Source organism: Xenopus laevis, chromosome 7L, assembly GCF_017654675.1.
Source record: "Xenopus laevis strain J_2021 chromosome 7L, Xenopus_laevis_v10.1, whole genome shotgun sequence".
Classification (NCBI taxonomy): domain Eukaryota; kingdom Metazoa; phylum Chordata; class Amphibia; order Anura; family Pipidae; genus Xenopus; species Xenopus laevis.
The window spans coordinates 82,023,929-82,168,107 of record NC_054383.1 but is presented as its reverse complement, the minus strand read 5'-3'; the positions used below and the strand labels follow the sequence as shown (position 1 = coordinate 82,168,107).

Here is a 144,179-nt window from a genome sequence, read left to right as displayed (position 1 = left end):
TTCTAGCAGTATTCGATCACGCCTGCCACGGATCCAAACTGATTATAGAAATCCAATATACTGCAGCACACTGTAATTTGTGTAAATATAAAGATGTGCTTTATTGGCTCAAATACAAGCAGACATATGGCAACGTTTCGGGCCTCGCAGGACTTGAGAAAGGCTTGAGAAAGGGTCCTGCGAGGCCCGAAACGTTGCCATATGTCTGCTTGTATTTGAGCCAATAAAGCACATCTTTATATTTACACAAATTACAGTGTGCTGCAGTATATTGGATTTCTATAATCATTTATCTAATATGTCTCCCTTAAAGGTTTCGGTTGATGGTTCCAAAAAAATCCAGCTCACTCATCGCTACTGTATAAGTGGAAGCAAACGCCAGCATTAAGAAATATAGCATATGTTTCCCTGGGTCTTTAGTTTCTTTGGTTGGACATGTACCCTCATGTTCAGCATTAGTTCAATGAATAGGGCTTGTGCTAAACCTTCTAACCTGCTAACCCCCAGCATAACAAACTCCTGCTTATTTGTAAACTGCTTAAACAATCACTTTACAAGGTACTACGTGTAAAAAAGAAGTTTCAAAGTTTCGAGTTTCAAAGCAAACCAACATAATTGATTGCATAATTCTTGTCCATTGTATTTATTAAGAAATACAATAATGGAACCCGCTATCCAAAAAGCTCTGAATTACAGAGGCTGTCTCACATAGACTTCATTTTATCCAAATAATCAGAATTTTTCAGAATGATTTCCTTTCCCTTTGTAATAATAAAACAGTACTTTGTACTTGATCTCAACTAAGATATACTTTATCGTTATTAGAAACAAAACTAGTCTATTGGGTTTATTTAATGTTTGCATGGTTTTTTAGTAGACTTAAAGGGGACCAGTCACCCTAAGAAATAATTCCAAATTATTTTCTATCATGTTAGTTGAGTAAAATAAACTTTACTTGCACTATATTTATTATTTAAATTTTGATTCCTTCAGTCTTGGAATTACACTATCACAGCAAACTGTCAGGAGCCATTTTGTGGACACTGTTATATCACCCCGGGGGGGGGGGGGGGGGATGTGCATGTAGGAAGTGCTTAATGGAAAGTGAAAGTAATAGACTGCTCCACCTCTATGCCTCAGGCATAGAGGCGGGCAGATATTTGATTGACAGCTCAGATATTTATAACCAGTATGGATGTTTTAATGAAAAAAATTATTTATTTTTCATGTTTAATTTGCAAAGGACTTATTTTACAGCTTTTTATGTGTATGTGACATGTCCACTTTAATTAAAACTTCCTGTATCGCTTCCTGTTTCTACTGAGTCGCTGTTTGAAATAGCGAGGCAGTAAAATAAATGACCTATAATGTGCTGCTTAGGAAAGGAGGGATATATAATTTTCCATTATAGCAAAAATGTAGACTGTATGGATGTTTAGCATAGGTCTGTATAGATCTATTCTAGCCCTGTAAATGGTTTGTGAATTTTTTTTTTTATATTAGAATGTCAATAGTGATTTGTAATGTTGAATGGTTAAGGAACAACTATTCCTCTTATGTTTGTGCATGCATGTTGCCCAAAAGCTATATCCAGAGCTGTGGCCATTTATTTGCAGCACATAACTGTGTGAGCTGTGAGAATTCATGTGGTGAAAGTGACTTCAGAGAAACAATTATTGAATCTACAATTCAAGCGCTAGAGCAGTTTTTCACGTTACAAGTGTTGCCTTGCCATTTATTACCAATGGCTCAAGTATTTATTGAGCTGCGCAGAAATCAACATGGTTTTGCTGAAGGAATATATCACCTTTTAATATTTTTGTTGAAATCCAATATTTCAAAATCTTAACTGTAACTGTGTAAACTGACAGCATAAGTGTTGGATATTGTGGTAAACAAGACGCCAAAGGCAAACAGCCGGTTACCCTGTAGATGCTTGGGTTCTTTTCAGAGGTGTGGAATTCATGTAGTGATGTCTATGAGCCAAACCTTCTTAAAAAGCCAAAATATGGAAGTTTTTTTGTACCCACTGCTTATCTTTGCATGAAATTAATTCTACAGTGGGTCTAAAGCTCAGTGCTTAGAAATAAGCTACTTATGTACATGAAAGAGGGAGTGTATTTCTTGGTAACTGTGTTTCTCTTGCAAAAACAGCAATGGTGTCTGGTTTTATGGCTGGGAGTTTAGATGCAGAACCAGAATAAGAGAAATTGTCTCTGATTTCAAAATCTTTTACATTGTAGTATACCACTGAAGTTTGGATACTTTAGGGTTGGGGTCCTCAACCTTTTGTAGCCTTGAGCCACATTCAAATGTAAAGAAATTTAGACAAAAACAGTGATTGGCTATTAGTAGCTCCGATGTGGATCGGCAGTCTACAAGAGGTTCTGTTTGGCAGCACACATAGTTTTTATGCAACTAAAGTTTGCCTTCTGAATTCAAAAACAAGCACCTGGTTTGAGGCTACTGGGAGCAACATCCATGGGGTTTGTGAGCAGCATATTGCTTGCGAGCCACCGGCTGGAGAACATGGCCTTCAGGCTATGGCAGTTCCTTTGTTCCACTGACTTTTGATGAAACCGCACTAAAGGTCCTGTTTCTGTCATCATTCCTGATGGTACCGAACAACAAACACCGTATTAGACATGCACACTACTGTAACAGGCAACCACAGTACAAAACAAACAACTCCAGGAAATTGAGTTACTTTGAGTTTACTTTGACTCACAAAGCGGCAGTCCTGCTAAATGAGCCACCACTATGAAAAATTTGGTTTAGCGTTTCCATTTCAGTGCTCATGTATCTCAGGACACTAGTTAATTACATGCAGGAGACCTACAAGACCATAATCTTATAGCGTTTGCCCTGAGGCAGAGTATGTGTAGAAATAACAACACCATAGATGCGGAGAATAGATTTCCTTTTGATGCTTTGAAATAAATGCATTAACTGTATGACTGCCTTTAAAATACCAGTGCGAGGATTTACTTTTTATATTCTTACTCAGGTGCTGCTGGCGGCAGCAGTGTGCACCAAGGCTGGTAAGGCCATTGTATCAAGGCAGTTTGTTGAGATGACCCGCACACGTATTGAAGGACTTTTGGCCGCTTTTCCAAAGCTTATGAACACAGGAAAGCAGCATACGTTTGTTGAGACAGAAAGTGTTCGGTATGTTTACCAACCCATGGAGAAGCTCTACATGGTTCTTATCACTACCAAGAACAGCAACATCCTGGAGGACCTTGAAACACTCAGACTGTTCTCGAGGGTGGTAAGTAAACAACCGTGTTCTGCTCTGACACCTGTATAATTAAGATTAAACATAGAAGGGCATTAAAAGTTTTTTTTTAAATTCTTATTTTGTCTTCAGTCTAAATACTAAATGCATCAGCCTCCTATCACTTGGTAAAGCTGCAAAATTTGATATGAATATTGCCCCACCCACAAACCACACTCAAGACAGTTTTTAAACACCAACTCCTCAAATTTACATCTCCACATTATTACAATCTTTCAAACAAGACAGACAACCATATAATATCATTTTACACTTCTGTACTTTACACACCTGGACTACCTCAGAGACACTCTGATATCTGTACTAGCTGGAGCCACTTTGTCTCGTCTCACTGTGTATTCATATACTGCTTAGATGACAAAGTTTACTTTGACTTTATTAAAGAGATACTGACATCAGAAAATAACCTTTTTAATATATATCATAACATTGTCTTTAAATGCTATTTATAATTTTGCAATAAAAGTATTTGCCTGATACGTTTAAATTGCCTTTCTTACCACCCTGCTCCCCTATGAGGAGGCTGCCATATTTGTGCAGCAGGAGTCGTTAGCATTAGAAACTCTAACTGACAGGTAAAGAAGGGACAGTCAGGTTGGCAAAACAGTCAGGTTTAGGAACTTCAAGTAACAATTACTTACAAAAGCAGAACTATCAGCGAAAAACGATCAACATGACCTATAGGTAACTTTTTATGTAGATTAATATTTTGAAAAGAAAGTTTTTAGTGTCAGTATCACTTTAAGTCTGCTTTATACATCCAGCCTCCTCCCTCCATGGTGCATTAATGGTCTTGCTCCTGTTTGAAAATTGTGTTGACTCCTTCAGCCCCTTAATATGACTGTGAGCTCCTTGCAACTCCCCACTCAATGATATGCTTAGCTCCTTTTTCTCTCCCCAGTCCCCTTTCTACAAGCTGACAGTTCAGGAGTGTGTACCTAAAGTAAACGGGGACCTTGCACAAGCATGTTATGTTGTTTACATACGTGGCATTTATTTGAACAGAGAATCTCTGTAACATGTATTCGACATGCTACATCCTTATATAAATAGAGTATCCAAAATCTGCGTCAAGATTTATAAATATGTCAAGGTTGGCTAGGTCCAACAAGTTCATGGTACTCCGAGGTTACTTCTAATATCCTCATATTTTTAAACAATGGGTAGATGTTTATTTTGTCATAATATTATAACAAGGTACATTTTGATAGTAGAGTATAATAATTAGCAATAGTCACTTAACCAGTAAACATTGGCCAAGTTACCATTAGCCTAAAGCCCAAAGTTATTGTCAATGTTGGCTGCTCTAAGGCACACATTGTTCATATTTCTTGCTGTCCCCTCTTCCTAATATGTAAATGTATTTTTGAAAGGCTGCTAACCAAGCATATTCTCTAGTTTACCAATTACTACTTCAGCCTGTAGGGATGCATCTAATATTATGGGTTGTGCACTAGTATATGAACTGGTCATGCCACAAAAGTTTATATTTTACATATATAATAACAGAAGCATATTATTTTCTAACCTTTATACTAATTTGACGGGGCTGATGGAATAGTAAACACTACACAAAAAAAATTTGGTGCTTAAAATTTTACAGCTCCACAAGGCTGGTAATTTTTTAATATATAGATGATCCATGCATGTTTCATAATATATATTGTTGTATGCTCCCAATCTAGATTCCTGAGTACTGCAGAGCTCTGGAAGAGACAGAGATTTCAGATCACTGCTTTGACTTGATCTTTGCATTTGATGAGATTGTTGCTCTTGGATACAGAGAGAATGTAAATCTGGCTCAAATAAGAACTTTCACAGAGATGGACTCACATGAGGAAAAGGTGTTCCGGGCAGTCAGAGAGGTAAGGCTACATTGAGAGAACATAGCCAGTGTACATACATTTGTTCAAGGCCATGGCCTATTTAGTCAACATATCAAATAGATTAAAGGTACTATTGGTGTATTAGAAGGGCTTGTATGTATATTTTTATTTATACAGCACTGCTTAAAGCACCTGTTTTCCTCAACCAAAGGTGCGGGCAACAGTAGTTTTTTTTGTTTTTCTTTTTTTAATTGTAACCCCCCAAACACTCCCCCCCCCCGCGCTGCCAGTACTAGGACACTTGCACCGGGAGGGAGCACACACATTCACATGATGACCAAATGCTGCAACTTGCTCATTATGCTTGTGAGGTCAGAAGCTCAACATGGCCAATCACACTCCAACAGAGTGCAGGCTCTATTAGCCCACATCTTTGGTTGGGGAAAATATTTTTGGCGAACAAGCATCCTTTAAGAAAGAAGCACTGTACAGCAGAACAATAAATTAATAGTAAACAGTAATAAATACAAATAAGTACAAACTACAATACAACTAAAGTACAGTTTCAACAAAGATTAAGAACTTGGTACCAAGGAGACAAGAGGATGCAGGTCCCTGCCCCATAAAGCTTACAATCTAAATGGAAGGGTAATTTACAGACACAGGGGGATATTAAGTGCTGTAAGTTATAGTGAGGGACACTGCCATATAAGTGCCAGTTCCCAGTTCAGGTGTTATGCAAGTGCTCCAAGAGGTAGTCTTTGAGTTTAGTTCTGAAAAGGCTGAGGGCGGATTCTCTCAGGAGGAATTCAGGAATGGTTGTTACCATAAATTAGTTCAGAGAATTTGAGTTATTATAGTATTACTGATCCACCAAAGGTATTCTGAACTTTCTGCTCTTTTACTAAAATTATTTTGTGGGATTTCAAAATATGGGATTATGTGTCGGTAGAGTAATGCAGTGCACCTTCTTCCACCATTTCTGCAGCATATATCGGTTAGCAGAGAAGCACCCCAAATCACCTTTTTTACCCCCTGTTCAATTGAAATTCTCAGTCATCCCTAAAGTGGCCATCAGAACAGCAGGAAGTGAAGAGGAGCTGCATGTCTTCACTTCCTCACCTGCCCTGTCCAACAGAGTGCGTCAGCCCAATTCCTGAACCGGCCTGTGTGTGTATATATATATATATATATATATATATATATATATCTCTAGCTCATGGCTATCGATTAGGATTAGCATTCCTGCTCCCCCCCCCCCCCATTCACATACCAGTAATCTTACAGACATATTTGTACAATATTATTTGTAAGGGTCAGCGTTAAATTTGCACATGTGCAGTAGAGAAAATCCAGATACTTTTCCTAAAGCATTTTAAAGAGAAATACAGTTTTTCATGTAATTTTCTGCACTCCTTACAGACACAGGAGAGAGAAGCCAAAGCAGAGATGAGACGCAAGGCCAAGGAGCTTCAGCAGGCCAGAAGGGATGCAGAGAGGCAGGGCAAGAAAGCCCCTGGATTTGGAGGGTTTGGAAGTTCAGGTGGCTCCTCCATGTCCAACAGTGCAGTGTCACTCATTACAGATACCATCATTGAACCAGAGAAAACAAAGAGTGCTCCTGTTCCATCAAGGTATACAAGGAAGAATACATTTAAGAAGCATACATGCAAACCAGATTAGCTGTATTATTATTCTTTAAAATGATTTATTGGGAATTGTAGAATTATACTTCTCAAAAAGTGTTTATATGAAGCTTAATTTTTTTTTTGCACCATGTAGGCCTTCTGGTTCTGGCAAAGCCCTGAAACTGGGCGCAAAAGGGAAGGAGGTGGATAATTTTGTGGACAAACTGAAATCTGAAGGAGAAACTATTGTCACCCCTTCATCTGGCAAGAGGCAGTCAGAAGTGGCCAAAGTGCTTGCTCCCCCTGTGAACATGGAGAGGTCGGTGTTGGGGAATTTACATTGACAGGACGTCTGATATTTTGTGAGATCAGTTGTGGTAAAAGAAGCTTCAATCTGTTCTAACTGGTATTTTTATCTACAGTGTTCACTTAAGGGTTGAAGAAAAAATCTCCCTTACCTGCAGTCGGGATGGAGGCCTTCAGAATATGGAGGTCCATGGACTAGTCATGCTCAAAGTGTCGGATGATAAGTTTGGCAGGATCCGTGTCTATATTGATAATGAAGATAAAAAAGGAGTACAACTGCAGGTAAGGAATCATCTGTATTAAAGGGGTTTTTCACCTTTGAGTTAACTTTTAGTATGATGTAGAGAGTGACATTTTGCAATTGGTTTTTATTATTTGTGGTTTTTGAGTTATTTAGCTTTTTATTCAAGAGCTCTCGGGTTTGCAATTTCAGTGATCTGGTTGCTAGAGTCCAAATTACTGGAATATGAATAGGAGAGGCCTGAATAGAAAGATGAGTAATAAAAATTAGTATTACCAATAAATTTTAGCCTTACAGAGCATTTGTTTTTAGATGGGGGTGACCCCCCCCATTAGAAATCTGGAAAGAGTCAGAAGAAAAATAATTAAAAAATTATAACATTAAAAGAATTAATGAAGACCAATTGAAAAGTTGCTTATAATTGGCCATTCTATAACATACTAAAAGTTTACTTGAAGGCGAACCACCCCATAAAATAAAATGGACTCAATGGATTAATCAGTTTTAAATGTTCAAACAAGAAAACCTTTTTAAAAAGTCTTTGTATATCTTGCTTTGTACACTCATTTACAGTGGTACCAAATAGTGATATTTTTAAATTAAATAATTGGTAGTAAGGCTGAACAATTAAGATTCAAGTGAAATCTTTTTGTAGACATTGTCTAAGATTATCAATGGCTGCCACGTATTGCTTTGTACAACTTTGTTTTCTTGTCTCAGACTCATCCTAATGTGGACAAAAAACTTTTCACTTCGGATTCTGTAATTGGGTTGAAAAACCCAGAAAAAGCCTTCCCCTTGAATAGTGATGTGGGCATCTTGAAGTGGAGATTACAGACCACAGATGAGACCTTTATTCCCCTCACCAGTGAGTACTGTGTTGACTTGGTTACAATCAGGACACCCAAGCCAGAATTAAAGTTTATTATATTACACATTTATATATGGACAAGCCATACTTAAAGATATCCACACCCTGAGATGAGATAAAAATGAAAAATAGTTAATTGTTTCAGCAGTACGGACTTGAGCCTAAAAAAATGCTTTGAAATGCTATTTTATCTACCAACACTTCTATACCAGTCTTTTTTCCTTCACTTATTGACACTTAATCTGTTTTTATTAATTACTAAGGGGTCAACAGCCTGTGCATTGCTAAATATGTCAGTTTTAGTATTCATCACTTGGTGTCTACTCTCTTTCTGCTTTCTGAGCAAACTAAATGCACTTTTCCCCCAAAGACTAAGTATTCACACTGGTTTCCAGATGGATGGAAATTTTTCTAAGCACTGTCTGCTTGTTGATGTGCATACAAAAGCATTAACAAATGTTGAAGAGCAATATACTGATGTGTATACCTTGGGAATTTTCAGTAGAAGGAAAACAACCTTGTGCAAGTAAGGTAGGACCTGGGTAGGGTCATTAGAAATTAGAATCAATTGGAATAGGGGCAGCAGCAAGGCAAAACATCCTGGTGTGGGGTGCACTACTATGTCAAAGCTTCCATTTTGGGTGCAGTAACGCATGAGGGTGGTTGAGCTAGCAAGACAAATGACAATAGGGTGACAAAGTAGAGCAAAAAGAAAACATGACACATTTTGTGGGGCCAGTTGTTTACTTTATATGGGTTAAAAAAGATACACTTTCATCCTTTGTATTTTTCATTCTTAGTCAAGTTCCATTCTGAGTGGTGAAAACTATATTTCTATAAGAGAACACTGAAAAGTTCTTATGATCGTCAGGAGTGTTCAGAAACTAAATGGAAAATGTGCATAAGGAATGGATCAGTCTTCTGTGTAATGCATGCTAAGATATGGAATTAGGCAAAATGTGATGCTTTCATTCCTTATTTTATGCACTTTTTGAATGTTCAAAATTGGCCATAACTGTTTTTAATGCATTTTTATAAACATGTTGTGTGGTTTTTAGCATTTGTTTCAAACCAACAGACAAAATGCATCGTGTGTTTGTGTTTTGCATTTCTGTTCAAACCCACATACAGTATGGGGAAAAGAGACAGAACATACAATATTAATGGTCACATGTTTAGCTTCATAAGAAATACCAGGACACAAATCACTGATATTTAATATGCATTTATTTACACAATAAACCCTTGTTTAATAGAATGGGGAGGAAAGGGGCAACAGGGTGTTCGAAGCACAACATGCATTATAGAGCTGAACTATAGGATGTGCAAATATAGGAGATACCATACAATACATCATAAACTGTGCTTTTGCTTTTTAAAAGAGTGTTTAAGCAGATTTGTGTGTGATGTGTACAAGGGAATCAACTAGGGCTGTGTTCTAGTGGGTTGGGTTTTGCCATATGCTTAGTATTAAGCACAACCCAAACCCTTAAAGAGCAGGAGAGTTGAAAGCAACAAACCCCCAAGATGCACATTCAATTGCACATCTGAAATACAAGTTAGGGTTCTGTTTGCTATTCGACTAAGGGTTAGATTTATCACAATATGAGATTAATGCTCACCACAGAAAAATTCTGTAATTTTCTATTGATTCCTATGGGATTTTTAGAATAGTATTTATCGATGGTTGAAAGTTTACCTGGCATAAACTTACACCAGGGGCCAAAAAATGCCTTGAATGTTCGTAAAATGGATTAAATAAGGTTACTAACAAAATGTTTTCATATGTGTCTTTTTCTTACCTTAGTTAACTGTTGGCCATCAGAAAGTGGGAATGGCTGTGATGTTAACATAGAATATGAGCTGCAAGAAGAAAGGCTGGAGCTGAATGACGTTGTCATTACCATTCCTCTACCGTAAGTGATGCAAACAAGGCACAGTGTAAATTGTAAATATGGGTCTAGCAACTGATCTCATTCTCTCCTTTTTGTAAGCAGCTTATTCATATGGTGTTTATTCCTGTAGGTCCAAATATAAGAATGCTCTGTATTTAGTATTAAGCTCTGACTTATTAACTAAAGTTCTCCTTGGAAGGATCTCAGCCCTAGTTATATTAAACGGGTGCTACAAATTACCGCAGACCGTATATTGCCCACTATAATTTTAAACATGGAGCTTGGTTTGTGGAGCCCCTTTCTAATAGTAGATTCATGCACTTTGATAACCGTGTTGATGAGTGCTACCTGTAGGTCCTTTGATGAAATTATGGGGTTCTTAGAGACTTCTGTGAGCTTCTTCTGTTCTGCTTTTGGTCTGGTCTTTCAGGGACTCGCTGACTGGGCAAGTTGGCAGTAGATTTATAAACACTTTTGAGAAGTGCCCTCTTTACCTTTTGTATTGGTTTTGTATTACCTTGTATGCGTAATACATGCACCATTTATTGTACAATGCTGCAGAATATGTTGCCTTTTTACATGTATATTAATAATAATAGTTTAGTAACTGTCCAGTTTGTGATCTTTTAGATCCCCTCCCAGACTTATAGGCATCTATAACCATCTTTCTAACTCTAGAGCCTTTAGAAAGTCTAATGGTGATACAATGCGCTTCAACAACAAAGACCAAGCCAGTTTGTGATTTTTTTAGTTGTTTAGCTTTTTATTCAGCAACTCACCAGTTTGCAATTTCAGCAATCTGGTTGCTAGGGTTGAAATCATGCTATCAACTATGAATTGATTTGAAAGAGAGATATGAATAGGAAAGGGTCTGAATAGAAAGATGAGTAATAAGTTGCAATAACAATAAATTTGTAGCCTTACAGAGCATTTGGTTTTTAGATGGGGTCAGTGACCCCCATTTGAAAGTTGGAAAGAGTCAGAAATAGAAGGTAAATAATTCAAAAACTATAAAAAAGAAATCCCGAAGCACAATCGAAAAGTTGCTTACAATTGGCCATTTAATAACATACTAAAAGTTAACTTAAAGGTGAACTCGTCCTTTAAGTGTTTTGAGCTGTCTATGTCATGTAAGATAAATTGATACTTGTACTTTGGGTGCAATTTGTGTTTTTGTTAACACCACTGAAATTTCGCTTTATTTTCTTTCAATCAGGGCTGGAGTAGGATCTCCAGTAATAGGAGATATAGATGGAGATTATCACCATGACAGTAGGCGAAATACACTTGAATGGACACTGCCAGTTATAGATTCCAAGAACAAGACGGGGAGCCTGGAGTTCAGCATCGCTGGACACCCAAATGACTTCTTCCCTGTCACTGTGTCTTTTGTGTCCAAAAAGAACTACTGTAGCCTACATGTAAGTGCATGAAAGCTGTTGTGATTGCCCCTCTACTTGCTCCATGACTACCTTTTAATTTATTCACTGCAAAGGGCTGGTCTAATATACAGGAGGGATATTGTTTGTTTTTGCAGTTTAATTCTGAGTAAAGGGCTTGTCTTGCAAATAATAGAAGTTCATCACTCACACCCCTATTGGCAAGAGCCTGGTATTTATTTCTTGCTCAGAAGTTTACATTGTTCCCCAACCAATCTGTTTATGAACTAGTTTGCATTTCGAATCCCATACACTAGAGGCAGTTGGTATTTTGCATCTACAGATACTTGCCACTGTGACCACTGTATTGTATGGGAATTCCAAGGTTTCAATAGATAATTACCATTCTTTCTGCAATTCTTCTGGGGAAGGGAGGGTAAAGAACCTCCTCTGTTGAATAAGGCTTAAACAGATGAAAGAAATAGAACTGACCCATATGTTTGCACCCTCCCATCTAAATGTTATACATACACATATACATACACACAATTAAAACATAACTTTTAATAACCAAAAATGGGCTGGTGGTACATATAAGTAGCAATATATTGTCTGGGAAATTAATCCATAGACCTGATGTGTCATATTTTAACCACAGGCATAACCCAAGAGGAGAATGGATCAATTCATCCACTTAGATTCCGAAAGTTACCATCCCATTCACCCGCATAGATTCCTCTCACCCAAGTGTCGACAGAACCAAATTAATCGAGATTAGAAGTAATTACTTGACCCTGCACACCATCCACTGTTTTTCACATTTGATGGGAGGTGCTCCCCAATATTCCATTTACATATAAGGCTTAAACAGTACTGCACACTGTAGCTACTGGTATTGGGCATTACCACACAATCATCCTCGTCTAGCCATTTTAAAGGTGGCCATAGACACACAGATCCTATCGTACGAATCGAGGATTCGTACGATTTTCGGATCGTGTGTGGCGTGTGCCGACATCTTTCGTCCGGCGGAGATCGGTCGTTTGGTCGATCGGTCAGGTTTGATTTTGACCCGACTGATCCCACCGGGACCCACGGCACATCGTAATCGGATTACACCCGATATAGCCATGTTTGTTAATGGCATATCGGGGAAAGATCCGCTCGTTTGGAGATGTTGCCAAACGAGCGGATCTTTGCATCTATGGCCACCTTAAAGGAACAGTGACATCAAAAAAAACAAGTGTTGTCCTGCACTGGTAAAACTGCTGTTTGCTTTAAAAACACTACTATTGTTTATATAAATAAGCTGCTGTGTAGCAATGGGAGCAGCCATTAAAAAGAGAAAAGGCTCAGGTTACACAGCAGATAAGCTCTGTAGAACATAATGGTGTTATCTGTGAACTGATTGCTTTCAACATAATTAGCTTTTGCTTAATGCATTAAATACCCACAATAGGCTATTATTTTTTAGTGGATTATTGCAGACCACTCAAAATGACCTTCTGATCTTTTTACAGGTGACCAAAGTAGCCCAGGTGGATGGAAACAGTTCAGTGAGATATTCTACTGAAACATCCTTTGTGGTGGATAAGTATGAAATTCTGTAAGAACAACAGAAGTGAAGAGTTGATCCACAGCAATTTTGTCTTTCTTTACAAGTTGGAAAAGGAGTATCTGAAGGATTTCTTTCTGCCCTGAAACATACTGTCATGCTGAAAATAAAATATATATATTTTTTCTGCAGATTTTGTCCACTCCAACCTTTTGGGGGGGAAAGTAAAACCCCCAGATTTAATTTCCGGTTCTGCTTCAGAATATTAATCTCTTTGTTGTAAGAGGCATAGTGATTTGCATCCTCTTGATTTCAACAGTTTTTTTTTTTTTCCAATCCCTCTTACAACCCATCCTATTATTATGGGATGTGAATTTTGCAAACAATGATAATTTATATATCTGAGGTCCTGTTTAACATTGTTTGTCTCCAGTTTGTTTTGGATTAGTCCAATTTCTATGCCTTAGCCATCATTAAACCTTTCCTGCCATTTATTTGAAGAGGAATTGGGTGGTTTATTGAGGGGGGGGGGGTTTGGGAGCACAGACAATTTGGGGAAGAGGGAGAAGGAACATGTTTTTTTTTGTAACCCTGTTTATTTGCATAGAAGATCTGCACATTCCATAGTAAACACAGAAATATTGTTCTGTAACCCAATAAATAAATCAAACTTAAAGTGGAAGTGGAGTTTGTTTTTGCCAAAAATGTAAAAAATATAAAATGCTTGAGTGAATAGATGCCTAACGTATGACCAGAATACTTCCTCTTTTGAGTCTCTCTATACTGTTTGTCAGCGGCTTGATGGGAGGCCACATGGGACATAACTGTTAAGTTAATTTGCTTTTGATCCTGAGCTGCATGCTCAAATTTATAAGCAAAATACCCAACAGGCACAAGACTGATGGATGTGGGTATGGCACCTAGCGATTAAGAAAGGTGGAGTTAATCGCAAACTTGGAGAAAGTGGAAAGGAAAAGAGATGACACGGGTAGAGATGGAGTAAAGCGCAACAAGACCAACATGGCTAAAGTTCACAAAACCCATTGAAGTCGATGGTGCAACTTTTATTTTTCTTTCTTACAACACACTGGGTGTTATTTAATGTTGAAATCTGGTGAAATTGTGTACCTATCACTAGTGGCGGTATTAGCCTCTGGGAAGGGACTGTGGCTGCTACTATAAGAACCATCTCCCCTACTATTCCACAGTGTGTTATGTTTTGGTAGCCGAGGATGAGTAGAGTATAACAGTGCTTTATTAGCAGGCATAATCAAAAACAAGATAAGGGAGCACCACCCATCAATTGAGAAAACCAGTGGATGGTGTACAGGGTTAAAGAAATAAGTATTGAGAGAAAGGAAAAAGTTAACCCTTTGCCTTTGACAAAGCCTGCTTAATGCGGGCGAAACGCGCGCCAGGCGCATTTTAGTTTGGTTAGGCAGGGTGTCTGAACTACAAAGAATTTAGGCCACAGCTTTACTCCACGAATGGGAGGGAATCTCTGTGGGTGAAGGGGTGGGCGATCTACGGAACCGCTCTCTGGGTAGTTTAAACTTAAGCTGCTAAAGCACTATCATCGAATCGGTACTATTAATTAGTGGATTTAGTGATATTTTGAAGCCACCTAGACACAGTTATTCCTCCAAAGCAACGGAGGGGTGCGTTTGAGGGTGAATGGGTGGCGGATCTATTAAGACTACGAACTGTTTGGTGGTGGATAAACAAGGGGGGCAAGCTGAGATGTTGCCTATATTGGTCACAGCCTATGAGACCTTACGTCAGGATCGGTTGTGTTCCACACCATGCTATTATTGTAGTTATTTACTATAGACTGTAGTGGTTCACTACAGACTCTATGTATTAGCCTTACATTTGACGCAGGGGTGGCAAATTTCGCTTTACCTAACCAGGGTTCATTGTCTCCCTGTGCCTAACTTTGTTTTAAATGCTCTCCTGGACCAATTTTTTAATTAAATTATTAGTAAAAGTCAAGTTTTAACCTTGTTCCGTGGGTTTAAAGGCTCCTGGATGGGGTGGTGCAGTTTCAAGGGTTAACTTTTTCCTTTCTCTCAATACTTTATTAGCAGGCTCATGCAGCCATTACACAACAGGAAGCAACTCTAACACCCCAAGCTGTATAGAAAGTATGCACAGTAAAAGTCTTGAGCACAGTGACATCTACAGGCCATTTGTATAACACCACACAGTGGGATAATAGTTTCTGGGAATGGACTGTTTCTGCGGTATAGTAGGTAGAGATGGTGCCTAGAGTAGCAGTGGGGAGTCTTATTAAAATGCTATTAAACTATTTTGAAGCACTTTGTTTTCAGTGGGTATCCACATAGGTTACATAGAAGGTCCCTGTTGAGAAATTGTTTGGCCTGACTATACATGCATCTGGTGAGTAGGTGATTCGGCCAGAGTGTGGTATTTAGATCACCTAACAGACCTCAGATCAGACATGGCGATCCACTAAATTTAAGCTTATTACTAAGCAGAGGAAAAGAAACAAACCAGTATTCACAGTGTTCGTGTGCAAGAAATGTGGCATACAGGAGACAGGACCGCTCCCTGGCGTGGAGGCCCAAGTCCATTTAATTTAGGCCCAGCCTAAATCAATCAGGCAACCAGGTGAGGTCCAGGCACCCGCACCACTGGTCTGTCTCACCTGCTACAACTAGGAGGTGGAGAGTGAGTGTGCGTGATAGAACCCAAAAGATGGTGAACTATGCCTGAGCAGGAAACTGGTGGAGGTCTGTAGTGGTCCTGATGTGCAAATCAGTCATCTGACCTGGATATAGGGGCAAAAGACTAGTTGAACCATCTATTCGCTGTTTCCCTCAAGATTCTCAGGATATTCAGCTGGCAGTCGTCCATCACAGTTTTATCTGGTAAAAAGAATGAGGTCTTGGCGACAAAATTATCTCAAACCTATTATCAATAGTGCGAGCACGCCCAGTGGATCACTTTTGGTAAGCGGAACTGGTGCTGGGGGATGAACCAAACACTGGGTTAAAGTGCCCAATGCTGAGTCTCATCAGAACCCTGGAAAGGTGTTGGTTGATATAGACAGTGGTCATGGAAGTTGGAATTCGCTAAGGAGTGTGTAACAACTCATCTGCCAAATCAACTAGCACTGAAAATGAATGGCGCTGGAGCATCACCAGTCACCACCGCTAAAGGCTCATAAGTAAAAGTTTTTTCACATTTTCCGAATGTGGTTTTCATTGATTAATTATTAGGGTGGTGTTCACTGGAGTAACTACCTATACAGCTGACCCCACTGCCATGGAGGGACCCGGGCAACAGGGACCAATGCCACCAAGTTATGCCACTGGTGGTGTTATAATAGTGTTGCATTTGATCCATTTTACCCACTCTACCAATAGGCTGAATTCTTAGCTACACAGCAACTTTTAATTAGGGGGCCTACCGCTGCTTCTGTGTTGCACAAAGATGCTTTTGTCGTGGATGTTAGTGAGCATTAGTACATTTTTGATGCAGTGATATTGCTTCTCAGAGCATATGTTTCCCCACGCTTTATTATTTCATTCACAAGTTTCCTAGGCAAGCCTTTTTGGTTATGCCTGGCTGTGCCGTAGGCTGGGGTGCCAGAAGAATGGATGGCGCTAAACAAGGCTATACTGGTATAAAAGTTATCCACGTATAAGTGGTATCCTTGGCCCAGCAGTGGGGTGATGAGCTCTGAGACAATTTTGCCACGACAGTCAAACCAAGTGGATAACCACTCTGCCTGATCAGTTATTTTGTTATTTCATTGATTTACCTAATTGTATTTTTGTGATTTTATTGCAGTTTTATGCTTGCATTGTTGTTTTTTATGTTTTTTTTAGCGTCCTTTGCACTTTCATCATTTGGAGTACAAACATATTTATAGCAATTGTTGATTTGTCAGAATGTGTACTTTACAAAAATATATTTTGGGTGGTCTTTGTGCAGTTAGGCGGTCTTGTGCCTTTGTTTACAGAAGGCAAATCGGCAGCCGAGAAAATTTTTATGCACTAGGTTTATTTGGGGTCTGCACATTCCAGCTGCTTTGGTATATCTATGCATATTGGGCATCAGTAGACCCTTGGCATCAATATTTAGGGTGTTTTTCTATGTAAGAAATTGGGTGAGATGTATGCGGCCAATTGCAATATTTTTAGGCAATTTTCAGAAATGTCATTAAAATCACTGCCTTTAGCGTAGCTTTGCAATATAGTAGTTTGGAGTAGAAAGACATAATTACCTATTTTGAATTCGTCAGAATATGTACTTTCCAAAAATATATCTGGTTGTAGGGGGGTCTTTGTGCTGTTAGGCGGTCTTGTGGCACATAATACGCAGTCACAAGTCTTTGTTCACAGAAGGCGAATCGACAGCAGAGAAAATTCCTATGCACTATTTTTATATGGGGTCAGCACATGCCAGCTACTATTGGTATATCTATGCATATTGGTCATCAAGCTGTTCATTAGACCCTTGACATCAATATTTAGTGTATTCTAAAATTATATGTAAGAAATTAGGTGAGATAATTGCAGGCAATTGCAATTTTTTTCATGTGATTTTCAGAAACGTCATAAAAACTACCGCCGTTAGCATAGCTTTGCCGTATAGTAGTTTGGCATAGAAAGACATAATTACCTATTTTGCATTCGTCAGAATGTGTTCTTTCCAAAGATATATGGTTTTCAGGGGTCACCATAATTTTTTGTACCTTTTATCCCACATAAAACTGGCAGTGTTTATAAATTAGTGTAACTATAAGCCATCAAATAAATATGCACAAGGTAGATTCTGGGGTCTTTACATGCCATGTGCTTCGATAAACCTATGTACATTGGGCACCAAACTGTTCAGCGGACCCCACGCTTTCATATTTGGGGTGATTTATCTTGATACCTTATAGTATGTGGGAAATAAGATGCTGCATGTTGGAAGTTTTGAGGGGATTTCTGGAAATGTCACCAAAATCGCCATATTTAGGAAAGGTTTGTGACTTGGTGCTTTGGATTAGAAAGACATGCATACCCAATATGGATTCGGGGGAATATGTACTTTCTGAAAATATATGTTTTTTGGGGTGAACGTACTTTTTTATACCTTTGCCCCTGCAAGACTATGTAAATGTGTTGATTTTGCAGTACCTGAAATAGACCATATGGGAAGTAACAATATCAGTAACAATTGCAGCCTTGAGAAACAACAGATGAAATTGTAACTAAGATAAAAACGAAACATTGGCTTTGAAATAGAAATAAAAACTGAAAAACCGAGATTTAGATTTGGCGCCGGGTCGTCACGTGACCCGCAACTCGGAAGTACTAGACTTGGCTGCAATCAGCGCCGCCCCGCTCACCTCCTACACCAAGGCACATGGAAGAGAGAGGCAGCACCAACAACACCTGCAGCTTAAGCAGGTAACAGACATACTGCAAACCAACTCCCCCCCCCGCCAACTGCAGCGCTAAAGTGCGATCAAGGGTGGAGGGAGAGAGAGGAGTAAGCAGACTCCCGTTAGAAAATCCTCAGGATCCTCAGTGCAGCACAATCCAATGCTAACAAGACCAACACACCCTCCCCCCTGCAGTGCGATAAAAGGGGGGGAGAAGGATATAGATAGAGGGGGATAATACCATAAGCCCACTGCTTGGGGTGAACGGTCAATAGGACGGCAACATGTCCTAACCGCCCTCAGGGCATATCAGGAATCCAGCTGGACCCCTGTATACTTACCTAGTCTCTAGGACAGGATACAAAAACACAGGGGAACAGTGGGAGGGGAGGGTGTTTTTATGGTGTTTCCTGTCCCTAGAAGGAGGGGCCTAGCTCTCTTTGGTGTGCTGCCTGGGGACATGAAGAAAAACTTAGATACCACTCTATATTCATGGGTAATGGTTACACCTATAAAATGCAACTGAAATAAATATTAATAACACAGGTATGGGATCTATTATCCAGAATGCTTGGGACCTGAGGTGTAAGAAAAACTTACCCAGCGGATCCCTCGGCACGCCTCCGTCCTACAGTTCTGACATCACGGGCGTCGGGACACAAGCGCATGCGGAAGCGTACACATCAGTGCGCATCCAGGCACAGGCTCATTACAGCGCAGAGCGTGATGACGCTGGCATCTCGTCGCAGGCGTTCTGACGCTGGAGAATTGGCGACAAGACTAAAGGTATTTAAACTGATTTTTGTATTGAATCTGTGCCTGGTTATCGTGGTTTGTCCTGAAACCTAGCTATACAGACTTGTCTACTTCTGATTGATTCCTGTGTATGACCTTTGATGTTCTTGACTTCTGAAACTTCACTGCCAGCCCAGACCTTAGCTTGCCCTTCGTTCCTGCTGATTTGCTGCCTGCCATTTGCACACGGATCCGGTTTGACTCTTCTCTAAATCTCTGGTACCTCGCTTCGGCTTAGCTGCACTGGCTTCTCTCCACTCACGGCTTCCCCCTGTATCATCCCCGTTTGGGTTCTGTGTTGTGTGAGCCGCTTGTGGGTCCTTATCATCCAGAAGAGATCCATTGTTTCATAAACTATCCGGTAAGTCTGACATGGGGTTGTCTCCATAAAAGTTCTTACCGTAGTTTGGATCTCCATACCTCAAGTCTGCAAAAATAATTTAAACGTGCCCATCCTTTACTAATTCGTGATCTACTTTTAGTGCTGTTGTCCCATTATGATCTACATCCATAATATCAATGTTAGCATTCTGTTCCATCGAAAACATTACTTAAATATATTGATTTATGTGCAAATGTAAATTGCTGTTTGACTAACAACTATTTATTATGTAACTTTAATAAACTGTAATAAATATCTGAATGAAAAGCATGAAACAGGAGGGTGATTTAGATCTACTGATCACCAGCTAAAGGTCTACTGGTAGATCCTGATCTACCTTTTGGGCACCCCTGGTTAGATTGTAGTGTTTTATTATTACAGGCAAAAATGCAATTTTAAAAAACTGAATTATTTGCTTAAAATGGAGAGATGGTCTTGTAATCTGGAGCTTCTCAGATAACTGGTTTCGAGATAAGGGATCCCATATATGTACTTTTTTTCGTGGCAATTTTTAACTTAACTTGTTTCTTTTATTCTAAAATAGTTTTAAAGATACTTTCCTCATGCATTTTATTTGAGGGGAGGCAGTTAGGAAGAACGCTAGGATGAAGAAGAGGTTAATGAAAAGTTAATTACTTGAGTAGCAAAGTGACACAGGTTTTCTTTAATTAGCGGAATTTCCAAGTACCAATCAGCATGAATGTGTTTGTAGCAGAAAAAATATTTATTAAAAAATGAGCAGGCAGCAGATCAAAACATTAAATACCATTTATTTGTAACATTTACAGTATTTGTTAGATTTATATAAAAAATCCACTACCATTTTGTGTTTTTTCATAGCCTGATATTCACATTTAAAGCTGAACTACAAGGAAGATTTTTTGTCAGATTTCGAGTCAGACTGTATCTGCCCCCAGGATTAGAAAACCAATGTTTTTTTTGTTTTCATGTTCAATATCTTGGACAATCTTGTCCAATAAAAATGCAGCATTCCTGTCCGAACTATTCATGTAGTTGATATATCAGATATTAATATGAGTTCCATTATTTTATGCCACATGCCCCTACATCTGGCTAGTAGGATACAAGTCACTGACCACATGCAACAAGATCTCCTGTGTAGTTTGAACCCTAGGCTGATGAATTCTCCAGATAACTGAAGTAACAGCACCACTACAGGGTATATTAATAGCTTTAAATTTACCTGCAGCTGCTTTTAAATTGAAAGATTTGCAGTCCTGAACAAAAATGGGTACAGTATTTCCTGAAACACATATACAGTATAAGCTTCTCATCACTGGTCAGAACATCAGGTAGCCGCACCATAGCTAAACTGGATCTGATCTATGCTGGGTGGAGTTTGAGATATGGGCAACTGTCTAAGCAAAGCTTTCCCTTCTCCATTGGGAGTGCGCATCACACATGGAAACACCATAAGCAAAGGGGACTTAATTCACATATGACTACAAACACATCATCGTAAGCATAAGTGCATGCGCTTGACAGGCTTCAGGCCTCTATTAGAGGCACTTCGTTTTAGAGGAAAATAGAGGCTCTGGTGCAAAAAGAAACATAAAACGCAATAGCAGCCATGTGCACTTTTGCTACATTGTGTAATTGTGAATAAAGTTCCCTTTGCTTTCGATTTATTCTCTAATGTGCCTTGTTGGTGTGCAGAGGCGAGGCAAGGAAAAGTTATGTTAGAATTTGAATGAGCCTAACTCCAAAGGGGTTCTTTGTGACTGCCAACAACACCAGGAGATTAGAGGTGAGTTTAGGTTGCTATTCTGTTGATGGGTAACTGTAACTAACATTTATTTTGTTGTATTAGACCAGGCAGGCGATAAAAGTGCTGCTTTATCCATTGCTTTCTCCATTTCTTCTGAGCCAGTGTTTTATACTCCAATCCTCTTGATCAGGGCTGATTTTTCTCGGTTGTATTCCTAGTAGCAGCTATCATATCCCTATACTGTTACAATTTGATACATTAGATACTCTGATTTCTCAGTGGCAGCCTCTGCCCTTACCGAACATGCTTTCTGACTTGACTATGACGACAGCCACTATTACAGTAGAAAACTCATTTTATGTAATTGGCAGGACTATGCAAAAGACACTGGAAATGCAGGAAAATGTAAAACCTGGTGATGTAAATTTGGGGTTTGACTGTATATAGAAAGTGGAACTATCACAAGCACAGACTTTTAAGATAAGGTTGGTTTTACTGAAACAATTATGTTAAGCAATCAATTAAAATGTTCTTGTTTCACTTTAATAACAGCAAACTTTTTCTGTCCATGTTAAAGAAGCCCTGTAAAAGGAGTCCATCTTCTATAACATGGAAGAGTCAGCCACAGCTAGACAAGGCAGCATTTGCATAAAATCCCCACCCACGCATACAAATATACTTTGCTATTATTATTTATCCCAGTAAACTATAAAGAGTATGCTTGAGAACAGCTCTTCTTTAAAAATAACAAAAACGCACTACTTGTAACAGTTTAGAGAGCTGGCAATAACAAACTCGTATTTAAAATGTACATTGTGATTAGAAAAAAAAAATCTGAAAATGGTAGAATGTAATTAAAGTGATGCGGACACTAAAAAAAACTAATTTTCAAAATATGTACATTAAAACCTCAACCCTGTCAGTCTACCCTTATAGGTAAATCTTCCATCATTTTTACCAGTTTAGTTGCAAGTCTTTGCACTCTCTCCATTTCATCAATAGCCTTCCTGTCCTTAAATTGTATTGACAAAGTTTTTATTTCCGTATGATGAAGCTTATGTTAAATTTTTATTTTTTGCAATAGTTCCCCTTTAGGAACCCTGAGGAAGGCCAGGTCCAATGGGACATCGGGGCTCTTTACAGCCGCCCAAATTTAGTTAAGAATTAAAGGAGAAGGAAACCCCTGGGCACAAAACCCCTCCCCTGTGTTGCCCCCCCCCCTGGCCTACCTGTCCCCCTGGGCAAATGCCCCTAACTTGTTACTCACCCCTCTGCGCAGGTCCTGTCCACGGAGTTCACTGTCGCCATCTTCTCCTACGCGCATCTTCTTCCTGCTTTGACCGGCGTCTTCTGGTGCATGCGCAGTAGGAACAGTTACCGGTACGGATCTACTGCACATGCGTCAAATGTCACGAAGTTTTCCGATTTCACTTTGTGACATTCGGCGCATGCGCAGTAGATCTGTACCGGTAACTGTTCCTACTGCGCATGTGCCTGAAGACGCCGGTCAAAGCAGGAAGAAGACGCGCGAGGGAGAAGATGGCGACTGTGAACTCCGTGGACAGGACCTGCGCAGAGGGGTGAGTAACAAGTTAGGGGCATTTTCCCAGGGGGACAGGTAGGCCAGGGGGGAGGGGGGGCAACACAGGGGAGGGATTTTGCGCCCAGGGGGTTTCCTTCTCCTTTAAGAAGTTAAGTTGCACATGACATGTTGTGACGCAGTGCACTGGAGCTGGATTGGACCCCCTGGTGGGCCCCCAATTCCACAGACCGACACTGATGAAGGCTCACAAGTGGGGCCAAAACATTGGTTCTTATGCACCAATATTAAATGAACTTTAAAGTGATACTGACACTAAAAACTATTTTTCAAAATTCTAATGTACATTAAAAGTTACCTTTACTTCATTTATCATGTTTGAAACCGGTCAGTTAGTCTAATACTAACTGACAAATATGGCAGCCCCTCACAGCAGAACATGGGGGATCAGATAGGTAATGTAAAAGCATTGCCAAATAGCATGAACGGAAATTACAATGTTATGATAGATGTATCTCTTTATATAAAGCCATGATTTTTTGTGCACTCCAGTACATTTTGTAAAGGTGAACTACCCCATTTAAAACTTCACAAATAAACTCCAGTAGATTATCCCTTTTGTATGCAGCAAATAATGTGGCTTTGGATAATAAAGTCATAGCATTTGGTAGTTACTGAATCCCTTTTTGCTTTTAGTGATTAGAGATGAGCCAAATCTAGGATTGAGTTTGGAACTTTTTCAGCAGGATTTGGCCAAATCCAAGTTTCTGGCCGAATCGAAAAATCACGTGACTGTTCGTCACACAATTGAGAAGATTTGTGCAGTTCTTTTTGCGTGGTTCTGTTTAATACCTTCCTTGCTGGATTTGCCGAATTCAAACACAGTGGATTTGGTGCATCCCAATTAGTGATGCTATATATTACCTGGGCCTCGGAGGTTATCCCCTGACATAAATTAATAACAGACACAATAAAAAAAAAACTCAGTCCTGCCTTTTTTTTTTTCTGTTAAGTCATAGAAACTTATAAGACAGCAGTGTGACTGCTTCTTGAACAGTTTGCATGCAGATTGTCCAAGCACCACCTCAAAAAAAGAATCATTCAGAATATCCAAGACAAAAAGCTTAAAATTAAATACATACAGTCTGAAATAAAATAAGTTCAACAATGTTAATGAGCATCATGATTTCGTTACACTTGATTTACTTTAGCAGTAAAGGCTCCTTCGTAATCACTGCTCAGTGGCAGGAAGATGTGAACTGGGGCACACATAAGTGATATAGAGGACCATTGGTATAAATAATGGCCTTTTCTTTCTTATAGCAGTACAGGAACAGTCAGGGCTTCCATCCTCTAGTAATGTTACCAGCGATGATTAATTCACTGAACAGCAGGCAGTATGGCTCCATGTGTAACTTAAATCCACAAAAGCTGACCATTGTGTCACACATCGTAGAAAAGACGAACCAACTGATAGCGAACAAGGAAGGCAGCACAACTACCAAGAACCTGTGGGATATAAATAAATGACATACAGTGAAACCTCAATTTTAAGTACCCTGATTTTAAGTTTTCCTGCATTTTACATTTTTTATTCATGATCCCACCAATTTATAATGCATTTCCCTGAATTTAAGTAATGTTTTCCCAGATTTTAAATCAAAATAGTATTCTAATGTACCCCAAAAACATAAAATTGGGGTTCTACTTTACTACAGCTGCTTTATCCTGTAATTCAGACAGTAATTGTACAGGTTTAAACTCTATTTAACCACACACACAAACTTCCCTACAGGCAAATTCTGAAATAAAACCCACATGGCAGCAAGTAAATAAAAGACAACGCTAAACTGCCCTCATATGAATTAGCAGTTACCCTTTTTTGGCGTAGTTCACCTTTAGATTAACTTTCAGTGTGATATTGACAGTTATATTTTTAGGCAGTTACCAATTGGTTTTAATTTTTATGGTTTTTCGGTTATTTACAGTGGCATAACTAGATGTTGCTGGGCCCCACAGCAAATTAATTTTAGGGCCCCCAACATATCCAGTGTTTGTCCTGTTTTACCAATATATTTTCAAATTGCTCATCAATGAAAGCCTCATGGGGCCCCCTGTACCTCCTGGGCCCCCCTGTGGCCACAGGGTCTGCTTCCTCTGTAGTTACGCCCCTGGTTATTTAACTTTTTGTCCATTTTGTTATTTCAGCAGCTAACTGCTAGGGTCTTGTTTTCTCTAGCGACCAGGCAGCGGCTTGAGTGAGGGACTGTAATAAGTAAAGGAGGGGGCTCAATAGAAAGATAAGTAATAAAAACAGTAAAACTGTAGCGTCACAGGACTAGGTTTTTAGCTGCTGGCATAAGTAAACTCATTTGAATGCTGGAAAGAAGTAGATTAAATGCTACAAAGAATAATGAACACCATTTGCAAAGTTACTAAGAATAGGTAATTCTAGAAAATACTAAAAGTTAACTTAAAGGTGAACTACACTTTAAAACACACAAAAAATTAATTGGATTTCAAAGGTATGTTTCATTGCAAGATTTTAGAAGTAGAATGAATTCACTTGGATTTGTTCATAAAAATGTTTTGCATATTGTACAAATATTTAGCATTCTGTCTGGTGGATGTTTGCAGGTGTTTCATTTCATCAGATGTTATGTTGTAAAACATCCTTTACAACATTACAGATACATTTCTTATCTTTGTCCCTGCTGAGCAGAATTCCTGCGTTTCATTACAGGCAGCGGTTACAGTTGACACAATAGTTGCGAATACTCCATTTAGATGCTGCTAAAAAATGTATCAACTAAATGTTGCAAATTTGTAACACTGCACCTGAATTACTGAGCTGCCAGACAAACACCAGAAACAGGAGCATTAAACTTTAATTTTGAAAAACAGTAAAAAATGGAAAGTAATTGAAAAAGGTAAATATTTCAGAGGAACAATCTGAAAACAATTTAACTGAAAAAAGTGTTTGGAAGGCGAACAAGCCCTTTAAGCAGTGGCATGATTCAATCTAACTCTTAGTCTAGAATTCTCTGTGACTGATGAAAATATACACATGCACATAATATTACTGAGTGGATTTACCTTCAAATCAAACTACCATTTGTAAAAATCAACACAAATTATCTGTGGAAACTTTGCCATTTAGACACATACATTCAATCAGATGTCTGCTGGTGGTGGTAACAGTTAGTTTAACAGACCACTGTATCTACTTTTAGAGATTAACAGTTCTAGGAGCAGAAAAATTACAATACCACTCTAACCTTAAGTATAAATCATGTATGAAGATCATAAAGTTACCAGTTTGCAGGAAGACATATGTAATATATATATATATATATATATATATATAAAAAACAAACAAGGGAAAGTTGTGCTCACCACTATTTTTTAAAACCATTAGGCGGGGGTGCAATGAGGCTGTGACCACAAAATACATATAGTCAAATACAAGAGTCCTCTGCACTCAACCCATTATCAATATATTTAAGACAGCGACATTTTGTGCATACTGCTACTAAAAAATGCCTTACCCTTTAAACAAAACAGGGTTGTTTGTCCATATATTGCAATATATTTAAGCTGGCCAACTACGTCAAAGTCATCCCATATCTGGCCAGTCCTATGCTCAATTTTATCTGATTCATTAAGAATTCTATTGCTTCATTATACATTTTACAATAAAAGGACATTTGTCTAATAAAAGGGCAGCCAAAGGGCAGCCAAGTATGGAGGTTTACTTTGAAAGCAGCAAGTTAAGTTGCAGGTAAAACCAAGTCCCTTTGTAAAATGTATAATGAAGCAATAGAATTCTTAATGAATCAGATAAAATTGAGCGTAGGACTGGCCAGATATGGGATGACTTTGACGTAGTTGGCCAGCTTAAATATATTGCAATATATGGACAAACAATCCCTGTTTTGTTTAAAGGGTAAGGCATTTTTTAGTAGCAGTATGCACAAAATGTCGCTGTCTTAAATATATTGATAATGGGTTGAGTGCAGAGGACTCTTGTATTTGACTATATGTATTTTGTGGTCACAGCCTCATTGCACCCCCGCCTAATGGTTTTAAAAAATAGTGGTGAGCACAACTTTCCCTTGTTTGTTATAGTTTATACAGGAGCAGTGACCAGCTCCATGTTGTAGCTCCCACCCTTCCCAGCTATAGTCAGGTGATCTCACTGGTGTCTAATAAAAGGGCTGCCAAGTATGGAGGTTTACTTTGAAAGCAGCAAGTTAAGTTGCAGGTAAAACCAAGTCCCTTTGTAAAATGTATAATGAAGCAATAGAATTCTTAATGAATCAGATAAAATTGAGCATAGGACTGGCCAGATATGGGATGACTTTGACGTAGTTGGCCAGCTTAAATATATTGCAATATATGGACAAACAATCCCTGTTTTGTTTAAAGGGTAAGGCATTTTTTAGTAGCAGTATGCACAAAATGTCGCTGTCTTAAATATATTGATAATGGGTTGAGTGCAGAGGACTCTTGTATTTGACTATATATATATATATATATATATATATATATATATATATATATATATATATATATATATATATATATATATATATATATATATATATATATATATATATATATATATATAGATAGATAGATAGATAGATAGATAGATATAAATATATATATATATATAGAGATATATATATATATATATCTATAATTTATTCTATTATTATACCTGGATTAAAAGCATCAGCAGAGTCAGGTTCCTTTCGTGCGTTGGTCCAATCAGTTTCAGCACAAAGTTTATAAGTGTCATGTTGTTTACTTCCATATACTCTCCATCCTCTCCCTGTGCCCGCTTGACATCCAGTACATATAATACCTCTCCAACCTATTAGACAATCATAAAGTAAAAGTTTCATAAATTAAAGATAGATTTTGTTGTTCTGTGAGATTATATATATTCTTGGATTTAATTTCACCTTTATTATAACATCTCCCAGCTTGGACAGTTCTTTGCTCTTGAACTTGGAATAACTCATACCCAGTTTACCAGTGGTTGGATCCAATCTGTGGAGACAAATACATTCTAAAAAAGAAATCTTTGTATTCATGGGTGAAAACTTGGCTGAAAGATGAAGGTAGTCAACAATTGTTAATCTTTTAAATGTAAATCAGATAATTTTGATGTCTTGGGGGGCACTGAAAGCTGAAGGCTCTACAGCTGTGTAGAATAAGAATCAGCGCATCATCTTTTGAGACAGATTTATTATCTGAATATCTAAGTGGCAGACAAAGAGTGTTGATTGAGTAGCCTTTACGGCCCCTGTTGCCTGGCTAAAGGGGTTAAATCTAAGGCTTTGTAACGACAACTGGATTAAGGTGTTATGTATACTGAACACACAGTGAACAGATGGTTAATTCACAGAATAAGAAGGTATGTTAGCCAAACTGAAGAAAAAGCTTAAGTCCCTTTTGCCCATTTGAAGAACTATTTCATAGTAATCTATGTAAAGAACAGACAACGGTCAGAAAGCTTGTATGTGTACAGAATTACTATCATGATGCAAAGAATACCTTGGCAGACGATGGCGTGGGCAAGGGATGATATGCAGAAGTTGTGGAAGAGAATAAAGGAAGTTTAACACCTGTGGGATGAAAAACAGCAACATGGTTTTGCTGAAGTGTCCTATGATTCCAACCACAGCGAATGTCATTCCAGCAAAGTAACAGAATGTGTCACCAACAAACACACGTGATGGATACCTGAGGGATGGAACCAGATACCATTTAGAAAAGACCCATTATATGGGGCATACAGGCTACATTTAAATAAATTAGCAGCTGTGTGCAGACTGTACACAATACCTCTAAACTGTTTATCTACAGTACCTTTTTTTGTACCCACCCAAAACCAGTTCTTACCAGTTATGATATAGTAGGCCTAATGTGGTGAAGAAAAATGGAATAAGGAAGTAAAGGGAGAAGAGGTGATCATCGTGGCAATCTCCTGTCAAAGAAAATAAAGTGTGTTTGTTTTATTATGTAGTTTGAGAGGTTTGTTGTATTATCATGACTTTTAAGGTAATAACAAATATTGCAGTTTAAACGCCACTTTTTAAAAAAATCTCCCAACTGGCAATGGAATTGGCAATGGAACTGGCAGTATCATTTATGGCACCATGGTTCCAGAAGAAGCAGTTCCTTTAGTTAAACCAATGTAAGCAACATTGGTTCTTTAAGTGGAATGCTTGGTTTGCTTTAAATCTGTTAACATATGATGCTGCCAGGTGAGGCAACATTTGTCTTGCTTAAAAAAAGAAGCACAATGCACTAGAATGTAATAACGCCATGGCTGATCACAACCATGAGGGAAACTCACTATTAATATGTAAGTTATAATGCCATGTAAATAAATTGGGGAAGGCTCAATATATGTTTTAAAACAAATTAACCTAAATAAATAAACAAATAAGGAAAAACTTTCACATTTTATCTGTATTACAGACAAATACATAAACAAACCAACACTAAAATGTGTCAGTCTAAATGTTACCCTTTACCATTGAGCTCAGCAATATTGAATAGGATGATAGAGCCAGCTATGACCAGAGACTGACCGGCCTCCAGCCCATTGATTCCTGCCAGGATGTTGATGGCATTTGTACAAAACACAGCCAGCATACCCATGTATACGTAGTACAGGATACCTGTCAGACATAATGGCACATAAGATTACATGACTGATGAGCAAGATTTAGAAAATAAGGAACAAGCATAATACAATCAGTTAAATTCTTATTGCAGTTTTATAAAGTGCTTTCCTATTTGTTCACATCTTCATTTGTCTTTGTGCCACGTTTCTTAAAGCAATATTTATTCATCTTATGAAATGCACATTTAGTCAGTACACTGTTACAGTAGTCATGCTAAATATTCTTGTTACTTGTGCCAGGGTACCACTTTCATTTTTATTAAAATAAGTTATAACACACCTGAAAAGAGCTTAAAGTTACAAATGTTAATATATACTGCTGATGCAACTATTATGAATCTTATTTTTCTTTAACAGAAATGTTAACTCAATCAAAAACTATTACTATGTTATTATCACAAATAAAAACATGTTAAAAAAATATATATTACATTACCGACTAGCACCCAGGCTGAGATAATACAGTAATGACGTCCTACATATGTCAAATTATACTGGAAGCTTGTTTTAAACAATCCATGAATATATTAACAATCATTTAAATAAACAGCTCATTATCCACACACATATTGAGGTTAAAGCGACTTTGGACTTTAATATTACAGGTCAACACTTATTACATGTGATTTATGTGGTGCCATTACCTCATTTCAACGTGGTATAAACAGCAAGAATGTTGTTCCACATCATTACGGAACTATTGCAGAATTCATGCAATTCTACTAATCAGTGACCCATGGTCAGGTCTGTATTCACTTTAGGTGTTTTGGTTGAGGGTCATTACAAAAGTCATTTCATATAAAAATGAACAGAACTCAATTATAGATTGCTACAAATGGTCTGTCACTATTGCACATTGCCATATTACATTCAGCAATGTGCATGATGAAGCTCGGTTTGACATAATGCTGTGATGGTTTGTGGGAAATGTGAAGTACTAAGGTTTATGGTAGAGTAAATGAATCAAGTATGATTTAGAAATGTGCCTGTCTGATCCCAAAGTGGTTAAGACCCCCACTCATTAGTGGTTCCATGTAGTGTAATTAAAATATAAACTGGTACAAGATTATAATACAAATATATTTGTACCTGAAAATTTATTTTTGGTGGTTCGCTTTTGAATAAATTTTTAGGTTGAATGTACAGTTCCTAGCAAATTTGCAATTGGACTTCATTAGTTGTTTTATCGTTTTTTAGTTATTGAGCTTTTAATTCTGACTCCTTTCAAATGAGGTTCACAGACCCCATCTAAAAACAAATGCTGACATATTAATTGTTATTGCTACTTGTTATTACTTTTCTTTCTATTCAGACCCTGTCCTATTCATTACAAAGTTCATTCAGCACTTAATACATTCAATTGGTATTAGGTGTTCTTGGTTGCAGCTGTTCTTCACTTGTCTACATTGCTGGACTCTCCAAAACAAAAGAAATCTCTGTAGGGAATCATCTTCCTTCTGAAGGAGTGTAGCGGTCTACGTGAAACGCATTAAGGAGCAGTGGCAATTTACCTGTTTTAATTGTACAATGTTCTCACTTTCCTGTTATTTTGTGAGTATACCCAATTGTGGGGGCACATTATTTTAAAATAAATATGTCTGCACTACTCAGTCACTAAAATGAAAGCCAGCACCAAAGGCACAGGGAACAGACAAACAAATATATAGGGTAATATTGTTTTATAATTTTGCCACCTCTTGTGTTCGATGGGAACAATTATCTCCACCTTATAAGTGCCACCCTTATTCAGTATTTACCACCACCAGAAAATTAAAAACTTTCCTTTAAAAGCTTGTTTAGGTGGGTACTCACAAACGCATATGGTCAACTTGCATGTAAAAAATCATGAAGTACATCTCCTGGTAAACGCTGTGAAAGGGTACTGCACCATAGCATCCATTTTGCACTTCCCTGCAGAGATTTGTTCTGTCCTATTCATATTACATTTTCGTATTCCAATCAATGCATGGGTAATTTGAACCCTAGCAACCAGATTGTTGAAAGTGCAAACTGTCGAGCTGCTGAATAAAAAGCTAAATAACTCAAAAACCACACATAATAGTTAATGAAAACCAACTGCAAATTGTCTCAGAATATCACTCTCTATGTTATTATAAAAGTTAATTTAAAAGCAAACAACCCCTTTAATATGTATCTCACTTACCTAAATCAACATGGAGTCCCAGAAGTGGCCTAAATGGTTTAGGTACTACAATCGTGGTGTTTCCAAATGTTGTAAAGTAGACCATAAGAAGTGGCAGCGAGGCTGCAGTGGGGAGCAGCAATTTGTGGCGCCATCGAAGGTTTAGAACATCATCAGCAAAACCCAGAAATATCATACAGCAGATGGCAAGTAGGGAGCCAATAAGTGCTACAAACTAAGAGAAGTTGGAGTCATGAGAGTACGTTTCTGTAAATTTCAACACATAATTTAAAAAAAAAAAAAAAGTGTACTAAAAATAATCTAAGCAATTTTAGTTTCGAGATAAAAATATAAGAGAGACCACAAAGTAATGCAGTGGGGAAAGGTGTGGGAAGGATACAGAACTGGGAGATACATCACCTCATGATGTGGAAACTCTTTGCATTGCTCTTCCACAAGACAGCTGAGGAAGGGTACAGGAATGAAGCAGAAGAGTATGAGAAGGAATACGGCCCCACTGATAACACCTTGGGACTCCGGACTGAAAAAAAAAGGGAAAAAAGTACATGTGCGGCAGATTTATAAGGGATTTCAGGGGGCTCACTTGCAGTTTTTTAAATTAATATTTATTGTTTCCACAATACAGCTGATAACACTAAAGCAATATATACATATTTTTATTTGCATAATTCATTGCGTGCTTTAAGATCTAATATGGATCAAAGCAAAATCAATATATATATAGAATTCTTAATGAATCAGATGAAAATTGAGCATAGGACTGGCCAGATATGGGATGACTTTGACGTAGTTGGCCAGCTTAAATATATTGCAATATATGGACAAACAATCCCTGTTTTGTTTAAAGGGTAAGGCATTTTTCAGTAGCAGTATGCACAAAATGTCGCTGTCTTAAATATATTGATAATGGGTTGAGTGCAGAGGAATCTTGTATTTGTCTATATGTTTTTTGTGGTCACACCCTCATTGCACCCCCGCCTAATGATTTTAAAAACTAGTGGTGAGCACAACTTTCCCCTGTTTGTTATAGTTATACAGGAGCAGTGACCAGCTCCATGTTGTAGCTCCCACCCCCTCCAACTATAGTCAGGTGATCCCACTGGTGTCTAATAAAAGGGCAGCCAAGTTTGGGAGTTTTACTTTGAAAGCAGCTAGTAAGTTGCAGGTAAAACGTATTCGTCCCTTTTATAAAATGTATAATTAAACCATAGAATTCTTAATGAATCAGATGAAAATTAAGCGTAGGACTGGCCAGATATGGGATGACTTTGACGTAGTTGGCCAGCTTAAATATATTGCAATATATGGACAAACAATCCCTGTTTTGTTTAAAGGGTAAGGCATTTTTCAGTAGCAGTATGCACAAAATGTCGCTGTCTTAAATATATTGATAATGGGTTGAGTGCAGAGGAATCTTGTATTTGTCTATATATATATAAAAATTTTTTTTAGTATATTACAGTTTAATGAAGAGTTTTGGTTCCTGTGCTGCCCTGAGGCGGCCTTCGCAATGCCACCCCACCAATTATGTGCTCTCTGCATTAGAAGAGCTGATTTTTTTTTTTTTTTTTTTTTTTAAGTTTCAAGTCTTAACAGGAGTGCAAATGTTTGGACAACTTTAAGTCAGTATTTAGTTTTGCCACTCTGGCAGAAAACTTCCAAAGGTTTTTGACGCCTTCTTTCAGGATTTGTGTTCTTTAGGACTTTTTTTCTCACTGTTTCCTGAAGAACACTTCTAGTTCAGAAAAAAAAAATCATGGGCTGTCTTGTATGTGGGACAAGTTTGAAATGTAGCCTTTCAATAATATTCACAAACCAACTAATAGTCTTTACATTCTTGCTCAACATGTTTCCCCTACCCTGCCTTGCACAAGACTTCTCTCAAGGATGAGATCATGGGCAAGGTTTCCTTCAATAAAAATTCATTGTTAGATCATATTTTAGATGCACCGAATCCAGGATTCGGTTCGGGATCTGCCCTGGATTCTACCTTTTTCAGCAGGATTCTGCCGAATCCTTCTGCACAGCCGAACCTGAATTTTTATATCTAAATTAGGGGCAGGGAGGGAAATCGCATGACTTTTTGTCAGAAAACAAGGTAGTAAAGAATGTTTTCCCCTTCCAACCCCTAATATGCAAATTAGGGTTCAGATTCAGTTTGGTATTCGTCCAAATCTTTCGCAAGGGATTCGGGAATTCGGCCGAATCCAAAACAGTGGATTCAATGCATCCCTATCATATTAACATGTCAGATGATATATAGCATGCAAATGAAACCTGACAAGTGATGGTACAAGAACTTCAGGTGATTGCAACTAAATATATTATATATATATTAATTTAACGTGTTTTGGGCTAAAGGAGAATTAAATCTTAACAAAAAAGTTGTGAAAAAAGCCACAAATTATATCTTGGGGTTTAGTACCAGCCGAAGGCAACCACAACCCATGCAGTGAAGATCTGTGCTGCGGTGGATGCCCCCAGTAGCTGTCCATCTTCTTTTCTGCCGATTAATATGACATACCCTGTGTTGTGTAAACATTCAGACTCTCATTACACGGGACCTCATAAACCAGCACACAGCTTCAAAATGCAATAATCAGTCCTGTGCATTAGCTTATAACACAGACATCATTTTTGCTTGATAATTTTGATGACCCCTAAGCTTAACTTCTCAACAGCCTAATGAAATCCAAAATGTGACCCCCTTTGACATCTCTGAAGGCCTAGATCAATACTGTTATAAAGATGCTGAGAATTTAGGCTGGTGTGTTAAACTCAGTATATAAAATATGGCATTTCTAGTATTATTTGTTTGAGGGTTTAGTGCTCCTTTGAAAATGTAATGCTTAAAGAGCACAAAACAGGCCCCCGGTACAATTACCATTAGAAAGCAGCAAAATAAAGTTGATTTTCAAGACATGTGGTCCATCAAGAGATTTTTATGCCCCACCCCCGCGCAAGATATGATGGTGCGTACTGTAAACTGCTTCATGGGAACTTTGGTTCAACAACAGGTGGAGTCAAACACTCGGTATAGGCAACATAAGCTTTTACTTACACCGGCTCCTTGGTTGTCTTGTTCATGTCGGTGCCGCATAAACGGGCTGCGATGAAGTGCTCTTTAAAAGCCGGAATAAGGGTGGCTGTAGCCAAGCCACCCATCACGGAACCGGCCAGATTAATAAGCAGCGGCACCGCCGGCATGTTTGCCAATAGTTTACGCTTCCTACTTCCTGTTGTACCTCATTGATTCCAGCACAGCGGTATTACAATTACTCCACGTGTTCCTAGTGCTGATTGGTGGGCTCAGAAAAGGGGGCGGGCGTGACATATATTTACAGGAACTGCGTTCGCTACAGCGTGACGTCACTCTCAAGTGACAGCGGAGCTGTTGTTAAGTTTTTGGAACCTCCCCTAGAGCGACTTGTCAGATGGTTGACTGGGTTGACTGACAGCTGACACAGAGTACTAATCCTAAGTGTAGTAAAGTATAACATATTGCGTTACAACAGGGGCACTCTATGAATCATGACAAAATGGTTTCTTTCCTCAAAATGCTACCCCTTTTGGTACAGTTGTGTCCTCTATATTTGCACCACTGGAGAATAGGAGTTTTTGATTTGAAGTTGCTTTGATTATTTTCATGCATTGAGATCAGTTTGTTATTCGGTCAGGTGAATAAGTAGTGATTTAATAAGTTAAAAGGGTGGTTCGCCTTTAAGGTAACTTTTATTACGTTATAAAACAGTCAGTTCTAAGCAACTTTTCAATTGGTTTTTCATAATTTTTTTTATAGTTTTATAGTTATTTGCCTTTTTCTTCTGACTCTTTGCAGCTTTCGAATGGGCGTCGCTGACCCCTTCTAAAAAAAACAAATGCTCTGTAAGGCTACAAATGTATTGCTATTGTTACATTTGATTACTGATCCTTTTATTCAGGCCTCTCCTGTTCATATTCTAGTCTCTTATTCAAATCAATAGGGTGATTTGGACCCTAGTTACCAGATTGCTTAAGATGCAAATTGAAGAGCTGCTGAATAAAAAGCTAAATAACTCAAAAACCTTCAACAATAAAAAATGATCTCAGAATATCACTCTCTAACTCATACTAAAAGTTACTTCAAAGGTGAACAACCCCTTTAAACATACCTCACAACTGTCCCTTTTTCGGAGGGACAGTCCCTCTTTTGACAGCTCAACCCGCAGTCCCTCATTTGTACTGGAAAGTCCCTCTTTTCTATGCACTGAACAGCCAGAAAAAGAAACAAAGTTTCTCACTTAATTGGCTTTTAGCAGAGAGCCCAGAACAGCTAACAGGTGCAAATAAGATACTTTGTAACAATTTTGAGACACAAAAACACAGTTTAGATAAGGAGAAATATTTTCAAACTTTCATAACCTGCCAAATTTTGTAAAACAAACATGGTAATTAGGGGGTGTGACCACAGAAAGGGGTGTGGTCAAAAATTGCTGCGCTACGTGCGGGAAAAATTTTTTTGTCCCTCTTTTTACTTCCAAAATGTTGGGAGGTATGCTTTAAATGACTTGGGCCACAGATTGTGACGTGAAGTGCAGGCAGGAGTGCTCTCTGTAGTGTACATCACATTCCAGCCTGGGCTGAATTGATTTTGGGCATAAAAATGGCACCAAAGCAGGCCTGGACTGGGAGTCAAAATAGACCCTGCCATTCCAAGTACACATAGACCCAAACAGCCCCCTACCAGCCCACTATATGTTAACTTTCTATGGAACCATATACAGCAGCCCCTCTGGCATTTGCTGGAACCAGCAGATTGCCAGTCCGGGCTTGCACCAAAGTAACATTAGTTAAAGGTGTGGTTCACTTTTAAGTTAACTTAGTAAGTTATAGAATGGCTAAGCAACTTTTTAATTGACCTTCATTTTTTCTAGTTTTTAAATTATTTGCCTTCTTCTTCTGACTCTTTCCAGCTTTCAAATGGGGGGGTCACTCTAATCATTTACAAAACAAATGCTCTGTAAGGCTACACATATATTGTTAATGCTACTGTGTATTATTCATCTTTCTACTCTGGCCCTCTGATATTCATATTTAATTTTCTTATTCAAATTAGTTGATTGTTGCTATGGTAATTTTGACCCTAGCAATAAGATTGCGGAATTAGCAAACTGGGGAGCTGCTGAATAGAAATTTTTTTTTAAAAAATGAACACTAATTGCAAATTGTCTCAGAACATCACTCTCTTCATCATACTAAAAGATCATTTAAAGGTGAACTCCTTTAAAGTGTTGTGGCCATGAAATGGGGCACCAAAGTCGACGCCTAAGCAAATCTGCCTACTCAAATAAGTATCTGCCATTTTAATTGGGTTAAATGACAGAACTGCTTATTTGAAAGCACAGATGCATAGATTCGCAGCTTCTAAATATTTTGCCCCATTTTATTTGCCTGATTTGTATTTTTTACCTTTCTGAAGGATTTGTAATCTATAGGTTACGATGCAAAACAAGCCCATGCTCTCTTGGTGGGTCTTAACCCTCTCAATATTTCTCACTACAATAGACAAAAAACAATAAAATGTATTGTATAATTAATGTTAAACTGGTTTCTGGGCGCCACACTAAAGCAACTGTCAGTAACTGTATAACACCCAACAACTGGAAAGTTGATTCATTCTGGAGATAACACCCTGTTATATTCAGTTTTCAGTCTGTCATTGGACAGTTGCTGGGGTATGTGTGCCCTAACAACCATTTAACTATTACAATTCCAGCCTGGAGAGATGCAAAACAAAGACGTTAGATGATTTAAAACCAACTTTATGAGCATAATAGCTTAATGTCGCAGCCTGACTCTGAGTCAGTCACTTGCTCTTGAATTGAATGAGAGAAGCCCAGCGGTGAGCGGTGTGACAGGAGTGGGCGTGGCTTAAATCATTTGGAGGCGAGGGCTGGAACTCACTGTCCGGAAGTGGGTTGTAACTAAAGGAGAACGCTAAAGCGAGATGGAGATTGAGAGGGCCGGACTGAATGCAATAGAGGCGTGCTAGGAACAATAACAGAACTGACATGTGATATCCCTAAATCCCAGATCTCCACTCTTTAATATTGGGCCCTTGGCCGAATACACATCGCTGGGGCCTACAAAATCCTTCAGCCTGACATTCGCTATTTTCCAGGGAGTAGAATGGAGGGTACCGTGACGCAAGGCTTCATCCCCGGGGTTTCGGAGATCTGGTTCGCCGCACTGCTGATGCTATTCGCAGCTTCTCTCATCACTGTGCTGGCCTGGCTACTGCAGGTTACTCGGGGATCCCCTACGCCTGCTTTTCCCGGGGCCCGGGGCCTTCTCACGGCTCTTTTTGGTTTCCCCTCTGTTAGAGAGAGCTGGAGCAGAGCTTGGGCCAAAGCCCTTAATAGCGAGGCGGCCAGAAATCAGGTAAGATACCTCTCTTATATGGATCCATCAGCAGCTAGCAATGCTTGCTTAAGGTTATAGTTCAACGGCAGTGCCTTCCAGTTCCATCCATCCTATTCCTAAAAAGAAGGATGCTGTTAAAACATAATGAAATTATCATTTTGGAACACTGTCTCTAATAAGTGCAGAAGGATAGTGGATTTAATTTGCAGAGAATTTAAAATGGCACTTTTAAACAGCGCTAGTGCTTGACCGTTCTACTGATCTCTCTGGATGACAACATCAGTGTGTTATACCGTGGTGGTTAAAGGAGATTTTCTTACCGATAAATCCCTTTTGCGTAGGCCCGAACTGTCAGTGCAGGATGTCTGGGGTTAATGTTCACTACTGTGGAGGCAGGACAAACAGTGTTGGACTGGGACACCAGGGGCCCACCCAAAAACCTTTGACTAGGGGGCCCACCAATTAATCTTAGACCATGGGCCCACTCTTAGTACTATTATTCTTCCTTTCCTCACTCATCTTTTCTCCTTTTCTTTACATACTATAATCTATTATTCCATGAAATAGGCCAAATGTCTAGCAGTATGAGGGCCCACTGACACCTTGGCCCACTGGGACTTTTCCTGGTATCCCTGTGGGCCAGTCCGACACTGAGGACAAACATAATCTTGCTTTTCAGCTCCTCCTCTTCCTGGTCTCCACTACCTCTGATCAGTTTGTTATAAAGTCTGCGAGTGGAGATATAATTATTTATTATTACTTACTTACATATGGTATGAAAAAGGGTGGGATGCTGCACTGACAGTACGGGCCTACGCAAAAGGGATTCATTGGTATGAAAATCTCTTTTATGCGGTCGGCCCTACCTGTCCGTGCAGGACGTCTGGGGAAGACCCAAAGCCTTCCAAAAAGGGTAGGAAACTATATACAAATCTAACTGTTCAGACTGTTGTAGCTGCTTGCAGCACAACTCTGCCAAACTAAAGCTGGCCATAGACGCAAAGATCCGATCGTACGAATCAACGTACGATCGGACTTTCCCATCTCCCGACCCTCCACTAACCATTCAGATCAAAGTCTTTACCATTCCGATCAAATAACAGATCACCCAATGTTCTGCCCCTGAAAGCAATCGTACGATACTTATGTCTGACAACACTAGTGACAGTCTCCCACTGAAAATCGTACGATCGGCAATACACGCAGAGATATTATCGGCAGGCGACAGAAATTTTCTAACCTGTCCGATCGACCAAACGACCGATCTTCGACGGACGAAAAATGTCGGGACTCTCCACACATGGTCCGAAAATCGTACGAATCCACGATTCGTACGATCGGATCTTTGCGTCTATGGCCAGCTTTAGATTCCTCTCAGTGCTGCAAATTGAGTCTGTAAAATCTTGAAAAACTGTGCAGAGAAGTCCAAGTGGCAGCTCTGCAAATGTTCTCTGGAGACACATTGTTAAAGAAGGCCCATGATGTGCCAATCTTTCTTGTAGTATGAGCTTTGGCTTGAACAGGCAATTGCTTGTTGGATAGTGTATAAACCAACTCTATCATGGACACGATCCATCTAGCTATGGTGCGTTTGGATGCTCTTTGACCTACATGATGTCCACCATGAAGTATGAAAAGTGTATTAGATTTCCTTTAAGATTTAGTTTTGTGGACGTTAGTCTGCAGTGCCCTGACCATAATTTATCTTGCTCTGTAGAGGTCTCAGGGTCATAAGATCATTTTACCCATGGCAAACAATACAGATAAAATTGGTAGAATATCTGCTGATCACTTGCAGTGATTGGGATAAGGGCAAGGGAGCATGTAGTGTATTAAACCCTTCTCTTTAGCTGCGGATTTTAACTAGGCGGTGATGCAGATCTGCTCTAATCACTGACTTAATGTACTTGTGCTGACGGCACTGTCTTGGCCTGAAAGCAGCTATTTTAGCCACACAAATAACTTGGCTCTGTCATCATCTGTATTTGTTTAACAAATAAACTGGATGAGGATGTTTTTGTTTTGTTCATATAGCGTCTCTGTATCCTAGGGATTAGTATTTTCCTAAACTGAAACATAAAAATCCTGACTATCCCCAGATATATGGTGAGATTATTTTATGTGTAGATATCAAAATCACAGCAGCTGAAAGCAGGCCAGTGTGACATTGATAAACTAAATGTGAAGAACCAGATATGTGCATGTTTAGGTATAGACTTGGGATCTGCTGTGTTAAGGTGTCCATACATGGAGAGATCTGCTCGTTTGGCAATGTCGCCAAATGAGCGGATCTCTCTCCGATATGCCCACCTTGAGGTGGGCAATATCGGGCTGATCTGATCGTGGGCCCTAGGAATGGGAACGGGCGGTCGAATCGCGGGACCGCATCAACGAACAGATGCGGCCGCGATCCAACGGGATTTTTAGTCCCTTTCGGCCAAATCTCGATCGGGAAACCCGTCTGGGGGGCCCCATACACGGGCCAATAAGCTGCCGACTCGGTCTGTCGGCAGCTTTTATCGGCTCGTGTATGGCCACCTTTAGTCTGTGATACTGGTTCCAGGTAAAGGAGTCATATAGAAGGCTAAAGTACAGGCTATTTGTAATTATACCACAGCCCTCAGCTGAAGTATCTGGGATTTAGATTAGAACAGTGATCCCAACCAGTATCTTGCAAGCGACATGTTGTCACAGGCCTGTTGGATGTTGCTCCCAGGTGCTTATTTTTAAGCTTGGCTTTAAGGCAAGCTTTAGTTGCATAAAAGCCATGTGTACTCAGTGTTTGAATTGGAGTGAAAAAAAGTGGAGGGATTCTGTGTAGTGAGCATAGCACGGCATGCTTAAACAAACCCTCCCACAACCATAAACCACACCCATTGTTATAATAAGCCTCACATACCAATACTTTGTGGTTTCACCTACTTTAAAGCAAAGCCATTTTGTCATTTCCATTTTGGTATTCCCTTCTAATGCACAATTTAATGCCCATTAATCATATGTTTACGCAAGTATGGGACCTGTAGAGACCCCAAAATTAAAATTGTGAACTTGCATTCTTTTCAATAAAGCTTCTGCAAACACAGCACCTTGCCTATGTATTGTATGTCATAACCTAGCACAACCCCATCATATTTTGTATTACCCAAGATTATTTCATATATATAATTCCCTTACTATTCCTTAATGTGCTTCTTTTTAATACCTTCATTTTCTCTTTTTGTTTCCCCTGTTCTCTCCTTTTCTCTATAACCCTCTGTAATGCCTCCAACTCCTTTATCTGTTTAACACTACTCTAGCTCTTCTCTTCCCTCTCCTAGCAATCTCTTCTCTGCTTTTAACCTCTATATATATTTACTATATATTAACTATATTCTATTTTACCTCTTCATTTTATTTGCATGCAAAAATGGAGAGGAGCAACATAAAGTTCTGTGATTCAAAACTCTTTCATCCCCACTGAGGGGATGTTATCCCTCCACAATTCCAGCACTGTGTGTACTGCCAAACAGAGCTTCCTATATGCTGCCAGTCCACACAAGGGCTACCAATAGCCAATCACAGCCCTTATTTGGCAACCCAGGAACTTTTTGCATGTTTATGTTGCCCTCTTAACTTCTTTTACATTGGAATGTGGCTCACAGTTAAAAAAGTTTGGGGATAGATTACTGAAGGCTACATGTTAGCGCAAGCCAAATGAAGGGATTCACTGAACGGGGTTGGCCAGAGGTAAGGACCTTGTACCTTCTCACATGGCCAATACTGTCAATGTGTGCTGACTGGAGGCATCAGCATGGCAGCTCAGATAAAGGGGAAGACAATTAATGTTAAGTTGTACATTGTTGCCTACTTACATGTTAGGTCTTGTTGGTGGGCTAAAAGGTACCTCTACTGTATGTTCACATGATTGTACAAGACCCAATTTATCCTCTCTCTCTTTTTTTTTTTTTTACCCAGAGTTCACTCCAGGTGCTGTTTGAGGAGAGCACACATCTACAGCCCAATTCACACATCAGCCATGTCTCCTGCACGGAACATTCAGACAGTAGTATGGTGAGAATTGTAATGCAGTGGGATGTCCCTGTTGCATGTGTGCTTGATGCGGAGTTGCAGAAATGGTAAATTTCTAAAGGGGATATGAAAAAATGTCATAAAATGAATGTCCCTTTTCAACCTTCATTTCTCAGGCATTCCTCTGTACCCTTTCTGCTGATCCAATCAGATTCCCGGTCTCTGTTACCCAGGAGTCCCCTGCAGCTGTTTCTATGAATACATATCAAGTCTTTCTAACTTTACATCAAGCGCAGGTAAGATAAAGACTTAATGGGAAAACATAATATATACAGTTAGATCCATAAATATTTGGACAGAGACAACTTTTTTTTGGTTCTGTACATTACTACAATTAATTTTAAATGAAACAACTCCGATGCAGTTGAACTGCAGACATTCAGCTTTAATTCAGTGGGTTGAACACAAAGATTGCATACAAATGTGAGGAACTAAAGCCTGTTTTTAACGCAATCCCTTCATTTCAGGGGCTCAAAAGTAATTGGACAAATTAAAAAACTGAAAATAAAATGTTCATTTCTAATACTTGGTTGAAAACCCTTTGCTGGCAATGGACCTAAATGTATATTCAATTTATATTTCATAAATCTATAACCTCAGTGGTGACATTTATCGGCCCAGTACAACCCTAAATAATTTCAAAAGAGTATACCATGTTTCACTGTGTGTTGCGCAGGCTTGGTGTTCTTGATATGCATACAGTGTATTTGTAATGTGTTTAATACTCCCTGCTCCTAAAGATCAACGAGCAGCCATGATATGTGACAGGCTGCTGGTGCATTTGCACAACTACACTATATGCCATATGTAACTTGTCTCTATATAAATAAATGATGATGATGAATGTACTCTATTGCATGCCATTAGGATTGAAGGAAAAAAGTGTATTTTTTACACTTGAGAAAGGGCCTTTGCAGCCCGAAACATGTCGTGTGGACAAAAATAAAAGCACAATAGCAGACAATTTCTGCCTAAAGCTGGCCATAGATGTTGAGATTTTTAAAAGATCAGATCCTGATCGTGAGACCAATATCTTCTCAGAACGATCGTACGATCGTACGAATTTACCATCAACTAAAAAGTCCAATTTGGCAGGAAAACAAAGGGGAGCTGCCTGCTTGGCCCTGCAAACATAGAGAGATTGCACTGGGGCCGACAAAGATTTTTTGACCTGGCCGATCAATTTCCCGACAGATGTCGGCCGAAAAATCGTAAGATGTACGATCGTTCGAATACCACTAACCGCACGATAATTTCGAAGGATTGGTCGGACTTCCCTAAAATCGGTCGTTCGGCAAGAAGAATCGTCGCGTCTATGGGGACCTTAAGTGTATGATTCCCATACAAGGACAAAAGTTATGGCACATACAAAGGATTTATATCTTGGCAGGCATTCATTACACTATGATCTCATGTGTGCTCCAAGCTTACCATAATCAGATACCGATTTTTATTCTGTAATCCCTGTTATAGATTAACTTGCTAGTACTATACAATTAAATGATGACAATAGCATTTTCTCTGATGGTGGAAATAAGCCAGCAAAGAATTGTCTGACATTGCCTGCTATTGACATGAATAGCAACAGCCTGTCACCATCGTTCAATAAGCCTAACTGATTAATCATAAAAGATGTTTAATGATGTAATTTTCCCCAATACTATAAATTTCATCCTTATAAATGGTATGTTCTGACATCAGATTGTGCCGTTCATAACTTAAAAAAGAACCCACTGTTGTGCATTTATACCATGCAGTATTTTAGGGGCAGATTCATTAAGGGTCGAATTGAAAATTAATTTTTTATGGTCAAAACTGTCAGATTCTACTAGGGAATCATCCAGACTCAATTGAGTTTTTTTAAAAAATTTAATTAAATTTTAGAGGTTTATCATACTCTGGCCCTTTAAGAATTTGAATTTGACTATTTGCCACCTAAAACCTGCGCAATTATTGTATAAGTCAATTGGAGAGGTGCAGTAACCAATTTGGAGAAGTTTGTAGCCTTCATGACATTCAAGTTTTTTTCAGAGGAAAAACTCAGATCGAGTTTGGTCGAGTTAGTCTGAGTTTTACATATTTGATTTTTTTAAATAAATATTTGAAGTTCGAGTAAAAATGGACCCTTAATAAATTTGCCTCCTCATGTGGGTCGCTGCTATTTTTTTCCTAGCTAAATTCTATACATTACCCTAACATCACTCTAATAATTTGAGATCTGTGCTTTACTATTCTATGTTATATGTCTTTTCTAATGCTGATTTCATGCTTGCATTAATTTTTTTATGAGTTTCTGCTGTGTTTTCAAACAGTGCTGTATAGGCAGCACTCCACTGAAAATATTAAAAAAGCCTTTATTTTCACATCAACAACTGTTCTGTCTTTAGATGAAAGGAGGAAACATTTAAGAAATAAATATTGGTGGCCAATTTTTACCACTAATGTATCTTCAATTTCAGATAGAGGTCCGACTAGAGGAGTTACCGCAAGAGGGTCTTCTTGTGTCCTGGGGGTTTAAAGAGCACCCTGATATCACATTGCAGGTTACTCCCAGACAATCACTACAGGTGAGAGAAAATGGATATCATATTTAAAGATTCCATTATATTGAAAGTGTAATGTTCACCAATGTGCTTCCTATTGGGTTGGAATGATCTCTTTGTAGTTGTTTGCTGGAAAGCTTCCAGATCATTTTATCTTATGGTACTTGACAGCAGGTAGATGAGACCGACACACACGTAGCGTGGCTGCAGGACCCGATTCTCTGGTGCAGCATTTAACTGGTAGTGTTGTCAAACTTGCTGTAGTTTTATCAAGACACAGAGGACAAAGTTTAAAAATGTAAGAACTCAAATCTAAATTTAATGAAGAAATGTAGGAAGGTATTTTTGGTACTAGAAGTATAAGAACTCATTAAATGCAAGTCGGTTCAGCTAAAATGGACATAAACTTCTGTGCATATTGATGCTGTTCATTAAAGGTGCTTGTGTCCAAACACACTCCTTGCATTTCCATATAGTTGAGCTTGGCACCAGTGCTTCTGTAGCACTGATCTGCTCCCTTTACCTCTGCCTCCCTGCACAGTGTGTTACATAGATCAGGGCTCCTATTTGGAATACAGAGCTCAAAAAGCAGTGCAGCGTTGTCCCACGGTGCCCTCTTCTTTCCATTTGTATCCTCTTCGGGTCTGTTCACTGACACAGATCTTGCAGTCACATGCATAGATGGGGCTAGTGAAGAATCCACTTCAACTGCGCATGCGCCTGCAGGCTCCGTGTTAGCGAACAGACCCAAAGAGGATACGAAAAAAATAGAAAATTGCATCCAAAATTGCACTTTGCACACTCAATGTGTAGTTATAATTTAGCCCTATAGTTTAGGATTCCCCCACAATCTAAGCTTAGATCAAAAACCCTCATCGTCTTTCTCTGTATATCTACATGCAACAAGTAATTTGGCTTTTGCTTTTTCTCTCTGCACAAACAGAGTAGTGAGGGTGGTGCAGAACTGTGTACGTTACAGGACTTGATACAAGATGCTCTGCTAAGTGCACAGCCTGCCATGGTTTTCAACCTAAAGGCCCATGATGGTGATATGGTAAGATACTTTAATATTGCTGGATAAACTTTTCTTATTCCTCCCTGCTTGCTTTCTGTTTTTTTGACTGCCTTCTTCTGTGCAGGGTCTCTGTGACCGACTTCTCCGAGGTTCTCCATGTAGCGCAGAAAGTCCAAAACTTCTCATTCGCCAGATATGTTTACAGAATATCACTGTAGCTGATGACAAAGGTAGAGAAAAACACTTTAACTCCATAGAGACCTAATAATACACCTGACCCTTTTAATTCTATTGCAATTTTAATATGTAATGAGACTAATATAATCTATGTATTTTCCTTCTACTCCTCCTTAATGTCATATTTCTACAAGGGGAACTGTTTTGCATACATTTGCTTAAAACTTTTCTTACATGTTTTAGAAGCGGAGCTGAGATGTGAAGCTGAATTGAATGCTCCTTGGCAAAGAAGAGAGATCCGGAGTGTCAGACAAAACGAGGGAGATGCTTGTAACCTCTCTTGGAATGATGAGATGACATTGTGAGCAGCTGCAGGTGTAAGGGGGTCACTATTTTCAGGGGGGCTGGTGGAAGCAACAGGCAGGATTTGTTTAGGTAAAAAAAATGTACAAACCCCCCCCCCCAAAAAACACGAAATCAAATAAAAGAAAAAGAAAGAACTGGCCCATATGACTGCACCTTCCCATCTATTACATCCGAACACTTATGTGTATTGGTTGCATAAAACATAACTTTTAATGAATTTGCTAAAACAATGTCCAGTGTTTACAAGTTAAAAGGTTGGTTAGTAACAGGACAGTGGATCGACAAGAGGCAACGTGGTTGACTCTGTTGGGTATTTAGATATGAGGTTGTCGCAAAGACAAGTTGCTAAACCATCTGCAGAGGTTAATCAATTGCATACTCAGTATGTCTTGGTGATAATTACTAAAACAGGCAAGTCCACCATTCAGTTCCGATGCCAACCCCTTCACCCACTTGGAGATCCCTCCCATAAAGTGGGTAGGTAGATGCACCAAATATAAATGGCAGTAACATTATCACATACTCAGTATGTATGCTCTAGTATGAATCATCCAAATCGGGAAATCGCCCATTCACATCCGATGCCAACCCCTTCACCCACTTGGAGATCCCTCCCGCAACGTGGTTAGGTAATGCACCACAAGTGATATATTGGTGACCCGGTGCTGTTATTGAACCTGCCTGTGGATTATATTGTGCCTCAGACACCACTAAGCAGATATAATTAGCCCTGTTGCCGAACCTCGGATCATATTTCCAACCCCTTCACCCTCCGCGAGTACCCTCCTGATCCATAAAAAGATCGATTCCCCTTACTAGCAGTCCCTGTCCGACGTCCTGCCTAACCATGAACTAAAAGGTAACGGTTTTATGCCTTTGCAGTGACCTCAGCACCCAGAGTAAGGAGCTATATCTCAGAGTCTGGCAAATAAAGGAAGGCGAACGCAGTAAGTAAAGTTCTTGTTTTATGTTGCTTATTTTACTGTGCTGGTAAAACACGGTACCTTGATTATTCCTAATCTTACTTTTTCTCTGAACAGATGTTCTGCTTGGACAAACATCTGTGGCTCTGAAATCACCCTATAGAGATCTGAGTGGAAGGCACCTGTACCCTCTGACCTCAAGTGCTGGACAGTCTATAACAGGCACTCCATCCATCTCTGTAGAGGTGAGGAGTAATAGCCTTCCCAACGACATCACAAAGTACATTAGTTTTAAATGTACTCTGAATTACAGTTAATAACATATTGGAAAGTTGCATACGGTTTTTTTTTTTGGCAATATGTTTTGGGGTGCCCAAAACAATGTCTTCCCCCCCCCCCTTTATAGCCCAGCTTTTTGTAGTCATAGTTGTGTCAGTGTGTGTCCAGCTTTGGGAAAGCAATGTTTTATTTGTAGAAGTTGATTTAGAATCATTCAAATTAGCAATGCAGGATTGAGTTTGGCGTTCAGAGAATGGCAAAATATGTTGGGGCTCTAAAAATACATGTTGTTGATCCTTAAGATCATGCCACTTTTTGTTACACAAAGAAGAGTGTGTCGATTTTTTTTATTTATTTATTTTTTGCATAGTTCTTTTGAACCCTTCCTTAACCTAATTCACATCCTTCATGAAAAATTGGGCCTAACCCCAAAATAGTGGATTCGGTATGTAACATAATGTAATTCTAGACCTGATCCTATACCCAGAAAATCCCACAGGTAGGTAAGTGGCTACATAGGTTTTTGTTACATGAAGAAGCAATTGCCTATAATATACAGTATACCAGGGAAGAATAAACAATATAATTTAGTGCTCTATATAGATTTTAGTGTATAGGTTTTAGTTTTTGCAATCTAGCTTGCTGATTAATAAAGAACCAGTATTTATTTAGTGTTTTACATATTTGGTTCATACTATTTTTCCCAGTTTCTGGTCCCCGAACTTTCCTTGCCTAGGGCAACACTGGCAGCAACAGCTTCTAGAACTAACATCACACCCACCAAGAAAGTGGAGATGGATCGCACTGTGATGCCTGATGGCACCATAGTTACCACAGTAACCACCATTCAATCACGACTGCGGTTAGACGGCAAAATCGGTAAGTGCTACTTAAAATCTATGGTGTACAGTAGGTCACTGCTGATCAGTTTTCTTAGTTGCTTATGGTCCAGACATTGTTTTTCAACTGTAGTTCTGCTTCTAGAGGAGTTCAAAGCATTGGTAGGGGAACCTAAACTAATGGTCAGTTGGTGGTCTTTAACCTTGCTATGAGCTGAGGTGAAATAACCAAATGTTGCAATGGAATCCACAGGTCCAAATAATTGCTTCCTTAACTGTGGGGCTACCTGCCCTTGGTGCTCACAAAATTAAATGGGGGGCATAGCCTGAGGGCGAGGTAATTTGGAGATAATTTTTATTTCTAAATGCTTGCGTTCTATCAAGATCTTGATTAAATAAAGGACCACTTAGAAATAATTACATTTTACATATCTGTCCAAAAAAGCTGCACCCGTTGCATTTATTTAAGGATTTGGCAATATTTAGTAATAAATCTAAGCGGTCATTTACTATACCCCTTAGTTAACACTAAGTGCACGGATGTGTCCCTTTGTATCTGGGGAATGGTTTGCTGAGCACCTCATGCTAAATAAAAATACAGTAGTGATGCACCGAAGCCTGGATTTGGTTCGGAATTCAGCCTTTTTCTGATTTGGCCAAATCCATGTGCCTGGCTGAACCGAATCCAAAAAATCGCTTGACTGTTTTTTCACACAAACAAGGAAGTGCAATTATTTTTTTAACCACACAGATCTCTTTCCCCCTCCTTTTCCTAATTTACATATGCAAATGATGGTTTTGATTCGTTCGGTATTTGGCTGAATTTTTCACAAAGGATTTGGGGCGAATCCTAAAATAGTGAATTTGGTGTATCCCTAAAATACAGTTTATAATCATTCCTGTAATATTGTTTTTTGTCAGATTCTCCTTCTAGGTCCCCATCAAAGGTAGAAGTGACCGAGAACAAACCTATTTTCATGCCCCGGAGTTGCTCTCCTGGCTCCTCCCCTAGTGGCAGTGGTGAGTGTATATAATTTGAGGCTGTTGACATTAAGTCTGTGAAAAAGGAGTTCCTCCATGGAGGATAAGGATGTACACTACTACTGTAAAACCAAATGTTGACTTTATGAATAGTATCCAGTGTGTATGATTTGTTGCATATAGCAGCCCTGTGTAGTGTTGGACATGGTCATTAATAGCACAAAACCGTTTAAAAATCTTAAACTAGTCTCTTTAGTGTTGATTTCTCGGACTTCTTTGGAGGACACGCCTCTCTCACCATTTCTTCTGAACATTGTGATGTATACCTGAACAACCCTTATTTTACTTATAACATGTGTAGTGATCACCCACATAACTCACACTCATTCTCTGCCATCATCACATCATTCTCCTTTTGCTCCAACAGTTTTTATCCATGCACTCAGCATTGCTTACTTGAAGCTCAGAATAAAAAGATTCTTATAGAAACCCACTCCCATGTGTACAGCTTTGGTATTTTGGTGAAAATGTCTGTCATTTTAGGATTCAGTGCAGGGCATGAGTTCCTTGGGGCCCTATTTAGTTAATTATCTTGAGTAGCATTGTTTTTCAGATTTCTGCTTTGCTTTGCTGTTCAGGATTGTGAGAAAGCTAGGTAAATATGTTTAGGAGAAGGAGGATACTGCATTAACTATTCAAAAACAGTCACATATTTCAGTGCAGGGGCCACAGATATTGTGCAATTGCTAAATAATGGGGTTTGTGTTCAAGAGAGCCTTTTTATTTGGTACTTGTTAAGTGCTATTTAGAATGTTGGTTTCTCTGTGACCTACATATTTCTTGTTTCTGCCAGGGGGTTCCCCTGTTTCCCTTAGACTGGACCCAGTAGCTGAGACAGCCATTAGGCAGCTAACAGAACCAGGCAACAAACCAGCAAAAAAGACTCCCACTAAACGCAGCACTCTGATCATCTCTGGCGTTTCCAAGGTAAAAGTGAAAAACATTTACCGATTTGCATCTACTTTACATATTTTGTATGTATGCTGTGTAGCAGTGAAAAGTGTGTGTTTAATATACTGGTAAAGCATTTTTTTATTTATCTTTAAAATACCTGGGGTGGAACATATGTCTGTTTCACAGCTGATATATTTCTGCTACTATTTACTGTGACCTGTATAAAATCTCATAATGGTCTAAATCAGGGCTAACCTTTTTGGATTACATAATTCTAGTCTAGCCTGACCCAGAACAATTGTATTAATTATATTAAAGACGCTATGGTATCTGCTTAATGCATTGGTTTGTAAACATATTTATTTCATATCCATATTGAAAAAGCTTTTGTTTAGTTCCCCACTTTACGGACAACAAGATTACAAATGTGTGAAAATATTAATTGAAAAGCAATGTTAGTGCATGTATTAGCAGGAACATGCAGACACTTGCTTTGGGGGTAATGCAAAGAACCAGTGTGCTAAAGCAGTAACAGGATTGTGTCACTGTGTGTAGCATAGTATGTACTATTCATCTTAGACTCTGCCTGTCCTATGCTCCTTGTGTGTGCCATACTCTGCCTGCCCTATGCTCCCTATGTGTGTCATCATACTCTGCCCTATGCTCCCTATGTGTGTCATACTCTGCCTGCCCTAATCTCCCTGTGTGTGCCATTCTCTGTCTGCACTATGCTCCCTGTGTGTGCCATACTCTGCCTGCCCTATGCTTCCTGTGTGTGCCATAATCTGCCTGCCCCATGCTTCCTGTGTGTGCCATAATCTGCCTGCCCTATGCTTCCTGTGTGTGCCATAATCTGCCTGCCCTATGCTTCCTGTGTGTGCCATAATCTGCCTGCCCTATGCTTCCTGTGTGTGCCATAATCTGCCTGCTCTATGCTTCCTGTGTGTGCCATAATCTGCCTGCCCTATGCTTCCTGTGTGTGCCATAATCTGCCTGCCCTATGCTTCCTGTGTGTGCCATAATCTGCCTGCCCAATGCTTCCTGTGTGTGCCATAATCTGCCTGCCCAATGCTTCCTGTGTGTGCCATAATCTGCCTGCCCTATGCTTCCTGTGTGTGCCATAATCTGCCTGCCCTATGCTTCCTGTGTGTGCCATAATCTGCCTGCACTATGCTCCCTGTGTGTGTCATACTCCTTTGCCTGTAGAATTTGAACCTGGTGGGGGTTTGTTAGCATTTGCAAACACTTGGGGTCCCCAAGGTGTTTAATCATGTGCGGGGGGGGGGGGGATGCTGTGTTATCGACAGGGGAGGAAGAGGCATGTAAGATGACTTAGTAAACTTTTTTCACAAATAACTGATATCCCTGCAGTGAGCATCAACCATTTGGGTTTTTTTGTGTGCTATCACAATTAATATGAACATGGTTTTAAAAGTTCTTTTAGTTACATGGGTGTGGTTTACAAACAGGGAGTGGTCTACACTGGCTTCCATTATTGGCCCTCCACCATGTAGACTAGAGAAATTCTGGCCCTCGGTACCACAGAAATTGGACAGCACAGTGTTAGAGTACTCATTATAGATTGTGTAGAGCTTATTTGCAGTTTTCTGTCTTTCCAAGCTTCACATTTGCACACTTAGGGGCAGGATTTATCAATTTTGAGAAGACTTTATATTTCCATTAATGTGTGCATATTTATGAAATATCTTAAATAGGTTAATCACTATTAAAAACAAATCTCAGATCACATTTTTTCTTTCATTTTCAAGCAAGCTGAGTACTGTTTAATTTCATTTAGAAATTGATTGAATGCTGGATACACTTCCAATTTACTTCTGTGGCATCTTGGCCCATCAAGTCACTTACATTAAAATACTCTAGACAATCCAACTGTTCAAGGTTTTAACTTCTGAGCTTTGTCAGCACTGCAGAATACATAAAGGCATTTATATTCGCCATGGCTACTGTACTATTCACTCTCCTCTGACATTTCTCTGGGGTAGTAAAGTAAGTAACATTGATAATTAAACATTTTACTACAGGTATGGGATGTGTTATCCGGAAACCTGTGATCCAGAAAGCTTCGATTTACGGAAAGGCTGTCTCCCATAGGCTCCATTTTATCCAAATAATCCATATTTCTAAAATTGCTTGTCTTTCTCTCTGTAATAATAAAACACTACCTTAAGGAAAGATCTATTATCCGGAAAAGCCCAGGTCCCCAGCATTCTGTATAACAGGTCGCATACCGTACAAGACTGATAATTAGAAATGCAGCTATAGAGGGTGTTTAATAACACCTTGTGTTGTGAATCTTATATTGTGACATACAATAAGCCAGTGCCAGGTCTGGTAACTGATCACATTTAGCAGTACATGTTGTGAATCAAAGCTCACAACATAAGGGTGTGGCATTTTTAGCCAAATTATTTGTTGAGGTTTATTCTCCCTTTGTGTAGGGTACCCTGGGTCCTTCTGACGGTGGCCTTGATTGTAACAATACATTAACTTTTTCAAAGCTTGCCTTTTAGTAGATTTGTTTTATACAATATGTGTTTACCAGTTGCGAAAAAACCTTTTAGCTAGGAAAAATGTTTTGCTTTAATATATATGATATTTCAGTTTTAATAGTATAATAACAAGGTTTATAAAGCCTCCTTTAATTTTTTTTTTTTTACTTTCTAAATCACCAATACATTTACTGTGATTAATTTCCTTTCCTGCTCTTGCAATAGGTTCCCATTGGCCAAGATGAGATGGCACTCTGTCTTGGATATGCAGCCTCCATGGATGCCTCATTACAAGGTCTAACTCTTGGAGAAGACTTTCCACTACCAGATCCTACTTTGGACCCTATAGATAATGGGGTGACTCCTCCCCAAGGGCCAGACACTGATGATACAACAAAATCTGACATCTCAGATAAACCTTCTGTGGATGACTTGGAGTCTGAAACTGGCTCCACTGGGACTCTAGAGACGCGGAGCTTAAAGGAACATAAAGGTGATATGTCAGATAATGTAATCAAATGTGTAACTCAATGAATACTGCATTTTGCATTTATTTGTTTGTTTGGGAGCTGCCATATTGCTTATCTCTTCTCTGTCTTTAATAGCACAGCATTATTTATCTGACCACTTATATATGCAGTATTTATTGCACCTAAGGGTCAGGGCACACGGGCAGATTCAGGGAGTTTAGTCGCCTGGCGACAAATCTCCTCATCCTTGGGTCAACTAATCTCCCCGAACTGCCTCCCCTGTCAGCTAAAATGTAAATCGCCGTCGGGATGGCACTCAGCGTGAATTGTTTCTTGTGAGGCGACTTCGGAAACGAATCGCGCCGAGTACCATCCCGCCAGCAATTTACATTAGATTTGTGCCCTGACCCTAAACACGGCAGTAATTTTATTTGAATCTAGGCCACATTATTCTGTCCATTATTATCAGTAAAAACCCTTTGCTTTGCTTGGTGTGCTATGAATATTTACTGAGTAAATAATTTCATTTTCTTGTTTCTTGCAGTGGGATTCCTTCGTAGTGGTACTAAACTCCTCTTTCGCCGGCGTCATCGGGAGCCAGGCTTAAGCCAATCACATGATAATCTGACAGACTCTGCTTCTGCTTCTCGCAAAAAAAGCGGAAGCTTCTCCAAACGCTTGCTGAAACGTTTCTCTCTAAAGACCAAGACCAAACCTAGCATCAATGGCAGCACTCCAGAGAAGTGACAGAGAATGGCTGACTGAGAATACCGATCTACCTCTGACCCTGCATGCCCTTTGCACAGCTGCTAATGGTTTTTGGGAGTGATGGTGGTGTTTCCTGCCAGGCAGTGACATGGATTGGTGAACGTTTAATGAGCCTAATGAAAGAATAGGGGCAGTTTTTGGAAAGGATATTCTAGATTTTAAAGTGCATGTAATACAAAATTGCCATGAAGTGATTGTGGCTTTTCCAGTGAATTCATTTACTGGTCTGAGAGACTCGCTAGAGGAACACTATACTCATCCCTAGGCCTCTAATACTTGGATTTGATTTTTTAAAGTCACGGATTTTATATTCTGCCATCTCTGTGACCGGTCTGGCTGCAGGTCTATATTCTATCTCCTGCAATGAAATGAAAGGTTTCCTTATTTAAAGTATAGAAATATACATCCACAGAGGACATATAGATATTGCAGCATGTGTAGTTCTTTCCCTAAAGTAGGCGAGCAATACCAGGCCCAATTGTTTTCCTGACAAGGTTTTTTTACTGGGTTTAAAAAAAAATCTATCGTTTGTGGTATAATGCAGCTGTGGAATGGAATTGTATTTTATGTTGTAGGCTTGTATGCATCTTTATGTATTTAATAACTATGAAGTAATTCAAATAACATGTTTCTTGGAGAGGTACGTAGTTTCTCTGCTGGTAGAGGTTACATAAGTGCAATGTAATAAATGTGTGACCAATGCCTGCAGCACTAATAGTCATGTGATGCCGCGGTGCAGCCTGTGGCTTGACACAGTGTAAGACTCGTGTGATCCTTACTATTCCTTTCAAGTCTGTATATTTGTAAATTACCCCCTATTTATATACCTGAAGCTTTGCCATATGACCCTTGTTTACAGACAACACAAAAGTGAATGAAAACCATTATATTAAAGGGAAAGTTCACCTTAATATGTATTTTATTCTAAGACTGTTCTGCAGCGCTCCAATGGCACTGCCATCTGATTGCTAATAAGATGCAACACTGTATTACAAAGTAAAAATTTATTTATTGCATTGTCAGGTTGGAGCCACAACCCTAAAAAACAGTATTCTGAAATTGAGAGGTGTGAATAGAAAGACCAATAATTTTATACACACTAATATCTGAGTTATAGAACAGCTGCTTCTATTACTTTCATTTTCAAAATACTAAAAGCTGGCATTAAGGTGACTTCCTCATAATACTGTGCTTATGGGGATTGGGAGACTCTCAACAGTTTGCTATTGTGAGACTAAAATAAAAGAAAGCAGTAAGACTGAAGTAATTTATTGTGCAAGTAAAATGATGTAATGAAAATGGTTTAAGTTAATAAAATACAAACATGAACTGTCTTTTTTTTTATTTTTTATTTTTTTGTACAAAATAACACAAAAATACTGTACCGAACAGGCTTGGTTAAAGTAACTGATTTTAATAGACAAGCAAAAGAAATTCCAGGAATTTCTTTTGCTTGTCTATTAAAATCAATTCCAGGAATTTCTTTTGCTTGTCTATTAAAATCAGTTCCTTTTGAGTGTGGTAAAATACAAGATTGTATTTAATTCTGAAGTGTGGTGCTGCTGTCTATTGCATATCTCTCTCTCTCTCTCTCTCTCTCTCTATTTTCAACGTTTCGGCACCTATACTCGTGCCGTCACATTCCTGATGACAGCACGAGTATAGGTGCCGAAACGTTAAAAATAAACTTTTGATTTTGATCTTCAGACGATGCGGTGAAGAAGAAAAAGCTGCAATGTAAGGAGGAGGCAAACCGCACAATCATCCAGAAGGTAGGGGAAGAAAGTGGTTGTCTCTGCATCAGGATTATAAGCCCCGGGTTGTGTAGTGAACACGGAATCTTGAAGTGGGGTGTCAGCCATCTTGGAAGTGGGCAGAGGCGCACTAGAAACAGTAGAGGAGGTGATTGGCGCCAAATACGTTAAGAAAAGTGGCGTGCAGGCACGGCGAGATGCATGTACAGTTTAAATGTCTTCCAAGTTCAAAGGGGGAAGCAGAACACTACATGAGAAGGGTGGTAGAGTTTCTTCAAAGTCACGGATGGATAATCAATTTAGATAAAGCATTCTGTCTCCAACAAGGTCGCTGACGTTCTTGGGGGCATATTTTCAAACAAAAGAAAATGTGGTGAGTCTTCCAAGAAAAGCAACAGAAGGTTGTTCAAGCGGTGAAGGTTTTCAAGAGCCAGTCAGTAGTGACAGTGCGACATTGCCTGAAGATTCTAAAACTACACAAGAAGTTGAAGTTGCCTCGAAATCTAAAGGAAAAGTTAAGATGGTGGTCCGTGCAAGAAAATCTGGTGAAAGGTATGTATCTGGAAGAGCCAGAGTGGACTATCCTGACAACCGATGCATCAGGCGTAGGCTGGGGAGCCCATCTAGAGGACCAATTTGTCCAAGGATCTTGGAAAACGAAGCAGGTATCATCAAATATCCTGGAGCTAAAGGCTATAAAAGAAGCTCTATTCGCTTTCGGAAAGGTGATACAGGGAAAGAATGTAAAAGTAAAGTTTGACATTGCTGGAGGAAGCAGGTCATATTTTCTGTTGGGCAGAAGAATGGTTAGTAAATCTAACAGCTGTGCATTTACCAGGTTCGGAAAATATAAAAGCAGACTTCTTAAGTCGAGTCACGATAGATCCAGGAGAATGGAGTCGCCACAAAGACATCTTTCAGTCTCTAGTAAACACGTGGGGTCTTCCAGAGGTAGATGCCATGGTGTCCATAAGGAACAGGAAATGCAAGGTTCTTTTCAAGACACCCATGCAGAGAGGTGGCCGCAGTAGATGGCCTGAGGCAAGACTGGTCCGGGGAGCTGATTTATGTCTTTCTCCCAATTCCTCTCATATGGAGAGTGCTGAAGAAGATAGATCTGGAGGGAGCAGAAGCAATAGTGGTGATCCCCTTTTGGCCGAGAAGGCCATGGTTTCCACTTTTTTGCAGATTGACCCTGAAGAATCCATTGAAAATTCCTAGATTTCCAGGGTGGTTGACCCTGCGTATGTGCCAATGCCAGGAGGAAAATCGCCTCTCCTTGTTGGCCTGGAGGTTGAGAGGGAGAGGCTTAGAAAGCTGACTTTAGAAGGAGAAGTCATCGAATTTCTATTGAAATCAAGAAAAAATTCAAAAAACTTCAACACAGTACTATAAGATCTGGGACAAATTTGTTAAATTTTCAAGTGTTGCAGGTCAAGATCCTAGCTGTACTACACCATCTACTCTAGTGAATTTTCTATTCGCAGGTCATCTAAGGCTCCATCTGAAGGTACAAGTGTTGGCAGTTTCAGCACTAACAGGGAAAAGTTGGGCACTTGATCCTTTACTACAAAGATTTTTTAATGCACTGATGAGACCATGCATAAAGAAACTCTCCACCATGGGATTTACCGTTTGTTTTACACACTAACACAAGCTCCGTTTGAACCTCTGAGAGAAATTTCATTGTGGAATCTCACGCTGAAAGTTATTCTGTTGGTAGCAGTCACCTCACCTTTTCGAGTAACAAAACTGTCTGCGTTGTGCGCTGCTGAGTCTTTTACAACAAATTTTAAAGACCCTGCCAGCAGCTTTTTAGTTTCTACCGAAAGTTGTCTCAAAATTTCACATGGATCTGGAGGCGGTCGTTCTGTTCATCTCCGAAAACAGATAAAGAAGTCCGCTGGCATAAGCTAGATTTAGTCAGGGCAATAACAATATACTTGGAAAGAACAAGTACGTGGAGGAAATCAGACTGGCTGTTTGTGGATTCCCTGTGGATTTCGGAAGGTTCAAGCTCCTTCAAAGAAGACGTTAAGTTCATGGATTGTGGCAGCCATTGCAAAAGCTTACAATGTAGCAGGCAGGAAGGTTCCCCGGGGGTTGAAAGCCCACTCTACTAGAGCACTGGCAAGTTCCTGGGCGATGGAAGCCAAAGCATCGCCAGAAGCAATTTGTAGATCTACAAGATGGTCTTCAGTCAGCACGTTTATAAAACATTATAGACTGGATGTCCTTGCTTCCCAAGAAGCTAGATTTGGGAGAAAAGTTTTGCAGTCGAATGTGCTGAATAAAAGCATATTGTGTTTCATGGCATACATGTGTCTTGGTCCCTCCCTGATATAAGCTTAAATAGTTCCCACTGGTGAGTGCATGCCATGGGAGGAAAACAGGAAAATTGTTTATTACTCACCGTCCTTTCTGTTTCCTGGTCACCTTCCATGGCAGCACTTACCAGGGAATTCCCACTCAATTTTGACAAGTGTTACAACTAAGACAGGTGAAGAGGGGAGGGGCTATCCCTTTTAACTTTTTGGAGGGAGGTCCTGTCCATTGACCCGGAGGGAGATTAACCCATTGGTGAGTGCTGCCATGGAACGTGACAGGAAACAGAAATTACAGTGAGTAAAACAATTTCCTGTTATATAGTCAGTAGTAAGTAGCCGCACTCCAATCCGGTCTTTCTTTAATTGATGCGGGTGCAGGGTCAAAAGTATTGCACATAGATTTGTACTCCAGTATTGTAATCACTTCAAATTGCTTTTATTGCATACATTTATCCTGTATTGTACTTGATTTCCTAAATGACACAAACTGAAAAGTTTTAAACTCGTTAATCTGTGGGTATGCTTGTTGAAGTAGGTGACTGGCCGAGCCACATACTGACTGGCCCTGTTATAATCTGTAACAGATCTTCTTTGTATTAGAACCTACTTTCTTAGCATATCCATTAAGTACTCTGTTTTTCCTTTTCCGTTAAAGACATTGGATGCCACCCGTCCTGCATATGGTTCTGTAACTCATCATCATCTCATACTATCTTTCTAATATGTGTGTACTGGCTCAGTGGAATGGAGCTTTTTACATGATCTGGGTGATAACTGTTGAATGAGAGTAATGTTTTATGATCAGCTTTCTGCAAATAATTATTGTAAAATACAAATCTCACCAGACCAATAAAAATAAGATTTAAAAGGTACCAGTACTGAAATTAATTGGCCCCTGCATTGTTTACACCTCAGATGCAGACAGTATAGTAAGCTCCTGCATTTTTCATACCCCTAAAGCCCTATAGTGATCACAACTCTGAAAGTGCCCACATGGTTCACCAGTTCACACTCATACAAACTATTAAAGGAGAAGGAAAGCTACGGAGGTATTTTATTGCCAATAGATTAGCTGCAATAGTGCAAGCTAGAATGCTATATTTATTCTGTAGAATGTTTTACCATACCTGAGTAAATAGCTCTAGAAACTCTCTGTTTGTTTAGGATAGCAGCTGCAGTATTAACATGGTGTGACATCACTTCCTGCCTGAGTCTCTCCTTGCTCTTGGCTCAGATTACAGTAGAGAAGGGAGGGGGGGGAAGAGGAGCAAACTGAGCATGCTCATGCCCAGGGCAATGAGGTTTAAACTGAAGGCAGGAAGTCTGATACAGAAGCCCATGTGTACACAATAGAAGGAAAGAAATGCTGTGTTTCTTTTGATAGGGGACTCAGAGCAGCGCTACTTTTGGGGTTTACTGGTATATTTAGATGGACCTTTCTGATAAGGCTTACTTAGTTTTAACCTTTCCTTCTCCTTTAAAGGGGCCCCAGCATTATTACTGTATGTAGGACAGTATGAACTGTTCATCTTAGACTGGTCCTGATAGGTTTCCCTGTCTTCTGCTCTATTCTGCCTTCCATATGCTTTTCATACTCTGCCTGCCCTATGCTCCCTGTGTGTGCCATACTCTGTGTGCCATGTTCTGCCTGTGGGAAGTGAACCTGGTTAGCATTTGGAAATACTTTTTAGGGGCCCTTAAGGCGTTATGTGTTGCATGTGCTTTGTTATCCACAGGAGAGGATGAGGCATATGGATTTAAGAGTATGTCTTAAAGGAATTGTTCAGTGTAAAAATAAAAAAAAATTAAATAGATAGGCTGTGCAAAATAAAAAATGTTTCTAATATAGTTAGTTAGCCAAAAATGTAATGTATAAAGGCTGGAGTGACTGGATGTGTAACATAATAGCCAGAACACTACTTCCTGCTTTTCAGATCTCTGGGTTTACACTGATTTGTTACCCTGGTTACCTTATTTACACAGTTTTAATTTTCACACTGAACTGTTCCTTTAGGGCAAGACCAGACATGGCGTTCTTACGTTACGTTTTTAAAAAAGCTCAGTCGGGCATAAATAACCACTGAAACCACATGCGACCGTCAACATGCGATTTTCATGTGTTTTTCAGAACATAGGTTTCTTTTCCCAACATGCACTTCTCATTGTTCTCGTTCCCTATAATTTCGCTGGCTGGAAATAGAAAAACTATTTACATGCAAAATGGAGCAGGAATGATCGCCAATACAAAACGTAATTAAGTCACCGTCCGTAAAAACATATATGCATCATTTATCTTGCCAGAATTTGGATGCCATATTTAAAAAATTATTTTGTCCCTCTTTCCGTTTGCAGAATGTTGGGAGGTATGTATATGACTTAATGAACTTGTTTCACATATGAATGATATCCCTGCAGTGAACACCAACCATATGTTTTTTTTGGTGTACTACCACCACTAAATGTGGATATGGCCTTAAAAGTTATTGTGGTAACATGGTGTGGTTTAAAAACAGGGAGTGGTTAACACTGTCTTTCGTTATTGGCACTCCACTACAAAGGCCAGAAAAATTCCGTCCCTCATTACACAGAAGTTGGGCAGCACTGCAATACACCCTTTTTACAGCTAATCTGCATTGCAAATTACTGCCACGGACGTCAAGATTTTTCTCTCCCTAACGACCAATTGTAGTGATATCTGACAAATCAGTCAAATTATCATGAGGTTAGTGGTTTCCATTTGCAATTCATCAATCTTAAAACTCAGTAACAAAACCAATTATTATCTTTTGAAAAAAAAAGATATATTCTTTCTTTAAATCGTGTTGTACTAGAGTATTTCTTTTTCTGTTCCATTTTTTCCGCCTTCTTCTTTAAAAAGCCTTTTTTTTCTCCCAAGGAATAACTATATGGACCACTAACTACTGTATAACACAAGACCCACTTTCCCTGTCACGGCTGGACTTACGGTCGAATATGGAGGGTTAATTAACCCTCGATATTCGACTGCCGTATTTCGAAAACGAAGGATTTACCTCAATTCGTTCAATTGAACGATCGAACGAAAAATCGTTCGGTGGAACGATTAAATCCTTCGAATTGTTCGATTCGAAAGGATTTTAATCCATCGATCGAACGATTTTTCTTCGACCCAAAAAAGCTTAGAAAGCATATGGGGACCTTCCCCATAGGCTAACATTGACTTCGGTAGGTTTTAGGTGGCAAACTAGGGGGTCGAAGTTTTCTTTTAAAGAGACAGAACTTCGACTATCGAATAGTCGAGCGATTTTTAGTTTGAATCATTCGATTTGAAGTCGTAGTCGAAGTAGCCCATTCGAAATTCGAAGTTTTTTTTATTCTATTCCTTCACTCAAACTAAGTAAAGATACTGTCATGTATCTATAAAGGGATACATGACAGTATCCCTTTAAGGGCAGTGGGACACACACACACACACACACACAAACAAAAAAACACACACACACACACACACCTCAGAGCTGAGACCAGCACATGGTCTCACTAAATGCACCAGGCCGATGCAACTACCGAGGCTGAAGATATGACATATAAATCCATGATATGAATAAACTCCTGCAGTTAATCTTGACCCAAGACATAAAAATAACCCCTGATACTCCCCTATGCACCTAAACACTCACTGAGCGGAGCATGACTGTGTTACCGACTACCCCACACTGTATATTAATAAGCACTGAGGACTGCGCTCTAGTTTCCTCTTATATATTCAAATTGAAGAAGGCGCCGCATGTCACGTGTGCGTAACGTCACAGGAGGCCTAATAGGAACTAGCAGCGACGTAAGCGTCTCCCTTATTTGTGTACCTCATCACAACAACCTTATCAACAATATATTGTCGTTTCCTTATTTCGTCTGTAGAATGGAAGGGTGATAGTAGCAAGTGTTATTCACGTGTGTCATAGGATGGCAGATAAAAGTACCAAGCGCGATATAAGTCTAGTACTACAGTGTGAATGGGGCTCTTGCACTCACGTATCGTCCAGGGTGGAAGATTTTTGCACCCATGTCTCGGAACATCTCCGGCAGCACCAGCATGAGACAATGGAGGAAGCCGTGGACTGTGAAGGTGAGCCTCTATTACTGCAGTATGCACATGCACACACCACTTTATGGTCTCTTTGCTTTGTGCCTGTCATTCACATCTAGGATCATGGGATCTGGTAAAGTGCCTGCTGCCACTGATCTGGACCTGAATGACAAATGCACAATCACCCTTGTCAGACCACTACTTTGTAGTCATTGTCTCAAAAGTCACAAGCTCTGTTTTACATACTACTAGCCAGTTATGTATACCAAAGCTTGTTTTTTTCCGTAGCGGATTTTGGAACATGTTGGTCATATTCCATTAGGCAATATATCTAGGGTTGCCACCTTTGCTAATGGCTAAACACGAACGTGGGGGACTGGGCAGATAACATTGGGGGTGGGGCACAATGATGACACCAGGGCAAGGTTATTGCATCACTTAGATGCAACTGGCTGGATTTCTATGCAGTATTCTCAATGTTTTAGGGCTCTTGCACACTGGCTGCGATCCGTTGCATTCCGCTTTCTTCCGTTCAGCTGCAGGAGAGCGCAGGAGTAAATGCACTCCATTATTGTGAAGGGGCTGTACTCACACTTATGCATGTAAGAGCCAAACGCAGGTGGGATGCAGCATGTTGCATTCCACATGCGTTCAGTGCTTACATGCATCTGCTTCACTCTGCTTTTTACAAAGCATGATAAATAGACCCCTTATTCTGTTATTGTCGCCTATAACCTGTGAGATGGTCAGGAGAATTTGAACTAGCAAGCATTAAAGGCCTCTGTACTTCCAGTTCAGACAGCAAGCCCAATATTTCTGAAGGAAAGTTCTTCTGTAAGTTGTCCTATGTTGGAGGATGGGCCCATCCACCAAAGAATCCATCTAAGCTACAGTCATGTTTGTACTCAAGCCTGAAACACATTTGGGAGGTGTGGATTTATCTAGTGACAGACCAAAGATTCATTTCTTTCCATCCAAACAGGATTTTTATGTTGCTGGTGCCTATGTTTTTGTATGGTTTGCCATAATTCTTTCTTGCAGCATTGAACGAATAACCCCTCTGAAAAAATAAGGGTCTTTCAATCAAATTTCTTTATTCTTTATCATCCCAAAATGGGTTGGCTCCTTCTGACTGGTCGTAAGCTCAGGTTTATGATGGGAATAGTCTAGTCTGTTTTGATGTTAATGGAGGAAGGCAAGATGTCTGTTATGGACACCAAGAATGCTGCCTGGAAGCCCCAATTTACACTACCCAGTCTTTTACTACTACTTTGCCTTCACTCTGGCAACCACAAGCAGCTTACAGCCCCTCTATTTTCCATAACCATGCACCTTCATTAAGGTAATGGCAGCTGTGCTAGCAGGGCCGCCATTAGAAATCACGGGGCCCCTTACAACCAAATTTTCAGGGCCCCCTGTGCCCTACCCCAGGTCCCGCCCACTCCACACTACAGTTAAAAGACCACATAGAGATCAGTGCTAAAAAAAGTAGCCCCCCCCACACACGTTATAAAAAGCTATTGATGGTCAGGCCCCCTTATAAGTTAAAAAAAATTGATGGCCTGGTACAATGTACAGTAATGACTATAGATCAACATGATAATTTAAAGTGTATCTGTGGTACTGTGCACACCCAGTGTTATTTTCTTACACCTGTGACATACAGTTTTGTGTACTTTGTTGAGTTACCAGGTCATTTGTTGGGATTGATATAGGAGGGCCTTGCATGTAAGAGTTGTTTCTTCTCTCTAGTGAGTTACAGGTATTGGTCAAAGAGTAATACGGTTTCTGGATTAGGGTTAGTAGTTGGGTTTGCTCTGCCTGCTTGACCTTTGACTCTAGTGCAGATTAGTGGGGCATAAGTGTAAACTTGCCTTAAGCTCTGGCAGATGACTGCCTGTGGATTGTGCGGTTTAGCCAGTCTTCTGCTTTCGACTGGATAGGTGAAGAATTGGGAGGGGTTGCCATGTTGGATTCTCAGTTTTGCCGGGTAGATCACGCTTCTTCACAGCTGTAAAGGTGCCTCTTTGCTTTGGGATTGTTAGAGTAATCCGGGTAAAGTGATATTGTTGCCTCTTTATTTAAAATGGTCTGGCTGCTTGCAGGGCCGCATCTCTGTCCCTAAAGTTGAGTATATGGAGGAGGAATGGACCCTGAGGGGTGCCTGGAGGCAATGGTCTGGATGGCACTCTATGGGCTCTTTCTACCACAAATAATTTTGAGAAGGTGTCTGGGCCCAAAGTCTCCTTCAACCAAGATTCAATAAGCACCTGAGGCTCAGATTTTTCAGGGAGACCCACTATACGCACATTTTTCTCCTTAGTCTGTTCTCCAAGTCATCTGCTTTCTTCTGTGATGCTTTCAGCTGTTGCTGTAATGTTTGGATGTGCTGTGGCTGAGGAGATGTTGTGTCTTCCAGTGTAAAGACTCTGCGCTCTAGTACTCTCTCTCTGATGTTCTGCACATCATGGCAAAGCAGGGAAAGATCGATTTTGATCTCCTCTAACTGGGCTGTGGTTGTGGCACGGCTCTCCAGGATTGCATCGAGCAGATCGCTTAACAATGGCTCTCTTTCGTCTGTGTCTGACTGCGGGAAAGGAACAGAAGATGGTGGTGAATCTGGAGGAGAGGCAGGTGACGGCCCTTGACTGGTGTAAGTGAAGCGCTTGAGTTTGGTGGCACTATCCAACCTCGCTCTATGGGTATTTTTGCCCATGGTGGGGTTTGGATAAAGTATGAAGGTCCCAGGGAGTTTTTACGGCCTGGTTGAAAGGATGATTGTCAGGAGCACTAGCGGTTCATGGAGCTACAGTGAGTTGTGATCAGTCAGTACACCATCTGGGGCACCCCCTCCCCCTCTGTTTTGACCTTTTATGTGTATTTGCATACCAACGATCACTGGTAGGTTTAAAATAGACACTTTTTGGATTGCTGTCCTTCACACTGTGCATGTTACACACTGCTCTAAACTCATATACAGTGAAACCTCCGTTTTAAATGCCCTGATTTTAAGTTTTCCTTTAAATTACACATTGTTTTTATGAGGGTTTTACTGTATGCCTTACTGCATTTCTCTATTCTGTCAAACTGGGATGTGCTTTTCTGTTAATTCTCATGCCATATTGCTTTCCTTTAGATGAATACTGTTGCCTTTGGCTAGGATGTGGATTCTTCTCACCAGACAGAGCAGATTTTGTACGACATGTTTACTTTCATTGCTACCACACCAGACTGAAACAGTATGGCCTACAGGCCCTTCAGAGTCAACCTGACCTCATCCCCTGTCAACTGGACACTCAAACTTGCAACGTCATTCCAGAACTACAAGATGGCTTCATTTGTTTGTGGGACCAGTGTGAGGTAAGGATCTGTTCAATATTCAAGGGATAATTTTTATGGGTGTGCTTAAATAACATACAGACAGAGATACATCAAGCTTATAAAAGTTACCAAATTGTTAGTTATACTTGCAGAAATAATACCTTTGTGTTTGTGGCTGTATTGTAGACCTCCTATGACAATGCAGAGTGGTATTACAGACATGTCGACACACATGGTCTTAGTGCTGAATATGAGGTGGCCGGGAAAGAAAACCGAGTGTTACTCTGTGGCTGGAAAGGTGAGAATAAAGCAAGCTAGTTTTACATTCTTTTAGCATCATTTTCAACTTTCATGTATGATTTGGGTCTTTTTAGTTAAATGTCTCCAATGCCCTTTTGTTTGTCTGTTACCAGAATGTGATCTTTCCTGTAAAAGTCGATGGAAGTTGCGTGAGCATCTGCGTAGCCATACACAGGAGAAGGTGGTTTCCTGTCCCAACTGTGGTGGAATGTTTGCCAACAACACAAAATTTTATGACCATCTTAGAAGGCAAACCTCATTAGAAGGTATGTGTCACAGCAATGGCTATAGAGCTGCAAAGTTTCAATGTGGTGTTACATTAAATATTATGGTTGGGCTGAAACCACTACAATTCTGTCTTTTAACTATTTGACAACCTTATTTAAGAGTCATTCAATTATTGTATGCAGTGAAAGTGGGCTTATGTCACCAGAGCTTGGACATGCCCATGCCAATTTATATTATGTCACAGACATAGCCCCAGTCCCAGCTGTGGAACTAATATAAAGCGTAAAATACAGCCATATTTGGTCACATGCATGTGCATTACAAGTGAGTCTCTTGGTTCTCTGATTATGCAAATGTATATAACGTCACAGCTGAGACTCTCCTCATTAGGGTAGGACTTCACGATGCGAGAGGAGCTGACAGAAAAAGGAAGGGAAGGAGAAATCGCAGGTAAGAACTACATCTGACTGTCGGATGAAAACGCAGCGACTTGTTGGCTTCTCTCGCATCATGAAGTCCTACCCTTAGTCGGAACCTTAACGGAACGCAGGGGAGCGCAGGTCAGAACGCTCATGTGTAAGAGCCCTAAAAGGAAATGAAGCTTTTTTTAAAAAAACACATTATTCGTTTAAAAAACATTTAAGATCGATTTCAATGTTTAACCCTTTAGGTGTGAGTGTTTTTAGCTTATGGATCCAAAAAGTTTCTTCCTTGGATATTAAATTAATAATGTCACTTCCCCGCCAATGGGCTTTTTTTTGCTTTATTCCAACAAAAGTTAAAAGCGAGGGATCTGAATCGTGATGGGACTTAAAATGGGCCGATACGCTGTGTGTTAAAACACCTTTTTTAATATTATTGATATGTTCCCTTATTCTAGTTTTAAGGGTTCTGCCTGTCCTTCCTATATATTGTAACTTGCAGGGACATTCAAGTATTGTATTGTTTTCCCCCCAGCCAGGGTGTGCCCCTCTTTTGGTGGAAGCAGTTTTCCCAAGTCACCCATGGCAGACAATTCACCAACATGGGTTAATCCCGCCTATCAGGTCACTGGACAGGAAAGTGTTAACGATCGGTTTAAATACCTTGCTCCTCCCAGCAATACTCGTCTTTTTTCCTGTCCAGGTCACGACAGGCTGCTACAAGCCATTACAGGCTGCTACAGATTGCTAAAGGCTGCTAAAAGCTTACCATACCAGAGTGGGTCTCTCTCTCTCTCCCCTCTGATGCCTCCAAGTGCACCCTATATGGGTTGTGGTGAGAAGAACCCGTTGGGCAGGGTTGTGTGCTGGAGCTGCAGTAGGAATTCCCTCCTAGGGTGGAGAGGAGGATGAAGCAGTCCAGAGGATCAGCCGTTTCATGTGGATTCGAGGCTGTGTAAATTGTTTGTTCCATATGGAGAGCACACGCGCCAATACTGACGCGGACGCGCGTCGAGTGCGGACGCGGAGGCGCGTGGAAGACGCGCGCCTGAATTGACGAACGGAGTGACGTGCGCCGGAAGTGACGCACGCGGAAGACGCGCGCCCAAAGGGGACGCGCGTCCGGAAGTGGACGCGCGCCGGGATTGGCGCACGCGAAGGACGCGCGCCCGGAAGTGACGCGCGATCGGTCTGACGCGCGGGAAAACGGCGTCAGGAAGTGACGCAATAAGAAGACGCTGGCAGTATGTGCAAGGCTGGCGTTTTGGCTGGATATGATAGTACACTTCGCTGGAAGTTGGGGAGCGTTTGTTCACTCTGCTACAGATTGTTACTATGGATCAGCCTGGCTCTGGAAAAGGATCTCAGCCCAAAGGTCCTAGGTAAGCTGGCTGTGGTTATATGGATGTAATGAGAGAGAACGATAATTAGTGGCTGATGGTTGTCTTTTCCATTTCAGCCTACATGTGTCAACTGAATTGCAGAAAGGGGAGCCTACTCTTTCAAGGAAAGCGGCTTCAGCTACGGACCCAGTAGCGTCTGCAGACCCTCAGCCTTCAGGAGCCCCACAATTGGATGCTCTGGTCTCCATCATCAAGCAAGCTGTGGTACAAGGCATGCAAGAGGCTACTGCTTCTACCTCTGGGGTACAGAGGAAAGCTAAGAGGGTCAGAGATTTGCCATATGAGTCTCTATCGGATGTGTCAGATGAGGAATTGTATTCTCCTGGGGAGGCACATTCTGAACTCTCAGAGGAAGGAGAAGTGTTTTCTGAGGAAGAAATTACATTTGACCCTACAGCGATAGAGAATCTGGTAAAGGCAGTAAGGAAGACGCTGTGTCTTTCGGAAGAGCTACCTAAGTCTAGTTCAGCAGATAAGTTCTTCCCATCGGTCAGGAAAAGACAGGTGACTTTCCCGGTACATGATTCAATTAAGGAAATCATCAGCTCTGAGTGGAAGAGAACAGAGAAAAAGTTTGTTGTCCAGGGGAAGTTTGCAAAAAAGTATCCGGTGGAGGAGTCTTTCTCTAAATTGTGGGACAATCCGCCTAAAGTCGATGCTGCAGTGGTAAGGTTGGCAAGAAAGACGACGCTGCCAGTGGATGATGCAGCAGCTTTCCGTGATCCAATGGAGAAACGGATCGAAACGAATCTCAAGAAGACGTTTATAGCAGCAGGAGCAACTTGTAGACCGGCAGTAGCTATGACCTCCACATCAAGAGCTATGAAGGTGTGGTTAAATAACCTGGAAGATGCCATTTCGTCTAATGTCAAAAGATCAGGGTTACGTGAAATGTTGTCCGAATTGAAGCTAGCGGTGGATTTCATGACAGATACCTCTCTAGATCTGGTACATCTAGCTTCAAGAACTATGGCACTTCGGTGTCCTCAAGAAGGGCTTTGTGGCTGAAGCCGTGGCTGGCGGATTCAGCCTCTAAGGTGAACTTATGTCAGTTGCCATTTGAGGGGGAGATGCTCTTCGGCGAGAAACTCGATTCCATCATTAAGAAGGCTTCCGGGGGCAAGAGTGTATTTTTGCCGCAGGAAAAGAGATTCAGACGTCAAGGGGGTAGGCCTAGTTCCCCCATTAACAGGTCCTTTCGAGGTTCAAGACAGCCTAGATATGGAAGGACTGCCGGAAGACAGACGAATTGGAAGCCCACAAGGGGGGAAAGTAGGCCTCCCAATAAGAGAAGTTCTACTTTCAGCTCAAGCCATACAGAGAAGAAGCAATGAGATCAGGCCGGCTCAGACCAGCAGAGTGGGGGCACGTCTAACATTCTTTTATGCGGTCTGGGCCTCAAAAATCAGAGACCAATGGGTCCTGAGGGTGATTCAGGAAGGATATCGGTTGGAATTCCACAGGTTGCCGTCTCGCAATGTGTTCAAGATGTCTTCAGTTCCGCAGATACCAGGTTCGGGCCAAGTGTTACAGGAGTATGTAGATCAACTCCTGAACTCGGGGGCAGTGGAATGGGTTCCGAAGTCCCAACAGGGCTTAGGTTTCTATTCGAAGCTCTTTCTAGTCCGGAAAGCCTCGGGGGCATTCAGACCGGTACTGGATTTACGCCCTCTGAATCAATTTGTCAACTGCAGGCGCTTCAAAATGGAGTCACTGACGTCCATCCTACAAGCAGTTCCGCCACAGTCATGGCTAATAAATCTGGACTTGAAGGACGCATATTTCCATGTACCAGTGCACAAGACACATCGGAAGTATCTTCGGTTTGCCTTCAGAGGTCAACATGTCCAGTTTACCTGCCTTCCCTTTGGCCTCTCAACGTCCCCAAGAACATTCACGAAGGTCCTGGTCACGGTCGTGGCTTTTCTAAGAGTAGAAGGTGTGCCTATATTTCATTACCTAGACGACATTCTGTTGGTGGCTTCATCAAGAGAAGAAGCTCTGAAATTCAGGGACAGAACAATCCTGGTACTCCAACAGTTCGGTTGGATAATAAATTGGGAGAAGAGCAACCTACTTCCATCACAAAGGATGGTCTTCTTGGGTGCACACCTGGATACGCAGGAAGGAATAGTTTCACTTCCTCAAGAAAAGATACAGCATATATTGAGACAAATAAGACAGTTCAAGGAACAACAAAGAGTCTCAGTAAGGTCATGCATGTCGGTCCTAGGTCTCATGGCATCTACGATCCAGATGGTGAAGTGGGCCAGGTGGCACATGAGGCCTCTCCAACAATTCTTCCTGAGGGAAAATACTTCAAGACAGTTGAAACTAAATTCACGGATTGTAGTTTCAGAGAACGCCAAAGACAGTTTAAGTTGGTGGCTGGTTGTAGGAAACTTGTCTCAGGGGATGGTCCTTGCAAACCCCCGTATGTGGTGATCACGACAGACGCTTCAGAGAGAGGCTGGGGTGCAGTACTGGAAGGCCGCAGTGTTCAAGGTCATTGGAACCTGCAGGGTGTCTCCTCAAACATTCTGGAACTACGGGCCGTGAAAGAGGCGTTGCGGGCCTTTTCAGGAAAAATTTTACATGCCTGGGTAAAGATTCAGTCAGACAATGTTACAACGGTGTCTTATGTGCAGAAGCAAGGCGGCACCAGAAGCGCCCGACTGCTAAAAGAACTAGCCCCAATAATGACGTGGGCAGAGGAAAATCTAGAAGGGCTGACAGCTTTACATATTCCAGGCAGTCAGAATACGGAGGCAGACTTTCTCAGTCGCAACACCTTGCAACCAGGAGAATGGAGTTTATGTCTGCTAACCTTTCAAGGCGTAGTACAAAGGTTCGGAAGGCCAGAAATCGATCTTATGGCCACAGACAAAAATCACAAGTGCAGCAGGTTCTTTTCCAGGGCACCATGTCCTCTGGCAGAAGCAGTGGATGCACTCCTCCAGGATTGGAGCAGGATATTTGGTTATGTCTTTCCTCCCTTTCCAATGATTTGGAGGGTGTTGAAAAAGGTGGATGCCGAAAAAGCCTTAGTCATAGCCATAATTCCGTATTGGCCGAGACGCCCTTGGTTTCCGCTCCTGCAGAGTTTGGCAGTAGAGCCACCTCTGAGACTGCCTCTTCAGCCGGATTTGTTATCCCAGGGCCCAGTGGTCTACGAGGGAGTGGATTCCCTGTCACTGACGGCATGGAAATTGAAAGGCAGAGGCTAGCAGAATATGGTTTCCAGGACGATCTGGTGAATTTCTTGTTGAAGGCTCGGAGGGCTTCTACCTCGGCTCAATATTACAGGGTCTGGAAGTGCTTCGCAGAATTTGCAGTACAACACAAGTTTGACCCAAAAGATCCTACTGTCCAACAGGTGGTTCAGTTCCTGTTTGTGGGTTTCCAGAGGAAACTTAGCACAAGCACTCTGCAAGGTCAAGTTTCCGCATTATCTGCGTTGTGTGGCCATTCCTGGGCGGAGGAGCCTCTGGTTAACCGGTTCTTCAACGCAATGAGAAGAGTGTGCCCTTTCAAGAAATCCAGAGTTCCACCTTGGGACCTTACGATCGTCTTACGAGCCTTAATGGCTTCACCTTTTGAGCCTTTGCGGGAGGCCTCGGACTGGCATGCGACATTGAAAGTCCTGTTCCTGGTCGCTATTACCTCAGCTTGCAGGGTTGGAGAGATTTCTGCTTTGTCAGCAAAAGAGCCAGACACAGTTGTCTATCCGGACAAAGTGATTATGAGACCATCTTTCGAGTTTCTTCCAAAAGTAATCTCCCAATTTCATGCCGATTTGGAAGTTACACTACCTTCCTTCTGCCCTTCTCCAAAGTCTGACAAGGAGCGAGAATGGCATACTTTGGACCTGGTGAGGGCCGTTTCGCATTGGCGAAAATCTGACAGGTTATTCCTGATTCCGAGGGGCCCTAGAAAGGGTTTGGCGCCAGCTAAGTCGACGATTGGCCGCTGGATTGTCTCCTGCATTGCTCTAGCTTATCGGTTGACAGGCAATGAGATTCCTAAGGACCTAAGGGCTCATTCTACAAGAGCCATGGCTACTTCCTGGGCGGCGGAAGCCAAGGCCCCGCCAGACCTCATCTGTAAGGCTGCTAGGTGGACGTCTTCCTGTACCTTCATTCGTCATTATAGACTGAATGTGATGTTGTCTCAAGATGCAAAGTTTGGAAGAAAGATTTTGCAATCTGTTGTTCATTCTAAATAAAAGTTTTTTTGTTGATCAATAGTGGTCCCTCCCTTCTTAAAGCTTGGGGAAATCCCATGTTGGTGAATTGTCTGCCATGGGTGACTTGGGAAATATAGAAATTTTTTCATACTCACCGTAATTTCTATTTCCAAGTCACTTCCATGGCAGCATTCACCAACTTCCCTCCCTTCTTCTGGAGCTTGTTACTAGACGAGTATTGCTGGGAGGAGCAAGGTATTTAAACCGATCGTTAACACTTTCCTGTCCAGTGACCTGATAGGCGGGATTAACCCATGTTGGTGAATGCTGCCATGGAAGTGACTTGGAAATAGAAATTACGGTGAGTATGAAAAAATTTCTATATTTTTTTAAGATACATGCTGTTCTGAGGACCTGGCACACTTGCCTTTGCCCTGTTTGAGGGGAAAATCCAGGCAGGCATCCCCATCATGGACACCTATGATGAAAAGCCCATATAGGGCAAAAACAGCTCTTAGATTTAGGGCACTGTAATATCTTACAGTTGTAGGTCAAGGGCTTCTGTCTTATATAATGCTTATTCTCCCGTTACAAATATAGAACATCGTTTCCAGTGCTCTCACTGCTCAAAGAGATTTGCAACAGAGCGACTTCTACGGGACCACATGAGAAATCATGGTAAGTATTCCAAAAATACTGTTTAACAATTCATCTTTTGATAAAATGGCTTGTAGCTATATATTTTCCAAGTGTTTTTTTTGGGTATGTGTAGATATGGCATATATTCTAAGAATAATGTGACCTGTGACCACTTCCTTTATTTATATATATATATATATGTATATGTATATATATATATATATATTATATATATGTGTGTATATATGTGTGTGTGTATATATATATATATATATATATATATATATATATATATATATATATATATATATATATATATATATATATATAAAGGAAGTGTATATATATATAATGGAAAACCTCCATTCTCAGATATTTATAGAATAGAACTGAGACTTAGGGCTATTGTTCCCTTACATTAACGTGTGAATCTTTTTAAAATGGTAATTATGCCTAACTTAACATACATATTTAGACAAACCCCTACAGTTATTCCGAAATCAACCTTCAACAAACTTAAATCCCACATGCTATCTTTCTTCTGGAATGGGGAATACCCAAGAATATCTCAAGACACTGTGTTCAATTTAAGGTTTTAACTTTATTGTATAATTAAAGGGGTGGTTACCTTCAAACCACTAGTTGTGTTCAGATAGATCACCAGAAATAACGACTTTTTCCAATGACTTTCTATTTTACTATGTGTCACCAGTTTTCTAATATTGAATGTAAAGTGTGATTTTTCACCTTTTAAAGAAGCTCTGGGGGGGGGGGGTCGCTGACCCTGTAAACTGTTCTAAATATATTTAGTTGATACATTTCTTATCTTTGTCCTTGCTGAGCAGAATCCCTGGGTTTCATTACAGGCAGCTGTTAGTATTTATACAATAGTTGCTAATATTCCAGAGAACCTCCTGATTAATGTATCAACTAAATGTTGCAAAATTGTAACAGATTAGAATCTGCACCTGAATTACTGAGGTGCCAGACTGAAACACCAGAGATGAACATTCAACTTTAAACTTAGATTTTGGAAAAATAAATAATGGAAAGTAATTGAAAAAAGTCTTTACTTCTGGGGAACAATCTGAAAACAACTGAACTGAAAAAGTGTTTGGAAGGTGAACAACCCCTTTAAGCATTTTATACATTGTGTAAATATAATGCTGTACAATAGCTTCTTGTTGTGCTCAACAAAAGAATTGTTAAAAACAAATCTAATATTTAGTTCCTTGGGTGGGGGTACCTATGGCCTCAGAAAAGGGCAGTATTGGTTTAAAGATTTGGGTCCCCAGTATTTTGTATTTTAGGCTGTATTCCTTACAAACCCTCCATGTATATGAAGACATCTTAGTATCGTTTTATAATAAAATGTAGTTTCTCTTTGCAGGTGTAGCTTTTTGTGTGTATTTCATATTTAAAGGGAAAATTGTATTTCAAACCATTAATGAATATAGATTAATCATGATCTCAATCCCCATAGAAAGTAATTAAAAATCTTTCTAACAGTGAATCATTACAAGTGTCCGTTGTGTGACATGACCTGCCCACTTCCCTCCAGCCTGCGATCACACATCCGCTTCCGGCACAGTGATGAACGTCCATTTAAGTGCCAGCATTGCGAATACAGGTCAGTATTCACAGGTACATTTTATGCAATTGTTTTTTGGTGGGTGAGTACCGGTACTTGTGCTGAAAGGCTGACTGATTTCATCTGTTTACGTCTTAGCCAATTCAAATGCAGAACAGAGGGCAGTAGCCTGCTCTTTCTTTTTTTCACATTGAATTGGCTTCGGCATGAACAGACTGTGGCGGATTTCATCAAAGAACCGTGATTTTCTGCATTTTGCGCCAAAGCTTTTTCATTTCGGAAGAGAGAGTAGGCTATTGCCTGGGGTAGGGCTGAAATGAGCCAGCTGATTTCAGCCCCCATGTGGCCCTAGCCTATAGCTTTGCATCAGTTGGAAGAATACCCTGACTGTTTTTGAATTAATCAGGATCTCTATATTTCCTACCCAACACTCTAAATCCAGAGCAATATCTCAAGTGTCTTTGTACAGTACATCTTCATTGATGTCTGTAATTAAAATGAACTGTGCATCATTATTATACCACCTAATATTATGTGTGATATTTTTGTCCCAAAACAAATCTTGTTTTTGAGCAGCTGACTGTTCTTTCTCTGTATCTTAGTTTTCATTCCCTAAATACTGCACTGTATTAACAATGATATATTTGTTCTAATTCTCCTTTCTTTTTTTCTATCATCCTTGCTTTTGCTTATTGCTTTTTCACATATGACCATCACATATGACCATCATGTGTCTTTAATAAGCTGTAAGAATCTTGTGGATTTAAGGCGACACCAAGACACACACAGCAAGATGCCAGCATACTGCTGTGACTATGAGGAGTGCACCTTCACTGCTCGCTCTATGTCTTCCATTAAGGCTCATCACAAAAAGTTTCATGAGGTGAGAGATCCCACTATCATATATATATATATATATATATATATATATATATATATATATATATATATATATATATATATAATATATATATATATATATATATATATATATATATATATATATATATATATATATATATATCAGTATGGTTCTTCCTTCTGCAGTGGCCATAGGCCCATAATCATCATTAATATATAGCAGAAAGTGCTAGTACTATACTATATAATAATCATGCTAATTTGTACCTTAAAAAAACAACTTTTTTTTTTTTTTTTTCAAATCAAATTACGAGGATCCACATGTGTGCCTCTTATGTCACTGTCTGTGCATCAAAATTTAAGCAAATCCCTATGTTTTTCAAAATAGATTAAGTAGTGGATTGAAAGATATATAGGTTTAAACACCTGTAATACTACGCCCTTTTCAGTACAATGACACATTTTTCCAGAACAATCTGTCTTATGTAAAAAAAAAAAAATATATATTATATATATATATATATATATATATATATATATATATATATATATATATATAGATGCAATCAGGAGCACTCACGGTTGAAGTGATCAAAGTATATCTTTATTGGAGTGTTACAAACTACCCCACATCAACGCGTTTCGGTTCTCTCAGAACCGTCGTCAGGATGCACCCAGTGGTCGTCACATGATGTATAAATACAGACATCAACCAATCAGTGTAAGATATCAATTAAATATTCATGTCAGTGAACAAGCACCTCATTTAAATGTTAATCAAATTTCAAATACCCATTGAAGACATATAAATAAGTGATAAAATCGTATATAAAATACAAAAGCGTGTTCCTAAAAAATTGTCATAACAAAGTGAAGCCTGGTGTACCCACCAAACGTAATACATGCAAGTGTATATATTAAAAAACTTTTTAATAGGCTGGGTTGTTATGGATGCCATGGAGGAATAGCCACTATCTGGGATCAAAATTTACCAACAGGTGAGCACTTAGAAAAAACAATAGTGTCGGTAAAAACTTTGTTACCAAACAATTCTACATGCGAAGCCCAGCCAACCTACCGATATCGATTCACCTTAAGGTATAGATCATCTCAAAAACAAGTTATCAGTCAGGTTTGTTTGTATCTATCTTTCTGCTGCATGCAAGCTGCCACAAATCAAAATATATAACGAACATTTTCTTTAGTCTAAATTTATAATGATTATTTAGCCTGACATTTTGCTTGGATAGGCCCATTCCTGAGGTCATCCCCACAACCCAGTTTCTAATTCAACATTACGAATATTAAAACAATTTTCAAACCAATTTTCAAGGAATTGTGACAAAATATCACCATTAGCATTACATCAAACCCTTGTAGAGCCCTCTATTATCTCTGACCCCTCTAGAGTCAGAGGAAAAGTGAAAGCTAAAGATTAAAAAGTTTAACAAAAGTAACAAAAATAACAAAAAAATAACAAAAAATTTACTAATAGACTCATATAAAACTAATACGATCTATATGAAGGATGAACAAACATATCGTCTGGATAAAGCGTATCATCTAAATAAAGCAAGCCAGTGAATACATCTCATTGAGGCCCCTCGGGGCTACTGTGTCTAGTGTCCGAATCCACTTGGCCTCTTTTTGCAGTAATATTCTCCCCCTGTCACCTCCACGTTTAAGTGGAGGGACATGGTCTATTAATACACATTTAATGGAGGGAGTGAGTGTCTAAAGTTTGCACAATGTCTGGCAAGTGGAGTGTCTGCTCTCCCTAAGGTCAGAGCAGTGCGTATAGTAGATCTATGATTATTCATACTACATACATACTATACGCACTGCTCTGACCTTAGGGAGAGCAGACACTCCACTTGCCAGACATTGTGCAAACTTTAGACACTCACTCCCCTCCATTAAATGTGTATTAATAGACCATGTCCCTCCACTTAACGTGGAGGTGACAGGGGGAGAATATTACTGCAAAAAGAGGCCAAGTGGATTCGGACACTAGACACAGTAGCCCCGAGGGGCCTCAATGAGATGTATTCACTGGCTTGCTTTATTTAGATGATACGCTTTATCCAGACGATATGTTTGTTCATCCTTCATATAGATCGTATTAGTTTTATATGAGTCTATTAGTAAATTTTTTGTTATTTTTTTGTTATTTTTGTTACTTTTGTTAAACTTTTAATCTTTAGCTTTCACTTTTTCCTCTGACTCTAGAGGGGTCAGAGATAATAGAGGGCTCTACAAGGGTTTGATGTAATGCTAATGGTGATATTTTGTCACAATTCCTTGAAAATTGTTTTGAAAATTGTTTTAATATTCGTAATGTTGAATTAGAAACTGGGTTGTGGGGATGACCTCAGGAATGGGCCTATCCAAGCAAAATGTCAGGCTAAATAATCATTATAAATTTAGACTAAAGAAAATGTTCGTTATATATTTTGATTTGTGGCAGCTTGCATGCAGCAGAAAGATAGATACAAAACAAACCTGACTGATAACTTGTTTTTGAGATGATCTATACCTTAAGGTGAATCGATATCGGTAGGTTGGCTGGGCTTCGCATGTAGAATTGTTGGTAACAAAGTTTTTACCGACACTATTGTTTTTTCTAAGTGCTCACCTGTTGGTAAATTTTGATCCCAGATAGTGGCTATTCCTCCATGGCATCCATAACAACCCAGCCTATTAAAAAGTTTTTTTTAATATATACACTTGCATGTATTACGTTTGGTGGGTACACCAGGCTTCACTTTGTTATGACAATTTTTAGGAACACGCTTTTGTATTTTATATACGATTTTATCACTTATTTATATGTCTTCAATGGGTATTTGAAATTTGATTAACATTTTAAATGAGGTGCTTGTTCACTGACATGAATATTTAATTGATATCTTACCACTGATTGGTTGATGTCTGTATTTATACATCATGTGACGACCACTGGGTGCATCCTGACGACGGTTCTGAGAGAACCGAAACGCCGTTGATGTGGGGTAGTTTGTAACACTCCAATAAAAGATATACTTTGATCACTTCAACCGTGAGTGCTCCTGATTGCATCTATTTGTTCCCCCCTGAGGAGCACCCGGGATTTGATACATTGAGGGTGAGTGCCGGTGGAATATTTGACATATATATATATATATATATATATATATATATATATATATATATATATATATAATATATATATATATATATATATATATATATATATATAATATATATATATATATATATATATATATATATATATATATATATATATATATATATATATATAGTTAGGCCCATAAATATTTGGACAGACAATTTTTTGTTTTTTTTCTGTACATTACCACAATGAATTTTAAATGAAACAACTCAGATGCAGTTGATCTGCAGACTTTCAGCTTTAATCAAGTGGGTTGAACAAAAAGATTGCATAAAAATGTGAGGAACATTTTCAACAGAATCACTTCATTTCAGGGGCTCAGAAGTAATTGGACAAATTAAAAAAACTGAAAATAAAATGTTAATTTCTAATACTTGGTTGAAAAACCTTTGCTGCCAATGACAGCCTGAATTCTTGAACACATGGACATCACCAGATTCTGGGTTTCCTCTTTTTTTAATGCTCTGCCAGGCCTTTACTGCAGTGGCTTTCAGTTGCTGTTTGTTTGTGGGCCTTTCTGTCTGAAGTTAAGTCTTCAACAAGTGAAATGCTGCTCAATTGGGTTCATATCAGGTGACTGACTTGGCCATTCAATAATATTCCACTTCTTTGCTTTAATAAACTCCTGGCAAAATTCATTGTGGTAATGTACAGAACCATAATTAAAAAAAAAAATTGTCTGTCCAAATATTTATGGACCTAACTGTATATAAAAAACACAGAGCATTCATGGGGCTCAATTTATGTGCATAATGTTAATGGTGTACGTTTTGCACATAAATTAAGTCCCATTAATTCTCCGTGTTCTTTATGCGGCAGCACCTGAGCTTTTTTTACCTTTTTCTAGGGGTGAGTGCTGCTCTTCAGATATATATATTCTACAAAGGACAAGTCTTATAAGACTGTGAATAATAACCGTGAATAATAACCTTATAAACAGTGCATTCTAATGTCAGAACTCACCATTTATATTAAAGACACAAAGTCTGATGCTATACCACACAAATAAGTCAATTAACCTCACCAAACAAAAATTTAACCACCCATGATGCAGTTATTTATTTTTCAGTTTTTGACCAGAATGGTTATTGAGGATTCAGTATTTGTCAAAACACATAAATTACTCAGAGCATACCTATCTTATACCTAAATGATTTTTGCTCAAAGTTTTTGATATATAGCCTCTGATTTTTTAGGGGGATTGTGAGCCCAGATACAAATGCCATGTTTGTGAGAAATGCTTCACTCGTGGAAACAACCTTACAGTTCATCTACGCAAGCAACACCAGTTTAAGTGGCCCTCAGGGCATCCACGTTTCAGGTACTTACTAACAGGGAAAAGTTGTATGCTTTCTAACTTCTAACAAATAGATTGGTGCCCATTTATATGTAGTGTATATTTTTCTTGACACTAAGTAATAACTTTGGTCAAGTAGCCCACACAGCGTGGTGGTTTTGAATGTTTTAAGCGGCTTCATTGAATTATCAGACACTAATCTATACATTCTGAGGATTTGCACTCTTTGTTGCATGGTTTTTAGCAAGCAGTATTTCACACTGATTGCCAAAAATAGGATTATGAGACAATTTAACTTGGGGAGAAATAAAGGGCACCTGTTGGGTAACAATGTTATCCCCAACCAAAGGTGCATACTAATAGACCCCGAATTCTGGTTGGGGATAACAGTAGTAGTAAATGCCCCCCGCCAGCGCTAGGCTACCTGCACCGGGAGGGAGCAGCCATGTTGTGTCACTCGCATGCGCACAACAAGCATGTGACGTCACGCGCATGCGCATAATGAGCATTTCTGGGTATCTTTTCATTATGCGCATACAAGTGACCGGACATGGCTGCTCACACCGGGAGCTCCTTCCTGGTGCAGGTAGCCTATAGCTGGCGAGGCTTTTTTTAATAAAAAAAAACTACTGTTATTCCCAACCGGAATGCGGGCTCTATTAGGACTCTAACAACAGCTATTATAATTTAAATATAATTTAGATTATTTAGCACACACAGGATTGGTTTCTTAGGTACAAACTACATGAAAGAAATTGAAGTTTGTGCAAATATGATGTAGGGATATTACTTATGAATGCAGTTATGTAAAGGTTTAAAGTTTAAAAACACTTCTTATTTAGCTGCTGCAGTCTACACAGGCCTATCAAATAAGGGCCAAAAAATGCTGGAATATAGCCCCCAACTCCAAACGGCACCCAAATCCAAAAATATATTCCAAGTCAATTCTCTCAAAGTTAAAAAATCACTCTTTATTTAGCATAAATATTAAAAAGTAGGCAGGTCTGTATGCCTACTTTTTAATATTTATGCTAAATAAAGAGTGATTTTTTAACTTTGAGAGAATTGACTTGGATTATATTTTTGGATAAGGTTTAAAGTTTGCCAAAGGTCTGGACACCTCTTAGTACAGTAGTATGATTGTTATGATTTTTATATCAAGGACATTTACATGTTTTGCCATTAAAAAAGCAGTCTGGTGATGCATTCATAAATTTTTTTTAATAGGCTCACTCTTGATAATATTTTAGGTTTTAGTCCATTTTATATTTTGTATAACAAAAATAGACATGTTGAAATAAATTTGAAGACATCTCCTTGCAGATATACCTACCATAATGCATTATAATTTTTCCTTTGCCTTTCCTCACAGGTACAAGGAGCATGATGATGGCTTCCTGCGCTTGCAGCTGGTGCGATATGAAAGCGTAGAACTTACTGAGCAGCTTATGAAGGAACGTGAGAGGCAGGGTGCTCCAATGGATGCAACCACCACTTGTTTGGTGCTGAGTACAGGCGAGAGCTTAGAGTCTGATGAAGGAGTTTATGAGAGAGCTGTGACTGAGAAAGATTGTGCTTTACTTTCAGAGTGATGGGATCACATTATTTTGGATAAAACTCCTTTGCAATGTGAGAGTGATTTGGACTTTAGAAACAAGTTTGCCGCTCAAGGTGCTCAACATTGCACAAGTTTTTTGTGTGTTTTGTTTTTTATGAGTGGAGGCTCATTCGTGTTTTTTCAGAGCAAAATCTCTGACATCTGTGACACAGAATGAGAAAACTCCTTACTAGCCGATAATCTTATAATAAAAGACCCAAAACATGCATTTTCATTCCAGCAAGTCTTGGGTTTATGTATGTTTGAAAACCTACTTCACTTTTCTAAGTTTCATCTTGTGCTTCCCTACTGGATTGTCCCTCAGTTCTCATTGCTATGGAAGGATAAGACAGACAGCCTTGTCCCTGCTGCTCAGAAGATGCTTTCTACACCGTCTTTATTCTGGAAAAGATCCTCTCATGACTCCTTTCTCTCCAGATTTAGTATCTACCATTCATCGTTGCCTGTTCCAAAATAAATATTTCAAGTTGATTTAACTTTTACTTATTGCTGCTTTAATTGAAATTATCCTTGAGAATGAATTAGGGCTTAAAGGACAACGAATGTTAAAGGAGTCCTGTCATCGGAAAACATGTTTTTTTCAAAATGAATCAGTTAATAGTGCTACGCCAGCAGAATTCTGCACTGAAATCCATTTCTCAAAAGAGCAAAGATTTTTTTATATTTAATTTTGAAATCTGACATGGGGCTAGACATTTTGTCAATTTCCAGGCTGCCCCTGGTCATGTGACTTGTGCCTGCACTTTAGGAGAGAAATGCTTTCTGGCAGGCTGCTGTTTTTCCTTCTCAATGTAACTGAAGGAGTCTCAGTGGGACATGGGTTTTTACTATTGAGTGTTCTTAGATCTACCAGGCAGCTGTTATCTTGTGTTAGGTAGCTGCTATCTGGTTACCTTCCCATTGTTCTTTTGTTTGGCTGCTGGGGGGGGGGAAAGGGAGGGGGTGATATCACTCCAACTTGCAGTACAGCAGTAAAGAGTGATTGAAGTTTATCAGAGCACAAGTCACATGACTTGGGGCAGCTGGGAAATTGACAATATGTCTAGCCCCATGCCAGATTTCAAAATTGAATATTTAAAAAAATCTCTTTGCTCTTTTGAGAAATGGATTTCAGTGCAGAATTCCGATGGAGCAGCACTATTAACGGATTCATTTTGAAAAAAATGTTTTAACCCATGACCGTATCCCTTTAAACTAAAGAAGTCGGCTAGAAATGTTGTAGATTATGTTTTGGGGTTATGTACCAGCCGAAGGCAACCACAGCCCTTTAGCAGGGAAGATCTGTGTCTCCAAAGATGCCCAAGTAGCTCCCCATCTTCTTTTCTGCTGATTCACTGCACATGCTCTTTGCTGCTGTCACTTACTGAGCTTGGGGACCGACTCAAAATATACAGCACACATAGAATATAAATGTCACAATATAAGGCTGATTAGTAATTAATACAGAAAAAGAAATTTTTATCAGCTCAGGTAGTGCTATTTCTAATTATTGAAAACGGGAAAAAGAAAGGAACAAAAAGTTCTCTAAATGTGCATTGAATGAAGATTCAAAGGAAGGTGAGAACAATCTTTTAACTCATTTGAGCTCACCCTTAAACTCTTTTGACCCAGGTGTATAAAGAACCCCGGGTCCTGCACATGAATTCAATCCCGCAATTGACTCAATCACGGCTTAATATGGAAAAAGCACTTACCGAACGTGCAGGGTGGCCCGGGTGGATCGCCCCGAACCCGTAGCTGGGGTGAGTGAGTTAATATGCAGAAAAACGGCAAGCACTCCTGGAGCCACTCGTAGGTAAAAACAGCTTTTATTCAGTCGGATTCCATGTTTTAACCGACTGAATAAAAGCTGTTTTTACCTACGAGTGGCTCCAGGAGTGCTTGCCGTTTTTCTGCATGATTAGTAATTAATACAGATAATTACTACATGACAGCACAGAAACCAGTGCAATCAGCATTTAATATTCACCCCATAGCATCAGCTTTTATTACAGACAAATCTCATTTTCTGCTTGATTTGCAACAACTCTAAGCTTATTTTCTCAACAGCTGCTCAGAGACCACTGAACATGTTAGTGTCACTGACACTTTCCAAGATGGTGACCCCCTGTGACAAGATTGAAATCGTGAATCATTGCTGCTATTGTGAAGCTGAAACTTTAGGCTGGTGCAATAAGTTCAATGTATAAAACATGGCATGTTTAGGTCTATTCATTTCTACTGTTTAGTTCTCCTTTAAGGGCTCAGCTTGTTATTCTTACCAGAAGATGCTTGGCAGTTGGCACAGACTTTACCACATAGTTGCATATAGAGGGTTAACAGAAAGGCAATTCAGGTTAAAGCAGTACCTGTGCCAGAAAGAAGAAATCTAGGTCATGCTGCATCCTACTTCTGCTAAGACAAACACCACCTTTTACCCTGGACCATTGTTTAATGAAGCATTTTTATGCAATACACAAGCCACTTGCGCAGTGAACTAACATTTAACAATGATTATCTGGCTGTCCCGTCCACTGACCAATCTCATGAAACTTTTTAAACCTGTCCAAGCAACCACTGGGATGATGTGGTCAGAATGAGCTTAAGTTTTAAGATTGTTTGCACCCTAGCAATGTAATAATTGGTAGAAAATGTTATTTGAACCTTTAGATACCATTGTTTTAGCAGTCAACAATTTGTGTGCAGAATTTTAAATCTAAACCATATGCTACTATTCATTACACAATCTGTATAATCACCCATACAGTTAATGGCAAATTATTCACTGAAGCAGTGCAACAACTCGTCTAAGTAGGGATGCACTGAATCCACTATTTTTTTTCGAATCCACTGAACTTTGTGAAAGATTTGGCCGAATACCAAACCGAATCCGAACCCTAATTTGCATTTGCAAATTAGGGGTGGGAAGGGGAAAATTTTTTTACTTCCTTGTTTTGTGACAAAAAGTCACGCGATTTCCCTCCCCATCCCTAATTTGCATATGCAAATTCGGATTCGGTTTGGCCAGGCAGAAGGATTCGGCCGAATCCGATTCCTGCTGAAAAAGGCAGAATCCTGAACCGAATCCTGGATTCGGTGCATCCCTAATTCTAAGATACATTTTATTTGGCTTTATTGTTTGTTATGCTTTTTAAAATTATTTTTTTGTCTATTACCAGACTGCCAATGAAAAGACATATGAGGGCACATGTACATTCACAAGTGCATTGAACAAATTGCAATTCTGAGCGCAAACGCCATGTTTTTTCGCCATAATACATTGTTTCCCCCCGCAGAATTCTTGCATCATTTTGGTTGCAATGTAGTTGTGCTGCGCCTAATGCAATTGCATCCGATTCACCAAAATTGAGGCAAATGTTCGTGTGCTTTGTCTCAAACCGGGCACAGTTGTGGTGAAAGTCTATTTGATATCATTTATGTTTTTCAGACATGCATCTCCAGGGTTCCCTTGCACAGCAATACTCAATTAGGAGCAGAAGGTAGGAAGCATACCTCCCAACATTTTGAAAATCAAAAAAAGGACAAAAAGATTTGCCGCACGGAGCGTAGTGAAATTTTTGACCACACCCATTTTGTGGCCACACCCCCTAATGAAAGTTTGAACACATTTGTGTTTTTAATTGTTATTACAGTTTTGCTAATGAAGGTGAATTGCCCTTTAAGCTGCAAGTCACAGTTTCCCCAAGAGACCAGCTTATCTTTAAATTGCTTCTTTGCTTATCTAAAATTGTTACAAAAGTATCTAAGTGCACCAGACATATTATGGGCTCCCTGTCAAAAGCCAATTAAGTGAGAAACGTTGTATCTTTTTCTGGCTGTTCAGTGCAGAAGATCAAAGAGAAAGTCCGGACATTTCATTAACAATCGGGGACTGTGGGTTGAGCTGTCAAAATCGGGACTGTCCAGTGAAAAACAGGACAGTTGGGAGGTATGAGTAAGGGCTGGGTGATACCGAGCACAACTATTTGGAAGAGCAAGTTTTAATGTTTAAGTAGTGTTACACGCAACTGGCTGTGGTTAAGTGCTGGAGCCGCAACTGCACTTGCGGGTGTACATGGACCCCATGGACTGTAATTTTTTTTTTTATATCCTTTTTTATTTTTCAGGTCCTCTTTTCTTCATGTTCCAGTCTGACTTACAAATTGCTGCTGGTTGCTGGCGCAGTTAAAGGGATTCGGTCATGATTTTTATGGTATAGGTTTTATTTCTAAATTACACTGTTTACACTGCAAATAATTCACTCTGCCATAAAAAATGTATTCCTAACCCGACAAGTGTATTTTTGTTGTTATAATATTGGTGTGTAGGCAGCCATCTCATGTCATTTTGCCTGGTCATCTGCAAAGAGCCAGTGCTGCACTGTGGAACTGCTTTCTGACTTTCTCCAACTAAATGCAACTGAAGGTGTCGCAGTGGGACCTGGATTTTTACTATTGTACTTCTTATATCTACCAGGGAGTTGCTATCTGGTTACCTTCCCATTGTTCTGTTGTTAAGGTGCAGGGGGGGGGTGATATCACTCCAACTTGCAGTTCAGCAGTAAAGATTGACTGAAGTTTATCAGAGCACAAGTCACATGATTGGGGGCATCTAGGAATCTGACAATATGTCTAGCCTCATGTCAGATTTCAAAATTAAATATAAAAAAATCAGTTTGCTCTTTTAAAAAAGAATGGATTTCAATGCATAGGTCTGCTGGAGCAGAACTATTAACGTATGCATTTTGAAAAAAAAAAAATGTTTTTCCATGACAGTATCCCTTTAAGCCCTAGCAAACAGATAGCAGGTGGAATTGTAAGATGAACCGAATAATTTCTAGCCCTTATGTGTTTCTACTAGGATGTGAAAACATAAGGGCTCATTTACCAAGCACAAGTTCACCTGCAGTTCCACAAATTTTGCCGCAGTCGTGTGAATATATGCCATTCATTAAAGGCACTAAAATCTAAAGCCACTCTTTGTGCGTTTGCCTAGTTTTGCTCAGCATCACTGCCTCCTGTTCTTAATGGAACATATGTCTGTCTACTGAGGCAGGGGAACCCTGGAGATACCAAGACCTCAAAGAACAATTGACAACACCCATAAGTCACTGCAGATACAGAATATAGAAAAGTATTCAGAAACTTGCTTGTCCTGTCTCTATTTCTGAAACACAGCTATAAAAATAATGGTAGGATTATCTGCTTTGCAAACATAAACTGAACCTGCTAGAGGTAGTTCACAGCCCCCTAATACAAAGCAAGTCCCTAGTGCTATGGATACAGCTAATATGTCTACCCTGTCCTCCTGTGTAGCCCGCCTCTTCCTGTTGATCTGCAGAGCTGTCTGACCCACAGTTACCTCACTGCAGCAGAGGCATCCAGGGCCAGTGTTACAGAACAGGCTCTCTCACCGTACCATGCCACGCAGCTAGTGCCTCTAATATGCATGCTGTCGCTAGTCAGTACATAGGATAGCCCTGCTGAGATTTCATTGGTCTGGCCCTACATTTCAGAGTATATATTTAATTAAAAGCAATGTAGTTTGATTAAACAGCCTATATACAGGTTTCCAGCAATGTACCTTTATAATGCAGACAAAAGTTCTTCCTATTTCAGTATAAATGGGAAGAACTGGGACCACACTGTTTGTGTAAGGAGTGCTGCTGCACCATAAGATTTGTGCCACATAAAGATTATACTCCAAAATTCCCTTTTCTTGAGGCACCACAGTTCCTTTTTTCATGTATAAAGGGCATTTGGGGCCCAAAAACATGTTATGTGAAAGATATAGCTTATTTTATAGTTTAAATCTGCTTTTGGAGTGCTTTTGTTAATTTATGTGAAAGGTTGCCAGGATTTATAAGCAGAGCACAATTAAAAAACATCTATGGCAACTTAATCAAAAAGGCACTTAACCACCTCCCCCCTCCCGAACTCTTTTTCACATTGGGAAATTAATATTGACATAGAGGCATGATCAGGAGGTCCTTTACCTGCACTTCACATGTCCCTAGAGGGCTCTGGTTCTGCTAATACCATAGTAAAGTCTGGACACTTGTGGTATATGTGCACAATGGGGCATTGCAGCTGCCTGGTTCTCTGTGTCTGCCCACAGCTCCACCAAAATATTTAAAGGGGATAGATGACCTTTAGTTAACAAGTTCATGTGTCATTTAATAGAAGCATAACATTTTATATACTGCAGCTGTCCAGTGAGTCTGTTCAAGGTCACCATAGATTTCTGTGTATGACATAAACATGTTTATTATATTATAAACATTGAACATGTGGATTGACATAAAGTCAACCCTCTGTGTAAATTTGCACTGTGCAGTATTAGTATTATTATTAACACATTGTGATAAAGAATCCTCAGTCCGCTTTTTACATCATAATAGCTGGGAGACTTGATACATAATGTTAGCTGAAAAATAAGGGCTAGATGATTGCTGTTGGAGAAAAAACAGAATCAATGTGCCCAGACCTTGACCTATTTAAAAAAAACCTCCTCCTCATCTCCTGATCTTTATTACTGGGTTACTGATATATCTCTTGTATTCTGACTCACTCCAAGGCAGGAGTTTCTGTATATGTTGAGCTTAAAGGGAAAACATAAACACCCCTCTCCAAAAAGCAAATTCAATGCAAGTCCCAGGATTCATCACTTCACTATGGGAAAAGAGATTGAATGACTCTCTGAGCCTAAGGCCCTTGGCGTTAGAACCCCATTTTAACCAGTAACCAGGGCCTTCCATCCCCAATGGAGCCCCAATTATTAACTCACTGGTCTGGGCACTGGTGGGTCCTGTCAACAAGTAAAATGGTGCCCCAGAAAGTAAAAAAAAAAGTCCTTTGCTCATGGTCAGGCCCATGATGTGCCCTGGCAACTCCCCAGTTGTCAAAACTCTGCCCACTATCCACCCAAAATCCACTTTCTCTAGCCCGGCCCCTTTCTCGACCCACTTTGATCCATCTAGCCCCCGATGTCATGACTGCACTACCCCCCGTACCCCCCTGATGGTTGCCTTAATCACAGCTTCTTTCAATCTGTGGAATCGGGTATGCCTTTGTAATATTATAATATATATTATATATTATATATATTGTAATATATATATAATATAAATATATATATATACTGCATTTTTAGTAGTTTGGCTAATGTTTATTCTAATGTTTATGATTATAATAACAAAAGGGGTATTGCCTGGAAAAGTCAGGTTACATAGTGGTGGGTTGCTGGGAAGCAGAGTCATTTGTAGATCCCTTACAGCCCTTAGACAGCTTTTCCTTTGCTGCCTCAGGAGCTTCGGCACAGGTTGAGGGAGGGACGAATCGCTAGTTTAGAAAGCACAAAAAACGAAATTTTGGCTCTTGAAGTTACCAGGAGTGGCATTTTGCTGCCTCCATCTTTTCTTTGTAGGGCAATGGCAAACAAGGATATTTAACACCCATGGGAAATCTGTGCTACTTGTGGGCATCAAATCTGAAAATACCTTTTCCTTAACTAACATGGAGATGGCTTTACGTTAAACACTTAACATGCAGAAATCGGCGTAGTTCTGGAAACATTTGTTCTTCCACATTCTCTAGCAATTGTGCCTATTGCAGCAAGAGATATTCCATGCAACTATCCCAATGAAAGTTACCAGACAATATTTTCACTTGTCTCCTTTAGGTAGCATACATTCCACACTGGCAACAAATCTCTTTGGTTCATCAAAGCCTTGAAATATTTTCATTCAAATTAAATTTCATAAGCAGTTAAAGGGGTGGTTCAACTTTAACTTAACTTTTAGTATGTTATTGAATGGCTAATTCTAAGCAACGTTTCAGTTGGCATTCATTTTTTCATTTCTTATAGTTTCTGAATAATTTGCCTTCTTCTGCTGACTCTTTCCACTTTTCAGATTGGGGTCACTGACCCCATCTGAAAACAAATGCTCTGTAAGGCTACATTTGTATTATTATTTCTACTCTTTTTTGCTCATCTTTCTATCCAGACCATCCTCTATTCATATTCCAGTCTCTTATTGAAATCATTGCATGGTTACTAGGGTAATGTATTTTGTGCTGAAAAAGTTGCAGCGAAAAATGCCCATTGACTTTCACTGTTTCGTGAATTTTCCTGTGGTTTCGCAATTTATATGCCAAAGCAAACTGGGACAGAATCACCAGTCACTTCATCAGGCAGGTCTGAAAAATGCAATTTTGAGAGCAGTTGCCATGTTTTTATCCAACAATTCCAGTATCATTGGCTCGCAAAGGGCAATGCACTTACAGTTGCACTGTCTCTTATGCATTTCTGTCTGATTCACCAAAATTACTACAACTATATGCACATTTTGTTGCAAATCGGCTGCAGTTTTGCTGAAATCTGTCTGTCATAATTTCCAAGGTTCGACGTGTAAGATGTTACTGATAATCACAATGGACTATGGGAAAGTTGATAGAAAATGCCTGCCTGAAATCAGGTTGAATCTGTTTGTATTTATGCATTTGGGTAATTACACTGCTGAGATTTAAAAAAAATGCAGCATAAAAAGGACATGTGCCATATTAGCCTTAAACTATGGTGATCAAATTGCTTCATTTGGAAAATCTCAGATCTCAAGCGTTCTGGATAATAGAACCTGGCGGGGCAGGCCAGCTGGGTTATGTAGGATGCCTGGCACTGGTGGCGGTGGCCCCCCCAGGTGCATGAAAGAGTTAGCGCATGTGTAAACAGGCATGCATTGGGTGGAACTACAGGGGAATGCTTAAAGGGGTTGTTCATCTTTGAGGTAACTTCTAGTAGTATTATTATCTTTGTGTATATTTGATTGATCGTATATCCTAATTAATTGATAAATGCATTTTAAATAAACTCCAATTATTTAATATATTCTTATTAAGATGTAGTGAGTGATGTTCTGAAACAATTTGCAATTGGTTTTCACTGTTTTCTGGTTTTTGAGTTATTTAGCTTTTTATTCAACGACTCTCCAGTTTGCAGTTTCAGCAATATGGTTGCTAGCGTCCAAATTACCCTAGCAACTATGCACTGATTTGAATAAGAGACTGGAATATGAATAGGAGAGGGCCTGAATAGAAAAATAAGTAATAAAAAGTAGCAATAACAAAACAATTTCAACCTTACAGAGCATTTTTTAGATGGGGTCAGTGACCACCATTTGAAAATGGGAAAGAGTCAGAAGAATAAGGCAAATAATTCAAAAACTATAAAAATTAAGTAATGACAACTAATTGAAAAGTTGCTTACAACTGGCCATTCTACAACATACTAAAAGTTATTTACTTAAAGGTGAACCATTCCTTTAGCAGCAGCCAGCAAGGGGACCTGGGCCCAGCCCAGACTATGAGTAGGTGACAAAAGAGGTACATGAATGACTGGTGCCCCCCTCAATTGTTGTGCCCTAGGCATGTGCCTCTTCTGCCTACCCCTAGTTCAGGCCCTGAATAGAACCAATAGGGTTCATGAAACCTACTAAGGGGCATATTTATTATGTGGTGTAAAACATGGTGTAATTTTTTTACACACTTTTTCTTTCTGCCAGAACTTACTTACAAAGGTCTGAAGCAGTGTAAAATAACGATGGAAAATCTGGCGTTTGCATGGTGCAAAATAAAACACAGCGTGATAAATTCTTCATTTATTTTACATAGCTTTTTACATAGTTTTTTCCTCTGCAAATTTTGTTTTATACAGCATCATAACTAGGCCCATAAGTGTATACATCTGAACTGAACACGATATTGCTGTGTGTGAAGGAAACGTTTAAGTGCATTGAACAGGAATATGCACACATGGAGTTAAATTGACATTATGTCTGTCTCAGCCCTAACCCTGAGATAGGCCTAAGCGTGTACAATGTAGATGGTGTCAGCACACAGGAGCACGGAAGCCTTTCATTTTGTATAAAGCAGAGTACAATTAGAGTGAGCAAGCTGTGTAGATTCCTCGTGGCTGCTATTGAAATGATGTGACTTTAAGAGAAGCCCTGCCTCTCAGCAGCCTCTGCCAGATGATGGAACTGCATCAGGACCACGGAGCTTTAGAGCATCTCTGACTGTGGAGACCGTTGGGCTTTCTGCTTCAGGACCAGGGACCACCTTCTTAGTCTACAGCCATATAAAGTATGGGGGAATTCCAGCATCCCACTGTGCGAGGCTTTCCATTTCAAATGGCAGCTTATTCTTGCCAGCCCATATCCTGAAACATCCCTTCCCCCTAGATCCCCTGGGGCGGGGGGAGCAACTCTAACTGCAGCTGGAGGCTACTGAGAAGAAGGGGAGAATTGATCCCCTCTGGAATCGGAAGGTGAGACCCTTTCATATATCTGAGACCAGGATGGTACAGGAGCGGGTGTCAGTGTGGGGAAATGAAGGTGAATGTAGGAGCTAAGGGGTTGGGGTGCAGGTGAGGGGTAGGATATGCCAGTGCTTCTATGGGAACACACACACACCGGCACACAGATCAGTAAAAATACAGTATGGGTGGGACCTGGTGTGGAGGAATGAGGGAAGTTAATTTCTAGAAGGCCAAAATGAAAAGGGGAAAACATCAAGAGAGAGAGAGAGAACATGGTGGTGGAAAATACAGAAATGAGGAGTGAAGTATTATGGGTAAAAATTGATTCTGGCAAAGTGATAGGGAAACAGTTCAATAGATGTGGGGAGTAATGAGCAGATGAAAAAAACAGACACCTGTAAAGAGGACATGGCACAGAATAGAGATAGGCTGATATACAGGAGTATAGACGTGCACTACAGGCAGCAAGCCAATTATTTCCAATGCCTGTGTGGATCCCATTAGTTGATGCAGGGGTAGCACACTGGTGCTGTATGTTTATACAATATGGTTATATAACTGTCTGTGCACCTTATGTGATCATGTACTTATGCACTTTGCTGTTCATTTCTATACACTGAAGGTGACATCATAACAACACATTTTCACTCCACCCAAACTGGACTTAGATTTCCTGACCAGCATAAACGTTAATTTAATACATCATAGTACTCTGCAGTGCTAATGATATTCAGCTCCATATTTCAATTAAAAAAAGTTGATAAATGTTACAATGATGCAGCCTATAGAAGCCCTGGTGAGTAAGTATTTATAGAGATGAGCACACTGCACTCAGTGAGTAATGACCTGTGTCACAATGCAGGATTCATAGATCAGGAATATCCTTGTAATCATACTGTATAATGGTTAGGCTGTATATCACTCTGACCATGATAGTTAACTATGTGTATTCTGTGCAAAAGTACTGCATCTCTATACATTACCTTGTGTATTAGTGCTAGTGCTAGAATTTCATTTGACTCCTGTTTATCTTCCTGTGTAAGAACTGAACCCATTGTATTCTACAAAGTCTATGTTATCTGCTATGTAACCTTTGTCTTTTCTCTGTTTTCAGCTTGAATGGCTGCCCCATGGTTACACAGCAGCATATTGCATATTTATAAAGTAAAAGTAATATTTCTGAAGCAAAAACAATATTTACTAGTGCAGGGTAACAGTATATTAGATTTTAATTAACACTTGGTGTTACTGTTCCTTTAAAACTGCAGTACCCCACTGTTTTCAGCAACCATTAACAGACTTTATCTGTCACAGTATGCTGGATAATGTAGTTTATAAGCCTGGAGGGCTACAGGATAGGGATCCCTATTATTAAATTATACAGGACCACTCCTGACATAAGGCAAGGTGAGAACCAGTTACAAGGGACAGCAAAAAGCCGCTTCTGGTAACTTTAAAAGGCATATTTCCATTTTTCTAAAAGAAATTTTGGCTCCACTAATGCCAAACTTTTTTTTATAGCACTGGATTTAATATATATAAAATCTGGTTCAAAGAAGGTTTTTCAGATAATTTGATTTTAATATAACTCATGAATTCTGATGATTTTACAGTGGAAATGGAAAGAGTTTTTGCCTGTATTTGTGTGTGTGTGAGTAGGGATGTAGCGAACTGCCGTTTATGTGTTCGCGAACGCCGTTCGCGAACACCGGCAAAAAATGCGAACAGTTCGAGAACTGTTCGCGAACTTCGAACATCCGAAAATCGTTCGATTCGAACGATCGAAGGATTTTAATCGTTCGATCGAAGGATTTTCGTTCGAATCGAACGATCGAAGCTATTCGATCGAATGATTTCATTCAATCCAATGGCTTCGATCGTTCGTTTCGAACGAAAATCCTTCGATTTAGCGATCGAATGGTCGAACGATTTTTGACGCGAACGTCGCGCGACGTTCGCGAACATTCGGCGGACGCGAACAGTCGAAGTTCGCGCGAACTAGTTCGCCGGCGAACAGTTCGCTACATCCCTATGTGTGAGCAGGAGGAGATGTGAGCAGGGGCATGTGGAGGGGTGTAAGTGGTGGGGGCCTAGGGGCATCATGAAATCCAGCCCTGAAAGTGGTGTCTAAACTTCCAAGAACAAAACACCCATCATCACATTCACTGTAACTCCCCTAGGATTTTTGGTGTTGGTCCTGCAGAACCACTCCTATTCAGCTGAAATGTAATTGCTAATATTACCATTGCCTTACACCATATAATATTATTCAGCATGAGACCTTTTAGCCAGAATTTTTGGGACTTGGGGTTTTCTGGATAAGGGACCTTTCAATAATTTGGATCACCATACTGTAAATCAGAGGTCCCCAACCTTTTTTACTTGTGAGCCACATTTAAATGTAAAAACAGTTGGAGAGCAACACAAGCATGAGAAAGTCCATGGGGATGTCAAATAAGATCTGTCTGAACAATGGGTGGCACACCGAACCATGAGTGGCACTGTTTTATTTATAAGACAAAGATGAAATAATTTTTAAAGATGTGAATTATTTGCTTAAAATTGAGTCTATTGGAAATGACTGTCCCATAATTCCGCATTTTCTAGATAACAGGTTTTCAATTTTTAACCTATTTCTTTCTTTAATTATAGATAGTTTTTAAATATACTTATCTCATATATATATATTTATATATATATATATATATATCTATATATATATATATATCTATATATATATATGTATATATATATATATATATATATATATATATATATATATATATATATATATATATACACACACACACACAAAATAAATGAGGCACTACACAGAATGTATGCACAAAAAAGACTATGTTTATAGATATTAAGATATACATAGATAGAAAATTAAGGTATGAAAATCCAAATCATGGAAAGACCCATTATCCAGAAAACCCCAGGTCCTGTGCATTCTGGATAACAGGTCTCATACCTGTACTGTATAGGCAAAATAGAACCTGGGGAATGCATTCACTTCTTAGAAAATTCAATCAGAATAAAAAAGAATATGTGGTAGTCATTCTGTCTATATATGATGTTTTTTTTATACTGTATGATGATTTACCTTTGCATATTACAAACTACCTTGCAAGGACCAAATATGGAGTAGCTCAAAAAATAACAAAAAAAAAACCCCTGACTTTTTCATGATAGAAATGTCATATAGTGGGATTTAGTACATCAGATTTGCCTTATGGTCAGGAAAAAAACGTACGCTAGAGTACATAGTACTGAGTTTATAAACTGCCATCAGCTAAAAGGCTTTGCAGGAAAATCATGGACATTGGCAATCAATGCATGGTTTGGAAGTGAACAATAATGAGCCTAAGTACCTGTAAGGAATAGCTTTTCTGTAACATTATGCTGAGCAGTTATATTTTGATGGTGTTAAATGCAAAATATACTGATATTAGGAAGTCATTAATGGCCAGTGACCTCCTACAAAAGGAGGCTCAAAAAGCATGGTGAGCATATGCAGCATGATTATTTAATAATTCAATTATTTTAGGGGCGTCCTAATTGAGCCTAAAATGTAGAAAGTTATTCTGAATTGAGAAAGCTAGTTGGATGACCTGTGAAACGTCTTCAAGGAAAAAACACAGCAAGTCCAGTTGATTTGACTTTCTGCAGATATACCTTGACCCAGTGCCGGGCCAAGTCGGCTGGGCGCCCTAGGCAACCCTGACTTTTTACAGCCTTCAAATGGGCGTCACTGACCCCATCTAAAAAAACAAACGCTTTGTAGAATTACAAATGTATTGTGGTTGTTACTTTCTATTACTCTTCTTTCTCTTGAGATCCTCTCTTATTCATATTCTGGTCTCTCATTTAAATCAGTGCATGGTTGATATGGTAATTTGTAGGTTTGTTCTGACATTTTTTGTATCGTGGCGATCGGACAGGTTATAAGATCATCAGCTAACGATGATGGGGTATATTTATCAAAAAGTGAAGTTAGAACTCTTCTTTTTGCTCCTTTCAGCAACTTGCTTTACGGAATATTGTACCTGTTTTCCATGGTGACCTTACTTTTCAAAATGTGTGTAAGGTCTAATGCATGTATAATGTACTATTCTGTTTTCCATTGATAACCTCTAATAAAGAGAAGTTACAAAAAAAAAGTGAAGTTAGAGATCCCCACAGTCCACTAGAGTGGAATTCTACCACTCTCCATTACTTTCTATGGGATTTTTAAAAGAGTATTTATCAATGGGTGAAAGATCACCCTTTGATAAATATAGCTTTAAAAATGCGATAGAAATCCAATATCTCTGTATGTATTCAATGGGTGATTGTCACTACTATTTGCTGGACATAACTGTTGTACAATTGCTGTCTGTCAATTCATGGCCAGAACATGTTTGATTTGGTTTTTTTTTACTACTTTATTTAATCTGAATGGTTAGCGGACATAAGGATAAAATCTGCAGGTCTATAGCCAGCTTTAAAGACCCCTTTTTTCACATGGGGCCTAAAAATAATCATATTTAATCACACATCATTATTAGAATGATCACCCAGAATTTGTGTATGATGGCAAATTTATGTTTTTGCAGATTCCTGGATTTGAGTTGTTCCAGAAGTTGCTCCCAATTTTCACATGGCAGAAAAAATTCCTCCCCCAATACAAGCCTCTGGCATTGCTGAGGATGGCCCTTGCCAGCACCCACAGGAAACAACCCTGCTTGCCACCCACCTGAAGAAAGTGGAAAACCATATCACAGATGCACGGCGCTTCTGCCATCTCCCCAAACGTTCTGCTGTGGATATTGAGTTCAAAGACATTTCTTACTCTGTGAGAGAAGGGCCATGTTGGAGAAAGAGAGGTGAGATGGTTAGGAGCAGTAGCCATAAGATAGATAAAACAGAGGTTAAGGGTTGTAGTATAAAAAATAAAGATTAGGAATAGGATAGAAATAAAGTCTAATTTTTAATGAGAATGTTGGGCAGAAATGAGTAAGGATTTAGGGTACAGATTTTAAAGGAGAAAAGATGAGCTGTGTCTCTGTATTTGACAGTATTACTAATTCACTCTTCACAGGATATAAGACTCTCTTGAAATATTTATCCGGGATGTTCTGCAGTCGAGAACTTATTGGAATTATGGGACCATCGGGGGCTGGAAAATCTACTCTAATGAATATTCTTGCCGGGTACAGGTGAGCAATACATGAAAAGAGGGCTATTTCAAGCACCCTAGAATATTTTCAGTAACTTAAAACTCAATTTCACCTCAGTATGTATTTATTCCATAAGTAAAGTAGGCCAAATACAAAATACCGAGTGTGATATTTTTAAAAAGTAATTCAATTATTAACTTTTATTTGTAGGATAAGAGAAGAGCAAAAAATACCACAGTAAATATAAAGAATGTTACATATAAATGGGTAATAAAATAATTGAAACTGGTAGTTTTGGTGAGGCCTAGGTAACATTAAGTCCAGAGTTTATGCATAGCTCCCAAACATGTCAATCATAGCAATTAAAAGAGATAGAACTGGCTCACCTTTATAGCAGAATTAGAATGCACCCATTGCTTGTGTTCATACAGAAATAGGTCAAGGGACTCTGATCAAATGAACAATCTTTTCAGACAGTTTAGGTCTCTTCTTCAGCCATAGGTTGAAATGACTATTGTTTAAGGACCTAAAAGTCTCTCTTGTATTGGCCATCTGTTGAAGGTTTGTGTGCTAGTGGAATTAAGAAAAAGCAGTAAAAACCCCACACTTCCTTACTAACATTGATTGAGATCTATAATAATTTATAAAGTGCTTAGTGCTATTATAATCATGTGCTCAGTTCCCAATCAATTTAGCACCAACATACAATTAATGACGTATACTATCAATTGTGCTATGTATAATAAATTGATTGATTAAAGTGCTTGTGCTATAGATACAGTGCTGTGACTTCAAATGAATTTTGTCTACACACAAATTATAAATGATCTAAAAATTCATTTTTCCTATATGGTTAATTAAAGTGCTAGTGCTGTAATTAAATTTCAAAGTGAGTTCATAATATTAAAAACTTTTAAATAAAGCTTCAGCGATTCATGAATGAAAGATAGAATTGGAAAATAGTGTAGAGGTGGCGTTCAGTCATGTCAATCAATGTGCTGTGCAGTGTGCAGCTAAGTTAGGGGTGTGCTATATTCAGTGACTATCGGTTATATTTTTGTGGTTGATTTAATTTCAAAAGACTGCCTCTGACTTTTTATATGCTTGTTTATGTAACCGTGGATGATATAGTCTGCTTTTAGAGATATTTATCTGCCTCTGTTTTAATGAACAGTTACATATTTAAATTATAGCCCTCCTGTTTCTGCATGAAATCTAGCATGCATTTTCCTGTGCCTCAGCTATATAAGAAAGAGCATGTACACTATAAAATTGTGTGCCTCCACCCAGGTTCAGTACAGACTGAACTGTAATACCCCTTCCTGAGAAACTTCTCTCTCATCCATAATCACACACAGGGATATGGTTGAAAGGTTTATTTGTAAAACACTGTAACTTTAAATCACATGCAGAATATGGATCCCTTTACAGTCTCTCTTTGATGGGTGCTGTTAGTAGCCACGCAAATGAGCTGTAAGTCCTTCCCACAGATAATCATCGAGTGTATTCTATGCAGAGGTAGTATTGCCTGCCTTTGGTGCACAATCCCCACAGAAGGCGAATCTTACAGGGGTCCGATGCTCCAAGGATCTCTCTATCCATAAACCTAACTGCTTGAGTCCCCAACTTGGCGGCCTTGTCACAAGAATTTTTAATCATTTGTTTAATTGGGTTCTCATTATCTAGTGCAGTGAGCGATAAGCTTAATGTGCCCCTACATTTCCCTACAGTTCCCCCTTTTCCCTAGCTGCTGGGCAAAAGGCTATGTATCTAGTTAAGATTATTTACGTATTTCTTTAATTGGCCCTTAGTTTGATGACCATTTCCTGCCACACTTTAATATGTTTGGCAAGGGGTGGTTCTTCCTCTTTAGCCTGCTTCAGTTGATCTGGGTGAATGTCCATTGAGCCTGGGATTAACAAGGCTCCTGAAGTGTTCGGCCCTAAACGGACCACCCTTTAGAGAAGTGGGAGAGCAGGGGCCCCATGAACTAGGTTTAGTTAGTGTACAGGAGAGCAAGACAGTGAGCTTTAGTTATAAAGAGCAGCTTTGTGCTCCATCAAGGATGATAGAAGGGAATAGCTCTCCTTTATGCTCTGCTTGCCTAAGTGAAGGGACCGCAGTAGTGACAAGGGAATAAGGCTATATTCTATCCCTGTTCCACATCTACTGTAGGGGTTCCACACCAAATCAGGTATTGACAACCTAGCAGGTGAACCTTCCAAGCATCAAAGCTATTCCTGCCACCTGTGCTGATCTACTATAATCTGTGACAGTATCTGGCATGTATCTGAACTACTGCATGTGCTTGTGGGTATTCAACCCTGTGGTGCTTTATATTGAATAACGCATGTGTTAGCTGTTTTGCAAAGAACCCCTGACATCTTCTATTCTATTATACTACATTTTTGGCAGTGATAAGGTGTAGTTAAACATCATCACAAGTTCCTTCCACTTAGTGAAGGCCCATCCTGCTGAAAGAGGGTCTAATGTAACCCATTCCCAAATAGGGTTACACTAATATTATGACTTGTGTGAAAAATAGATCTATACAAATAGATTGTATTATGCATAAATTCTAAATATTCCAAACGATTCACAAAGTTTCAAACACCACTGTATCTAAGTAGCCAATAAAGGTCATTATTTTGCAACTATCCTTCAGGTTTTCCTAACCTCTGATTAGTTCTGAATTGAAAAGGGGTAAAGACTTACTTGTAGTTTATTGTGATTGACACAGTTTTAATGTAGACGTTTGTATTACCAACTGAAGTATTTGAAAAAATAGGTAAATTAGTTGTCATTTTCCCAGTGAAAACAGCTCTTTTATAAGCAATACACTCAAATGCCTCTACCGTCAGTGCCATGCGATGTACTATGCCACCACTACAACTTCCAAAAATGGGATTGTCCACCCATGACTGCTGTTGCAATTTCATTATCCCATCTGCTTTTGTTATGCTGGTTTAGCCAAAATATTTATCTCTTATTTATCTTTTATTCTTTTCTTTCAAAAAGTATCTGGGATAGTAGAAGCACTATGAACTTTCTAAATATAATAGCATTTGCCAGGTTTTCTGCCACACACATATATAGAGGCCAATGATTATAGCTCTGCTAGGTGACTATTCCAGAAGAAGGTCATATTTGAAATATTTTTGTTAGCTCCCATCCATTACCTGTTTAAGGCATGGATTTACAAGTACAGTAGAGGGCATTGTAGACAGATATTGTCTTTTTTTTCTCATAAAAAGGATCAATGCACCAGAGGCCACCCCTTTAGATAAGAGGAATAGGATTTTCATTTGAAGCATTGTAGGTGGTTCTTCAATGTGAGGGTAGTGAGGTTGTAGATGTTGGATGATGTTGTGAAGGCAGATTCTATTAATACCTTTAAAGGGGAACTAAAGTCTAAAACAGAACAATGCTAGAAATGCTGTATTTTGTTTACTAAATATAAACATGAACTTACTGCACCAGAAGCCTAATTAAACAAATGATTTATGTTTTCAAAGTTGGCCGCACGGGGCTGTCATCTTGTTACTTTGTTAACAATCTTTGTAAGACTAAGACCATGCCCATGCTCAGTGTGGTCTGGGCATCGGTTGGGAGGTTAAGATTAGGGATTGTCATAAATTATCAAAACAGCACAAGTCAAATAATATCTGCCATAGAAGCCGACAGCAAGACTAATTAATAATCAGAATATGCAGACTGCACTGAGTCTGCAGATAAAAATCTACATGGAAAACAAACAAAGCTGCTTGAATTCTGGGAAGTAAGGCGAGGAGCTCCTGTTTGAAAGTATGATCATTTCCCTGCAGAGCAGTTAGGGACAGTCTGAAGTTTCCTATCTGCAGCAGTCAGAGCAAGTAAAACGAAGGGGGAATTCCACTGCATACAGCCAGGTTTCTTATAAAAACGGTAGACTTTTTTTAATTAAAGTATATTGGAGATAGATTTATTTTTAATTAAAGAAAGTAAAAATGGGATTTGATTTTTTGGTCTTTACACCATTGAGCCATTGAGCCATTGAGTGGCTTGGATAATTTCTTGAACAAGCAGTATAGATATAGGTATATATCTGAGTGTATCTATAGGTTGGTATTAGTGTGTGTGTGTGTATATATATATATATATATATAACAGTCCATAGATAATTAGCAGCGCACACTGGAATTTTAAAAAATTTAATTTATTTATTTAAATTTTAAAAAAGAGCATAATACATGCATCGACGTTTCGGTCCTGGTCTTGGACCGTTATCAAGATACAACATGTGATTAAAACAAAAACTTTATACTCTTCTATGAGCCTAAACAGGAAATGAGGTCAATGAAAAACTCACTAACACATAGAACCGGCCGGTTGTCATAGTATCAATAATCATTTAAATGTAACAACTCTCGAACATATTTCCTGTATCAAATACATGGTTATAATCTAGGATACACTGTAACAATTCAAAACATTATGTAACAACCTCGGCACTTAGCAATATACTGAAACAGGTATAGCACATTAAATTAAACTTTATCTCTGTTCCAAAAAGCACGACAAGGAGAACTGCTCATTTAGACCGTGGGGCGCCAATGTGTTAAGTTTCTTAATCCAAAAACATTCCCTCTGAAGGAGCATTTTAGACCTATCACCCCCTCTCCTAAGTGGAGGAATATGGTCTATGCCAATATATTTAAACGTTGGAAGGTGATGACCTTTCTCCAGGTAATGTTTGGCAACGGGCTTTGAGGTGAAATTGTCCCTAAATGCTGTACTTATAGCCGAACGATGGGCATCCATCCTAAGACGTAATGTCAGATCAGTCTTTCCAACGTATGAAAGAACGCATGGGCAAGTTATTAAATAAATCACATGTGTAGTGGTACATGTGATGTGTGATCGAATAGCAAACCTTTTTCCATTGTGGGGATGACTAAAACTCTGACTTGGGCACATATATCTGCATGAAGTGCAGGAGGGACATCTGAAACATCCCATTTTTCGATTAGCCAGCCAACTGGTCTGTGGTTTTTGATAACATTCTACCGGATCTGTCTTAACCAAAAGATTCCGGAGGCTGACTCCCCATCTAGGGGTGGATGCTGTACAGCGTTCGATGCTGCAAACTGATGGATATTCTGGTCCAAATGTCGAGTTTGTGTTGGAGTTATTGCATATGTGTTTGACTATGAATTATTTCAGATTTGAGAAAGATTATTATATGCAGGTGTCTGGCACGGCAATGGGAGCGGCCATGGCACCTGCATATGCAAATCTATTCATGCATCAATTCGAACTCCACAACATTATGCCAAAGTTTGGAATGAGTCTATTATTTTTCAAACGCTTTATAGACGACATACTAATTATCTGGAGGGGTAGTGAGGAGTCCTTTTTGGCTATGGTATCCCACCTTAATAGCCTTGATGGTCCAGTGAAGTTCACTGCCACAGTGAGCAGTAAAAGTGTGCAATTTCTTGATGTTGAAATTGTTCGTAACGGCACCAGATTTGATTATTCATTATACCGAAAAACCACTGACCGCAACACATTATTGCAATTTAAGAGTCAGCATTCAGAGTCTATGAAATCTTCTCTCCCCATTTCTCAGTTCTGTCGAGTGTTGCGAAATAACTCCTCAGAGAATACTAGGGCTATACAGCTCAAGGAGATGGAGGGCAGATTCTTGGCAAGGGGGTATCCGAAAAGGGTACTAACACGGGCTCTATATACTGCTAAAAATAGGGTATTAGGTGGTGACGGGATAGAACGAACACCAAATAATTTAGTGTTTGCTACACAATTTGGAGGAATTTCAGGACAAATCAAAAAGGTTGTCCACAAGAATTGGAACATTCTAAAAGCTGATAGTAATTTGAAAACAGTATTGCCCAATCCACCTATTATAGCCTATAAGAGGGGAGTCAGCCTCCGGAATCTTTTGGTTAAGACAGATCCGGTAGAATGTTATCAAAAACCACAGACCAGTTGGCTGGCTAATCGAAAAATGGGATGTTTCAGATGTCCCTCCTGCACTTCATGCAGATATATGTGCCCAAGTCAGAGTTTTAGTCATCCCCACAATGGAAAAAGGTTTGCTATTCGATCACACATCACATGTACCACTACACATGTGATTTATTTAATAACTTGCCCATGCGGTCTTTCATACGTTGGAAAGACTGATCTGACATTACGTCTTAGGATGGATGCCCATCGTTCGGCTATAAGTACAGCATTTAGGGACAATTTCACCTCAAAGCCCGTTGCCAAACATTACCTGGAGAAAGGTCATCACCTTCCAACGTTTAAATATATTGGCATAGACCATATTCCTCCACTTAGGAGAGGGGGTGATAGGTCTAAAATGCTCCTTCAGAGGGAATGTTTTTGGATTAAGAAATTTAACACATTGGCGCCCCACGGTCTAAATGAGCAGTTCTCTTTGTCGTGCTTTTTGGAACAGAGATAAAGGTTTAATTTAATGTGCTATACCTGTTTCAGTATATTGCTAAGTGCCGAGGTTGTTACATAATGTTTTGAATTGTTACAGTGTATCCTAGATTATAACCATGTATTTGATACAGGAAATATGTTCGAGAGTTGTTACATTTAAATGATTATTGATACTATGACAACCGGCCGGTTCTATGTGTTAGTGAGTTTTCATTGACCTCATTTCCTGTTTAGGCTCATAGAAGAGTATAAAGTTTTTGTTTTAATCACATGTTGTATCTTGATAACGGTCCAAGACCAGGACCGAAACGTCGATGCATGTATTATGCTCTTTTTTAAAATTTAAATAAATAAATTAAATTTTTTAAAATTCCAGTGTGCGCTGCTAATTATCTATGGACTGTTAAATATTCGACACTGTGGCAGCACCTGGTATATTGCTATCTATTGGTGTGCGAACAGCTCATTTTTTGTTGTTTGTTTATATATATATATATATATATATATATATATATATATATATATATATATATATATATATATATATATATATATATATATATATATATATATATATATATAACTTTCAGACTAGTATCCGCACTCCAAAGCCAATCTTAATAGAAGGAGGGGTGTACGGTATTTCGTGTATACACCAATAGTTTCCAGACCAGCACTCCCTTTTGTGTAAAAAGTATAATCTTTTATTGTTGCATAGTATCAATGCCCAACGTTTCGGTCCCTATTGGGACCTTTTTCAACCTTGAAAAAGGTCCCATTAGGGACTGAAACGTTGGGCAAATGTTAAATATCTAACTATGATGTCCACTACTCTGTGTAGGCAGACACAAGTTTTAGGTGGACTTCACCTCCCCAACAGCTGCATAACAAAGCCTGCCTGCAAAATATCTTCAGAGGGGCCCGGTGCGCACTGTGATCTACCCGTTTCAACCCATCGCAACCATGTCTACTTGCGCACAGAAATCTGAGCCACAAATTTTCAAGTATTGAAGTAACTATAGAGAAAAATGTACCCATGGTCCGGGCCCCCCAGCGACCACAGAGTCTGCTTCCTCTATAGTTACTCCACTGCTTCCCAAAACTGTCTAGCTGCCATATATCATCAAATGTTTTGATGCTTTGCTAAACAAAGTAGCTTGTTATTAGCATTACCCATCGTAGAAAAAAACTTGTATTCCCTTTGTAATTTGTGGATATAATTTTAAGTATTCTTTGGTTCTCCCCACAGTGCCTCCTATAATCATTAAATTTTGTCATTATATACCTCAAAAAGCCTATTTTGTTTTTTGTCTTTCTACAAGGAACCAGCAGAAATATATTAATAAATTATACTAAGGATGATGCCTAAAGTTACAAAACAATTATTGGTTGATAACCAACATTAGCAAAAACAACCTGCTAAAACTATTTACATAAGAGGAAATCTTACTTGGAACTATTTGCTTTGCATTAATAATTTTCTGCTTGGTGTCTTTAGTGAAAATTGTTGATATTAAAATTCATTTCTAGTGTCTTGTAAAAAAGTTTTATTCATTTCTTGTATGGATTCATGGATATTCTGAGCTTTCATTTGATAAAAAAAATTGGGTAAAAGTGAATGAAGGGGGTATATAAATGCCTGTACATTTGTGTATTTTTGGTTTTACACATAACTGAAAATAGCTTGCATATCTGACATATAGGTATTCTGATCAAGACAGTACTTAATCTAAATAATATGGCATATATAATATATTGCATATGGTTCATATTGGCACTTTTGAAAAATACAGTATGCTAATTGCCGGCTTGAGGACATGTATTTATTAGAAGTTTATTTAAAGTAGTAAATATTGCTAATATCTAATGTGTGTGTTTCAGGGAGAGTGGAATGACGGGCCAAATTCTAGTGAATGGGAAGCAACGAGAACTACGGACATTCAGGAAGATGTCATGTTATATTATGCAGGATGATATGCTTCTTCCCCATCTCACTGTCAAAGAGGCAATGATGGTAGGATATGGGGTAATATGCTTGGTATAAGTATCCATTTAATCCATGGTTTATGGTTATGGACTGTCCCCCAAACTTTCAAGGATTTTTCCTGTCTCTACAGAATTATATTTCCCTTTAAAAGACAACCCCAAAAAATGAATCATGTACAATATAAAACAAATTGTACAAAATATCATAAAACTTATTTCTTGGCCTTAATCTCCAGGATAACTCACAGACCACACTTGCTACCATTGCCTTACAAACTGTACATGTTTAAATGTATGGTACAGGACTGGGAATCTAACTCTTCCATATACACAACCAGACAAAACTTTCTAAACATGTGTGGGATTATATAATAAAAGGCAGTAAGTTTGCCCTAGAGAAGTAACTCATAGCAACCAATCAGAAGGTAGCATTTACAGGTCCACCATTTTTTAAAACAAGAATATTATTGGTTGCTATGGATTACTGCCCTTTGGCAAACTTAGTGCCATTTATTAGATATAGGGGTTAGAATTAACTATGTTTTACTGCAGTTTTATCACTTTTCAGCACCTCATTTACATCCTGGGGCTGCTGCCACCTGAGTACACACACGGTTTGCACTAGTTGGCTGCTTAATCTTGCCATCTCCCATAGATAGGGTTGCCACCTGGCCGGTATTTTACCGGCCTAGCCGGTAAAATACCTGCCAAGGCCGGGGCCGGTATTAAAAATTTACCGGCAATGTAGCTGCCGGTAAATTTGTAATACCATTAAAAGGAGCCCTCGGCCTGCCCCCAATCCCCTCGAACTTACCTTATCTTTTACTTCTTCTAGCGACTGTGGCGCTGCCCCGCCCCTTTTGACATCACGACCTACCCCTTTTGACGTCACGACCCGCCCCTTTGTGACCCCGCCCCCAGCAGCCGGTAATACATTTTAAAAAAGGTGGCAACCCTACCCATAGACTCCATTGCAAGCAAATACAAACACATCTGTAGATTCTAAATACATTATACAGTGAGAGATAGATACTAACGACACCCCAAATACAATAAATCAAGTGAGAGGAAGTTGAAATTTTAGTCCCAACTACATTATATACAGTAAGAGGCAATGACAAGTCCTAACAACTCCAGAATCCCACTTACCTTTCCAAAAAGCAAGTTACATGAAGTCTGGTGTAGGTATAGCTGAGAAATCTTGCAAAATTAGCTGAGAATTTTTCTGGTGTAAGAAGCAGAGCACAGCATCAAGATGTGCAGCCAAGCCCTGTCCTTACTGCCTGCTGCTGCTGGCTGTGTCTCCTGCCACTTCTAAATTCCGCATCTGAAATGATTGATCAAGAATATTAGACCAAAAATAAGTATTTCCACTTGTATGATGTGGCTAAGGTGTCATATGAAGCTTTGACTAATAAACACATACTACTTATTGACATACTACTGGAACTACTTATTTTTGGTCTGCAGTGTACTGGGTGGAAGGTACCAGAATTTGCCACATTTTTGATTTTGCTGGTATGATGACATATTGAAAAGGTACATTGGTTGAAATTCTACTATTCTACTAGATTTAGAGATAAAATGATTGTATGTTCATAGAGGTGGGGGTGGCACAACTGTGTTTGGGGGAAGACACTAAACCTTTGTAAATGTTCTGTCTACCCAGGTTTCCACTAATTTGAAACTCAATGAAAAAATGGAAGTGAAGAAAAAGTTGGTAAGTGTGAATTTTACAGAGCAGAAACCATTGCCAACCAGATAAAAGTCACTAATATGTACATCAAATATATTGTTTTGATATAGCCATTATTATTGTTGCTTTACGTTTGGACATTGTTTGGTTGATTTTGTTTGATTGGAAACGATTCATCATGGCACATAGGGACATGATGTAAAGAAAGGCTTTTCACACATGTGATTCATGCAGGTGAATGAGATTCTGACAGCATTGGGTCTATTGGATTGTTCTGGAACTCGTACTTTGTGCCTATCTGGGGGTCAGCGCAAGCGTTTGGCTATAGCGCTGGAGCTTGTTAATAATCCACCAGTCATGTTCTTTGATGAGCCCACTAGGTGAGAATGTTTTGCTAAAATCATATTTCCTCCTTTTTTTAAAAACGTATTTTAAAATTAATGTTATTACTGTTTCTGTTTTTTTAACAAAAACCCTTTTACAGAGATTTTGATCTGTTTCTCTCTTGTCCCTTGGGGTGTCTTTTTTCACAGCAATGCTGTATTTTCTAAGGATTGTGCAGAATTACAAGCAAGTTAGGGAATTATTAAGCACATCCTTATAAGCCTTAAACATAAAACAATGTACCAAAATAGTTGGAATTACCTTATGCATTACTACTGTATTGTTATATCGTATGTTCCCACAATTCAGCTGTTTTAACGGAAAAGGTACAAATGCTATAATTAATAATGAGATTAATGCCTACTACAAAAGCACAACAAAAGAAACTGGGCATAAAATTCATAGTAAAGAGGGCACCTTTGTGATATTCCTAGGGCTACTGATAATACAACTCTCTACAAAACAGCCTTGGTGACTATATTATTAGTGGTACACATAGAATCTCAATTTTGATCTTATTTTTCTATGTTATTCTTGAAATCCCTCTTTTTCTACTTTGCAGTGGTTTGGACAGTGCATCCTGTTTCCAGGTGGTCTCCCTGCTGAATTCTTTGGCACAGGGGGGACGCACCATTATCTGCACCATACACCAACCTAGTGCTAAACTCTTTGAGATGTTCAATAAGGTCTGTGTTGAGAACTACTACATCAAATGTCACTTACAGGATTGTTTTTGCAGCAAATATCATTACTGCATAGTATTCAGTGTTTTAATGTTTTGATTGGATATCCATCATATTTGTATATGCATGTATTCCAGCTGTTCATCCAACCAGAGCAATGCTGTCCAAATGGAGGCTGACTTAAATATATTTATGACCCCTTCCCTGCACCCTGCCCAATGGTTTCTTAGATTTCTTTGTATGATGTGAATTTTTGATTATATTGTGTAGCTGTATTTGATTAATGGAACACTACATAGCAAAACTTGGACAACAGACAAAAAGCAGCAGAGCTAGAAAGTAATATCCACTGGTCCCCTATTGCATACGATTATTAGGGAACTACATAGTAAACGATGACAACAGAAAAAAGTAGGAGTGCTAGAAGTTAATCAACCTAGTCACGTTAAGGATAAAGAAGCTAACATCTGACTGGTAGAATACTGCTCCACATAATTATAACACCAATAAAATTTATTTGCAATCTTTTTTAAAAAGTACTGCAATTAATATATTTACGGGATAGATACCAAAATCATCACAATATTCAACCCCAGTTCACGTAAAGGGCTAATACAGCCCACAATCCGGTTGGGGGGGAAACAAAAGTTAAAAAAGAAAAAGCCCCCCCCCCCCAGGGCTAGGCCACCTGCACCAGGAGGGTGCTCCCGTTGTGGGTGGCCATGATGGGGCACATGCATGCACATTATGAGAGAATTCCACAACTCGCTCACTATGTACATGCATATGATGTAAGCCCCCTTATATGCAAAACAAAAGCTGCTGCGAATTTAACTTAACATTTTACTTTTTCCTGTACATATATGTAATTATGTAAAGCCCTACTGACATGCTCCAAAATATGCATTTTAAAAGGTCTCTTTATCATTTTAGAATAATGATAACCACATGCATATGGGGCCATATAGATTACATTTTCGGTGGTACAAGAAATATATTCTAAATAAATAGATTCAACAGGAAACGTAGGTGCTTTGCAATCCATACATTATGATTATTTAAAGGGAAACTGACATAAACATGCATCAAATGCAGCGCATAAGTAATAAAATATATGCCATTAGAATACTGTACAATGACATGCTGCCATTTTTATATTCCAACCCTCTAACTCGTATGAGCCATCATGCTAACACACAAACTATACAGGTTAAATACTAAAGGTTAGGTAATTAATAGATCAGAGACATGATGTTCACTCCCACATTTATTTCTGGTACATCTAGAAACCACTTTTTTTCCTTTTTGTGTTTCTATTTGCTTATTATTCCAGTGTTCTGTGGGGCAACACAAATAACACGTTAGCAAGAAGAAAACCGGAACTCAGAGCTCAATGCATGCGGGCAAAGCCCTGCGTGTTTATTGCAACGTTACGTTTCGGGGGCGTGCCCCTTCGTCAGACAGCAAATAACATCACAAAATGGTGGTTGATTGAAAGAAGTAAACTGTATAGATCCAGTTAAACCTCTTGAAAAGGCTAGTTGGACAGAACTGCTCTGGAGAAGCAAAAATGTGATGACATGTTGGCCATGCATGGGTATATACACATCTAGATAGATATAATTATCTTTCTATTTTTCCAGCTGTATATCCTCAGTCAAGGGCAGTGTATATACCGAGGGTCTGTAACTCACCTCATTCCATACCTGAAGAGCCTGGGACTGCACTGCCCAACCTACCACAATCCTGCTGACTTCAGTGAGTCATATATATTCATCATACCCCATCCTGAAGATTTACCTTACCTGCTAACAGTACCCCATGGTTACATGGTTATGTATGTTTCATATATAGATTATCCCATTAAGCTCAATTGTTCACTGGATGCTTCTGAAACTTGATTGTTCAGCATCTGTAAAGATAACACTATTTTAAGAGGTGAGCAAAGCTTTATGGGTTAAATATATGGCAAACTATTTTATTCCCTGATGACTGTATTACACCAGATTATAATGAATGTATCCCTGAATATTTTGCTTATTTAAAAACAAATGTAAGCTTGGTAGTACACCAATAGCAAAATTGTTAGCCCTTCTAATCATTTAATTGAACCTACCAAATGAACCTACCACTGATGTTTGGGAGGCTCCTGGCTGATGTTTTTAAGGAAATGCCATCTGAGATCAAATTCCTTCACCTGCGTGTCAGCTAAAAAGCCTAGTAGGTGAGTATGAGATGTCATTAGGAAGAGGCATTGATGCATGCACCACTCACATATTTTACCCACATACCAAGTAATATAATGCAATTTAGTTCAATGTATGATTTTATTACACTGGCCATTTTCTTACCAGTGTAAAGTATCTCTTAATTATTTTAATGGGCATCTAACTGCTTGATCGTGTCAAACATCCCCAAAAAGTTCCATGACAAGTAGGCAGGATCTCCACAACAATAAACATACTGCAGATGCAATAGTCAACTACATTTCCAACTTTTCATTAACTGTTCTTTCCTTTTGATTAACAGTTATTGAGCTGGCATCAGGGGAATATGGAGACTTAAACCCTGTGTTATTCCGGGCTGTAGAAGATGGCTTATGTCCTATAACTCGAGACAAAAGCCAGCAAACCAAGCTGGATCAGGAGCACTGTCCTAATGTGAGTATTTATGTAATCCCATCATCGGTAACATCAGTATGTAATTCATGCTCAGTCTGCTCTCAGTGAGCTGAGCTAAGAGTTGGGCACTTATTTATGACATTACCCTTCATGAGCACTTATGGGGGTTTCAATAATATCTGCAAAGAATGCACTGCTCTGCTTTTTTAAAGGAGAACTAAAGCTTAACAAAGAAGTAGGCTAGAAATGCATCCCTTATCTTCTTTTCCTCTTAATTCATGTTCTCTGCTGCTGTTACTTACTTGAGCTTAGTGACTGACTCATATATACTGTATATATAAAATTTAAAAAACACAATAAATAACTGATTGGTAATTAATTCAGATTATCATTGCATGACACCTCCAAAACAGATGGGCCTAATTTTCTTGATAATTTGAAGCAACCCCTAAACTTAACTCCTTTATAGTTGCCCAGAGCACACTGAGCACGAGCATGTCCTTGACATGCCTAACAAAATTCAACTGGTGAACTTTGAATTATAGTTGTTATAGAGATGCTGAACCTTGAGACTGGTGTATTAAACTCAGTTTATAAAATATAACCTTTCTAGCCATATTTGCTTTTAGGATTTAGTTCTCCTTCAAAAGTGTACTATTTCAAAGGTGAATGTTACATGCCATGAATAAACTGACCAGTCCAGCTCTTTTTATTGTGGTCCCACAAATTTCCTCACAGTGAGTTGAAAGAATAGAGGCATGTGTCACTTGCATGCCAAACACTGGAAATGACATCAACCGAACGTCAAAAATATTCAATGTAACTGTTCTTTTGACGCATCTGCCACAATTGTTTCAGGCACAATGCCTTCCAGTGGTGTTGCTAGCAATGGACAGGCCGGGGTGCAGAATGTGCATGCGGGCCCCCTGCTGTTCCCCCACAGAATTGAGTGCAGGTGTAGGTTTCCCTCTGAGGTTTCCCTCTGTCCTACGCCCACAATAGCATTTATCATTGCTACAGTGGGCCCTAAGGGGGTGCTTGCCCAGGTATGATGGCCCCCAGAAGATATGCCACTGATGCTCTTATGTGAACACAACAGTGCTAGAATTCTGAGGAAATGCATTGTGGGGGGGAGGGGAAATGGCAATTGCGATCAAAATGTCACCTAGCTTGATGCACTTGTGGTTTTAAGAGTTAATCTGCTCAGATTATTTTGAAAGCATATGGTTTTAAAGGGACATAGAACCTTAAGATGTTAGGTGTTGCACAATTTCACTAAATCATTGGTGACCTACCAGATTAATTTGATATGTGACCCTTGTTTATGTCTGCATCATATTAGTGACTTCTTGTTAACTACTAGCAGGCAAAATGCAGTTAACCCATTTATACCTTCCTCTGGTTTACTGTGTCACATGGTATAACTATAACACATAACAGAGATACAGGGAATGGTTATATTACACAATTAGTGTCTAAAATCCTTATATTTTACATTTTTATTCCTGCCTGCATGTATATTATGTATATTTATACCTATGCTTGTTCCAACAGGATGTCTCTGTACATATAGAGAGTCACACTTTTGCCACTAGCTCCCTAAACCAATTTCGAATCCTTTTCAAACGCACCTTCCTCTCTATTCTGAGAGATACGGTAAGGACAAAAAAACATATGCTGTAGGTGGGGAAGTGAAAAAATATATGTATATGTAAAAAAAAATTTGAAAAATTAGAATTAGGATTAAATGAGTGGTATCATAAATGAATTACACATTTCTGTTACTAATACAGTGTGCAGATAATTAGAATGCTTGAAAAAACTCCAAATTAATCATCAATGCATAATGTGTCACAGTCCTATCAGGCTTTTCATTAGTCCATTTAACATTAAACAAGTCAATTTGATTAGGAGCAACATATGCATATGTCTAATATGGTTTTTATTTATCTAGGTCATGATAACATGACAACATCCAGTAGGAATGAGTTTAAATCACTGGGATTTGCTGAGTAATCATGAACTGAATAAGCTGCTTGAATTTTTAAAATTGCTTAGCAAATCCAGTAGTTTTAGATTTGGGTTACTGAGACCTTCATAGTATATACCCGTCATTCCTTTTACCAATTCAGTTGCTCTGCACTTTCTCCAGCTCATTTATATCCTTCTTAATATCTGGAGCCCAGAATTATGCTTTTATCCATTGAATGAATTCCCTTTTTCATGTAAGACCGTACTTTATTTGTAGTAGTAGCAGCGCCGATTCTGACTAAGGAGCCGCCTGAGGCGGCTCCTGCAATGCCGCCCCCCCTCACCAACTTACGTGTCGGGAGGGGAGGCAGAAACACTATTGCGGAGAGCGCAATTGCGCTCTCTCGCAATAGTACAGCCGAATTTCCGGTTCAAAAGCCGGAAATTCGGCCCTTAAAGGTGCAGGAGCGGCTGGAATCCTTTCAGGCGCTGCCGCCTGAGGCGAGCGTCTCAGCTCGCCTCATTGGCGGCGCGCCCCTGAGTAGTAGCCACTGAATAACACTGCCTAGAATCACACAGCTTGTTATCCACAAAAATCTCCAGATCCTTCCCAAATAAGGATACTCCCAATACAATACTATTTAGTGCAGGGGTGCCCAAACTTTTTGCAACGAGGGCCAGATATGGTGACACATACTGGAACGTAGCGACGCCATACTTCTTTAGTTTACTGTACTGGCACCTCAGTACGTCTATTGACACCTTCAGCCCTAAAGAAGTATGCAAAAACAGCACGTCTCTACGTGCCAGTACGTGTCTATTGCTAACACCTTCAGCACACAGGCAGCAGTATAGACCAAGTGGCAGATCATTTCACTAATGTGCCTTAATATTACTGCTATGGGATTCCTGATCGCACTGTGCTGGGGGGCCTCATTATTATTAATTTCATGATGGGGCAGTGTAAATTTGAAAACGGGCCGCAAATGGCCCACTTTGGACATGCCTTATTTAGTGCATAACTTACATATATGTTATTTCTAGCACATTAGTGCATAACCTTGCACTTATTAACATTGAACTTAATTTGCCAGATTATTAACCAGTTTTCCATTTTAGTCAAATCGCTCTGCAAAGTGGTAGTATCCTGCATGGAATGCAATGCACACTTTAAGGTTATTCATAAACAAGTTAAAAGGGCTAAATTGATCTAGGGACTGGTCTGATTGCGGTCTTGGGGCCAGGGTGGATTTTTTCTCCCCTTTGAGGCAAATTATAAAGGCTTCAGTTGGGATTTCTCCTATTCCTTTGGATCAACTAGCAGGTTTCGTTTAAGCCGAAAGGTTGAACTAGGACGACCTATCTGTGATCAACCTAAATTACTGTTACTATTTTTCATATGGCCACTAAATATAATAAACCTTCATGTAAAAACATCAGTCAATAAAAAATACAAAACACTATGAATTCATCTACCATACTTAAAAATAGTATATCTCTGAGTTTTAATGATAATGAGAATTAATGATAATGTGTAAAGTTCATTAATTGAAAGTCAGTAACACTAATAGAATAGAAATAGTTGAGGCAAGAAGTTTGTATGATTAATAATACTGCTTTTTATTGGGTACTGAGTGGATTTCCATTCAGTACACCCCTAGGCCCGCTTGCATACACTCCCCTCTCACAACACTAACATTCTTCTCTCTACTCTCGATACCCCACTTACAATGGGGGTTATTATTATTTTAACCCCTGCTAAAATAATGAGCAACTAACAAAATTGCGGTAGTGGTAAATCTTGTGGATAGTGCATCACAATAGTGTCGAGCATTAATAGATGAGGTGCAGGCTTATTACATTTTGCCAGGGTGCACTTGGACTATACTAGCCAGGTACTAGGGGTCTGCGTGGATTGGGGATTATGACTATTATCTGGGTAACATTAGGCTTAGACTGGCAGTGAAATGAGTGCATGTTGGCACCATCTTTGGTGTTCATTGGTGTTTACTTCTATACTTGTTGGGTCCTTACATTACATAGATCTGCCTTGGGATCTATTATCTGGAACTTCTTTGTGCAGAACGCTCTGACATACCTCAATGCCATTTATTATTTTGTCCTATTGACTACTAGCTCAGCTTTCCGTTTAAGCACTGCCTATGCAACTGGCTGGCCCAACAGCCCTAAAATGTGTCCTGGCCTGTTACAGCAGTCATGGATGTCCCTACTAATGGTGGCTGTGGTCATTTCCAGGGAATGGAGTTGAGGTATTGGCTTTATCAGGGCTACATTCGTCACTCCTTTATTTTTATTTATTGTTTTCCTTAAGAAGTCTCCTAATACAAATATTAAAAACTGGGTGCATTTTATATGCTATTTGCTTCATTATAAGTTTTAGTCAAAGTATTACTAGCTCAGCTTTCTATTTTAGGCCTGTTTAAGCTAACTACAACCTCCACCCCATCCATACACAGGGCTTTTACTGTAGTTATAATACCATTATTAAGGTGCGATCAATGCATGGTTTTGATTACTAGACTTCATTTGAGTAGATACATTTAGGGGCAGATTTATCAACATGTGAGTTTAGAGCTTAATAAATAAAAACTCACCCATATTCTATTCATTCCTATGGGATTTTTAGAATTGTATTCATCAATGGGTGAACGTTAGGACTCACGGTTTGATAAATACGGTTTTAAATATCCCATAGGAATGAATCAAACGCAGGTGAGTTTTTATTAATTAAGCTCTAAACTCACATTTTCATAAATCTGCCCTTTATTCAGCAGGTACTATGCATTTATGTCATAAAACACTGAAAGGGTCTAAACATGGAAAAAATTTAATTATATTGCAAAATAGGTCGAAGCTAAAGAAATCACAATAGATCCCATTTACCTTTTCAAAAATGGACATATCCCTAACAGCATAAACAGCAAACTAATAATATGAGGAAATAGAAAACTTGCAAAATCAAACTTAGTTAGAAGTGTCTCATGAATGGACCGAACCTGGTACCTCAACTCATGCAAAAAATGTTTTTCCCTTTTGTATTAGAGTAAGTTCATTAGCCTGAGAATAATATTTCCGCAGGCTGTTTCCTGGTTCTCTAGGTGTGTCTCACTTCGTACCATAGCATGTTACCTGTGCTGTTCTCCTACTCCAGGTCCTGACTCATCTGCGTTTCATGTCTCACCTATGTATTGGGGTTTTGATCGGGCTGCTGTACCTGCACATTGGAGATGATGCCAGCAAAGTGTTCAATAACACAGGCTTCCTGTTCTTCTCCATGCTCTTTCTTATGTTTGCAGCCCTCATGCCTACTGTGCTGACCTGTAAGAGAACCAACTTTATTAAGCATAAGCTTTCTGTCTTCTCTTGCAGCTTCCATTGTTACACAGGCACTGTCTACTCATTCTCTCTCAAATCTCCATACCATACTGTATATAACTGTGTTAATTTATCTCTTTTCAATATTGCATTCTTTACCTTTCTTGGCCCTCTACTTTTTCTTGCCAATACATTATATTTTCCCTTCTTATCTCTATATCTCAAAGACTCCCAGTTGTCTCTATCATTCCCCCACCACCACACTCTTCATTGTTTCCCCACAGTTCCCCTGGAGATGTCTGTCTTTCTACGAGAGCATCTGAATTATTGGTACAGCTTGAAGGCCTATTATCTGGCCAAGACCATGGCAGATATTCCCTTTCAGGTAACATACTGTGGTCTTACAAATCCCTTTCTTTCAAAGGGTGTCTAATAAGCACTTTTAAAATCAGAAGGCTGAAGGCTTGCATTTTATGCTGCCTATCTGAAGTCTTGAAAATTATCTACCAAGTTTTACTGTCTGGCTTAACAAAACCTACCAAAATACATCTCACCATAGTGTACACCTTTAACCTGTGGTTGTACAAATGGGTGGCACATAATTACTGTGGATGATTTTTTAACAATCCATGATAATTTTGGCCTGTCCTTTCAATCCAGTATTTCCTGTACAAACCAGAACTAGAATGGCTTGCTTAACAATACATACAATGCACCAATCAAGAGGGCTGTTTTTTTAAATGAAGCTATGCAAAAACATGTTCATGTAATGCTTTTACTATACATCAGATGAGATGTTATCATGTCATTTGCAGTGGTCTTTAAAACTCTGTAAGTTTTTTCTAGCCTTGCATTATTATATAAATGATTGTATTAGTATATAATTGTTCTAAATCAAGTGCAGAGGAACCATGTTTTGTGACGTATTTCTGCATCCTTTTAACACAATAACACAACTAAAAGGTTAATGCATCTTGTCCTAGAACAGCATTTTCCAAATCATTTATAAGCAGTTCTTTGATTATATGAGTCTATCCACCAGACACATGGCTAAACTGTTCCCATTTCTGCCTTGCTTCTGACAGATTGTCTGCCCCGTGGCATACTGTAGCATTGTATACTGGATGACCAGTCAACCTCCTGAAGTTTCACGTTTCCTACTCTTCTCAGCTTTGGCAACTTCTACTGCCCTTGTGGCACAGTCATTAGGTCTTCTCATTGGTGTAGCATCAAATTCTTTGCAGGTGAGGAACTATTCACACTACTTGTGCATTCTAGCACAAAAGGCTTATTACACTTTTAAAAATGATGTATTTGAAGCTTATAATATTTACATCAAGCAATACAAAATGTAATGTTTATAAAGGAAAGCACAGGAGGAGAAAACTGGTGGTAGCTATCCAGAAAGCCACTACTACACCTTAAAAAAACTGATATGGTAGCAAATTACATTCCTTCCCTGTCTTTATAGGTTGCAACCTTTGTGGGACCAGTTACTGCAATTCCAGTATTGCTATTCTCAGGCTTCTTTGTCAGCTTTAAAACTATCCCAACATACCTACAATGGAGCTCCTACATCTCGTATGTCAGGTAGGATGAATGTTATGAATCAGCACTAGATAACATTTAAAAACATCTTGTGGAGCAATTGCCCGATCTTAGAATATCAAACTTTTTTGTATAAGTATATACTGCTTACACCATATTGGATATTAGAAAACTATACAGAAACCATAACTTCTATACAAAAGATAAAATGGACTTTTTTTGTTATATTGTTCATATTTCCCAACTCTCTACTGAGAATTGTGAGGGCTAGAGGGATGGATTTGTGGACTTGTATAACCAACGTGGGTTTTCAATGTCAAGGATTAGAAAATAGTTTCTTTTGTTAATATTTTATATATTATGTATCTCTGCACAGGTATGGATTTGAAGGAGTCATCCTGGCAATCTATGGCATGGATCGTGCTCCTCTGCAGTGTGCTGAGTTACACTGCACTTTTCAGCTGCCTCAACAGGTCCTGCAAGAGTTAGATGTTGAGGATGCCAAGCTATATGTGGACTTCTTAGTTTTGGGAGGCTTTTTTCTTGGACTTCGTCTTCTTGCTTATCTTGTATTACGCTATAGGGTTAAATCTGAGAGGTAAACAGTGGAAGAGAAAAACAAAAGGATGCGTTTCCAAAGGTTTTCATGATCAGGTACTTCCAAAATATGGATTACAAAATGTGCTGACAGCAAAAACTCTTAAAACACCTTTACCAATGTATAACTGGACAAAAGCACCATCCTCTTCTAGTGCATTTTTCTCTTGCTCCATTGCCTCTACATCTTCAGTGTCTTAAATTTGCACAGATACTAATTTCTGCACACAATTTTTGCTTCCACTTTTTATTCCTTGCTGTTGTATTCATCTGTATAGCCCAAATCGAATCTTATTTTTTGACCTCAATCGTGTTCTGTTTATCCTCCACAAACTGGTACACTGATTATTTATTTTAACAGTATAAGCAATCTGAAAACTATTTCTCTTTTAAGTCTTATTCTGACAAATTTTTGGAGATCACTGTTAATGCACTAAGGAGTTTAAACATCTTCTCAGAATGGTTCTTCTATTGGCTGTGCATGAAGAACAATAAACTGTATTCCACAGACACAGTCTGTTTTTGACCATTCCTGCTTCCAGGTAACATTTGTTGCACCATGTTAGCCCATTGAGAAAGTTATAGGGAAGAACTTTTGATATGAAGCATAACAAAAGTGGTGTAAAGGCGATACATTTATTGGCTAATTAAGATGATAATCACAGCAAGCTTTCAGAACATTGCAGTTCCTTCTGCAAAGCTGATTACCTTAGTTAGCCAATAAAAGTATTACCTTTACACCACTTTTGTTATGCTTCATATCAAAGTTCTTCCCTATAACCATTCCTGCTATAACCAGTCAGTATTTCTTACCTTCTTCACTTGTTCAGCCTTATCCAGATATAACAAATTTTAATCAATTGCTGCTAAAATGTTAAAGTCCTTTCCAGGAATTTCTGTAGTATTACCTATGAAGTAAGTAGCACATAATCTGTTATCCCTCTCCATTATAAATGTATGTGAATTTGCTGGCAGACTTATTCTTGTTGAAAGAGAAAGTGGCCATATTTTAATCTTGAAAATGCTTCCATTTGTCTAAAGTTTGCACTGCATATTGAAGCCACATGGCTGTCATTTTGTTTCAGCAGGTATGTTTATGTCTTCTCTGTTGACTTGAGTACTGCAATTTTATGGCTGTTAGAACTTTGCAATGTAAGTGTTACTGTAGAAAGATAACACATTCATATAAAATATATACAATATATCAGTATTACTCTAACCTTTTTGCTAGTGCACTGTATTGTCAATGATGATATGATGGTTCTGGGAATTTAACATTGCCAGAATCTTGCAGAGAGTAACCGCCAAGGATATAACATACTTGAGATCAAATGCTGGAGCCTAAAACAAATTGTGTATTATGTTGCCTTTTACTTCTTAATACCCACAAAAGGTACATTATTCAAATCACATCCCATGGATGTGTTGCTATAATAACTGTCATTTCTCAGGCCTTATTCCTACATATAGGCCTCAAGAATTTGATGTTCATTTGCCCACTTTCACTGCTTACTAAGCAATTATCATACTACCCAGTATCAATAAGATCGACTATGACTTTAATAAAATTCTAGCTTTATACATTACACTGGAACAATCAGCCTCCTTCATCCAACATTTACCATAGTTACATTTTCATTTAATGGAACAGTTTGCCCTAAAATTAACTTTTAGTTTGAAGTAGAGAGTGAAGTGTGTGTATTGACTTATTAATATTTTTCTGATTTCTTTATCTGATTGTTACAATAAATATAACTGGAGGTACAGGCTTATAATAAAGCTAATTAAAATATATCATAATAGTGACCAAATTATTAGATACAAAAAGCTACATTTTAGATTCACTGGTCCTTCAAAAATTCTTCAGATAATTCAGTTGTTCAAGCCCTCAATCTTACATTGCCAAAAGCCATGAGGAAAAATGGTGTATAGGATTCATTAGCAAAATATCATTTAAAGACAGTGTTATAAATGTTACTGTTAACAAGGTTACCTCATAGTTTACATGATTATAGAGCAATATAAAGTGCATGTTGCAATATGTAGACATGTCCTGCATTGTCAAGGTTGTGTGGTAGAAGAGAATTGTAGCAGCACGCACTCTGGTAAATTAAGATTTCGTTCTTTATTCAAACATAGATGATACAAATAACTGCATCAACGTGTCGGTCCATGGTCTGGGACCATTGTCAAGATGCATTTCCATTTTATAAAAAACTGACAATAAAGTTACCAGTTATAAAGATTTAAAATTCCCGCCTTACTGGTGACATCAATTAATTATGCTAATGAATATTCATAAAGCTTTTAGTTAGGAACATGATTGTAACAAAATATCAATTAAAAAGACAGTGCTACAGGATATGTAAAATATACACAACTGTAAATATATATAAGTAAACAATTATCTTTTAGCTAAGAAGCAACTGAATGAGCAATATTCATTAAGGCCTTTAGGGGACACAGTATTGAGTGTTTTTATCCAAAAGGTCTCCCGCTGTAAGAGCAGTCGAGACCTGTCTCCAACCCTTCGGGGTATTGCTACATGATCGATAGCTATAAATTTAAAAGTTGGCAATCGGTGTCCCATTTCTAAAAAATGTTTTGCCCCAGGTTTAGTGTTTTTTTGATCCCTTTAGGCAATATTAATTGCAGACCTGTGGGCGTCAATTCGAAGCCTTAACATTAAATCAGTTTTGCCTACGTATGAGAGGCCGCATGGACAGGTGATTAAATATATCACATGTGTTGTAATACATGTGATGTGGTGTTGAATATTATATCTATGGCCAGTATGGGGATGTACAAAACTAGAGCCTGGTGTCATTGCCCTGCAGGACAGACACGATGGACACTTGAAACAACCCAATTTGTTAGAAGGTAACCAAGTAGTGGTAGATTGACTTTCTTTGTAACAATGTACAGGCAGTGTTGGACTGGGATACCAGGGGCCCACCAGAAAACGGCCCACTTTCCAAACTATTATACCTCCTCTCCTCATTCAACCTCTTTATTCTCTGAGTCTCTTTTCTCTACATACTATATTCTTCCATTATTATGCCTCTTTATTACCATAAAGAAATAGAGAATGACCATGAAATAGGCCAAAAGGTTAGAAGGAGGAGGGCCCACTGACACCTTGGCCCACCGGGAGTTTTCCTGGTATCCCAGTAGGCCAGTCCGACACTGTGTACAGGATAATTTAGTACCAATAGATCACGCAAATTTTGCCCCCGTCTTCGAAAAGTGACGAAGTGAGTTTTCATCAGATGATCAATGAGATTAATACTGTTTTGAGACCATTAAATTTACTGCAAAATGTGGTACTGAACTTGAATTCTTGGATCTTCATCTAACTTTACATGACACCTGCGTAGAATATTCACTGTTCCGTAAAAACACAGACCGGAATACTTTGCTTCATGCCACTAGCTGTCATGCACCAGCATTGAAGCGCTCCTTACCTATGTCTCAGTTCTGTCGCGTTTTGCGAAATAATTCTGATCCTAAGACTTGTGAAGTACAAATAACACAGATGAGTGAACGCTTTAGACAACGTGGTTATATATTAAATCATTCGATGATGCACTTCAGAAGGCTAGATTAAAAATTTCGGCTCAACAGTTAGAGACGGGTAGAAAAACAAGCCCACTAATTATGTCAACAAGCTTTAATCACTTGTCCTCTTCGTTAAAACAAGCCTTTAAGGCTAATTGGAGAATTATAAAAGTGGATGACACCTTTGGCAAAATTTGCGTGATCTATTGGTACTAAATGACCCTATACATTGTTACAAAGAAAGTCAATCTACCACCACTTGGTTACCTTCTAACAAGTTGGGTTGTTTTAAGTGTCCATCGTGCCTGCAGGGCGATGACACCAGGCTCTAGTTTTGTACATCCCCATATTGGCCATAAATATAATATTCAACACCACATCACATGTACTACAACACATGTGATATATTTAATCACCTGTCCATGTTAAGGCCTCGAATCTTAACGAAATCTTAATTTACCGGAGTGCGTGCCGCTACAATTCTCTTATATATATAAATATATATATATACAGATGAAGCCACTTGGATTTGTGAGATAAATGCGTCATGACTCATGGTTAATTGAAGAAACTGCGTTATCTAAAGTCATCTTAACTCATTTAATGCATTTAACCTTTCCATTAGCATACCAAAGCACCATTGTGAACAATGGTGAATGCCTTAATTAGATGGGATGTTGTGACACAGTTTTCTGTGTTAAATGAGATAAATGGGATATCTGTGTTTAGTTATTCTGTGTCAAACAGACAAACCAAAGTGGCTGCATCTGTATATAGATACAAAGTTCAAATTGGACCAGCACTCCAACTGTTTTTCAAATGGTTTTATTCAATCATCACTCGTGTTTCCAACGTTGGAGTGTAAAGTACGTAATTTACAAATTATTATATATATATATATATATATATATATATATATATATATATATATATATATATATATATATATATATATATATAAAACAATGCTCCTAAAAGGTTTAAGGTGTTCTTCACCTTAGTTAGTGCAACTTCTAGTTTACATATAACATTATATAATATTGTAACATTACAAGCATTTTTCTTTGCTTATAAAATTACAGATGACATTGATTCAACTGAAGCAACTGAAACACATACTCTTACCCCCCCCAAAAAAAACCTCAATTGTGGGCTGCTTCTCCAATATGCATACATAAAAAGTCCTCTCTATCTTCTCTATCTGTATAATATAGCACGCTCCTACAGAGTGGAATCAGTGTACCTATAGAACAGATTTTATGGTGTTCCTCAAAATACTTTTGGTGAGCACATAGATATTCAGTTAATTCATGGATTTCTTACTGAATAGGAGTCTAGTTACAGCAAGTACAGAGCACGAATGAGCCATCACCCAGCATGACAATCATCATACTCACATTCCAAGGCGCCCTTTACTATTTATTTCTTTATCTAAATACTAATTTATACCAGACATGATCACATAATGCCATGCATGTAAAACTTGTAGATTACTTCATGTATATGCTCTAGAGATTATTTTGCAAATAAAAATATACTTGCTGCATCATGCACTTAAAATAAAATTCTGTGAGATTTGCATAATCACATGCAAACAATGCCTAGTGTTTTCTTCTTTCCGTACTGTAGAGAAGAAGCATCATTTAACAGTTTCATGTACAATATTGTAGGACATTGTATATTTTTTATGGAATCTGGTATTGCTAAACTGCTTTGTTAGGTATAAATGGAGCCATTTACAAGTATTCTTTATTTTAATAAAGAACAATATTTTAATAAAACGATATGCTTCATAAGACCCCTTGTACCGTGACCTTCTGCCCAAAGACTTTTGTTTAACGATCGTGCCCCTCTGCTCCAGAACCCTTAGCTTGGCTCCTTTCTTATTAAGACCTGGCGCATCTAATTAGCCGAGGGCTCCTTCTGAGGTAAAAGGTGGCTGTTAAAGGCAGAAGCAAGAGCCGAGACCAGGGAGCCTAGCATTGGTTCTGGATTCTGGGTGCCGATCGTGACATCAGGGAGGCCAGAGCCCCAGAAATGTCCCTGGTTATGCATGTCTAATAATCTGCTGCTCAACAATCTCTGCTTGAATAGGGTATACCAGGGTTCTTTTGAAATCTGCAGTAAGCCTTGATTTGGTATCACTTATGTGTAGACCTAGGGGCTGGCAGGTTGCAGTCAATCTTATGGCATCTGCTTGTTTACAGTAACTCAAGAAGGACAATAAATTGGCTTTTAAGCTACAGCTTAAATAAAGGTATTTCCTCTTTGCATGGGCATAGCATGGGCACAGCTTGTCAATTTGCTGTTGAAGGGTTAGGTGCTTAACAGGTAAACAACAAATTGTATGAATCCGAATCCTAACTTGCATATGCAAATTAGGGGCAGGGAGGGAAAGCCGTGACTTTTTGTCACAAAACAAAGAAGTAAAAAAAGTTTCCCCCTTCCCACCCCTAATTTGCATATGCAAATTAGGATTCAGATTTGGTATTCGGCCGAATCTTTCGCAAAGGATTCGGGGGTTCGGCCAAATCCAAAATAGTGGATTTGGTGCATCCCTAGTTATAATTGGAGCTTAGTGATCTAATTTCTGTCACATGACTCACCACAACTTGTGTATTATAATAAAGTACAACCAAAAGAAAAAATTGCCAATACCTGTGCTTGCTGTAAACGGGGTGCTCCCAAATTTATTCAAGGTGCTTAAAGACACTTTACAAACGATCGTTTGTAAAGTGTCTTTAAGCACCTTGAATAAATTTGGGAGCACCCCGTTTACAGCAAGCACAGGTATTGGCAATTTTTTCTTTTGGATTTACTACTGGCGAGTGGCTAGGCCAGTGCCATACACACCTGTATCCCCTGTATTGACTTTGCATGAATTATAATAAAGTACCCCCTGATGCAAAATATTAGGCCTTTGGCCTTGTGCTTATATATAGTCATGGAACTGCTCAGTAATTTATAATATCCTCATATTTTACAACAGGGGATACTTTATTCACTATATAAACAGTGCTTGTTGATGTTATCAGTTATAATCAATGCTTAGTGATTTCATTTCTGTCACATGACTCACTGAAATGGGTGTATTATAATAAATAAAGTATCCCCTGTTATAAAGTATGAGGATATTTGAACACGGAGTTCCATGGCCTTCAGCCTTGTGCTTATATATGGTCATGGAGCGCATTGGTGACTTATAGCATCCTTATATGTTACAATAGTGGGTAGAGTAGTCACGATATATATATTCATCTGTATTTTACCTCTCCAGTAGTACCCTCTTAATATCAATTACTGTTACTTCTGAGGGATCCAGGGATTCTAACCTGCAAAATAATACACTTGGGGCCCACAGATAACAATCAGGCAGTAACCCTGGGTCAGCCCACTCCGAGGAGGACTTTTAAACATTATATATATACATAGGCCTCATGAGCATCTGCAGGCGCGTTTCAGAAGCTGCTGCCGCCTGAGGCAACAGCTCCGATGCCGCCCCCCATCCCTCTCCGCGCTTCTAACTTGTACCGTCGGAGCGGGCTGAGTGCAGTGAGCGCTAATGTGCTCGCTGTATTAGAAGAGCCAAATTTCCATTTAAAAAAATGGAAATACGGCTCTTAAAGCTACCAGAGGCGGCTGTTGACCTGGCTTGGTCCCTTAGCAACAGCAAAATATCCAAGGATCCGGACACACTCAATTTCTGCAGTTGGGGAGCTTACCCCTTTTATTGTATCACCAACAGTAGCAACTTTTTGGGGGACACGCCCTCCCTTCATCAAGGGACTGTGAGGGCTATTTCAAAACCTTCAGATTAGTTTTCATTAAGTGATTGCTTCTGAGGTATGTGTGAGAGGTATGTGTGAGATTATTGTCTTATTACTGAAATTAGCTTTAAGTATAAATGTGATCCAAGGATGGGTCCAACTTGTCAGGAAGGATTTTTTTTTCCTCCTGACACAAATTGAACTGCCGCTACGTGCTGCCTGAGGCAAGATTCTCACCTTGCCTCATGGCCGGAGCTGCCCTGAGCATCTGACAAGACTCTAATGATGGTTTCTCTGCCCTAAAGTGCAAAGTGTGATGCCATATTTACAGATGCGTACGCAGATCTTAGACAATGAGCAGTTTTAATTTTCATTGCATTATTGGCACAGCACTTCCAAATCTGTTTCTTTATAGGTCATGGGGCAGCTTTTTAATATTTTGCAAACAGGGAAATATATGGGGACCTGGCTCTCTGCAATGGTCTAAAAAGAGTCTTACACTTGCAGTGTATTTCTCACATAGGGAAGTTGTTTTATGTACATTTTGCTTTTGTTCATTATTTTGGTTTGTATTTTCATAGTTTAGCATTGAAAGTTGTGAGCTGGCTTTCAATAAGTACCAGGCACCATGCACATTTTCACATGGGCAGTGTGAATTCAGATTCTCAGTGTGAATTCCTATGTCTAGAAATTAATCCTAGCCATGTTTTTTCCCTTGATGTTGTTCCTTCTTTTTATTGCCTGGATTTGACATGTGATAATCCTTTGAGAGGTCTCTCAACCATTTGAGCCTTTCCCATTGTAAATAGGTACGAGCAAATTTTTCTCTACTTTTTTTTTACAATTTTGTGTAAAATGTGTGATTTTGCCAGTAGTGGCTAGCATCATAATTTTATCATGTAGTCTGCAGCGATCACAGGGTATAAACACATTTTGTATCCAGTCTTTCAGTCCTTGCATGTTACCCACAGCTTTTGGTATTTATGTCAGGGGCTTGTGAGGGCAACAAAATGAATGTAATTGATCCACCACACTCCTGCAATCCACACGTACTGCATTAGTGGTGCTGGCCCTCTGTTGACCTGGCTTGGTCCCTTAGCAACAGCAAAATATCTAAGGATCCGGACACACTCAATTTCTGCAGTTGGGGAGCTTACCCCTTTTATTGTATCACCAACAGTAGCAACTTTTTGGGGGACACACCCTCCCTTCATCAAGGGACTGTGTATTTTTTGTGGAAGTTTCAGCTAAGCCATGGGAGACCATAATGAAATAATGATGCCATACAATGAAGGCAATGGAGCTCAATGGGCAGGCTGGCCAAAATAAATCTCAGCCGAGGTGCACGACCTGGCCATGGCTAGAACAAGGGGTAGGCAGAAGAGGCATTTGCTTCGGGTGCAAGTGTTGGGGGGGGGGGCACCAGGGACATACTGTAGTCTGGCACCCCAGAACTGCACACACACCGCCTGCTGCCATCCACTTCCATCTGCCACTTCTCACTCCTGACCCTTTGGCCTGCCACTGCAGCTCACCCTTAAATGGAAAGTGGGTAACAGGAGTTAAACAGTGGTTGTACACCTTTTAAAATGTCTTCAAGTACCTGTTTTTTTTTCATTGTCTTATTCAACATAGCCTGGCCTTTGTATATCTGATTGTTTGTTCACATGAATTTTGAAAAGAAAATACAACAATAAATATTAAAACAAGTACAAAGTGCAGTATAAATAAGTACACTAGCAGCTACTCAGATATACTTCATAGAATGATATTTAATAACAATCTAAGGCAAGCCTCCCTCGGCCTGACTTATTAACCATGCCACATAATCTGGCCACAGAAGACGGCTGCTAACAGGGGGCCCCGGAGACCCTGCGGCTGCAGGGGGGCCCAGGAGGTATAGGGGCCCCATGAGGCCCTAATTCATATAAAATTTCAATAAATATTGGAGAAACAAGTCAACCCCAAAACATTTTGGGGGCCTGAAAAATAATTTGCTGTGGGGCCCAGTAATATCTAGTTACGCCACTGGCTGCTAGTCCCACAGACCCACAGGCATCTTCAGTCCAGGACAGAAATCTAAGATAATACATATAAATAAGTCACGTCATTCAGCCTTTCTTAATCTTTATTTCTCCTTAGCATCTATTTAGCTGATCCTACAAAAATAAATGAAAATCACTGACTAGAGTTAAGTGCTCATTCATACAAAATTTCATTTTTAAAAGGATTTAAGTGTACCAGCACCATAATATTCAAAGCTACCAGAAAGAAATAAATATGTATTGATATGATCTACTTGATATAATGCAATTGCATACCTCCCAACATTTTGGAAGTAAAAAAATTTTCTCACGTAGAACAGCGATTTTTTGACCATGCCCCTTTCTGCAGCCACACCCCCTAATTACCATGTTCATTTTACCTAATTTGACAGGTTATGACAGTTTGAAAATATTTCTCCTTATATAAACTGTTTTTTTGTGTCTCAAAATTGTCACAAAGTAACTTATTTGCACCTGTTAGCTGTTCTTTGCTCTCTGCTAAAAGCCAATTAAGTGAGAAACTTTGTTACTTTTTCTGGCTGTTCAGTGCAGAGAAAATAGGGACTTTCCAGTACAAATGAGGGGCTGCAGGTTGAGCTGTCAAAAGAGGGACTGTCCTTCCGAAAAAGGGACAGTGGGGAGGTATGCAATCGATGCAACCAGAATCTAAAGGCTAAAGAGTGAGGAGGAAGTGGCTTCCATCAGAGTAGGGTGTTCTGATTGCCACATATCAAAATAGAATCAAATTTACGTTGCAGAGATTATGAAAATGGTGACTTTCCATAATCCCAACTCCCAAACAGGCCCGGGCTGGCAATCTGTGGGTTCTGGCAAATGCCAGAGGGGCTGCTATAAGGTGCCATAGAATGTCAGTATTTAGTGGGCTGGTGGGGGCTGATTGGACCTCTGTGTACCTGAAATGTCAGGGCCTATTTTAATTCTCAGTCCGGGCCTGGTCCCAACATCGTGCAGCCCTGACTGGCCATAGTTTACTAAGACTTAGGAGGGGATGTACCAGAAGTATAAGCTCCTCGTTTGCGCTCGCATGTATTCGTTTGCGCACTCGCGTCCTCGATGGCGCACGCGCGTCCTTGTTTGCGCACAAACGCGCGTGGGGCCGGGTGGCATTGCCCGGCACTGAGCTCACGGGACAGACATGCTACGCCCACTGTCAGTGCATAGAGAGAGAGAGAAACATTCCATTTCTATTGACATTTTGTTTTATTTGTTTTATGCAGTAGGGAGGCAGCTCGCTTTATTTTCTCAGTATTTATTTTCTCAATATCCTATGGTTTACTATTGCCATGTCCAATTGTGTTTTCTGTACTGTTCAAGTGTCTCTTTCTGTGAGACTCTGCCCTCGTCTGACCCTCGCCAGGTCCCTTCCCTCCTCAGCTGCGCTTTTTGTGTCCTTCCACCGGCGCATGCGCCGGCCCCTCCTCTAGACTGGAGTACTTCAGCTTTAGCAGTCAGGAAGTTAAAGCACTCTGAGCTCAGCAGTAAAATTGTGAAGTGTCCTGGAGTGCGGATGGGTCTTCCGTTCAACAGCTGGTAAGTAATCTGTGCGCCTGCGGCCCTGCGCCACTCTCAGCCTGTTTCACAGCAACCTTCACTCACTGACACATTGCTTAGAGTTAGGGCTGCAGTCAAAATCTGACTTGTGAGAAGCTTTTGCATATTGACCACGGGCCACGTCTCATTGTTACACGCGGATTTGCTTTGGTGTGCGCGCGCACTTCTGTGAGAAATAGGAGTTCTGACCGATTTCGAGTAGACTGATGTAAAAATGCTGATAGTTATTAATACACAGACACATTGCCAAGAGACAGACGTTTGAGTGAATGGAATGTGCTGAGTGTGACAGACAGTTGTGTCTCTGCAGATCAGACCCGGACAGGATGGTGAGACTAGGACACATCCACAAACAGATCTGCCCATTGCCGCAGTCTCCCAATGTGAGGCAAGACTTCTATAAATACTTCTTTTCTCTCTCTGCATATCTCTGGCTTCAGCTCACTGGCAGCCCTCTCCCATCAGACTAACATTCAGCTCCAGCGTTTTCTGCTTCTAACCAGTCCTAGTTTGACCCTTCATATGATTCTTTCCATTGTGTTTATTGACTTATCCTTCCATAGTTATCCTTTCATAGTAATTCTGGTGTGACATTCATAATGTGCTTCGATGACAATGACTAAACAGAGTGTCATTTTAGCGCAGAGAGCGCACTTGCTGTCCCAGGTAATTCCAGCTTTTTCATCCATGGTCCAGTAACGCAATTTGTCCGAACAGTTTGTAAGGAGCCAGTCACAGTGAAGCTGCCAGTGGACGTCCACCTGCAGGGCTGCCGTCAGCAAAAGGTAAAGTTAATGGTGCCTGTTCTTTATCCATTGCTCCTGTGACATTAGCCCCCTTCTAAACTTGCAGGTGACCCATGGTTTCTGCTACAAGTTTTCAGAATGGCTTAGTTGTACCTTGACAGTGTCACCATGTGGTTTAAGCCAAGGGCGATCCTGGCCCCTCCGCTGGCTGAGGCAGCTTGCAGTTGCTGCCATCCCCCCTCCCCCGTCCGCTCACCTTTTTGTGCCGGATGGGGTCCACGAGGGTGGCAGAGAGGGCCAGGATGCTAGCGCAGAGAGCATAATTGCACTCTCTGCGTTAAAAGGGGTAGTACCAGTACCAGGAGCGGCAATATATAATAATCTGCACAAAGTTTGTTCTGTTACAGTTACTAGATCCAAATGGGCATACTTCTCTTAAGGTGGCCATACACGGATAGATCCGCTCGTTTGGCGATGTCGCCAAACGAGCAGATCTCCCTCCGATATGCCCACCTTGAGGTGGGCAATATCGGGCTGATCCGATCGTGGGCCCTAGGGCCCAACGATCGGATCCTAGCGTTCGCCAAACGGGCGGTCGGATCGCGGGACCGCATCAACTAATAGATGTGGCCGCGATCCGACGGGATTTTTAATCCCATCCGATCGAGATCTGGCCGACATTCGGCCAGATCTCGATCGGGGAAGCCCGTCGGGGGCCCCCATACACGGGCCAATAAGCTGCCGACACGGTCTGTCGGCAGCTTTTATCGGCCCGTGTATGGCCACCTTTAGTGTCTGAGTGAGTGGAAAGTTGCACCACTTTGCATGTGTTACTACATAACCACATAATTATACTTTAATCGGCATTTTCCTGCTTTAAGATTCCTCTTTATTGAAAAGACATTTCAAATATCTCTACTCCCTTCATAAAGCAAGCATCATATAATTTAAAACAACCACAATCTCAGATATTCAAAACATCTCAGATCACGTCCGCGACATGCATAAACTGGTCTAAACTGTGAAAAAAATCTGTCCCCAGCGAGACATATTCACAACATGAACCATGTAGAAAAGTATCCATTAAAGATCCCTATTTATTATCTGGTATTTATATAGCACTGACACATTTACGTTGCTCTTTACAGAGATTAGACATTATTCACATCTGCTCCGGTGGAGTTTATAATCTAAGGTCTTTACCTGTATGGAGTGTGGGAGGAAACACAGACACAGGGAGAACATATAAACTCCTTGCAGATAGTGTCTTAACTGGAATTTAGGACCCCTGGGCTGCAAGGGAGCAGTGCTGAGCCACTGTGCTGTCTGTTTAGATCTCATGTATGTGACTTATTTAATCTATTTCATTATCTATCTAGTAATTCATCCCTACATTTCAAATGTAATGTTCAGCTCCCTCCTCTTTTGTGGGGGAAGTACCTTCTCTATAACAAAAAAATCTTGTGTCTCGTTTCCAAGACCCATAAAATGTTTTGGTATTTTAAATATGATATTGAGGACTTCTGTGACCATATAAAAGCACAAAGTTGCACGAACCCTAGCAACGCTAGGGTCTATATAGGTAAAGGGACTATTTTCTCTTAAAACCTAGTATATGTCACTTTAAGCAGCCCCTCTCCTAAATGTGCATATTGTTTACAGTATGTAAGCCAAATCTGTGCCCTGAGCTGCCTGTTTCAAGCCTAACTATATGAAGACTGGCCTTAATCATCTGGAACCCCACCCTATTGGAGGCCCGTGATTCAGAACTGCCCCACCTATACTGGGACCTTTAGGAAGTATAATGTTAAATAGTTGGTTTGGGCAGGCCTCACCAAATGTTGTTGGTTTGCTTATAGAGAACACATTTACACAACCTCTTCAAGGAACACTTCCTGGAGAACATTTACTTGTTATCGAGATAAGATATTTGATCACCCACATGCTGGGCCAAATTGGACTGCTTTGATCTGATCATACTGCAGACCCATGCAAATCCATCAATGTGCTCCTTTCAAACAAGGCCATCAGTTTAACTTTTAGCAAAATACTGGCTTGTCCACATCGGTGGCTTTATATCTTGTGAATGGCTACTTTAGTTTAAGGTATAATGAAAGGGGATACAAGACACATGACTTTTTTAGGTTGCTTGATATCAAGAGCTTGCAGATATATCACCTCCATTGTGTGCACCATGTGAAAATCTCTTGTATTGCACTGATTTAGACACTTATAAAGAAGGAACAATATAGAAGCCATTTATACATTTTTTTTTAAAAAAAATAATGTACATCAGTTATTATCACACTTCATCCCTCAAAAACCTTTATGGCCAGGGTCATCATTATTGGGGTTCAGGGGTACTGCAGTCAAGGAGGGACCTCCATGGCAGAGGTGGAGAAAGCATGTTTTTGGCATAGTTGGGGAGAGGCCAGGGCAGATAAGGGGTATGGTCATGCATACAATTTTATTTTTCATTGGGGCCCTAATTTCTGTGTTGACAGGGTCCACCATCCAGGGGGCTCTAGTGGGATATTAATTGAGGCCTACAGGAGGAGGGGGGCCCTGTTAACTTTGTATTACAGAGCCCCATGAGTACTGATCGCTGCCCTGTGTATGACTTCTCTAATCAACATTTATATTTGGTCTTTAGATATAAAGCAATTTTCCTCTGTTGAAGGCATGCAGTGTTGCAGCTCTGAGGCCCTTTTTGGGGCACTGGGAAGGTGGAAAATTAAACTTTCTGTGAAAGGTGAGCACACTGGAGGATGTGTCACTTCTTTGCTTTGTAAATTAATGTCTACTGTATTCAACAGTTCATTTGTTTTTGTTTTAGAGGTATCTCGATTACACCAGAAACGTGCCTATCACTCTGTGATTAGTAGGTAAGGAGCTACTGTTTCCTATTGCTTGCGTGAGATATGATGCAGTTTTCACAGATAATGTTTCACCCCTTTGTTTTCAGGAATAGGTCCCATTTGTCTGTGCTTTCCCGGGGCCAGCAATTCTGCTGTCTTCAGGGCTGGAGGGCTTCAGGCAGCATTGCTGTAGGTGAGCTTTTTTGAACAATATATTCTGTTACTAATACATGTAGATATGTTAGAGTGAAACCAGATCTGGGCTACAAATAGTCATTGTAAACAATGGAACTTAACTACATGTAAGTATGAGCTTAGTCCCGTGGTTATCAGACCTTTTGGGTTTGAACCTTGCTTTGTGGATCAATATTTAGTCACATCTCCATTTATCTCATAACATGGGTAGGTAAATGAGAAAAAAATATGTGCATATTTGTCTGCACACAGATTTTATTATATAGGTCAGTCATAGTGTTCAATTACAGAAGAATGCAATTACAAACTTTAAAACATAGAAACACACAAACTAGTGATTGTGGCACGTGCAAAGATTTGCACACCCTTCTACTTGTCCGCTGATAAGGTCCTGGCCTTAATACCCATTTGGAGTTGTCACATGTTGCAGAGTTTAATAAAATCTCTGACACCTCAAACTTTGGGAGGTCATTCAGCAACCATGAGCTTCTCTGAGCAACCAAGTGAGGATCTGAAAATAATGCCAACTGATGCCTACAAAGCAGGGGAAGGCTGTAAAAAGATTGCAAAATGCTTCTAGCTGGCAATTTCCACGGTCCATAGTGTCATCATGAAATGGCAGTTAAGGGGAACTGTGAAAGTCAAGGCAAAATCTGCAGGACTTTAGAGAAATGCTTGTGTTTGGAAGATACAGTGGAGGACACAACAATGAAGCTAGTTTCTATGAAATAATATATATGAGGTGCAACACAGCCCATAATTACGCCGACAGAGTAACGTGTTGGTTAGAAAGAAACGGCAGAGGACCTGCAGGAAGGTTTGGACACAGGAGTGGTGTTTCACCATTGTTCCATGGTGCATCATTGCTTGTACAAACTAAGCATTAGCTACAAATTCATCACAAACATCAACATCTGAGGTATGCAAAACAGCATCTAGACAAGCCAGAGGCCTTTTGGAAGCTAGTGCTGTAGATTGAAGTCAAAATTAGGGATGTGCCAAATCCAGGATTCCGTTTGGGATTTGGTCAAGATTCAGCCTTTGGCCACAACCTCCAACAGTTTGTTTGGAGAAAAAAAGGCGCAGCATTTGATGGAAAAACACATTCTCAACTGTTAAACATGGGGGTGTTCTATGATGTGTTGGGGTTGTGTGGCAGCCATTGGTACAGGAAACATTGTACATGTAGCTGGAAGAATGGATTCCTCTATAGATCAGCAAATTCTGGATGCCAAAGTTAGCTAAGAAGCTGAAGAGGGGATGGCTCGTACAACAAGACAATAATCCTAAGTGCAAAAGCCATATGAGCTACTTGAAAAAAAGCTAGCTAAAGGTTTTGGAATGGCCCTTACAGTTGAAAATCTGTGGGTAGTTTTAAACATGCAAGATGGCCCAAGAAGATATTGAAATTAGTGATCTGTAAGGAAGAGTGTGCAAAAATCCTTAGAAGAACTCAACTTTTCAACTCAAGACATTTATTTTAAAAATAAAATGTTACTGTGCATTATCATTTGCAAATATGTCGTTTTTAATACTGACTTCTGGAGGGGTTGTTTACTACTTTTCACTTATACAATACACTAAGGGGGTTATTTATCACAGGTCAAATTTTATTGTTTTTTTTTATACCTCGAATGAACTCCCTACCCGAATGGTTTCAAATTTAAGAAAAAACTAGAATGGAAAAAACTCGAATCGGCAATTTCGGGTTGTTAACAACCCAAAAACTCTAATCAGGTTTTCGGCTGGAAAAAGCTCAAATTGATCGAATTTTTGGGCAAAACCCTCCGAAAAAAACCATATGCAGGCTATTAACATCTTCAAATGGTTCAAGGGACCTCTGCCATTGACTCCTACATGATCTTGACAGGTTTTAAATGGTGTATTTTAAGATTCAAGCTATTTCTGGGGTCGGGGTATAATATATCTCGAAAAATTCTAGTTGTTTTTTTTTTATAACATGAAAATTTAGATTTTTGAGCAAAAAAATAAACTAAAAACTTTTCTTGGAAAACACAACTCAATAAATAACACCCTAAATATGTAATTTGGGTTTGCTGCGCCATGTCTGTGGGCTACTTAATATCTGGCACTCAAAGCATGGCATTACCATAAAACAGAAGGAAAAAACTGACAGTAGGTAGCAACTGTTGCCTGTTAAGTTGAATTGACATACCAGTTATTTATATCTTGCTCATGAAAATGTTCCAAAATTCTTAGTGTTTTATTGTATTGTTTATGATCTCTGCTTGTGTCTAAATATGATCAGTCCGGCTACATTTTGCATTTAATTTGCTTTTCCACTTGGTTTTTTTTCACAAAAGTTTACTATAATCCTTCTGATTGCAATTGTGGGGAACGAGATAAAACAGAAACGCAACTTGGGAAAATAAAACGGGCTGAAAACGCATATCATGCGTGTGTGTTTTCATTGGCATATTTATGTTATTTTTAAAAATGCAATGTAAAAACGCCCCGTGTGACCTTGCCCTAAAACGCGGTGAAAGTCTGCAGAAGAACCCTTCAGTGTTCAGATTGAGCTTGGCTACAAAGCGTGTCAGCTAAGGCACTTTGTGGGAATTCCTGCATGCAGCATTCCCTGTGTGACACTCCCTTGTTGTATAGGGAATTCTAAAGCACTAATATCCAGTTATGGGTGGTGCAGAATGTTACAAGAGCAACTTGTGAGCCATGCTCTAACAGGTGCAGTTGCAACATATTGAGATGCCTGTAAGACTGTGAAGCTATAACTATATGAATATCAGTCTGTGTAAGTGTCCCTTTAAGCATCATGTTGTGCCCCTTTAAAGTGATACTTACACTTAATTACTACTGTTCAAAATATTATTGTACATCAAAAGTTACCTATATGTCATGTTGATCGTTTTTCGCTCCTGACTTTTTCCCAACCTGACTGTCACTTCTCAACCTGTCAGTTAGTGTTACTAATGCTTATGGACTACTGCTGCACAAACGTGGCAGCCCCCTTGTAGAGAACGGGGGATCAAATAGTTAATATAAAAGCATCAGGCAAATACTTTTATGGCAAAATTATAAATATCATGCAAAGACAATGGTTTGTAGATAGCTTTAGGTCAAAGATCCACGGTGGCAAAACTGCTAAATCTGTTTTGTAAGTGGTATGCCATTTTGACAAGATCTTCTGTTAAGACAGTACTAGACAGTAGTAGATGATAGTATAAACCAGCCCTTTAACTAATCATGCTGACAACGTTGAATGGCACTGATCTAATGTATATTGATTTATCAGTTTGTCATCCTGTCTTCTCTGTTTCCCTTTCAGATCCAATTCAGCAACACCGATTGCGCCTGTCTGACTGGTTTAGTCGCTTGCCGAGTGAGGAGCAACACTTTGGTCCATCTTTCTCCCTTGATTCCATCCATGTGGATCCTGTTATTAGGGAAAGTTGCCTGGAAGAAACTCTGCGCCCTCTCACTGACCTTACCTTGCAGAGCCAGTTGCAGAGCCCAACGTGCTCACAAAATGTGTCCATTACTCAGCTGTTTCAGCCCAACTCTTCTGGACAGCCAGTTCGCAATGTGGTTCTGTATGGTACTGTGGGCACAGGGAAGAGCACATTCATACGAAAGCTGGTGTTAGATTGGTGCCATGGACGTCGGCATGAGTTTCATCTCATCATTCCTTTATCCTGCGAAGATCTTTCTGAGGTAAAAGCACCTGTGTCATTTTCACGGCTTATCTCTAAGAAGTATGTCCACCTGAGGGACCTGTTGCCAACACTATCCCAACAGCCTGGGGTTCTGTTCATTTTAAACAGTCTGGAATGGATGGATTTGGACTTCAGAATGGCAGCTACAGAGCTCTGCAGTGATCCTAATGAACCCTTGTCACCCTCATCCATCCTTGTAAATTTGTTGAGGGGGTACCTTCTTCCAGAGGTAAGAGAGAATGACTGGGTTGAAATGAAAGATAAATATTAAGGCTACGGGCACACAGTGCTGTAGGCTCTGCTGCTCTCTGCTTGCTTATTTTTGCAGGCTGTGAGACACAGATCTGCTCCATTTATTTTGCATTTACTTGCATGCAATGGACCTGAGGTCGCCCAGAAGATGCCTCCTTTTGTGTATTTGGGCTGGTCTGGGGAAAATCAGATCTCTTTTTACAAATTGATTGGTTGTGGTCATTAAAGTGGAACTAAGCTTAAAGCAGTAGGCCCTCTGCTGATTTGGCTGGCCTGCTGTCAGAGGGTTATGGTACTGTTGCAGGAAGCATCTCCTGGAGCGTCTCTGCTCAGTTGTGTTGCTTGTTAGATTAAATGAGCTGACAGGAGAGACAGAAGCCCCTGGAAAGACTGGCTTTGGGCTTTGCTCCATCCTGAAGGTTTGCATTGGACAGCACTGCTTATAAAAGCAAAATATGCAACGGTAGACGGGTTATTTAGTGAGCAAGTACAACGCCAAAGAAAATGGGTTCTAACCTGTATCTGTAAAATTCCAATTTTATTCCTCTGCGTTCAATATGAGCTCTGCTGCGTGCTGTTCTATTTTACCTCTTGTCTAAACAAAGCCAATTGGACACCAACAGTGTTAAATGAAACCTTAGATGCTAAATATGTATGACCTGCCCCAAGAAGACCAAAATGTAAAAGATTATTAAGGATTATTTATAAATGCAATTAGGACACATTGATTTACTCATGTTAGTTGCCCTTTAATTTGTGAAGAAAATGTTTGTTAAAGATAAATTGGTATCCTCTGGTTTGTCCTGTTTTACCAGTGTCTGTGTTGTGAGTCATTAAATGTTGTAATTAACCATGCCAGCTTGGAGATTGTGTCATTAGTACCAGTTCTCTGAAGTGTGTATACAGCAAAAATGTTTTTCAGTGTTGCTGTTTTACCATTGAGATTTTTTTAGAATTAAAAGCATAACATTTGTCTCAATCTGGTCTGCACTGAGCAAAATGAGTTTAATGACTATAATGAATGTAATTCTCCAAGACTAGCCGTGACAAGAAACGTTGTTGTGGTTGGGAGGAGCTATATAGCAAAAGAGGAATAGTCACAAAAGGGACCTTTCAATTCTGCCTATGTATATACATACACAGGTTAGTTCTAATTTTGAATACTGGGTAATGCAAAATTATTGTAAGGAACAGGTCACCTCACCACAATGGTTTAGTCTGAAAGAAAATGTAAACAAACTGAAGTTGTTTACTTGATAAAAGTAGCACCTTCTTCATGTATGAATATGTACAGCTGATGTAGTGGTTTTGCTCAATTGTGCCCTTTTTCTAACTTTGCAATAGCAAAACACAGTACACAAAGTACACATAGTCCACGGCAAGAACTATATGGGTGAAATAGAAATAGTGTGTGTGTGTATAAATTAATATATATATATATATATATATATATATATATATATATATATATATATATATTTTGATACTGTCCTCACTGCAGTTTGATAACCTTTTTTTCTTCTTCTTTCATAGGCAAGTGTGTTGGTTACCACTCGTCCATCTGCAATTAGACGGATCCCTGGTAAATACGTGGGCCGCTATGCAGAGATCTGTGGCTTTTCGGACACAGAGCTTCAGAAGATGTACTTCCATTTGCGCTTGGGCCACAAAGATGCTGATGTACGGGAGACTGAGAACTTGTTAGAGATGTTAAATCGGAACCTGGAACATCACAGCCAGCTATCTGCTGCCTGCTTCTTGCCATCATATTGCTGGTTAACCTGTGCCACTTTGCACCTTCTTTATTACACAAAGCCTGGTGGCCCTGTTAGGACTCTTACTGGCATTTACACTAGTTTTCTACGTCTCAACTTTGCTGGAGAGGTTTTGGATATAACTCACCCTTCCAAGATTTCTCTCATGCTCTATGTGGCACGTTTTGTAGGCAAGTTAGCATATGAGGGTTGCCGCGCTCGACAGACTCGTTTCTCTGAGGCTGACCTCAACCGCTGCTTTAATGTTGCATTAAATTCTGAAGAGGATACCAACCTCCTTAGTGTTTTCCGTACAGATACATTCCATTTCTTCCTTACTCCTAGTATCAAACCAGGTCATGAGACGACTTTTGTGTTCACCATCCCTGCCATGCAGGAGTATCTTGCTGCACTTTATGTAGTGCTTGGAGAGAACAAGACCACCCTTCAGCGTGTAGGGAGGGAAGTCTCTGAGGTCATTAGCAAAGCTGGTGAAGATGTGGTTGCTGTTGTTAATGTGTTGTCAAAATTCCTTCCCCTTCGTATATTTGCACTTTTTAATCTGCTGCGTGTAGTTCCTAGGCTGTATGGCAAGGTGAGTGGGCAGAGCCGAGAAAACATTGCCCAAACCATGACTAGCGAAATGTTTCGAGAGGAAGATGCTTTTAATGATGATGTTCTAGACCAAATCAACTCTAGCATATTAGGTGTAGAGGGACCCTCTCAAAATACAGATGAAGATGTGTTTGGCAAGCAAGAAGCATTTGAATTGTTTCCCATATTTATGGCTGGACTGTTGTCCCGTCAGAATCGAGCTATGTTGGATCAGCTTGGTTGCTCCATCATGAATACGTCAGCATTTGAAATTACACGGGCACTAAAGAAGCACTTGCTGCGCTGTAGTCTCCGCCGGTTACCATCTTCTGAGCTCATGGACTTTCTGTTCTTCTTGTATGAGTTCCAAAATGAAGCATTTACTGCAGGACTTGTTTCCTCACTGCGAGATCTAGACCTTTCTACAGTAAGAATGACACCCCTCAAGTGCACGGTGGTTTCATCTGTAATGAGTGGATCTGGGAAACCAGTGGTAGAGGCCAACTTCAGTTCCTGTGATCTGGATCCTGATGCAATACGTGTTCTGTCTCCGGTACTACGAAGATGTCAGAGCATTAAGTAAGAATACAGCAGTTGAGGCATATGTTCCCTCTAGTGGTCACAGTTGTAACCTGCTTTACACTGTGAGAGATCAGTGAAAAACTGAAAAAGTGCCAACTCGCTTTTTAGCTAGTTTTAAGCCTCCTACCACACTTGATAATGGGAAGGTAACAACTCTGAAATTACATAGAATCCAGGATGTAGACTGTATAACCCAAGGGGAGATTGCTAATGCTAGTAAAGCAAATGCAGTCAGATTTCATCCAATAATAATTTGGGCCTAAATAACTTGCAACTTTTACCTGTGTCTTTCACAATAGGATAATTTTTTTTTGTTTTAACAACATATCTTTGAAGCCAGACATTTGGCTTTCTAATTGTTCTCACAGACAATAATATATGACTGTCTCAGTTGAGTGATCCTTTAGGATCAGAGAACATGCAGACTCACAGAGCTGGTATTGGCACAAAATTGCACTACCCTGGGCAGCAGCCTAGTTTAATCTTACCTGGAACTTGCTGGTTCTGGTAATACTAATTGAAATGAATGACCATTATGTTACCCGCCTACTGAGCTGGAAATTGTCCTGAAAATTAGCTGTGCTCTCATACTGTACCGTATTTGTGCCTAAACAGGTTCATTGGCTTCTTTTGCATGAAGCCGCTATTAGTAAGTAGCAATTAATAGTCATCTGATTAAAAACAAACAAGACAACATTGGTGGTTAAAGGAGAAGGAAAGGTAAAAAACAAATAAAGTTCTATATATTGGCCACAAAGAGGAGAACTACTTACAATAATCGTGGCACTGTATGTCTTCCCCTTTAGCTGTATTCAGAGATCGATGTAAAACATTTTGCTAGGTGCAGGGAATACAGAAGACATCCCTCTCGTTAACAAAACAGGCGCTATGAGGCCTCGCACATGTGCAGAAGAAATTCTGCAAGCCCTGCACGTGCGCACATCATCCCCTTACTTCCCTCATATGGGTTGCTATATCTTGCCTGAGCATATCTTGCAGCACTGAAAACAATATGCCTTAGATTGTGTGGGTGACATTGCATGCATGACGCGAGAGGTCATGGGGAAGAAATCAATTTTGCGCATGCGCACTTTCAACGAGGAGACAAAGGATGTGACGCGTATATGGCCAACATGGCTGCAAACTCCGTAATGGGGAAAAACTTTGAAAAGTGTGAAAGCGAATTGGCTCGTGACATCATAGCGGTTCAGGAGGGGTGCGATCAGGCAACAGTTTAAGATAGGTAATAAAAATTGCCTTTCCTTCTCCTTTAAAGGGAAACTATATACTTGCAGTGGACCTAATGTTCATGCAATGTTTTTAGAATTATTAATTCAAAAATAAGGCAAAGGCCATTCCTCTGTAATTTTTTTATTCCTATCATCAAAAGCAAAATATATTGTACCTTAAGCACTCCCCTACATCGCTGGGTAAATAAAGTGCATTGGCTCCCCTCTTTTTATGCTCTGTATTAATGTGAGTATACAACCCATTATCAACACACAGGAGAGTGAGGTGTGATAGCATTAAGAAAACCACTCTGCATTCTCTCTTTCTCAGGCAACTGAGCTATTGAATAAGCAGGGTGTCACCAAAACCGGGCAAACGCTCAAAGCAAGCAAGTCTGTTCTTGTGGAGGTGTGGCTTTTGGTTGTTAATATTTAAACAGTTTAATTGTAGCTACAATATTTGCAGAGCCATATCTAATCTGGTTAGTCAACAGAACTGCTAAGCGTTCTTAAAGAGAAACCGTTCATAATTAGAAATTGATTCTGTTTATTTTCACTGTTATGATAAATGGTTTGATAGTGAGTGTGTGTGTTTGTGGGGGGGTACTTGTGTGTGTTTCCTTCTCTGCAGGTTTGCATATGAATGGGAGCAAATATATTGTTTTCCTCTGACTTCAGTTAAACAATACAATCTGACGAATGACCTATGAATAACACCTCAATTAATGCAAATATTATGGAGGCTTCTGCTCATATACATAATTGCAAATATGCCAAGATGGAATGTTCTTTTTCTAATACAGTGAAATATTAAAGGGAGTCTGCAACTTACATTCATTTTCTATTTGTATTGGTTTCAGGGATATGGCAGTTTTGGTCTGCTAATACCAGGCTTTCTATTTTAAAGCTCTCTTTCATTTCAGGATATTAGCAAATATAAATATGTACTTCCTGCAGTCAGATGCTCCTTACAGAGTATTTTCGACTACTGGAAAATGACTCTTTAATGAATAATTCTAAAAACATAACGTGAACGTTAGGTCCACTGCAAGTGCAATGGAACCAAAAGAGCAAGAGTTATTTTAAACTTACCATTTCTACTAAATATCCAGTAGGCATGTTTGTATGTCTTGTACTAAAATGGGCTGAATACATTAACCACAGTGTATTAAAGTCCTTTAGTCCTAACTATGTTAATATATTTGCCTGGTTATTCTGTGCTAGGACTGATTTTAAAGGGGTGGTTCACCTTTAAGTTAGCTTTTAGTATGTTATAGAATGTCCTATTCCTTGCAACTTTGCCATTAATTTTTTTTTATATATAGTTTTAAAATTATTCACCTTTCTATTCTAGTTCTTTCCAGCTTTCAATTGCAGGCTAGCAGAAAAACGCTTGCTTTGTAAAGGGTACAGGAATTATGTGAGGTTGAGGGAATTTTTTTTGTGAACATACAGTATAGCTTTTTATTTATACATGATATACTATTGAATGTAAAATAGGTTGTACATGGAAGAGTTTGTAAATACAGTATAAAGTATTTAAGATCAGTATGTGTCTTAAGGGAAGGGGGCAATAACATTTGGATTAATTTGGGTATGAATTTATACCTGTTTGTCAGTTTACAGATGAACTCACTTGGTCCTGACTCTTGCAAAGAGATAAAAGATATTCTGTTACATCCAGACTGTTCAGTGACCAATCTAAGGTAAGCAAATTAGATGTTTTATATAATTGGGGATGTGATTGGATAAGCAAATGTGTATAAGAAAAGCACTTCGCTTTTTAACTATGTGGAGGACTCGCACCATGACCTAAGTTCCCAGTGCCCCTGAGAAGAAATGCCATGTTTATCTCAAATTATTTCAATTTTAATGATTTTTTACTTGTAGGGCACATCCTAGAAAGAAGCAGTAGTATAAGTTACTTTAAATCAGCTTCTCGAGTAGGCCGAGACAATGTTGGCAGTAAAGTTCTTGCCTCTGTTTACATTATCACTTCCCTCTGCAGGATTTAAGTGCATGTTTTTCCTGGCATTCAGGCTTTGTCAACCTACCACTACCAAGAATTTTATATTTAACTAAATTTTATAATCACATCTTTTCCATAAAAAAACATCAGTTTAAGTGCTTTTGTAACTAAGAAACAGTATATTTGCACTTTATTCTTGTTTTTTTGAAAAAATGTTATTTGTATTCTACTTTGACCCTGATTGATTAAAAATCCAAACTAGGCAATCTATCGTGGGCACTATACAATATGGTGGCATGTGGAAGGTTGGTTATTGCTAACCATACTCATTTTTTGGAAACTTTGGCAGTACAGACTGACATCTGTAATCCAGGGGAATCATACTCTTGTCAGTTAGAACTGCTGTGGGTCGACCCACTAGTTACTACCCAGGTGCAAATTTACACAGTGTTTATAAATGAGTCTTGGTGAGCACTGAAATGTAGATTGTAAACTCTAATAGCCAAAGAAACACTGCCTGAAAAGTGTATTGCAGATCAGCATATAAATAATAATAACATTATGTAAGGATAAACCTCTCTGAAGTTATGTGTGTAAAGTTAAATATTGATCATGCATTTGATGCTTTACAGCAGACAGCAATATGTAAATTGCTGATTTAGAGAACTTGATTCCCATTAATAGAGTGAAAATTCCTTCTGCAATAGACAATGGTATTTATCTGACATGTTAGATAAACTGTATGTGAGATTCTGATTCGTGATATCTGCCCTCAGACTCTGCAATAACCCACTAACATCAGAAGGAGGTCGCTTGATGGCTGAAGCGGTGGCTGGCAATAGTTCTCTGACACACCTGTCCCTTTTGCACACTGATTTGGGAGATGAAGGAGCAGAGATACTGGCCTCCCAATTGGGGAAAAGCACACGTCTGCAAGAACTGAACCTGGCATATAATGGCATCCATGACCAAGCAGCACTGAGACTAGGGGAGGAAGCAGCTCGTCACCCAACTCTGGACAGAGTGCAGTAAGTTTCATCTATTTAGTAGGTTTATCATAGAAGAGTTACCTGCTTATAATGCCAAAGACAAATGCCTAACAAAAATGTCCAAAATATCACAATAGTATTTGTCCATTTTTTATTATTTGTGTTTTTTTTAGTTATTTAGCTTTTTATTCAAGAGCTCCCCAGTTTGCAACTTTCAGAAATCTGGTTGCTAGGGTCCAAATTACCCTAGCAACCATGCCATGATTTAAATAAGAGACTGGAATATGAATAGGAAACGGACCTGAATAGAAAGATGAGTAATAAAAAGTAGCAATAACAATAAATGTGTAGCCTTGAGCAATTGTTTGTTTAGATAGGGTCAGTGAACCCCATTTGAAAGATGGAAAGAGTCAAAAGATAAAAGCAGATAATTCAAAAACTATAAAAC

At 39.4% G+C, this 144,179-nt stretch overlaps 6 protein-coding genes across 17 annotated transcripts in view; 5 read left to right on the top strand and 1 right to left on the bottom strand.

Annotated features, from left to right (window-relative positions):
* LOC108696439 (coatomer subunit delta) overlaps window positions 1-13,675 on the top strand; it is a 16,027-nt gene extending 2,352 nt beyond the window's left edge. The window contains exons 2-10 of the mRNA XM_018225804.2: window positions 3,008-3,271; window positions 4,984-5,163; window positions 6,547-6,758; window positions 6,907-7,071; window positions 7,175-7,340; window positions 8,020-8,167; window positions 9,978-10,086; window positions 11,282-11,486; window positions 12,965-13,675. Of these exons, the coding sequence (XP_018081293.1) occupies window positions 3,008-3,271; window positions 4,984-5,163; window positions 6,547-6,758; window positions 6,907-7,071; window positions 7,175-7,340; window positions 8,020-8,167; window positions 9,978-10,086; window positions 11,282-11,486; window positions 12,965-13,054 (1,539 nt within the window). The 3' untranslated portion in view covers window positions 13,055-13,675. The remainder of the gene's footprint in view (window positions 1-3,007; window positions 3,272-4,983; window positions 5,164-6,546; window positions 6,759-6,906; window positions 7,072-7,174; window positions 7,341-8,019; window positions 8,168-9,977; window positions 10,087-11,281; window positions 11,487-12,964) is intronic.
* A 9,355-nt stretch (window positions 13,676-23,030) lies between these two features.
* Window positions 23,031-35,020, bottom strand: dpagt1.L (dolichyl-phosphate (UDP-N-acetylglucosamine) N-acetylglucosaminephosphotransferase 1 (GlcNAc-1-P transferase) L homeolog). The gene is made up of 9 exons (XM_018225801.2): window positions 34,775-35,020; window positions 32,113-32,233; window positions 31,714-31,927; window positions 29,398-29,544; window positions 28,760-28,844; window positions 28,412-28,600; window positions 27,817-27,904; window positions 27,570-27,725; window positions 23,031-24,355 (listed from the first exon to the last, which is right to left on the bottom strand). Exons 1-9 carry the CDS (start codon window positions 34,918-34,920, stop codon window positions 24,290-24,292), a joined length of 1,212 nt encoding a protein of 403 aa, XP_018081290.1. The 5' UTR covers window positions 34,921-35,020; the 3' UTR covers window positions 23,031-24,289.
* A 2,618-nt stretch (window positions 35,021-37,638) lies between these two features.
* c2cd2l.L (C2CD2-like L homeolog) lies at window positions 37,639-55,342 on the top strand. The gene is made up of 14 exons (XM_018225800.2): window positions 37,639-38,133; window positions 42,070-42,165; window positions 42,300-42,419; window positions 44,643-44,750; window positions 45,670-45,780; window positions 45,866-45,971; window positions 46,162-46,279; window positions 47,167-47,231; window positions 47,325-47,452; window positions 48,194-48,365; window positions 49,247-49,345; window positions 50,160-50,293; window positions 52,996-53,263; window positions 53,785-55,342. Exons 1-14 carry the CDS (start codon window positions 37,882-37,884, stop codon window positions 53,985-53,987), a joined length of 1,980 nt encoding a protein of 659 aa, XP_018081289.1. The 5' UTR covers window positions 37,639-37,881; the 3' UTR covers window positions 53,988-55,342.
* A 6,530-nt stretch (window positions 55,343-61,872) lies between these two features.
* On the top strand, window positions 61,873-81,664 carry hinfp.L (histone H4 transcription factor L homeolog). Its single transcript, NM_001092610.1, is given in 9 exon segments — window positions 61,873-62,194; window positions 65,292-65,515; window positions 65,663-65,774; window positions 65,890-66,042; window positions 72,616-72,693; window positions 74,164-74,284; window positions 74,990-75,128; window positions 79,475-79,599; window positions 80,948-81,664. Coding segments are annotated over 9 exon segments (1,335 nt in total). The 5' UTR covers window positions 61,873-62,031; the 3' UTR covers window positions 81,168-81,664.
* A 9,438-nt stretch (window positions 81,665-91,102) lies between these two features.
* abcg4.L (ATP binding cassette subfamily G member 4 L homeolog) lies at window positions 91,103-118,441 on the top strand. 2 transcript variants are annotated; one of them, XM_041569243.1, is made up of 15 exons: window positions 91,108-91,495; window positions 96,088-96,357; window positions 96,573-96,690; window positions 104,989-105,121; window positions 106,763-106,813; window positions 107,024-107,169; window positions 107,736-107,859; window positions 109,500-109,614; window positions 110,386-110,516; window positions 112,032-112,133; window positions 115,621-115,789; window positions 116,069-116,169; window positions 116,870-117,028; window positions 117,256-117,374; window positions 117,709-118,441. In XM_041569243.1, the coding sequence occupies exons 2-15, from the start codon at window positions 96,132-96,134 to the stop codon at window positions 117,932-117,934; spliced, it is 1,920 nt and encodes a 639-aa protein (XP_041425177.1). In that variant the 5' UTR covers window positions 91,108-91,495; window positions 96,088-96,131; the 3' UTR covers window positions 117,935-118,441. The 2 variants fall into 2 exon arrangements, with proteins under 2 accessions (XP_041425178.1, XP_041425177.1); XM_041569244.1 differs by lacking the exons at window positions 115,621-115,789; window positions 116,069-116,169 and having other exon boundaries at window positions 91,103-91,495.
* Window positions 118,442-128,694: 10,253 nt separating this feature from the next.
* The window catches only part of nlrx1.L (NLR family member X1 L homeolog), a 17,416-nt gene continuing 1,931 nt past the window's right edge, over window positions 128,695-144,179 (top strand). The window contains exons 1-10 of one of the 11 annotated variants that reach the window (XM_041569242.1): window positions 128,695-128,850; window positions 129,182-129,254; window positions 129,589-129,656; window positions 132,271-132,369; window positions 132,454-132,502; window positions 132,583-132,668; window positions 135,975-136,591; window positions 138,148-139,541; window positions 142,393-142,479; window positions 143,519-143,770. In XM_041569242.1, coding sequence (XP_041425176.1) covers window positions 132,300-132,369; window positions 132,454-132,502; window positions 132,583-132,668; window positions 135,975-136,591; window positions 138,148-139,541; window positions 142,393-142,479; window positions 143,519-143,770 — 2,555 coding nt within the window. In that variant the 5' untranslated portion in view covers window positions 128,695-128,850; window positions 129,182-129,254; window positions 129,589-129,656; window positions 132,271-132,299. Of the gene's footprint in view, window positions 128,851-129,167; window positions 129,657-132,270; window positions 132,370-132,453; window positions 132,503-132,582; window positions 132,669-135,974; window positions 136,592-138,147; window positions 139,542-142,392; window positions 142,480-143,518; window positions 143,771-144,179 lie in introns of all 11 variants that reach the window. The other 10 variants (XM_041569241.1, XM_018225792.2, XM_018225791.2 and 7 more) reach the window with 10 other exon arrangements.

Coding starts and splice junctions, on each gene's coding strand:
- abcg4.L (XM_041569243.1), top strand. CDS start 96,132: ATGGCAGAAAAAATTCCTCCCCCAATACAAGCCTCTGGCATTGCTGAG. Junction 117,029..117,255: donor TAGCATCAAATTCTTTGCAG/GTGAGGAACTAT, acceptor CTGTCTTTATAG/GTTGCAACCTTTGTGGGACC. Junction 117,375..117,708: donor TCCTACATCTCGTATGTCAG/GTAGGATGAATG, acceptor ATCTCTGCACAG/GTATGGATTTGAAGGAGTCA.
- c2cd2l.L (XM_018225800.2), top strand. CDS start 37,882: ATGGAGGGTACCGTGACGCAAGGCTTCATCCCCGGGGTTTCGGAGATC. Junction 42,166..42,299: donor AACATTCAGACAGTAGTATG/GTGAGAATTGTA, acceptor TTCATTTCTCAG/GCATTCCTCTGTACCCTTTC. Junction 50,294..52,995: donor TCATCTCTGGCGTTTCCAAG/GTAAAAGTGAAA, acceptor CTCTTGCAATAG/GTTCCCATTGGCCAAGATGA.
- dpagt1.L (XM_018225801.2), bottom strand. CDS start 34,920: ATGCCGGCGGTGCCGCTGCTTATTAATCTGGCCGGTTCCGTGATGGGT. Junction 32,234..34,774: donor AAGACAACCAAGGAGCCGGT/GTAAGTAAAAGC, acceptor TTTTTTTTTCAG/TCCGGAGTCCCAAGGTGTTA. Junction 27,905..28,411: donor CCACGCCATCGTCTGCCAAG/GTATTCTTTGCA, acceptor TTGTCTCCACAG/ATTGGATCCAACCACTGGTA.